The following is a 144179-nucleotide window of genomic DNA, read 5'->3' on the forward strand; positions in this document are numbered from 1 at the left end:
TGTGTATGTTCTGAATGAAAAGCTGGCCAAATTACCCAGAGCAAATGATTTATACAATGAATTTAGGCCTTTCCACTGTTTGCACATTATCTGGGAGCTGAATTTAATTTTTACTGTTTTTTCCATTTTTCATATTTGCTCATCTGATTCACCCACTGTGCTCCTCCAGTTTTATGTTGCTATAACTCCACTGAGATGCAGTTACACTCACTTAAAATTGGAGTAATGCAGTTATGAATCTGACCCTATTAGCCTCTGAGATGATCATAAACTATTGGTTGAGATTATTTGCTATTTTTTATTTGTGGTGTATGAATGATTGGTCTGGGCTTAAGAGGTGCATAGATGTTGTGCTGGCCTTCTCCACAGGCTGGCATTCCAGCCTTTCCCTGTATATTAATGCAAACAGGACCCTGTCCCTTTGACTGCAAACATAAAAGTGATTCATAACTTACAATAATTCTCTCTGTTTGCAAGCGTTCTCTCCATATTTGTCCAGTATTAGTTCTGAGTTACAGACTGCTGGATTTGGCACAATGAGCATTCTTATTGAGTAAAAGGTGAGGGAGAACTGTTAAATAGGGATGTAGGGAATTATTACTAGAGCTGCTTGAAAAAAAAAATCAGAATTTCTGTCCCCCAGAAGATTCCAATACAATTTTTTTTTGTCTCAAATTTTGATTGGAGACATTTCAATATTCCCAAAAAGTTTCATTTTGGCTTGCTGATGTCAAGTTGGTTGAGCGTGACAGTAATCTGTGTCCCTGCCTGAGCTGCCAGGGTGCTTCATGGGAGGTGTAGTTCAAGTGCCTCTCACCTCTATTCTCCTCTATGCATTGGGCTCCTCAGCAGCACTGCATCTCCTCTAATGCACTGTAGTTGCCATGGTTTATCATGGGAGTTGTAGTCCCGCCTGGGAACCAAACCCATGGAGAAGAATGGGGGCATGAAGCACTCCAACTACAACTCCCATGAGGCACTGATTAACGTTGAAATGAAACATTCGACAAACCAATCTCTATCGATTCCAGTCGATCCAACCCACAGTGAAACATTTCAATTTGATTTTCCTAACAGAAAATAGGAAAAGTTTCACTTGCAGAAACTGCATTATCTGGTTAAAAAACAAACAGAACAAAAGCAAAATAAAAACGTTTTGGAAAATTCCCAACCAGTCCTAATTACTATGTACCTTGAAGTTTGGTAACAGGCTTTTATATGAGCTACAGGGCCTGATTCTTATTCATAGCTAAGGCCACTTTACACAGTACGCAGGGGTCATGAAGTGGCTATAAATTATCATTACTGAACAGTATAAAAGGGCCTGAGTGTAAATGAGAACTGGCACCGAGAATGGGTTTAAAAGTAAGAACACATGCACTGATAACTTTGTGCAATTAGGACCCAGTCCTGTTCCCACTGACTTTAACATGAAAAGCACTGGTCAGTATGGCACAGTCCATTAACCTTGTGAATGATTACATCAAACAAATAGCTGCATCATATTGTCCTTAAAGTATTTCTTAGTGTCTGTGAATACTTTCAAATCTTGTTTGTTTGCTTCCTAACTTCCTTCTTTATCTTGTTTTCCATTTAGGTGTCAACACATAGTTCAGAAGAAGTACCCAAATTGAGAAAAAAGATAAGTATGTCTTGGGATGTAAAAATAAAGTTTCCCAGTCTCAAGATGTGCCATATACTTGTTGACCTGTCTTTATGGGAAGTTGGTAAAGATTTTCAAAAACGACGTATTTCCCAACAAAGAAGAACATTTTAACCAATTTTTTGAACTTTAATGTTATTGATAGAAAGGATTATCAGAGTCCAGAATAACCTAGTGTGGAAGAAAATTTAATTCTGGCTTGTGGATAATTTAATTTATTTTACAATCTTTATAATCCTATTCCAAAAAGCACATATTCTACAACAGTAAATATATACCAAGGGCTCTTCTTGTTTACATTCCCTACAACATTATTTTGACTTTGTTTGTTTCATAGCCCTAGGCTGCTTTGGGGTATAGTATAATTTGATAGTGTACCTACATATGACTGCAGGCCATTCAACAGCTTCTATGAGGCCCATATACAGTACAGGGTATTGGCTTCCAGCTCTATGTTGAATGCTCTTTCCCTTTCTAAAGAATGGGTATAAACATTCTAATTTGGGATGCATTCGGCCTGTCATTTCCTTCCAGTTTGAAATAAAATGATTTCTAATCCTATTAAGTCTCAAACATTTTTAATTCCCCAATTCATCTCTGTGGTAGCAAAGCCATGTAAGTGAAAGTATAAGGACAGTGAAAGTTTCAGAAGCACTGTTTTATCATTAATATGGCTAGGATTAGAGAGAAAATGAACAGAAGTGCTGTGAACTGATATGGGGTGAAATCCAGTCTTCAAAATAAGGCTTAAGTGATGCAAAGGCTTTTTGTTAGCTCTTTGTACAACACGCATAGTGCTTTTCATCTATAAATATCAATGCACTCTACAAAGATGGATGAGCAGTATTACCATATCTATACAGATGCAGAACCTGAGGCAGAGAGTGGGTAAGGCCCAGATCCTCAAAGGTATTTAGGCACTTAAGGTCCACCATTTAGGCACCACTGAAGTTTTCAAAACCACCACTAAGCTGTTACCTAACCCTGTAGGCACCGAAGTCCCATAGGCACCTAAGTTTCTACCAGTTGGCATTCACAAAGCCAGCTAAGCCTTGACACTGCACCACAGCTAACAAGCAGCTCAGGGCCCTAGCTCAGCCCAAAGCCCTGAAGGTCCCAAAGCAGCATACTCAAAGTAGGCAGGGGAACCTATCTCGCCAGTGGGGCCTGATCCTGTGGGCATCGCTGAGTATGCCAGACCTGATACCTGTGAGACCCCAAAACAGGAGAGTTGGAGTCAGGCCCTCAGCAGGGGGGAGCAGCACCACACATACATGAAGGTCAGCTGGGGACACAGTAGGGAAACAGAGGGTGAGCATGAGAGAGGCATCGAATGTGAGTGGAGGGGATGGGGAAGAGAGACAGATGGTGTCAGCTCCTAGGACATGGGCGACCTGAATAGCTGACATGGCCTAACTCCAAGAATGGGTTTGTGGCTGAGGATCCTGGACAAAAGGAGGCACCTATCTCTGCCCCATCAGCCAGATGAATCAGGTCAGCTTCTTAGGCACTTGAACTCCTCTCCTCTCCCTTCCCCTCTCTTCTGTATTGCATTCCTAGCTAGCTTAATTAGCTTCCCTCTCAGTTGCTGGATTCTGAGCATCCCTTTCTTAGTCATCTAGCTCAGGGCTAAGGATTCCATCAGTCTGCAGGCTGCCGAGAGGTTAGGGATTCCCATGATAAGTGGAGCAACACCTAAGTACCTTTGAGAATCTGGGAGACAAGAGAGAGTGGGATATTTATGTTAAATTTCTTGTTAATCATATTCCAAAGGACAAGCAAATATCCATTGGTGACGGTTCATATCAGCACCAATGATGCTGCGAATCATCCTGTGGTACAGATAGTAGATGACTTCAGGGAACTCAGAAGCTTACTGAAGAAGAAGAATGTCCAAGTGATCTTCTCTGAGATCTTTCCTGTCCCACAAAAGAAAGAAGACGGAAAGCAGAAGATCTGGGAGGTGAACCGCTGGCTAGGGAAATGGTGGCGAGTTTTGGTTTTGTGGAACATTGGTCCACCTTCTGTGGGAAGTGGGAGCTATATAATTGGGATGGCCTCTGTCTCAGTGGAAGCGGAACCAATCTCCTCAGGGCCTGACTGGCTAGACAAGTCAGGAGTGGGGGGGGGGCAGGAGTGTTAAACTAATAGCAAGAGCAGAAGGTGAAAAGAGGGAAGATATGAGCACTCAGCACAAAATTGAGATGTTGAGAACAAAATTAATTAAGTAAACAAAGGAAATGAAGAGAAGCCACTCTTGAATCACCTATACTCCAATGATAGGAGCCTTGGTAACAAACAAGAGGAATTGGAATTGCTTATGTGGGAGCATAAATTTGATCTAGTTGGTATTACTGAATCCTGGTGGAATGATTTTCACAATTTGAATGTTAAAATCAATGGCATTATCTGTTTCCAAGTCACTAATAACTCAGAAGAAAATCAGGCTGAATGTTTATGGATCCATATTCTAATGGATAAAGCATAAGATGGGATATTAGTTGATATTTACTACAGACCACGAAATCATACAAGGGAACAGGGTGACTGGCTTCTTACACAGCTATCTATAATGTGTAAGGAAAAAAACCTGTGTGATCATGGGCGGCTTCAATTGGAGTGACTTATGCTGGAGGTCCCATGCTGCCAGTATTCAAACATTCTTGTAATTTCTAAACATTATAGATGACAATTTCCTAACACAAAAATTGTTGCAGCCAAAAAAGGGGAATTCTATATTAGAACTTGTCCTAGTAGGTAAAAGAGAGAACTGATTACAGAACTAAAAATTAATGGTAGGTTACATACAAATGATCATGACTTGATGACATTTATGATGTGCAAGCAGAATAAAGTCCAGACCAGCTATATATGGTAATTTAATAGGGCCAATTTCACAAAGATGAAAACAATTATAAACCAAATCACCTGGGAGGAAGAATTTAATCAGAAAAATGTGATTAATAGTTGGGAATCGTAAGAACACCTTACTAAATGCCCAAAAATTCACAACTGAGGAAGAAGGTCATACTGGTTTAAAAAATGACTGGGTGTAAAGGGGAAGTGAAGGCAGCTATAAAAATAATATAAAATGGAAGAAAGGGGAAGCTGATGCTGTGGCCAAAAGAGTTAATGTGATCCTGGGACACAAACAGGGGAAGCTTTAGTAGTAGCAAAGAGGTCATTTGAACTTTGCATTTGGCACCAGTGTGACTCCTACTGAATACCACGTCCAGTTTTGGTGCCCCAATTCAAGAAGGATGTTGATAAATTGGAGAGGAGTCAGAGAAGAGCCATGAGAATGGTTAAAGGATTGGAAAGCCTGCCTTAGCATGATAGATTGAGCTCCTTGAGTCCATTTAGCTTAACAAAGAGAAGCTTAAAGGGAGATTTGATTACAGTCTATAAGTATCTACTTGGGAAACAAATATTTAATAATTGGCTCACAAATCTAACAGAGAAAGGAGTAATGCAATCCAATGGCTGGAATTTGAAGCTAGACAAATAAAGGCATAATTTTTTAACAGCGAGATTGATTAATCATGGGAACAATTTACCAAGGGTTGTGGTAGATTCTCCATCACTGACAATTTTAAGATTGGACTTTTTCCTAAAAGCTCTGCTCTAGGAAATATTTGGGGGGAGGTCTCTGGCCTGTGTTATACAAGAGGGCAGACTAGATGATCACAGTGGTCCCTTCTGGCTTTGGAATCTAGGAATCAAATATGTACAGTGGTTGATACTTAAGGATTAATATCATCCACCCCTCCTTTTGTCTGACTTAAGATTTACCTATACTTGAAATGCTACAGCAGCAGCTGCACTGATGTAGCACTTCAGTGTAGATACTCACTACTGTGATGGGAGGGGTTCTCCCACTGGCACAGTGAATGCACATCCCTGAGAGACGGTAGCTAGATCGACGGAAGAATTCTTTTGTCGACCTAGCATTGTCTACATCAGGGGTAAGGTTGGTTTAACTGGGTGACTCAGGGATGTGGATTTTTCACACCCTTGAGCAACATACCTGGGTCAACTTAAACTAACCCAAGTCTACACTCAAACATTAATTCATTTTGGAAGTGAATTAAGCTAAATCAAATTAAGACCACTTTAATTCTCAATGAGTGCATCTACACAGGGGTTTTAATGCAGTTTAAATAATCCACTTTAAATTCACAACTTTAATCAATTCAGATTAAATTTTCCTGAGTGTCCCCGTGTAGATGAGCCCTAAGACTTGTTTTTATACAGGAAATACTTTAGGGCTAGATAATTCATACTGTCTCTGCTCAGATGCCCAGTACTGGCCTGATATTCTTGCCATGAAATAGTGGAAATGTGGACTATGTATGTGATACTCAATATCACTAGCCTCCTGAATCATTTCCTTCTAGGCCGAGAGACTGCCTTTCCACTGGTCAACCGGACACTTGTTGTACAAATGAGGAGGAGATGGAAATTAGAAGCAGCATGGCCCTGACATCTGTGTCCTTCTAATGTCAGTAAAACCAGGGCATGAAGCATTTCAAGCCAGATTCTCATTCTGTGAAATAATAGAGGCTCGCAACTCGCTGGTCACAAATCACAGACGACGGATGTTCAGCTCAATCCCCTTTGGCCATCCGCAGTGGCAGGTTCAGAGCTGCCGCGAAGTAGTAAAGCTCGGTGTACCAGCACTTAGCTTTGGGAAATCCCAACTGTCTATATTCATTCCCTCTCCTGTCGCCATCTTCATTCCTTTCCAAGCTTGCCTATGAGCTCTCTGTTCCAAGACTGAACCTAGAAGAATGTCTTTGTACAACCTCAAAGTTCAAAGCCTCAGTGCAACCTCAAGGCAGAGAGTGAATGAAAAAGTGACTATTAAGTGACTCATTGTAGACAGAAAGAAAAACTGATTGCAATGTACAAAGATCAGCAGGACTTCACACTTTCCCCTAGCCCTTCCTCCAAATACTGGTGTCTTGGCAACTCCCAAGCTCCCCTCCTATTAATATGGTTTGATCTACTCATTTGCTTGGAACATATATGCCAAGAGCTTCTGTGAGCATGCTTGTTTCTTACAGGTTTCTTTAGTCCCTGATCACAGATTGATACTCAAATGAATCTGCCAGCCTGGACCTACAGTCTGTGTGAAGCCTCTGGCTCTGCATGAGTAGTCGATCACCCACCTGATATAAAGGCCCACGGGCCTCAAGCCTGGGCCCAGGAGTTCCCAGGCAGCTCTCACACCCTGGCCACCGTGGGTGGCTCTAGAGTGACCAGACAGATAATGTGGAAAAAAAATCGAGACGGGGGTAGAGGGTAATAGGCACCTATATAAGACAAAGCCCTAAATATTGGGACTGTCGCTATGGAATCAGTACATCTAGTCACCTTAGGTGGCTCACCCAGAACTATTGGAAGTGAGGGGTTAGCAGAACTCTGATCCCTCCTAGAGGCACCGCCCACAAAGATCCTGCCTGGGGACAATGACCAGCCCCACTGGTTGGCCATCCATACTATGTAAGCTAGAAAGAGGCACAGGAAGTTATCTGAGCAACTGACTGGCTGCTGCATTGGATCTGACTCTTGCTTGATCCCTGGTTCTTGATTGTGGTTCTGATCCTCGGCTGGGTTTCTGATCCCGATTCTAACCCCTGACTTGGTTCCTGGACTCTGACCCCGGTCATTGACCACCCCTGCTCTGACCACTAGGTCAGATTGTCCACATTCCAATCCTGACACCTCATCAGTAATATCTGGCAGCTGTTCACCTGTGCTGCCCCTTCTGCTGCCTCTGACCAACATGGCTTTGACTCCAACAGATTAGCTCATGCATGGTGGAAGGGGTGTCCCCTATTTTCTCAGGGCTCCATCTACCCTACACTGGCTAGAGTCCAAATGGCTGAGAACAAGAAGCAGAGTTGCCGATAACTTTAGCAGGAGTTGAGGTCACTCAGCACCTTTCAGGATCAAGGTCACAGCTGAACAGATAGCTGGCCTGAGGACACTGAGGCCCAATTAGGAAAACATTTAAGATTGCACTTAACTTTTGGCATGTGCTTAAATCCCATTCAAGTCAATGCATGTGCTTAGACAGTTTCCTGAACTGGGGCCTAAACAAGGTCTTGCCGTAATTAGAGTTATTTTCCTTAAATTAAGCTGCTGAATTGCTTTGCTTTCTTTTATGGGAGCTCTGCAGCCAATGTGTTCTGAGCACAGCCAGGGACGGCACAGAGTAAGGATGCGCAGATGCTGACATTTAGAGAAGAACACTCCTTATTCTTATGAGGTAAGTGGGGGTGGGGAAGGAAGAGAAGAAAGATGACATGACCAATAGCCAGACGAAACCAGATGACAGAGATGTTTTCAAGAGGGCAAACACTGCAGGTTGCAGACTAGCCCGAAACAGAATCAAAGCTGCTACTTTCAATTCACCTGAGATGAGGCTGAATCCATGGAGAATTCATTACTCACAATCTCTATGCTTACTCCAAACACCTTAAATAATTCATAGCAAATACTGAGATATAAAGTCAGAAGCCCCATTATGAGGCACCCTGGATTGTTCTTCTTCATTAGGGTGAGTCGCACATGGTTATATAAAGCACAATGTCTCATTAATTTCATCAGTGTAGGGGCTAGAATGTAACAGCTCCTGAAAACATCTCTGGGAGGCTCATTGTCTTCATCATGCCATAAAGTCCCATGGTAGCTCTCGGCAGAAAGTCACTGATCATCAGTAGTCTTAATTGTAGCTCAGGGCTTGCTCCTTCAGCTCGTTTGGACGTCCCTGCTATTATCCTGCCCATTAGCGTTACCATAAATTATGATCACAATGTCATCTTTCATGCAACCTGCACCCTCAGGCCATGATTCTCCTCTCACTTAAGACAGCATGAATGGGTACAGCCTCACTGAAGTCACAGGAGTTGCATTGGTGAAAAAGCTCTGGCAGGGGAGAAGCAATACCCAGAGTGGGATTCTTGCCTCCATAACAATCATCTATTCTGCTAAGACAGGAGACTAAAGTAGAAGTTATCAATCTTTTGTTTGGAAGGACTAGGCATAGGGTGACCAGATAGCAAGTGTAAAAAATGGGGATAGGGGATGGGTGGTAATAGGTGCCTATATAAAAAAAAGTCCCCAAAATTGGGACTGTCCCTATAAAATCAGGACATCTGGTCATAGAATCATAGAATATCAGGGTTGGAAGGGACCTCAGGAGGTCATCTAGTCCAACCCCCTGCTCAAAGCAGGACCAATCCCCAATTAAATCATCCCAGCCAGGGCTTTGTCAAGTCTGACCTTAAAAACTTCTAAGGAAGGAGATTCCACCACCTCCCTAGGTAACGCATTCCAGTGTTTCACCACCCTCCTAGTGAAAAAGTTTTTCCTAATATCCAACCTAAACCTCCCCCACTGCAACTTGAGACCATTACTCCTTGTCCTGTCCTCTTCTACCACTGAGAATAGTCTAGAACCATCCTCTCTGGAACCACCTCTCAGGTAGTTGAAAGCAGCTATCAAATCCCCCCTCATTCTTCTCTCCTGCAGAATAAACAATCCCAGTTCCCTCAGCCTCTCCTCATAAGTCATGTGTTCCAGACCCCTAATCATTTTTGTTGCCCTGGACAACGCTGGACTCTCTCCAATTTATCCACATCCTTCTTGTAGTGTGGGGCCCAAAACTGGACACAGTACTCCAGATGAGGCCTCACCAATGTTGAATAGAGGGGGACGATCACGTCCCTCGATCTGCTCGCTATGCCCCTACTTATACATCCCAAAATGCCATTGGCCTTCTTGGCAACAAGGGCACACTGCTGACTCATATCCAGCTTCTCGTCCACTGTCATCCCTAGGTCCTTTTCTGCAGAACTGCTGCCTAGCCATTCGGTCCCTAGTCTGTAGCTGTGCATTGGGTTCTTCCGTCCTAAGTGCAGGACCCTGCACTTATCCTTATTGAACCTCATCAGATTTCTTTTGGCCCAATCCTCCAATTTGTCTAGGTCCCTCTGTATCCTATCCCTGCCCTCCAGCATATCTACCACTCCTCCCAGTTTAGTATCATCTGCAAATTTGCTGAGAGTGCAATCCACACCATCCTCCAGATCATTTATGAAGATATTGAACAAAACCGGCCCCAGGACCGACCTCTGGGGCACTCCACTTGACACCGGCTGCCAACTAGACATGGAGCCATTGATCACTACCCGTTGAGCCCGACAATCTAGCCACCCTAACTAGGTGCACCTTGTTGCTGCTTTCAGGGATATGGTAAGTGAAGCATTATAATGTCAGCTGCCAGTGTTTGCTCACCCAGGCCAGCATTCTCTTGTGTCTACCAACTGGAGGCAAGACCCTTGGGCCAAGATTTTCAAATGTAGGCTGTTTGTGCACACTCAGCACTACATGCAAGCACTTACATGAGCAAGCCCCCTTTGCTTGCATACCTGGAGTACAAATAGGTTTTGTCCACTTAAATTGTATTGATTGCAGGTGCCTGAGTGAGAGGGCAGCAAGTTGCACAAGCAGAAATAGATGTGCTTGGATTCCCTCTGACAACATGGACCTAGAGTGGCCCTAGCTCATTAACAGAGTCCTCTGACTTATGGCAGCACTAATGGGGTCAGATTCATCTCTGCAGGTGCAGGAGAGATGTACGTTCTGTGGGTCCACCAAAGTCAGCTGGAGCACCGTAGCAGGATGCCTGAGCGAGTTGCTTAATTAGTACTCATCTTAGATGAACTGGCTCTGCCCACACTGGGAGCTGAGCTACACAGCTCCCACCCACCCCCACAGCAGAGTGGTGGTTGCAGGTGGCTCTAGGTGGACATGAGGCCAGTAACCTGGGGTTGCACCAGGTGTTTTCAGAGTGTGAATTTGCTGTGGTGCATGCATGTGCTCTGCAGAGTATCAGAGCAAATGGAAGTTATGCTTTTCTTTATAGTACGGGAATCATGTTAATGAACTGGTGTACACGACCTTCCTAACAGTGCTTGTCTCCTAAGGTTGGTTATAGCCAGAATCCATGTCATAAACACTATCAAAATACATCTTCCAGGGCTCAGCACTACTGCCCTGCACAGAGACTACCCAAATATCTGGGGAGACATGGAACCTCCTCACTTATCCTGCTCTCTAACATGTGAATATTGCAGTGTGTAGTAGCAGTGACAGTGACAGATGATTCAGAACTGCCTGGCTTTAATAATACATATTGTGAGATGTGGTGGCTATTGTTAAAAGTATCTGTTTGCATGTTTAATACATGATGCTCTAACACTCAATATGTCGGATATCAAGGATACTTTAATGTATACTAACCTTTAATGGTCCCTTAATGCTGAACAGGAGGCGGCCAAGACTGGAGAGGAGGAAAATTTGTTTTGCCTATTTTCAACGGCATTTTAACGCAGAAGGTTTGGAAAGTCCAGTGGGGTTGTTGAGAACCGAGGAGAGAGAGGGAAATCCAGTAACAAATAATGGTGAAAATGGAACAGAGAGTAGCCAGAATGAGAGTCAAATATGGAGGGGGGAAAGGCACAAAGAGAGAAAAGCTTGAATCTAAACTAAGTAAGATCTCAAAGCACAATACCTTCAGTAAGGAACTGAACCTCATTACACCCTGTACTTACGAGGTAGGCCAGTGTTATCCCCAATATTCAGATGAGAGACAGAGTAAGGACAAGATTGAGATTTAGCTCAAGGACCTGAGAAAGTTGAGCGTGCAGCTGTGCCACCCCAGGGCAAGCTCAGGAAAGGAATTGTGAATCAGAGCCACAATTCCTCCATTCATCCCCACTTGCTTCTCTGGAGGGAAGGAACTTCCTGCAGCCCTGAAAAGGGTGGAGATTGCTTCCCATACTTGCACCCTCTCAGTTTTGCCCAGGTTCCACCATCTACCTACCCCTCCACATTCCCTCCCAAGGCACAGTGGACTCTCGGAAATGCAGCCCCTCCACCCTCATGCCTAAGTGGTGATGCTGAGTGCCCTGGTACAGCCGTACAGGGAGGTGAAATGTGGTATTTTAATCATTCTCACACCCCTTTGCAGTCACATTAGAGCCAGTCAAAAATCTGTCCCTAAGTGACTTCCCCTAGGTCACACTCTGCACGTGTGGCAGAGCTGGAAAGGGACCCCAGGTTTCCTCATTCTCATTCCTGTGCTTTACCAGACCTGCCCTTTCATTACCAGATTTTACTATCTTCTCCATATGCAATATACAGGCCATATGTAGGGCACCCACCAGTGCCAGCCTCGCTTTTGGAAGGTTCTTCTATCCCTTGTGTATAGCCCAAGCTTCATGTTAGCTAGAAAAAACACGGATTGAGATTCTTCCCTTTGTACCTTCAGCAGAGATGCATGCAGGATTGGGGGAGTGGGGAGGGAGAGATGCACAGCAGGGAATGGGGGCGAGGAGTCTTGCTTCCCTTTACATCCCTGAATAGCCACATTATGCCAGGCCATGAGAGCATCCTAACTCTCTACATATGAAAATATTAGAATATGAGTGTGATATTCAAAACACTTTCTCTCAAACTTCTTAACCTCCAGTAGCTGGGTAGCGTGCATTTAAAACATCCTCTTAATGCTTGCACAATGAATGCATGCAGGAGTCCAGTTTGTGCAGGGTTTCTTCCTTTGCTATATTAGGCTGAAATAGAATGACATGGTCTTTAGTTTGCCATTGCTGTGTAGGCACATTAGGCATGGATGTCTCTAAAGCCAAAGCATCACAAGCTACTCAAATAACCTTGTCATTGCAATTTTTCACCACTTCCCTTGTTTGTGCATCTGTGAGTTATAATTGCAGTGAAGTTTCATCTCCCCAGCCCACTGCCAGCTGGAGCAAGGTTCAGTCTCAGTCACAAACTTAATGGAAAAGTGTGTGTGGAGGGGGCGGAACATACAAGGGAAAGTTAATGAGGAGTTTGGTGAAAGCCACTATTTTCTCTGGCTCTCATTGTTAGTTCTTCTGGTCTCCACTAAGTGAGCGGAGCAAGCTGCTGTGCAGATAACAAAAAGAGCTGTGTGGGATTGGGCCTATACGACTTCAGCCAATACTGCAAGGAGACTATCCCAAAAGGAGTTTCATATGGGATGATTCCAGTTCAAATGGGACATTGAAGAGGATCTTAGAACTCTTGTGTAGCATGAGAAGGAGACCCTGACTATTTGAGAGGGATGCGAGACAGTAAAAGCAAATGCCCAGCTCTCAAGAAGGGCATTGGAAGGGACACAAAGAAATCAGACTGGATGATTTTCGGGATGCTATTAGATCTCACATGGAAAATCAAAGGGGATGACTGTAGGGACATGCATCCTCATAATCTCCTCATAATCTCCTTCCTCATAATCTCCTTCCACCCAGAACCCTAGTGAAACACCAAAGGCCAATTTTCCCTTGAATTTGAGTCCCCTCCAGATACAAATTGCATCACTTTCCACTGGCATCAGCTATGCATCTCACCTCCATAAACCACTGAAAACATCAGTTCTCCAACAATCTCCTTTTAAAATTTTACTGCTCAATAAATGCTCTTTCTGCTGTATCTCTATGCTATAGGGTTGTGCTCTTTAATTCCCTGGATATATTGCACAGGACACAGATCCAGAAGGGGAGAGGAAAGAGCAAAGATATTGCATTTAACTAGTCTGTACTGAAACTCATATTAGGTGGCCTATTCACTGCTGCTTGACTTAGTTGAAGGTATTGGGCTTTTTTTTATAGGACTTGACGTGGGCCCCTCAAAGAACAAACCATGCATCCTGAAAAAAGGCCAAAGACCTGACATATTAGTCTCTGATGTTATTTCTAGCATCGTCCAGCAGACACCACGGGGAAGGATAAAGAACAGCTGCAACTCAGGCGCTGTTACAAGTTGCTACAGGCTTGACAGTGCCAGGCAATGGCTGTCAGGTTTGAGTGAGTTGGACTTGAGTAATCGGGCAAAGCTGTTGTTTGTTAGCCCCTCGACTTTTCATCTTGATTAAAGACTACACTGAATGATAGAATTAACAGGGCAACAATCCTAATCCTTTCACCGCTCACGAAATCATGTCGTCTGCCCACGGTGGACGTACTCTTCCTCAGGGCTATCAATTAGTGGCACCAGCTGCTAGCCTGGATTCCAGGGCCAGAAGCTATTACCACACACAGACCATTAGCTTTAAAAGGCATTTGGAACTTCCGAATTTATTACAGATCATGTGACTGACATGCTGTATAGCCTTATATGCCTCTATGGTCCTTTCTCACAACCAGTTTTTGTCCAACAATTTGTTGGTTTGTTAAAGAGATATAGGTAGAGTGCTCGTAAAAGCAGAGTGGGTATCTTTCTCTGGATGAATTCAATTGTTCTTATCCATTCCATTCAATAGTAGTTATCCAGTTTTATTATAACCTTAATGGCCCCCTTTTTTCTTCTGCAAAGAGGGCAGCTGTGAGCAGAGTCAGAGACCTGGGCTTTATTCCTAGTTCTGCCACTGGCTCACTTTGTGATCTTAGAGAAGTCACTTCACCTTTCTGTGCCTCGGTTATCTTATCTGTAGACTGGGGATAATGAGAATGACCCCTCCTTGTGCAGCGCTTTGAAATCTATAGGTGTAAAAAGCACTGTATAATTGCAAAGTATTATGTTATAAACAGCAGAATGGGTAGCTTCCTGGCTTTTTGTACACTCTGTAGTATGGGTGGTATCTGGGCTGGATCCACCAAGTTCATCTCACCCATGAACCACTTCTGAGCTGAATACAAAGGATGCTTTCTGAATTCTAGCTGTGTTCCATAAGGGAACAATGAGGAGAGGTCACCTCTGACATTCCACCGGCTTCCAGCCCCCATCGCACATGCGCCTTCTAGCTGGCTGGGAGCCCCACTTAAACATTCAGCAAGCTCGGAGGGATTCCCCGCAAAAGGGACCTGCCAGCTAGAGGATCTCACCGCATGTGTAAAGATAAACAATGGCTGCATTCCACCTGACAAGGTGAGGTGCAGTGCAGTTTGCCTGGGCAATACTGCCCATGTATTATTTAAAACAAGTGCAAATGCCAGAAATAAAAGCCAGACAACCATCACTCTTCATACAAGACTTCATTTCAACAGTTCATATGCAAGCAGAACCTTTCAAAGGTGCACATGGAGACCCCATGACCCATCTAAGGTTGTCACTGTAACCCTTCCAAACAGAAATCAGCCAAGCTAGCTGGTCAGACTTTGACTCTGAACAGCCAGTTAGTGGCCAGGTTCTCTAACCAGAAAACAGGAAGAGGGGTCAGAGCCCCTCACAGTCTCAGGACAGTGCTAATCATGCCATTTCATTCCCCACATCATCATTTAAGAGGTGCAGTCAAGTACTTTATACTCCTACTGGAAAGTTTCTTTAAAGGTCTTACTCTCCATTCCTTTGGGTCTTTAAAACTGGGTTTTCCTTGTGAGATTTCTAGTACCTCCTTTTTTCTGACAAGGCTGGAAATGACAACAGAACAGCCTCTCTCATAATACTTTGGCCGTTCAGCTTCTTGTTCTAGCTGGAAATGCAGAGGCACATGAAATTAAAAGAGATTTAATTCTAAAAGTTAATCAGTTTTTCAGAGCCTCCAAAACGATTCAGCTGGACAGTTCAGATCAAATTTGGATTGCTGGTTTGGGTCAGTTCTTATTTCATCTGAAAGGAGTTCATTCCTCTTTCACACACTTCTCTTCCTAGCCAGTTAGTCTCTTTTCCTAATCTACAATACTCTAGTTTATCTAACCATTTCTCATGAGTCAGACCTTCTATACCCTGAACTCTAAAATATACTTACCCAGAGCAATGCAACCCATAATCCTACCATTCTTCAGTGAAGTCAAGTTCACCATTTGAGTCACAGATGGCTTTGTAGTGAAGAATGCAGGGAAGTTAAACTGTACTCTGTCAGGCTGCACTACTGAAGCAGGTTTATATTAGTATTTTCCAAGAGAAGTTGGGCTAGTGCACAGGCATTCCTGGAGACAGGGGTTCAAGTTCATAGTAGTTTCAAAGGTTCATTGCCATTGGAATGGAAGGGTGCTAAAATGTCATGGGGTCACCCGTTCCAAATCCCTGACCAGAACTTTGGAGTAACCCAAAGCGACTACCCCCAGAGAGTGTGTCCCATGTTATATGCAGAGCCACATATGTGCTAGGACAAGGACCTCATTCAGATACTACAGTGATGACCACCAGAGCTATGGCAATAAATACAAAACAAATAAATTCTCAGAGTTTGTGCATCAGGAGAGAAACTCACAGCTTCGTTTTACAGCCCTATCACCAGAGGGCTGGACTGCCTAGGAGACAGCTGGTGGGGTTTTCAAAAGCCTCCAAGCAACTTAGGCGCACAGGCGCTATTGACTGTCCATGGGACTTGTGCTCCTAAGTCACTGAGGCACTTTTTAAAAACTCCCACCCAGTGGCTTCTAATTGATATTTGGAACAGATAAACCTCCATAAAGAGGCATTTTAAATAATGCTAACATTCCAGAAGGGGATAGGTATTGCTGATGTTCCAGTGATGGATCAAGTGAATCAGCCAAAAGCAGGATAGCAGCAGAGGGGGTTGGGGATAGGAGAGGAGGGGAGCACAGGGCAAGGGAGGGGAGAGGATGGGGCAGGAGATGGGGGTTGGATAAGATCCAAAACTGCTCATAAGTAAAGGGTAGCATAGTCACAGAATTAGGGGGCCCCGTCAGAATGCAGAGCACAGATAATAATGCTACCACTTAGCTCTTACACAGCACTTTTCATCAGTAGATCGCAAAGAAATTTACAAAGGAGATCAGTAACATTATCCCCATTTTACTAATGGGGAAACTGAGGCAAAGTGAGTTGTCCAAGGTCATCCAGCAGGCCAGTGGCAGAACTGGGACTAGAACCCAGGTTTTCTGTTGTCTAGTCCAATTCTCTATCCACTGTGAAACAATGCCTCACTAATTGTTTAATTCCTGCCATAATCTGCCACTGGTTGTGTCCAGCAATCATGGGACCCTTAGGGTATTTCAATTTTTTAATCTCACTGCCTGCTGCTCGCCAGCTCCCTCCCTGTGGAAGTGAGGTGACACTTATAAAGCTCTGAATGTACAAGATGAAAAGAAATGATTGGCTCTAAAGAAGCACAGTAGTGATCAATAAAGCCTTGCTCCAGTGACAGAACGGCATCTACTGTCTGGCACGATTTACTGCAGCCAGTGCTGGGCTGTTCAAGCCATGTTTGTAAATGACTGTAAATCAAGAATGTCTGGAAATAGAAATCCAAATACAGAAGATCAGCTACAATGATCTAGACCTCAAAGAAATAAAATCTCTTGCTGTAACACACAAAATTAACATAAAAGAAAAAAAGTGGGTAAGGGCAAACAGGCAAGTGCTTAATTACCGGGTAAATTAACTTTCGACCATCAACAGGATCAGACAAGACAGGTTATAAATATCAACCCTAGCTTGGATCATTCCCTGACTTTTTAAGCAATAAAATTTTGAGAAAATTCACATTTATTATTCCAGAGTTTAGGCAGGAAAGCACATGGAATAAAAGAAGAGCACAGCACCTTCAAAGAGATATCAGTACTACCAACTCCCAATAGTCAGAGCTACCGGAATGTCAAGGCTAAAAGCTACAGGCTCCATACACAAGAGGGAATGACACAGGACAAATCAGCCACCACAAGCCTCAGAAGCTCTTCAGGACAGGTTCTGAGTCTCCCTGGGTGTCTGTAAAGAGCCTAGCAAATTGGGCTCCGAGGGACGTGCTGGCCGCCACTTCCTGCAGCCCCCATTGGCCTGGAACAGTGAACCACAGCCAGTGGGACCTGCGATAAGATGAACCTGCGGACGCTGCAGGTAAACAAACCATCCCGGCCCGCCAGCGGATTTCCCTAAATAATCTTTAATCCTGCCATGAGTGCAGGGGACTGGACCAGATGACCTCTCAAGGTCCCTTCCAATCCTTTGATTCCTTTTCTGTCAGCAAATAGCTGCAACATCCACTGGCAAAGTGTGTGTCTCATTCCCCCAATCTACTGACTGGTCCACGTAGAGAATCACAGCCAACAAGTTACTCCGTTAGCTCAAAGCGGTAGAGGCCCTGCTGCATTGTGCATTGTGCATAGAGGTCTGAGCCCAGCAAATGATCCAAGCTGGGGGGCGTCAGTATGGGCCCACGTGATGAAATTTCTATATTTTGTTCAGTTTTTTAAATAGGAAATTACTTTTTTTAAAAACTACATTAAAATAGTGTTAAGGTTGCAAAGTCAAACACTTAAAAGTTAGGAAATGCCAGACTGTAGGTTGCTTGTGAAACCTTAATGGGCCCCCTTTGTACATTTGCATTATGATACAGTCTTCAATTATATACTCACATACTATTTTTCAGTAGGACCCCCTACATCATTCAGTGCACAAAATGGACCTGCTCTGGGGACGAATCAGGGCTGTGTAGGGAAGGAAGATGCTGTTTGTAGAACCCTGCAGAAGTTGGAAAGTAGTTGGTTAATGCTGAGCAAAAGTTTTCAGCTGAACCTCCGCCCCACCCCTGCAAAAAAATGTTTTGGTGTCACCAAATCTGCATTAACAAATACACTTTAGTTTTACTCAGTTGTTCATGTAGAAAAAAAAGTAATTATATTTCACTTTGATGTTTTCAAAACAAAATGTTTCAATTTTTCAGTTTGAAAGGACTTTTTCAAATTTTCTTCACATTTACTTATAAAATTAAAACACATTTACAACTAATTGAAATGCAAATTAAACATTTTGTTTTGTGGATTTTTTTAACTTATCGATTTGCTGAAAAATTTGAAAAAATGTCATTGTGCTTTGAACTGAAATGATTTTTTTAAAATTTTCAGAATTTCCAGCAAATCAAAAAATCCATTATTCATTTAATACTAGTAGTGAACGAAGTAGAGGGTTGCAGGAAGAGAAAGGATGGTTAAAGCAGTTGAATGCTGCCCTGGAGAACGGGATTCCCTCCCTCTGCACACAGAGTTCCTTTGTGATGCTGGATAAGTCACTTAAACTAACATTTTCACACATTCTGCATTTTCTGGTTGCTCAGTGTTAGACACCAGGAGTCAGACAGGCAGAAGTGCTGAGCACTCACTACTGCAACTGCCGTCAGTGGGGGCTGTGTCTGAATATATAAAGTGCTATAAAAATTTTAAGTACTCTGAAAAAACTCAGGTCCTACATGTCTCAATTTGGGCACCCAAAATTGATGGACACTCCCAACAATTTCTCAGTGCCTCAGTTACCCTGCTGTAAAATGGGATAGTACCACCTAATCTCACAGGCATATTTAAAGATATATTCATTACGGTTTCTGAAGCTGTGTGATACTAAAGTGATGAGCTCTGTAGAAATGCACCAGAGGACATTAGTAATTTTGTATTCAGTGCAGGGTTTGGATGGCATTCATTAAATAAGGCCTGGGGCCACCACTGAACGAGGAGCAGAAAAAATATGGAATAACTACCCATTCACTGAACAAGGCAGAAGTCCTGTGGAAAAAAATCAAATGTGATTGTGTAATTAAAGAGAGTACCATAATGCATACGCACAAGGGGACCCAATTAAGGTTGCACAGGTATCTTTAATTCTGGCATTTCCTAAGTTTTGAGTGCTTGACTTTGCAACCTTAACATTTTTAATGTGGGGTGTTTTTGACATTACATATGTGTAAGTACATTATATATTTTACATACAACATCTCTTTTGTAGAGCACTCTCATACCACTAACAGAGGGCTCTGTTCAGTTTCGGGTGAGCATGCCTTCTGTGGCTCTGCTCAGCATTAAGATCGTGCTAGATATGCAGAAACTCACGGGTGGAAACACAGGTGGATACACTGGGCAGTGAATCTCCTGAATATCACATGACTCCCTGGGCTTTGGTCATCATGACTCACTGTACCAGTAGAGGGCCTCTACAGCACCAGGGGGATTCACCTTGGGGGAGGGCAGGTGTTAAGTGAATACAGGTCGCCTGATACAGAAGTGGTTGAGGGCACCTTGTACCAGCACAGCTCCCTTCTAGGAAGATTTTCCACCATTTAGGGCCCTGTGCCGTGAGTTACAATTGCAGAACCCATAGATGAATCCAACACCCACTCTCATCACTGGACAACACCCTTATGAGAGACATAATAAAGCCCAGCATTCTCATGGTTACATTTTCCTTCATCTCTTATGAAAATAAAAAGGGTTTATTATTAGCTGAGAGGAAATGTTCTCTGCCTAGTTCCTTCAGATGCCTAAGGAGCAGCACGCACAATTTTTGTCAGTGTGCCTAAGGAACATTTAAGGCTTTCAACATGAATGTGTCATTTCCCATTACAGGCCACCACTGGGGCAAATTCTGCGAACAAGCCTGCATGACCATAATGTGCATTTCAGGGCATTTTGTTCTCTCTGGGAGAACTCTTAGGGATGCATGCTCGGGCTAGGGGCTGCCTTCTATGGGCTGTTAAAGAGCAGTGTCTCAGATCATTCTTATCAATGGAGAATCCATAAGTGTTACGCAGCGTGGCAGAGCCAGGTCTGAGACCACGATGTAAACAGGGCTGCTGACTTTTCCACTCTGTCCTCTCCTTACAGAGTTCGCTGCATTCGAGGCAGCTCCGTGAATAGGGCTGGCTCTAATAATCACTAGCAGAGCTGGGATTCAGCTGCCAGAATGGAAGGCAGCTACTTTCATGACTCTGTCCTCCCATTTCAAAAGGTGCAAAGGGTCTAGCATAATTCCAACCCTGCTCACCCAGCACTCTCATTACTGAACTGCGTGAGCAACGATTCTGGAAACTTAGCTGGTGTAAACTCCCTGTCTGGAGACCTGACCCAATGCCCATTGTAGTCAGGAGGAGTTGTTACAGGAGCACTCAATACATGAGATCTGTATGTATGCAAACAATTAATAGATGAAATGCCAATACACAGCCCTCAAGATTAAGTAGCATACTTCCTGGGATTTATAGGACCAATGAAACTTGTTATTGTACATGGCAAACAGCTTCCTTTTTTGCTGCTCTTTACATCAGCTCTTAACAAGAGCCTTTCCCGGGGCTTCAATGGATGTTGGACCAGACCCTGGATTAGTATACACCTGAGAATTTGTAAATAGACTTTGAACAATGTGCCAAGACCAAACTACAGAACAGTGTCCTGAATAATACAGGGGATTCCCAAGAACAGTTAACATCAGCAGAGAAGGAAGCACAAAATGCAGCAGGGTTTCCTTCTTAGGAGTAAAGTTTTCTACAGGGGGGGTTTACTGCTTTTGTTCCTAAGTTTATAAGATTAAATTTAGCCCTAGGGCTAGATTCTGGCTCCCATTCAGGTATTTTTGCACTACTCCAGCATCAAAAAGCTGGTTTAAAGTGCCAGCTGAGGATTCCTTACGAGTCGTAGGGACGTGTTATAGGTAGGAGAGGATGAGACCAGAATACACTGTGCTCCAGCAAGCTGTGAGCGTCACTGCATTTGGGTGTAATTTAGGGTAGCCCAGAAGCTGCTCCAAATTACATTAGGGGCTGAATGAATCCCTGGTGGCCAGGAGAGCAGAGAAGCACAAAGCTGGCTTAAAGCCAGACAAAGCACTGGCACAGGAAGGGATCTGGGCCCTCTGTGTAAGCAGGTGCAACCAAACTGATTTCCCTGGAGTTGCATCTGCTTATACCCAACCTGAATTATTTATTAGCAGCAGGAGTCCCTCTGTGAAAGGAAGGGAAACATGTGACTTCCCCATAAGGAGTCTGGCAAACAAGTTAACTGCGTGCCAGACCCAAAGGTTTCATTTGTCTAGCCCTGCATATTGCTGGCCGAGTGTAAGACAGCCCTCTGAAGCGGCCACACACCAACGTCACACATTTCTTGCGGTCCCCTTGGCTTCACAGTCTATTTTCTAAATGGATAGAGCCTGAGCAGATCTGATAAACGCTGATTGTTGTTCGGAGCAGAGCTGTGTCCCAGACTGGCTAAGCTTTAGACTGTGCTGTGGCTTCAGCAAGACGAGAGTTTACAATGTGGAGCTCCATTGCCTCACCAGAGGGCCCACGCAAATCTGTCATTTATGTGTAGCACCTTTGATCCCCAAAGTTCCCCAAATGTCTTGTGATCTTAAAGTGAAATACTACCAGGGGCTCACTCCTCTGTCCCCCACCTGCCTTCCTTTGCAGCAAGTAGTGGGGTGTGGCTGCTGCAAAATGGGCATGTTTGCTTGAATCAGATATCATACTGCATTTGATGTCTTGTAGCAAACGGACCCCCAACGGTCTTCATTAACCCCTGTGCATTAATGGGTTAAGGCCTGTACAGTAGATTGAACTGGAGATGCTATTTGGACAGACAGAGAAATGTATTCAAAAGGGCTGTGACCCTTGTGGGTGCAATTTGTGACTCTTCCCCCACACCAAAATTTACACCTGTGGTTTTGTGTCTAGAAAATGACTGGCAGGTGTAATCCACAATCAGGTACCTAGAGGCACACATACTCCAGTTTTGGTCACTTATTTGAAAGTTTGGCCCACCGTATGCTGTATATCTCATGGTTCAGTTCAGTGCAGTGACACACTTTTAAAAGTCTTGATGACTTGGTATGGTAGGGGTTAGCATCTTCGGACTTTAATTCTGCCCTCAGCTACATGCTCACAACCCCAAATAAAGTCACCGAGGGTTATATGCATGCATATGAAGGCAGTATTTTGCTCCAAGCCTGGAGATTTGAATTTCGGATCTGTTTCTTTTCTGATTAAAACCATGCTCTTTTCTTCCCAGGATTTAGGGATGAAATCAACCCTATTGCAGTCAATGGGACTTTTGCCACTGACTTCAATAGGGCCAGATTTCACCCTAACTCTGCTACTCTTTCTTGCACACCTTTGGATTGTCTTCATTGCATTGATCACTGGACCTCTAGATTCAGATGACATTGGGCCAGAACCTAATTTCAGTGATACAAGTATAAATCTAGGGTGGCTCCGCTGCAGCTCTGATCCCAGTTACTACAATGTTTTAACTCCAAAAAGCTTCACTGAAGTTATTAATTCAGATTTACTCTAGTGTAACTATAATCAGAATCTGGCACAATGACGCATCTTGTCAGTTCTTGGTGTGAGGTTGAGTCTAATCTGCAAGATTCTCCCAGGTAGCTTCTATGGTTCCAAAATGCTACCATGTCTATCCACCCCACCTTCTCCCCCGGCCCAGGATGAATAGACAAGTATATCAGCCAAAGCTTTCGCAAGCATAGAGATTTCAGACTCTCCCATTTTAAAAAAAAACATGTCACTTAAAAAAATGAAAGAAACAAAACTCTGGGCTGTTGAGATTAATCTGATTTCCTCTGAACTTTTCCCCAGATGGAGAACATTCTTCAAAAGTCAAACCCTGAGTCCTATTTCATGCTCTCTACAGTAACCTTTAGAGTTTAAAATGCTCATCTGTTCAGCCCTCCGTGTCCCCTCTGAGTGATGTTTCCAAATGACACAAACATTTGGCTATGATCTGTGCTCTCTCTGATGCAGCCGAGTCTGTATGCGGGCCTTGTAACAATTTTCTCCGGAGCAAGTTCAAGCACAATTTGCACATGCTGGTATCTATCTGTCATCAGATGTGTCATCTGAATCTCTTTCAGCTCTGGAGGAGAGGGAGGAGGGGAAAGGTCACCTTCTACATATGGTGAGTTCTGGAGAGACGGGGGTGAAGGGAGGGAAAGGAACAAAGTTTTCATCTACCTGACAAGAATCTAAAGCTTTTTTTCCCTTTCACATTTTATTCCTGACACTCACTGAACAGTTCACTGAGTTGGATAGCAGGTGGGTTTGCTCAGAACAGATAAAAATGAACCAGACCTCTTCTGAAAGCTGTGATAGTTGATACAGTCAAAAGATAGGATTGAAGGTTGCATTGCATTTGCTTAAAGGAAGGATTGCTGACTAGCCTTTGAACTGCAAGTTTACTAATCTCATCACAGCTGCCTCATGGATCAGAGTCAGGTCTGATTAACATAATTTACTAAAGGCATAAGGACAAATGTTTTCAGGAACCATGTAAAGCTCTGCGGTATATTCATCATCACTGGCTGAGGATGTGACTTAATTCTTGAAAGTTCTGCCTTCTGGAAGCGGCAACCATACCCAGAAGTTCTTGGATTAACGGGCCTGACAACAAAGATGGCTTGAAGCATGGTTCTATCCTGGAAAGTAACTAATGTAAAAATGGCACTTTCCTTCCTTCTGTGGGTAGGCATAACCACATCTCCCTACACTAAAATACTGGGACTAAAATACTGTCTTGGTTTGGTTTACTGCCACTTGACCTGCACAACCAACACAGCTCTGAGAGCTTGAGCTGGCATGTATTCCATCTTGTACACCCATAAAAGAATTATTTACTAAGTTCCAACCAGTTACATCTGTACAACTCCAACAAAGGCACTGGGGCTGCACAAGTGTCACTGGGTGCTGAATTTGAGAACCCTTATTAATGGTGATGATGCTGATACTTACTGATGAGAGCACCCAGTTAGACTCTCAGATCCCTGGTACAGTATGTCATACTGGCTGGTAGAAAAAGTTCATCTGATTTGGAAATCAAGAGATAATAACCATGGAACCTCAAAAGGCCTGTTTTTTGCAAAGTCACTCTTCAGAGTAGAATCTGACTTTAAGCTTACAAAAAGTCCCGGAATGATGCTCTGGCATTTGGGTAACAGCATCTCTCCACAATACAGAAAAGCCATGATCAGGGGGATATTTTGGAGCATGGACCTTGGTGCATAGATCTATTTTCCTTGTGGATAGGTTTGGATTGCCTCCAGAAACATAAGGAAATGCTTGTTTTGTGCATTGTGCACACCGGGCATTGTGACCCCTGTCTGACTGATTTGCACATACAACCCTGATTCCACTGAAATCAATGGCAAAAGTTCCATTGGCTGTAATCTGAGACACGAAAGCAGCTGGAGGCGAAGCCAAAGAAAATCGGTAAGCATTTCCTCTATATTATCCCCACCTCCCAAATTAGATACAAAGAGAGGTAGAAAGATTTTTCCCCCTCAAAGCTTATTTTGTTGATTTTTCCCCCTCAAAGCTTATCCTGTTGATAAGTCAAACAGGATCCTGGAGAAAAATGTAAGTGACACTTTTAGTGTTTTAAATGAGGAGATATATTATCTCAGAGACTCAGTCAGTGAGAATACAAGACTTTCATGAGGCAAAGAATGGAAGAGAGCCTTTCTTGGAGATTTATTTTCTGTTAGATTGTGGGTGGTCAAGGGAAAACAAACATGAATGACTTTTAATTTGAGGTCTGAGAAAAAGTTTAGAGATGGAGGACTAAATTAGGGGGGGTTCAAAAGTTTTCCACTGAACTTCTTTCCAGCAAGGGAAAACTGACTTTTCAACTATACAAAAAATGTTCATGGAGAGTGTCTTGTTTCCGTGAATTTTTTTAAATTTTTCACTGGAAAACTAAAAAAGAAAAATTCAGTTTTTATCCAAAGACTACTGAAAACCAAAACTTTTTCAGCCTCATGTGGAAAAAAGTCAGTTTTTGATTTTACAACAAACATTTGAATTTTTTCACTGAAAATTTCAATGAAAATGCTATTTATTTATTTTTGGTTTTTGTTTTCATCAAAGTTTTCCATAGGTAAAAACCTTATATTCCAATCAGCTCTAAGCTAAATAGCATGAATCAGGGGACATTCTAAAGGAGAAGAAAGTTGCCCAGACAGACACAGCAGATCATAAGTGTACAGACATTGCAGGAATATCATCTGCTACTACTACTGTACGTCTCTGTCCCAGAGTGTTTGTGTGGAGCTGTCCAGTAAATTACCTTCTGAAGGACAGCATGGTGTCTATGCTCAACCACAGCCTGATAAAACAGTGATCATTAAGCAAAGCATGAGCTGCAAAATTCAGATCTAGATGCAAACTTCACCAAAGTTTGGAGGCATTTGGTTTGGGTTCATCTTTCTATGCTTTCCCATCTATTGGGACACCAGTTGCACCTGTTGGCTACCTGAACCAATCCCCATGAAAATCCTACCTGTTAAATCAAACTTATTTCAGCTTTGACTTATCAAATCTCTGCATCTGAAATAAATGAGCGAGCCATGAAATGCCTGCCATTAGGGATAACAGAACCATTCTGATAAAGCAAGAACCAACCTGAACCTTGACTCTAAAAGTCCAAATGATGCTTTCCAGAGGCTTGAAAACGTGCCAGGATGCAAACAGAAAGGCTGTTTTTGCCATCTTTCCAGCCTGATCAGAAGCAGAAAGTATGAGAAATCTCCCTAGAAAGGCTAACTTTACGAGACTTCCTGATAACTTCGCAAACTCAGGAGGTTTGGGAAAGATTTTGATCAATCTTGGAATTGGGGTTCTTATCCAAATCAACCCTGGCACATCTCAGGGGAAGTCAGAGTACAGCCTCAATTATCTCTCTCTCATTTTAGGCACCTATCAGTCTTCACATGCTGTTTTAAGATTTAAATCACACACAAAAAATATATGTACTGATGTGATACTGAGCCAGCCAGCCTTCTGTTGGGGGGACTCCTGCAGTGAAGAAAGAAGTAGTGCTCTTCCTACAGAAAACAGCCTTCCAGGAAGACTTGTGGAGTGGCAGATCCAATCACAATTATATGACACTCCCTGGTCTGAAGTCTCCACCACCCACTACCTTCTTTTGGATAACGGGAGAATTGGAACAAGCAAGGGAAGGATACTCCAGATTGTACTGTAATAGGGGAAACTGATCCTGGCTAGGCCAAGAATTGGAAGAGACAGAATGAGTTTTCCATTGTCCTAAAAGGAGTAAAAGGAGACTTTCATAGAACCTCTGAGGGATACACATCACTAGAACGCATCTGTTCTATTCCATCCTGTTCTTCTACTGTGCCTACCACTGTGGTATCTAAGCACCTTGTCCTTCCTCACTGCATCCCTATTATCTCCGGTTGTATCATGTCTGCAAAGCACACTGGAAACTTTTGGATGCCATTAAAGTACTAAACAATACTAATAAAATGCATAAGGTGATTATTATAATTAATCGAGAAGACATTCATAGCAACAATGCCCAGCAAAACAGCCATAGTCTGCATAAATTGCGCACCCGGAAGAGTTTGTGTGAACACATCTGGAGGCCTTGGCACTGATTCTAAATAATATTTGGGGGCAGTAGCTGTGAGAAAGGTGGTTTGTAATAATCAGTCGTAGTCACCCAAGCAATGCACTCACAAAAGTTACCATTTTATTGTGCAACAAAACAGAGTGCCTTTTGGTCCTTCATGCATGAGTTTTATAAGTGTAAACATTTCACCACAAAGAGAAAACCATCCTTACATTTTAGCTACTAAGTGGAATGATTCAGACAGCTCCAGGCAACAAAGATCAGAGGTGATAAGGAATGATGAGGCTTGGCTGCCTTTGGAGGAGTATCTGCTGCTGTTCTCCTGTGTGAAATTACTTTATACTAGGAAGGATATGGAGGTTATTGGAAGTTCATCAGGTGGGTGCTGCTCTGTTGTTTCCACTCAACCCTCCTTCCTTCCAAAGCAATAGATGACAGGGCTAGGGTGTCGGCAGCCTGGCCTAAGGGTTCGCATCAGGCATAGGCCAAGGGGACAGGTATCAATTACCAGAAGATCAGAATTGAGAGAGAAACTGGAGGGCAGGGACTAAGAGTCATTTATACCAGGAGGTCAGTATCAGAAGGCAGGAAGAGGTAAATACCAGAGCAGCAGTCCATGGCAGGGCAGAACCCAGTTGTATGGACAACTTTCTGTTTCCTCCTCTGGCTTAAATAAGGGCTGCAGCACAATCAGAAGCCTTGGATTTCTCCCAAACAGAGCATAGGGGCAGGGCTTGTGCCCCAGTTGGGCTTCGTGGACCCTGGTCCCAGCTTCTGTCTATGAGCTGTTGGGTCAAGGATTGTAGGGTGAGAACTCCCAGCACCCTCTGTCCCCCTGGACCCAGGTTCAAGATCCACAGGACCAGACAATAGGTTCAAGAACTGGAAAACTAGGTCCAAACACTGCCCAAATTTAGGGAAAGTCCAAATCTGGATTCAAACTTTGTGACTTGAGCCCAATTCAGCTTCTCTAACAATGAAGTATGCCATTGTGCTTGCTGTGTGCTGACCAGTGCCCTGCGGTCCCCAAAAGCTTTGACTCCTAGAAGTGATATCCTAACACCCATTCTATGAGTCAGCCTGTGCCACTAATTGTGAGCACTACAGGTATGTTGGGCAGGGCAGAGAGATGCTTGAGGTGTGGGCACTAGTAGGGAACAACCAGTATCCAATCAGTTCCTATCTCTTAGACAAACCTGCTCCATGGGCCAGAACAAGCTTAAGGTATTCCCAAACATTTATTGTTATGGGTTATCATGACATCTTACGAACTTACACTCACTGCTGAACTCACAATTAGGATAAATTTGCACGCCCAATTGTCACAACAGACTATGAACAATGTAGTTTACACCAGTGTTTTAGGGTACAGTATATGCTTTAAACAAACAGGTGTGTATATGATTTTATCCTCTTAATCACAACTTCATTTGAATAAAGAGTTAGGCACTGCTAATCATGGGCATCACCTGGTTATCTTACAGCTCTCAATTGTAAAACACAACCCTAAATCTGCCATACATAGCAGCTTTCGATGCAACTATTGGCTAAAAATAGCCTAAGAAGGTTATGAAATTAAGGCCTTGCCTACATCCTGGGTGCTCCAACAGCCCAGCTATGCTCTTGTAGTGCTGTAGGTGCTTCCTACAGTAAGGAAGGGGTCTTTCCATCACTCTAGGAACTCCACCTCCCCCAAACACAGTAGCTAGGTTGAAGGAAGATTCTTCTGTTCACTTAGCTGTGTCTACACAGGGTGTTAGGTCAACAGAGCTAGGGCACTCTGGAGTATGAAATTTTCACACTCCTGAGTGCTATAGCTGGCTGAGCTAATTTTTAAGTGTAGAGCAGGTCTAGGAATGGTACAGTGACTAGGTCTAGGAATGGTACAGTGATTCTGGCTGCAGCTGATGGGCAATTATTCAACTAAACATTTTTTCAGCTGAAAATACCAATTTGCTGAAACTGAATCTTTTTGTGGGAAAAGGTCAGTTGTGACAAATGTTTTGACTTGAAAAGTATTTTGAAAGTTTCAAAAGTTGTCTAAAGTTTTATTTAGACATTTTCTAAACAAAACATTCCTGTTTCCAGTTCACAGTGACTTTTCATTTTGGAATTTCAGCTCATTGTAGTTTACAAAAATTGAAAATGGTCAAAATCTAGATAACATATTTCGAAGTTATCTAAACACAGTTTCAATGTTTTGATCATTTCAAAAAGGCTGTGCATCAATTTTGATGGTTTCAAGTGACCCAAACCAAATTTTTTTTTTCCTCCAGATTTTCAGTTTAACAACAACGTTTGAGATTTTGACTTTCTGTCTGGTTTGGGATGGGGACGTTGTTTGAAATCTTGAAAAATTTTGCAGGATTGGAAAATAGATTCCCATCCAGCACTTGCCTGGGACTTGAGACATCCAGATTCAATTCCCTGCTCTGTAATAAACGCCTAGTGTGATCTTGGACAAGTCACAGTCTCTCTGTACCTCACTCTTCCACCTGTGAAATAGGGACAATAACCCTGCCTCACAGGGGTGTTGTGAGGATAAATATATTGAATATTATGAGGTTCTTAATGATGGGGACCATGTAAATATCTCAGATAAACACACAGGAAAGAGGGGTGTATAAAATGCAAAATATAGTACACCCATATCATTTGCAAACCTATACCAAAAGGACTTGGTGAAGTCAGGGGAACGTTATTACAATGAAGGATACAATAGAAAGAGGGTATCTCCTCTGAAAAGCTAATGAAGGTATTAACTGTATGTGGGAGTCAAAATAACTCTTTGAAATAGGCCAGTGTTCACCAAAATGCTCATACAGTGGGAAAGGAAATGGAAAATGCTATTGGCCTAAAACTCTCACTGGTTTTACCCTGGTGTAATTCCATTTACTTCAGTGAGTTACCCTGATTTACACTGGAGAAACTGAGAACAGAATCATTTTGTACATCACAGAACAATTGCATAATTCTGCAAAAGTGTAATATCTCAACAAGCTAATGAGGAACATTAGCGCATTAGTAGAGCCCTGCACCGATACAAAATTTGGATCCGCATCCATCCACGATCCGCAAACATGGCCTGTGGATATCCGCAGATTTACAGGGCTACACATCAGAGCACCCAGAGTAAGCCCTGTAAGGGTGGTGACTCGGGGATTGTCGACACTCAAAAGTTGTACTACTTGAACTCTACTGGTACCGTTCAAGTAGTATAATGCCCCTAATGTGGGCACAGATTTACCAGGAGAAAAGTGCTTTATACTGGTACAGCTCATACAGAAAGGGAAATATAGTTATACCAGTATAAAAGTACTTTATACTGGCATAGCTTCTGTCCACACTAGGGGCTTTACTGGTATAATTATATTGGTTAGCGATGTGATTTTTTTTAACCAACATAGTTATACCAGTACAAAATCTGTGTGTAGACCAGGCATATATGAACAGGAAGGCCACAGTCACCTGTCATGAGCTAGGATGAGGTGACCAACTGTTAGCTTCAAGGCAGGGAATGGACAGATTTTGTGAGCTCTGCAGGCTGAGATAACAAGAGTCAGCTGGTACCGTTTCAGACATTCTTCACACACTGTGATTGCTAGTGTCACAGATCAGCAGGCTGGGGGGTTAAGAGAGAGGCCTTCTAACAACATGTCAATAATTTTTGTAACCAAGTTTCCCTACTCATACTACAGCATTAGCCCATTACTGCGAGTGTTTATTCTCTCTGCCTCTTCCATCAGTATCTTGTTTAACTGCAACTACAATCTGGATTTGAGTATTAATGTAAAAGTACAGGTGCTGTCTTAACAACCTGAGAGTCAATCTCTACCTCCAAGTAGCAAGATAAAAAGAAAAGGAGTACTTGTGGCACCTTAGAGACTAACCAATTTATTTGAGCATGAGCTTTCGTGAAATAAATTGCTCAAATAAATTGGTTAGTCTCTAAGGTGCCACAAGTACTCCTTTTCTTTTTGCAAAGACAGACTAACACGGCTGTTACTCTGAAAAAAGATAAAAACAGGGGAGTTAACTGGGACTCATAAAGAGAGGGTCCAGAGTAGCTGCTGTCTCTTCCAATAAAAGAGCTACAACCAGCAAATCCACACACAGGAATGCTTGGCTGCTAGGGCCCATGCCACTACACCTGAGCAGTGGCAGATCATAGTTAGCCCTATTTGTCTATTAGTAAGAGATCTTACCTATCCTCACATTTAGAGCCGTTTGGAAATGTGGTAGGTGTGGGGGAAGGGGAAAGGAGGGTTGGTGAGTGGGTATGCATAAGAAAGTTTTCACAGAAAGTTTGGAGGTGGGAGGGGGGTTACAAATTAAAAAGTTCAAAAATGTGAAATTCTTTTCAACGAGCTCCACTGAGTACATCACTGTACATTAGGCCCTGTTTTTCAGAAATTACACGCCTAGAATGGCACTAGCAAAAATGTGGGCCTAGTTTATATAGTTAGATATATTTAAGCAATAATTAAAAGAAAAACCCTATTCAAGGAGTTCTAGGCACCTGACAATTAATTAATCTTACAAGAAGAGAACAATGAGCATGATTGTATTAATTTAGATGGAATAAATGAGCCAAAGGGGTTAACATAACCCAGTCACTGTCCAACATTAAACACTCTTAAACAAGGTCCAGTGTTTGGTATACAAAGACTTCAGCCTACTTAGTACCATGGCAATCATGTCATTAAATGTCTTTTTAACCTTTTATTAAAGATACAGAAAAGTAGGAAAAGCATTTGAATTGCAAAGTGTTCAGTCAGACTTTCATTGTAACAACATTTTTTTCTCCCTTTCCCTTTAGCTGGAGAGAATTTTAGAAGGACAAAGCCTTTGTCTGACAGTCACTTAGATGGTATCAAAGAGGGTAATAACTGTCTTGTTGGGGGAAAGAGAAGAAGCGAGTTGAGATGAGCTGGGGCTGTTGTTCTTGCTGCTGTTGTTAAAGTCTGATCCCATTTCATCTCAGGTGGTGTCTGGGATCCAGCTGGAGCTGGTAGGGTGGTGATGTCATTTCTGGCCCGGCCTAGTCAGGACAGTTCAGGATTAGGATGACGAAAGCCCAGGGCCCCAGGAAATAGTGGAGGTGGCAGCCATGATGGTGAAGTTTGCCCCAGTAGTGTCTGTCTGTTCTTTCCTATTTTCCCCCCTAAGTCTCTTTCTTTAAGGACCCACAAAGGGAATGGTGTGTGTAATAGCCCTCCTATCGTTATTCTGTCAACCAATGAGGCCTAATATCTCACACACCCCATTCTGGTTCACTGATTTCCAATTCCACGTCATCTGTTTTTACGAAGCATCATTCCAACATAGTCCTTGAATTATATCAACATGGCTATTTTTGTTTGGACTAATTTAGACTCTCTGTCTGGTACATTTCCAACTCTTTATAACATTCATTACAGAAAGCAACTTGACCTACTTTCTATTAACATTTGTTGTTACAGGTTATTGCAACTTTCATATACTTTTTGCAATTGAGCTTACAATTAGCATAAATTCGTAGGCCCAATTATCACACCAGCACCCAGCAGCATTAAAGCAAATGGTATCTGAATAACACATGAATTCAATTTATTAGCATTGAGCCTTAAAAGGTAACAAATTAATTCAGCCAGTCTGTAAATCTAAGCATTTCAAAGGCTCCTTTCCACCATTACCCCTCATTGCCTCCAGGTAAACCTTCACCCCAATCCCTAACCTTCTAGGGGGTAATGTGTGTGCAAAAATTGCTATAAGTGTGGAGGCAACTGTAGTAACTGTGTGTACAAATGTGCATGCACAGTTCGGGCAATCAGTCTCCTTGCATGTAATCATGACATTTCTGTAGCATATTTCACTTGTACTGAAAATAATAATGACTGAGAAACTCTGTCCAAAATTTGAAAGAAATTCAAACCAGAACTGTTAGGGGTCTTATTCCTTCACCCACTTACTTCCCAGGTCCTTCTCGCATGAACAGAGAGCAACAATACCCGAAGTCCAAAGGTGCAAACCATTCGATGTTTATTGGGTTGAACTTCCAGCAAGCATGATTCCAGTTTCCTTCCTTAGTATCCTCCTTCCCAGCTCTGACACCACAGAGTCTTACCTTTGTCCCTGTTCCCATTTCTGCCCTTAGCAAAACATGATTCCAATTTTCCCACCCCCATTCCCTGTTCCCATTTCCCCCACACACCCACCCACGCACTTCCTGATTGACTGCAGACTACATAGTCAAACTTGAGTTCAGCTTAGCTATACCTTAACCAATCATTTTCCTGAAATTTAACTAACCAATCCTAACATATTGTAACATGATTATGTAACCAATTATATCCCACCACCCAGCAAATTAGTTTACACCCAGCAAAATTAATTATACAGCAGACAGAAACAATCACAGAACCAGACAGACAGAGATTATACAGACAAACAATAGGGAAATGGGGACTACAGTGATAGAACAAACAAAGAAATGAGGATTTCACATCCCGGCTATTGATAAGTGAGTTCTTGCAAGACAGGATGCTATCAAACTAAGTTTCCTTTTACATCTTCTAGGCACTTCCCTTTCTCTGGAGGTGATAGGCACTATCAGGACAGGATTGTATTCCTAACAGCCCAATAGCACCTTATTTCAGTGCGACTAGTTTGGAATGTGAGGATGTGACCATTCGCTTCCCAGTTTATGGCTGCCTCCGCTGCTTAGCCAAAGGCCTTAGCCTAAGCACAGGGCCTCAGACTGTCACAGTAAGAGAAGGCCCTTACACCGGCAGACAGTGATTTTGATTCTTTCTTTTATACCTCTACAAGTAGCCAAGTGATAAGAATACACCTAAATTCTTAGAGTATAGGCCTTTACAGACAGGCCTGCATATCTATATCCTAACAAGAACTTTTTGCAAGTTCAGAGATATTCAGTGCTTCATTTTTCAGCATTCTTCACTTCCCTGAACCTGTGCCTTTCCTGGACCCAGAAGTACTAAAATGCCACAAGAAAGATTTATTCTTCTGGCATTTCAATCCCATCCAGAAACAAGAATTACCAGAAATCTTGCAAAATAGCCTCATTTTGTGAAATTTTTAGGCCAAGTTTCAGACTCCAGAGATTTGGGTAGAACACATGAAGAACTTGCCTGAGACCCCCGCAAATTGTTTCAAATAGTCCACTAAGCAGTCATCGGATGGTAACAAATGTTGGTCTCTACTGATATGAGAGAGATTCAGCCCTACAGAGAGAGGAGAGAGATCTATGTCCATTACAGTCTCCAAGCCATGTAGTCCCTACACACTGAAATATCTGATAGAACGGTAAGCCTGTGAAAATAAAAGTCAGTGTTAGGAACATGGAGCTTCTGCATGTGGAAAGCTTCTGTTGTGTAAAACAAGACTATATATTATAAATCAAATTTGCTATACAGCTGGCTCCTGCATCCATTCTTAGTGGCAATAAATATTTTTAGATAAAAGCACCACAGAGGAAGTCTTAAAATTTCAACAGCTTTATGCTCACATCTGACTTGATAGACATCAGACCACTTTCTGACTGCTTTAGGTGTCCAAATATTTGCCTGAATAGTTTGCGTAAGCTGAAGTTTCTCTGAGGAAGCTGCGTGAGTTGCAGTAGGAGAGAGTTGTATTTGTAGAAACCTACGAAAGGTCTACAGCTGGGAAAAGGAAAGGAAGACTGGGAACTAAACAGCGTAGCTAGGGCAGAAGTGGCCAGACCGTATGAAACATGGATTCGGACACAGGTTACCACAGGAGTCTCTACCCAGCCTTCATTTTCATAGGTGCCAGCAAAATACGCACCCACACCTTTCTCCCTTGAAATGAAAGTGTAGGCATATGTGCCGCCATTTAGACAGCTGATCACCTGGTTGTGAGCCCAATGTAGCCATCCAAGGGAATGCACTTGTAATTAACTGTGTGCACAAAAATCGTGAGCACATATTGCACCCAGCAGAAAGAGAAGGGAGATAAATGCCACTTTACAAATCTGTCCCTAAATATGAAAGCTCCAGGCCATGACCTGCAGCCACTGTTGTTAAGTCTCATTCATTATCATGACGCTTCCAAACAGCACTTAGGACTTGCTCTGTTGCTGGAGATACTGCCTTAGAATGGGGTAAAGCCTGGCCTATCCTAGTTACTCAAAATCCCATGGAATCTTTTCCAAGAGTAGAGGTGGTAATGCCTTGTCCTGTCCACCTGGATAATTTATAACCAGCCCAACTAAAATTCCCCATCTGTCTAAAGTTCAGAAGTTTCAATGGATCTGTCTTCTCAACTTCCTTTCCAAACTGTCACTTACTGTTGCTGCGCTCTGTTAACAGTTGCTGCCTTTCACCCTAGAGATGGCCGCATTTCACTAGTGGGAGATATGATATTTGAATATTGTTAGTAAAGTCCACACAAAAAAAGTAGAATCCTTTAGGATAAATCACTATAAAAATGTAAGACATCACATCAGAGAATCATAGAAAGTTGGGCTGTCAAGGACACCATAGTTTCAACAAGTAGAAGTCCACTACACCCAAGTCATCTATCGGGCACGTTATTTCCCTGTAAATGTTAAGGAATCTCTTTAGCATTTTTGTTGATAGTGCCTCAGAAACCTCATACTAGGCTGCTTCACTGTTCACCTGATCTCACAACTGGGAAGTAAAGAATCAAAATAATAAGCACACCATGAAAAGGGTCTGAGGTGTACTTTGCATATCAAAATACATACACAATAGGAGTCCACACATGCTTTTAAAAAAGCAAATAAGGAATAGATTGCTACAATTCAAAATCAATCATGGAATTAGAAAAGCAAAAGGCAACATTTCCACACATAAATATAAGTTGTAGCCACAATAAAACACATGAAAATGAGGAGATTTTTAATAAAAAATTACGCTACATACTAATGTGGTTCTCCTGCTTTTTTCACCACCCAACTCAGCAACCATTCACTCCTCCCAGCCTCCTTATCCAGCTCTGCCACTGTTCCCATTACAACTTTCTCTGAGACTTCTACAGGCACTCCTGCCTTTCACCCTTGTTACCAACTTTCCTGGTCCCCAGCAGACTGGAGGCACAAATTTCTCTGAAGCCATTCGAGTCCCTAGATGTCACCCCCTTTCCTTTTGCAACGGACTAAGTTCAGGATGCTTCACTTTCAAAAATGGCATCAAATTCTCAGTGCCCACAACTGGGGCAAGATTTTCAAGAGAGCTTAGCTTCCAGCAGGCTCTTAGCTAAGTGGTCAGATTTATCAGAGGAACTCAGCATGAGTGGGGCCCTGAGCACCAGGAAATTTTGCCTGGAGTGCTTTTGAAAATATGGCCCTAAATGCCTCATCCAACAGCCGGTGGACTCCATGGGAATCTCTCCCTTAACTTCAGTGGGTTTGGGATCAGATTATAAAGCCTGGATCCTGCCACCCTCCCTGACCATTCTCTTCATTGGGACTATTCATAGAGTAAGGTGAGGAAAGATGACAGAGTCTACCCTAAATTTGAGCATCAGAAGGATTTCTTTGAGTAGGAATTTGTTCCTTTAATCTAGAGTACTTGTCCTGACATGGAAAGTTTACTACCCACCTCTCTTAGCTTGGAGATTTTTCTGTATGTACCCACCACTCCACACAATAGATGTTCTCAGTACTCAGCGGCTCAGTTATGGTGCCTTAACACACCCATTTCTCGCCAATCAAAATTGAAATGTCATTTTTTTATAAATAGAGATATGATACCTCAAGTATCTTCAGCATTTTCCTTTTCATACCATAAGGCAATTCTGTAAGTTTCCTCAGAACAATGGAGCAATCACATGAGCAAGACCTTAGTGACAAGTTTGGAAGCAAAGTTACAAATCCTCTGTGTGGAGTGCTCAAGACAAGACAGACATCCTGAAGCCAAGAGCAATGCAACCACCATGAATCCAGTAACACCCCACCTCTCTGGCTAAGGGACAACCAGAGAAGGGAAATGCACCATCTTTGCATGCACTGTAAGCAGCAAAGCACCACAGTCATTGCCTGAGCCTGAAATTAAATTCAGGACGCTGCCCATTGCTCCATTGTGAGTGCTAGGCCTCACTTCCTCCCATGTTGGTGCTGTCAAGCACAGTTAGTCCTTCATGCTTTTTCAGCCTCTTATTTCACCGCCATATAAAACAAAGCATTAAAACTAAATGCTTTTGTATTCTCTCTCCTCCCTGATTTGTTTAATTTGAAAGCAAACAATGCCTCAGAGGTGCCCAAAAGGAAATCTGCAGCACGCTGACTTTCCCCGTATTTCTCTCTCAACGAACTCACAGTCCATCCCCCTCATCTCCCCCCTCAAAAAAAAAATCTTTTCAAACTGCATCCCTTCCTCCTGACCGTGAGAACTCTAGCTGGTTTTGTGTTACATGTTCAGTGAAATAAACACATTTGCACTCAGTCTGTTTTATTTTTTCTTTACATTTAATGGACCATTCTAGCTAAATTGAAAATATTTTCAGTCTTGGTGGGGGGTTAAAAAGCCCCTTATGTGTCTAGTTAAATTGTTGCATCTGGAAATGAGGGGGTTGGAAAGGACTCTAATGGGCTGTGTAAGTGCAGGGAGAGGGGATTCAGACTTTTCCATGTTATAAACCTCCCACAGTTCACTTCTTACAACCAGACCTCTTCAGATATGTCCCAGAATCTGTTAAGCCAGATCCTACAGCACTCCAAGGGACGTGCTGTTTTAATTGGGGCAAGACTTTATGGAGCTTTGTTGCCATTAGCAAATAGGAATTCTTGTACTAGATCAGACCAGTGGCATATGTAGTCTTGTATTTCTCTGTGTTTGGGCTGTTTTGCACTTTACCACTGCCACTAGTTCTGTGTCACTTTGTATAACAGCTACTGTGTCATGCCCCACATCTGTGGCCAGCATGTTAGTCATGTCACATAATGCACTCCTGGAAGGTGTTCAGATACTACAGTGCTGAGGGCAGTGCAAGAACCTGAACCAAATCAAATAGAATAGCTGCCCAAGGGAAAGGAGACATAAGATTTTTGGGGGCTATGAGCAGCAGGTATAATTTAGGGCAGCCCTCAGTTTGTTCTTAGTTATGGTGGCAGACTAGACAGGCACACAGCCTGCCCAGGACTGGGGAAGTACTCCAAAGAGGTCTTAAAGCTATTTTTTTATCACCCCCCTCCTAAGATGTGCTCTCCTCGATCACAGATGATGATCTCGGCTGTCGTCAGTAATGGCCCGTACCAGAAGCTTCAGAGGAAGGTGCAAGGGGCCTCCTAAATGGGTAATAATAGTACAACCTGCCCCTAGGGAAAGTTTCATCTTACCCCCTGCCAGTTAGAAACTTATGTCCTGAAGCACGAAGACTTACCTTTCTTCTAAATTTTTGTTCAATAATATTAACTGTGATGTTCTTATTATCTATGTAAGGGTCTAATCCTTCCACAGCTTTCTAAGCTCGTGGACCCAACTATGACTGGTTGCATCACAGAAACCCCCTGGGAGCTGCCACCTGATGTGCCAAGACTACTTCTGCTCCTACTTTCCTGCCCTGCCAGCTTAGGACCTCCAGCACCCTACCTGGCTTGAGCCAGACCCGCTAGCCTGCTGCAAACCCAGATCCAGGTCTGAACCATGTCCCCTAACAGCTGTAGGCTTAACTGAAAGCAGCTTACAGAAGTGTTCCCACCTTTAACACTCAGATGGCCAACTCCCAATGGGGTCCAAACCCCAAATAAATCCGTTTTACCCTGTATAAAGTTTATACAGGGTAAACTCATAAATTGTTCGCCCTCTAGAACACTGATAGAGAGACATGTACAGCTGTTTGCCCACCCCCCAAGTATTAATACATACTCTGGGTTAATTAATAAGTAAAAAGTGATTTTATTAAATACAGAAAGTAGGATTTAAGTGGTTCCAAGTAGTAACAGACAGAACAAAGTGAATTACCAAGCAAAATAAAATAAAACCTGCAAGTCTGTGTCTAATAAAACTGAATACAGACAAAACCTCACCAGCTCCAGTAAGCTTCGTTTTACAGACTAATCTCCTTTTAGTCTGGGTCCAACAATCACTCACACCCCCTGTAGTTACTGTCTTTTGTTCAGTTTCTTTCAGGTATCCTTGGGGGTGGAGAGGCTATCTCCTTAGCCAGCTGAAGACTAAATGGAGGGGTCTCCCACAGGCTTAAATAGACTTTCTCTTGTGGGTAGAGACTCACTTCTCTCTCCTATGCAAAGTCCAGCTCCAAGATGGAGTTCTGGAGTCACCTGGGCAAGTCACATGTCCATGCATGACTCTCAGCTTTTACAGGCAGCAGCCATTGCCCACGTGGTATCTTGAATGTCTGCAAGAAGACTTCTTGTACGATTGGAGCATTCCAAGATGCATTATTCCTTAAGTGCTTCTTGATTGGGCACTTAACTTTGAGAATTCCTTTCTCCAGGAACTGACCGAATGCTCTACTAAGGTTATTTAGAAATCAAGCCAGTACACAACCAATATTCATAACTTCGAACAGAAAAATGATACATGCATACAAATAGGATTAATAGATTCAGTAGATCATAACCTTTACATAGATATGTTACATGGCATATGTAGCATAGAACATATTCCAGTTATGTCATATATATTCATAAGCATATTTCCATAAAGCCTTATGGGGAGCACTGTCACACCAACAACATATTGTGGCAATGAGTTCCACAGGCCAATCGTGTAAAAAAAAAGATTGTATCACATGGGGAGAACGTGCTGCAAGCGAGAAATTCTGCTGCAGTGGACAGCAAGACAGAAGCAGTGGGAGCTGAATTGCAATTGCCCACACAACTACTGGCAACTCCCTTGGCAATCATGACTCACAAATCAAGGCCCCTTTCTGCCCTGAGGGCTGCTTGCCAGGAACATATTAATTTAACCATTTCTGACAAATGCATATCTAGTCGAGATTTCAACATCTCCGCTGATACTGGTTCCACACCTACACTTGGCAGCTTCTATTGCCTAACTGTCCTGATTGCCAGAGGGCCATATTTTTCCCTGGTGTAATTCCTCTACCTTCACTTACATCAGGGATAACTATGAGGCCCGAAAGCTTGCCCGGATATTTAGCCTGACTTTTCCCTGCCACCTCTCAAGGCCATTACTTCTTGTTCTGTCCTCATTAGCTGATGAGAGTGACTGATCCCTGACCTTTTCATAACACTCCTTCTGATATTGTTGACAGTTATCTGGTCTTCACTCAGTCACCTTCATGTAAGCCAGAGGTAGCCAATTATTTTTTGTCAAGGTCCAGATTTCTTGGTAGAGTCAAGGTTTAGAATCCAGAGAAAATAATAATAATAAATAATAATAATAAAATTATAATGATAATAAAGTAAATACAAAGATTTTGGGATCCTTCAAAAGCATCTGGTGGTCTGGATTTGGCCCATGGGCTGCCTTTGACTACCGCCTGTTGGAAGCAGTGCACATCCCTCTCCTTTACCCTTTGCTCTTGGGTCTGATTTTCCCTGACATCTGTTATACGTGCTGTTCACTGAACCCTTTCCATTTCATGTGTCTTATTTTAAAACGATGTACAAAACAGCCCACTTCTCCAAATGGTGCTGAGTTGAGTGGAATAATTACCTCACTTTGCTTTAGACCTCTGTTGGAGTCCAAAATTTCACACTGGAAAATTAAGCTTGTTTTTATCCTTTTCCTTTTGGTTTCTCTAGGTGCTGGGAAGGCAGGTTTTATAAAGGACATAAAAAGAACCACACTATAACCAGCACAGAAAGAAAACAACTAGGAGGGAGGAGGATTTTATGCTTAAGGCACTGGACTAGGACTCAAGAGATGAGGGTGCGAGTCCTGCCTTGGCTATAGACTAACAAGAACGGCCATACTGGATCAGACCAAAGATCCATCTAGCCCAGTATCCTATTTTCCGACAGTGGCCAATGCCAGGTGCCCCAGAGGGAATGAACAGAACAGGTCATCATCAAGTGATCCATCCCCTGTTGCCCATTCCCAGCTTCTGGCAAACAGAGGCTAGGGACACCATCCCTGCCCATCCAGGCTAAAAGCCATTGATGGACCTATCCTCCATGAATTTATCTAGTTCTTTTTGAACCCTTGCCTTCATAACATCCTCTGGCAAAGAGTTCCACATGTTGACTGTGCACTGTATGAAGAAATACTTCCTTTTGTTTGTTTTAAACCTGCTGCCTATTAACTGCATTTGGTGCCCCCAGTTTGTGTGTTATGAGAAGGAGTAAATAACACTTCCTTATTTACTTTCTTCACAACAGTCATGATTTTATACACCTCTATCATATCCCCCCTTAGTCATCTCTTTTCCAAGCCGAGAAGTCCCAGCCTTATTAATCTCTCCTCATATGGAAGCTATTCCATACCCCTAATAATTTTGGTTGCCCTTTTCTGAACCTTTTCCAATTCCAATATATCTTTTTTTGCATGACCTTAGACAAATCGCTTCCTCCCTCTGTGCCTCAAATAGGAACGATTCTCTCTGTCTCACAAGAGATCAAAGTTCCCCTGAGCAAATGGTTCATCGGGCTGACATGGTTAAGACATGGTCAGTTTCATAGCCAACATTACCCAAGGGAGCAATATGGCCAGCATCACATCCAATTGCCTTTGACTGCCCTAACACAATGGATCAGGTACCCATTTCTGCAGGTGAGAGAAATGGAGGGGGCCTTTCAGCGTAAAATCAAGCAAGACTCAAAGCTGCAGCCTTCAGAATAATAGTTAAGCACCTTAACCACTCAGCCACCACACAAGAGGTGGGTCAAGGATAAATTCACTCATATTTGTGAGGCGCTTAGATACGAGGGTGATAATTGGAAAACCCCAACAGCCAAGTGTGTCGCACCCACAACTGTATTTAATCACCTCTTGTGGAAAGACATTGGCATTCTTAGTCACAAACACAGGGAGTGCAGCGTCCCACCTCTCAAGATGCTAGTGGGCCAGGAGCAATTAGGTTTCATTACACTACAAAGAAAAAACAAATGACATTTCATGGGCCACACTGAGGCCTGGAGTGAGTGACTGCATCAGTCATCGGCTTTGTTGTCCCTGCAAATCAGGAAGCTAGATGTCTAAATGCAACCATGTATACCTGTAGCTCACACTTCCTGCAATTCTGCTCACACTACAGTAGGGGCCATGTTAGGGCCCTTTAAAAATCTGGGCAATGGTGTCAGTTAACATTTCATTAGAGAGGAACAAAAATCAAGACCAGTTAAACCAATTCCTGACTTTCGGCCAGTAGAAAAAAAATACGCTGAAAGGTGGTACTCATAAATACATATTCTGGGCTTTAAAATAACCCCTGAGCAATAGGATACCAACAGGATCAGCTGCATATCCATGCTGATTTCTTGCACCCAGAGACACATTTTCCATACACAAAGAGCAAACTTACAGTTTTCGTGTAAAGGACTTTTTTTTTTAAATTTTAAGTTTAAGGAAAACAACAAGAAAAGAAAGCAGAGAAGTATAAGAGAGCAAAGTGTGCGTCTACCACAGCACCTGCCTTTAGGCAGCTCCTAGAAATTTAAAGGTGCAGTACACAGAAAACAAACTCATACAGCTATTTAGTTATGAATGCAGGAACAAGGAGAAACAAAGCCCATTTGGAATCAGGAAGGAATTTTGTCCATGGCATTGGCTGGGATCTTTTGGTTTGTTTTCACCATCAGCTAGTAGCCAGATCAGGGTTTTAGGGTCAGTGGGTATATCCTACTTGATCAATTTATTCTAATTCCAGACGAGTCCTTGGGCATTGGGGAATTTCTGTTTCTCCAGCAGTGCACAGCCTGAACATTCCTCACATTCTACAGAGGGACTCTTGCCAGGTAGGCTCATTTCCACTGAGCAACACCGAGTCCCTCTAGAAAAACCCAACAACTTCCTACTTGAGGAACAGGTGGAATTTTAAGATTCTAGGGGCCACACTCGGTGCAGGACACAAGGAGGGGATGAAGGTGTCATTACACTACTTCTAGGCTTTCCTGATCATAGGAGCTACCAGGGGCCAATCTGGCCTCCAGAACACCACAGGAGTTCTCTCACCTATGCTGTTGCTAGGGTGGACCAAGGATCACTGAAGCACAGTGTGTGGTGGCCATACACCCTCCTGGCTCCAACATGCCCCCTGCCCCAGGCATACACCACATGAGGGCACCAAAGACAAAGGTTGCAGGAAAGTTAACTTTTCTATCTTCCTCCCCAGTGAGCTCCCCTCCTCATCCCTCTGAGCTTCCTCAACGTTCTTTCCCCAAAGCTGCCGGGAGAATGAAGTCTGCTTACATCAGCTGATTTTCTCCCCCTCCTTTTCGCTGCCTTAATAAATTAAGCTGAGCAACAATAGAGATGAGAGGAAGCAGGACAATGTGGTAAATGTAGCAGAAAGATATTTGAATTGTAATGAGGAGAGCTAATCAGGAAAAGAATGGCCTATGTAGAGAGCACTAATGAGTTTCTAAATAAATTCAAAAGGTTAATATTGTTCTATCTAACAAATATGAGGAGAATCCTAATGTGAAATTAAAGGCCTCACTTCACTGCCCTGGTGACCATATGTTCCAGCTGTACCCACCCACCCACCTACTCTATTTATCTATGTAGCTACCACAGCTATTAAGCTGCCTACTATCAGCAATCCAAGACTATCTATTGCAAACCAAGCCGCTCGTGCACTCCTCCAGCCCACATCTGAACTGACTACAAAATGGCAGCAGCTCCAGGCCTTGACGCAGCTCCCAGTGAAGCTGATAAAATGACTCCCGTTCATCTCAAAGGGAGGGGAATTGAGCCCACACAGCCCCTTCCACCTGTGAGTCATTAGAGGAGAATCTTTTTGACTGACTTCACTGCTATGTTCCAACACGAAGGAAATTAAGATTTATTCCCCACTTTCCGTGGGTGTATGAAGTACTGGGGACCTTTTCCTTTGGCATTCAGGCCTGCATTAAAACTGTCCCCCCCCCCAATAAATATTCATAGGAGCCTGGCAAAATGCTACTCAACCACATGCCTGGTGCGAATAATTTTGTGTGACAGACAGGCAAGATAACTTTAGTTTTTTAATCACCATCATTATAGTCACAGTAAAGGTGGGCACTTTATGCTGTGTCGCAAGAGGCATCACAGAGAGAATATTTATTAGTGACTTCAGTGGAATCAGGAGTCAAGGTACAGAGCTTTTATGCTAAAGGTCTTGTACCCCAGAGACAGGGAGGGAGGGAGGGAGAAATGTCTGCAGAGAGTGGCTTAATAGTTTAGACCTGTAAACTCTTTTTAATTAACCACTTCAGCGCTGGTGGAACAGACATGGATCCATGCATCACTTCCGCACAAACAGAACATGCCAGGCACAGTGAGCCAAATTCAACAGGGATGAATGGGGTAGAATTTTGGGCTGCAGAGCCTGAACACACATGCAGCTAGATGTTTCAAATGCTCTATTCTGCATATAAAAGATTAATCCGAGAATCTCCGTGAGATGAGGGATGCCAAAGTTAAATTGCTAACTGTGAATAAACAAGACAGTTGCACAGCTCATCATAACCCTAATGATCCTCTCTAAATCATACAGCCCCACCACCTACATCTAGCCGATGCATTAGCAGACTGCTGTGTGTAGGAAATATGTAGAGAATCGCTTTAAAAGTGTTTTACGCCTGGAACTCATTGAGAGCCCATGTGATGGGGTCTAGTGCAGATGGTGAAATGGGAAAATTATTCATATTAATTCTCTAGCAGCCATAAATAAATAAATAAATAAAAATAATCATAAAAGCACCATTCAATCGAGCATGCACAGCAGTCATAAAAACCTCAGCAGGAGGAATTCAGTGCTGTTCCATTCTGCATCATAAACCTGCTACTGGTTAATTGGCTTCAAAGAAACAGAAAACATTAATATCTTTAAAAAAAAAAAGTTAGACAGCATTGTCCATTCCTCATGGTAGCAGCTGCATTTCTCTTTGGCTGTGGCTCAATAGCCTTGAAACCAGCCAACAAGCATCTCTGTACATACACTCGGAGAGTCCAGCGTTACCTCCCCTCCTCATCACCATCTCTTCAAAGTTTCACAGAACCTCATTAGTCCATTTTCTTGAGCATTTTTCTGACATAGCAACACCCCATCACCTCTCTCTCATCTAGTGCTTTTCATCACAGATGTCAAAGCACTCCAATGAATTCAATGTAATTGCATCGGTGTGGACTAAGATCAGAATCAGTGTCCCGCCACCACACTTGTAACAGTGTTAGGAAATAGCATGATTGATAATCCAACTCTGTGTGATGGCTGTCCTGCTCGCTTTAGAGAAAGGGAACCAGACTGTCAGCTGGTGTCATGCTGTGGAGCTTCCCTCAGTTACTCCAGCTGAGGATCTGGGAACTGTCCTGTGGGAAGTTTTTCCCGTCCAAAGCCGTTGTTGGCAGGAAGGAACTGCTCTATAGTTAGTGTTCTCTCGATTACTTTTGACATTGAGTTCCCAGGTAATTTAATGCTGGTGAAAGGAGCTGAATTGACTAGCCCCTAAAACAGAGCTCCCCTCTCCCCAGAACATGCTCAATACAGGCACCAGCGGTGCAAGCTACCTCACTGTCCTAGCTGGGTGTCTCCACCCTGACCAAGAGGGAGCTCCTCTAGGGGTGAGACGGAGATTCCTCACCAAGGCTCATTCAGTCCTTGGTTTCTCTCCTGAAGCTGACCACCAGCATGCCAAGTAGTGCTAGCTGTGCTGATGGATTATGATGTGTGGATCTATGACTATTGGGCTAAAAGCATCAACTCATTTCCTATAGCCCACAGAACATCCAGCACACGATAACACATTACAGTTACTAGTACCAACCTGGGCTGAATTTGAATCTGCAATCTGCCCTTAGAAACAAAAGACTCCGGTTCCATGATCTAGTCCCTGAGCCATCCAGTCCCAGATATAGCTTTACATTAGTTCTGCATCACAGACTCTAGAGTCAGCCACCTCTCCTTTTATCCCTATCATCTCTCCATTATTCTATCCTCTAACTAGTGCAGTGTTCACACTATATACAGAGGTCTCAATTAAAAACTTCCTACTATTTTGAAAGCTCAGCTAGTTTGACATTCACCAATTTGCAAATGGGGAGTGCAGACATCCCTCTAAAAGGGGCGAGGGGGAAGATATATGTGACCTCTGGCTCCCATTTGCCAACTCTCACTGTGGGCATCATTCAGTGTTTCTGAGTGCTAGAAAAAGAACAGATGGGTGTAAGTTATGATCTGGACACAGCTATATCATGGACAGAATGAAAGGGCTGAATTCATCTGATAAATGATTCTCACCCAATCACTCAAATAGCTCTATCGAGCAAATGTACCACATGTCCAAGCAGCTATTCAGCAGCTACAAAACAGCACATCCAGGTAGCTGTAAGTGCAAGTACTTACAGTTTGCTTGGTAACAAAAAGAATTATATACATACTTGCTATTAGGGGTGCACTGGAAAACAAAGCACTGTGTTTTCGCATATGGTACTGAGTATAATTACAATGAAAGACTCGTGGACACCCAAGTATGATACATTTCCATACATTTGCTTTACTAGATAGCGTACCCACACCAAAACACTGGATGTAAACATGCCAGATTATGGGTCCTGGTTGTGATGGATTTGGAGTTGCCTGTAATAATTTATTAATATTATGTGTTGACCAGGTAATTGTATTGTTTACTGCGTGCATATTTTGCATTAATTCACTAGCAGGTTTACCAGGAAATGCACACAGGAAAGGGAGGGAAGGGGAGTGGATCTTGATACTCCTTTCTCCTGCAAACACTTCAGGGACAAAAGCAAGCCATGCGCTTTGAGGTCTACCTCTGACACCCTGCTGAGCCACCTGCACCAGTTACCAAAGCTCAGGAAACACAGCAGAGAACAAGGGATTTTGACTGGATTAAAAAGGCACTTCCTGGAAGCCAGGAGGGTTAAAGCAAAGACTGCTTGGGAACTGAGACTCAGATCAGAGCTTAGGGGTGTCTGAGAGCAATAGACTTTTTCCCCTTTATTGCTAGGGATTGTTGAGAGAGAGAGAGAATGTGTGTGTGTGTTTGTTTGTTTGTTTAAAAACACAGTTCCAGGTGTCTAGTGAAAATGAAAGACTGTTAAAAAATGAAACTAAACTTTTAAAATCTCAAAAATGGTCTAAGAACGTTATTGGGTTTGGAGAAATATTCAAGTTAATTCTTATTTTATCCAGTCCTACATGCTCAGCACTAAGAAAAATGCCTTCTGTCAGCAGCTAATTTTAATTTCCAAGCAACTCAGCTCAAAACACACATTTAAAAACATATATTGACAACATGTCACAATTTCCCCAGCTCCTTACTGCGATAAGCCCAAATCAAAATCCCGTATCCAAATGCCCCAAAACTTTGGGGAAGATAAGATCCAAAAGTAGCAGCAATGAGCCAAACCAAAACCCCAGATATTTGGAAACGTTCCATTGGGATCTGAACATTTATATCCAGGTCCATTGGTGGATTCTAAAGTTCTTATTTTATGAGTTATCTGCTGTAGTATTCCTTGTAGTAGATACGAGGAAGGACTCTGCTGTAATTAATATACAGGGAACTTTTTTTTTAATTGAGACTGCTGGACACAGACAAACCTTGTGGCTCTTTCTGTCTTTCTAGCTCCCAGCCTATGCTGCCTAATGTCTCCATAGACAGTGTGAATAAATCCCGATAATAGACAAAGCACACTTAGAAGGAACTGCTGATTACACTAGTGGCTATTTTTCAGTTCCTGCTAGATATTTTTTTCAGTAAACCCAGGACAGATTAAAATCCAGAAATGATCACAATAAAATAATCTCATTCTGTTGTGGAAGGCACAATGTGTTGTTAGATCCCTGTCAATAGCACTTAACAGTAAGAGACCTTTTCCCATTGTTCTCGTTCCCATTTCTCTCTTGCAGTCACCTGCAATAAAATTGCTCCACTTGCCAGAGAGTTAGATAAACAACACATGCTGGATTTAAATCAGCTACTTCACATGGCTGTAGCCAATCAGGCCCTTCTTCTTCATGTTACTTTCAGCTCTTTCTCTCTTAACACCCTGGGACAGAAATGGGTCAATAAAACCTGTATGTCATTGTTAGCAGATTATCCATCATGCATAATGGTCTGACAGTTAACCTTGTTCCGTGCCATACAAGTGTGCAATGTTCATCCAACAAAGCAGCCCCATATGGTCCGTGGGATGCATATCAGACCTGTGATGGAAGGACTGAACTTTTCACCAGAGCGGAAAGGGTTAAGGAGCTGCTCTGGGCTGGAGTAGCCTGGCCCTGCCACATCTGCAAGTCATGGCAGGAGTGGAGAAGGCAGAAGTGGCACGCAGTAGTGGGTAGCCTTTGGACCGGAGTTGAACTTCCAGGAAGAGGCATGATAGCTAGCAGAGCCTTGGTCCACTCAGAATGGGAACACAAATCCTCTGTGCCCTAAAGGGGAAGCGCCTCTATGCTATAACTTGTGCTGCAGACCCAGTGACTTTCGGGTGGACTTTAGCCCATTCAGAGCCCCTCTGATGAAAGAGATGGGATGCAGTGGAATGCTCAGTGTGTCCCACACTCAAGGAGTTAAACGTATTTGCAGACTGTAATGTGCAGCGTTTGAAGGCACCAAACAATGGCATGCTTGCAGTACACAACAATTACAGGGATTTGTTCAGAGTCTGAAAATGTTATTTACACTTAAGCTGCAGTCACTGAAATAAGACATTTCAGCAAAGCCTTTATTGAAACTTAAGAAATACCAGACCAGATTCAGCCAGGGGCTTCAGAAAATGGAGGGGATGCAGGAAGACTACTTACTTACCTACCTATCCCCCATCCCCATTTTTATTTTATTTTACAGGTTGTCTCTATTGCTTTGTATTTGCTGTAATAAAAAGGTGTATTTTATGCTGAGATAGCTAGTCTGGATATAAAACCCGAGTGAAGACAAAACACTGTAGCTTTTCCTTTGATGAAGATAGTTGAGGTAAACTCCAGGTGAGGGTATTTATCATCATTTGTATTAGCGTAGGGCCTTGGAGCCCTAGTCACAGACCAGGACCCATTGTGCTAGGTGCTGTACAAACACACAACAAAAAAGAGTCCCTTCCCCAAGGAGCTTACAATCTAGACAAGCTATATCAAAGGTAAAAACTACCTGTGCCTTGTTTCCAAATAGGACTGCACACTGCTATAGCTATCTCAGTGTAAAACAACACCTATTTGTGCAGAGTAACTACCGTTTATGTGGGAAGATGCCATAGCTGAGGTTTTATCCCAATACATAGGACACATACAAATGCAGCATTTAAAGCCCACAATGGGTGGTGTAGAGGATCTCTGAATTCTGTGTAGAGTTGGTTGGAAAATGCCAGTGGTTTTTCATGGGAAACACTGAGGGGTTTTGTGTTTTTTCTTATCTTTCCCTGTTCCCTCCCTTCTCCAGTGGAAAAACGGAAGGAAAATAAATAAATAAAAAATAAACCAGGAGGAGGAGTAGGGGAGAGAGGAAGGAAGGAAGAAAGAAAGAAAGAGCCCTCCCACCCCCACAAATCTTTTCAGGGTTTTTTTGGACAGGGGCAGGGAGACTTGGATTTTCATCAAAAAATCCAGAAAATTGAGTGAGGAAATGAAATTGAAAATAAGCTATTTTCTGTCAAAAACTGTTCTCATGGAAAATTTTCAGCTAATTTTGGGTAAACACTGAGATCCTCAAAGGAAGAAGGCTACAGCACTACAGTGAAATGGTATTTCTGTAAAAGGAGAGAACAGTCACAATTTCCCTAGTAATCCCTTATGTGCTTTCCTACGCCTCTCTACCAGTGGTTCAGGGAGGGCACAGAAGGTACAACCATCTACCACACTGGGTCCTTAAAAGATGCACCGACGAGTTCATCCCTCTAGAAAAACTCCACTGACAGTTCTGATCCCCACCCATAAGCACGTGAAAAAATCCTCAGTCACTCCGGTGGGCACCTGAATTTTCACATGCACAAATATACACTCCTCCCCAAAGTATCATTCTGCACATAGAATCATAGAATCATAGAATATCAGGGTTGGAAGGGACCCCTGAAGGTCATCTAGTCCAACCCCCTGCTCGAAGCAGGACCAATTCCCAGTTAAATCATCCCAGCCAGGACTTTGTCAAGCCTGACCTTAAAAACCTCTAAGGAAGGAGATTCTACCACCTCCCTAGGTAACGCATTCCAGTGTTTCACCACCCTCTTAGTGAAAAAGTTTTTCCTAATATCCAATCTAAACCTCCCCCACTGCAACTTGAGACCATTACTCCTCGTTCTGTCATCTGCTACCATTGAGAACAGTCTAGAGCCATCCTCTTTGGAACCCCCTTTCAGGTAGTTGAAAGCAGCTATCAAATCCCCCCTCATTCTTCTCTTCTGCAGGCTAAACAATCCCAGCTCCCTCAGCCTCTCCTCATAAGTCATGTGTTCTAGACCCCTAATCATTTTTGTTGCCCTTCGCTGGACTCTCTCCAATTTATCCACATCCTTCTTGTAGTGTGGGGCCCAAAACTGGACACAGTACTCGAGATGAGGCCTCACCAATGTCGAATAGAGGGGAACGATCACGTCCCTCGATCTGCTCGCTATGCCCCTACTTATACATCCCAAAATGCCATTGGCCTTCTTGGCAACAAGGGCACACTGCTGACTCATATCCAACTTCTTGTCCACTGTCACTCCCTAGGTCCTTTTCCGCAGAACTGCTGCCTAGCCATTCGGTCCCTAGTCTGTAGCGGTGCATTGGATTCTTCCATTATTCTTCCTTATTGAACCTCATCAGATTTCTTTTGGCCCAATCCTCCAATTTGTCTAGGTCCTTCTGTATCCTATCCCTGCCCTCCAGCGTATCTACCACTCCTCCCAGTTTAGTATCATCCGCAAATTTGCTGAGAGTGCAATCCACACCATCCTCCAGCTCATTTATAAAGATATTGAACAAAACCGGCCCCAGGACCGACCCCTGGGGCACTCCACTTGATACCGGCTGCCAACTAGACATAGAGCCATTGATCACTACCCGTTGAGCCCGACAATCTAGCCAACTTTCTACCCACCTTATAGTGCATTCATCCAGCCCATACTTCCTTAACTTGCTGACAAGAATACTGTGGGAGACCGTGTCAAAAGCTTTGCTAAAGTCAAGAAACAATACATCCACTGCTTTCCCTTCATCCACAGAACCAGTAATCTCATCATAAAAGGCGATTAGATTAGTCAGGCATGACCTTCCCTTGGTGAATCCATGCTGGCTATTCCTGATCACTTTCCTCTCATGCAAGTGCTTCAGGATTGATTCTTTGAGGACCTGCTCCATGATTTTTCCAGGGACTGAGGTGAGGCTGACTGGCCTGTAGTTCCCAGGATCCTCCTTCTTCCCTTTTTTAAAGATTGCTTAGCACAGCAAAGACAAATGTTATGCTTTTCATCTGGCATGGAACAGAGGAGGATGTTTTGCAGCAGAAGTATAGCCAAAAGCTCTGATGGGTTTAATTCTTAGTAGGACATGTAATGCCATGGAGTGTACGCATGGGAAATAAACAATAAACTGAAAAGTTGAAACTGCTTCAGACAGCAACTTTATCCAACTAGGTGAAACTCAGCTGCTCGGGAATGGTCTTTGTTGGCTAATTTATTTGTGACAGCCAAGCAACCAGTGCCCAGAGGGATTCTAATAAACATTCTATGAGTAGAGCTTAAAGTGCAGGTTCTTTCAGCACCAGTAATTTCACTGTCATACAGGGAAGGGGAGGGCAGAAGGAAGGAGAGACAATGGGAATGGATGGAGCAACAGATTAAGAAGCAGACAGGGAAAGAGTCAAAAAATTATAACTTACTTGAGAGTCTGTTCTACCGCTAAAGACAGTGGCAGTTTTGTTTGACTATAGATATTCTTTAAGGTTGTGTGTAACCACCTGCACTGGTTTCATCCTGAGCTGTTGGATCATTGGTTTAATGTGTCATGCTTCTACTCATTTAGATCCATGCTTAGCAAAAACCAGAGAAGGGAGTGACCAAGGTTGGATAACATTACTGCAGGCCTTAAGGAAAAGACTTAGAATCATGCTCTGTATAATTTCATTAGAAATTCTGGTCCAAAAACTTCTCAGGGTGCATGAATTTCCTACAACAAATGGACTTTCTAAAAACAGAAGCCTCTCCCTTAAACACAATCAGACATTACCCAGTCTCAACAAATACACAATAAAAGAGATGGGCATGAGCCCCATGGGTCAGTAAACTCTAACTGCCAGACCACTAGAGGAGAGGAAGTCCAGTGAACTCTCACACTGAATGCCTGACTTACAGCCCCTGGACATCTAAATGCGGGATTCTTAGTTTGAGTGCCCTAGGTGATCTCAGTAACCATGGTGGTCTGTAGGGAGCAAGATGGTCTCTCAGTCAGGGTCTACTGACCAAGATCAACACTTTGATTTATGGAAACGAACAGGAAGTCAGTGTAGATGAGATTACAAAGAACTGGTGTAGCATGCTGTCTACAGATACCACCACCAAACAGGGACATGCCGCACTGTAGTTTGCGTGGCATCGTAGTACACTCAAGAAACATTATTTACTGCAGTCCCCTAGGTTGCTCATGTAAGCATAGTTTGCATCTCATAATGACACCTGAGTTCTGCTACTGTTCTGTACCAAAAGCTAGTTACTGTCATGATTAGTTAGCAATCTTACTGACAGAACAAATGGAAACACTGAGTTACATGGCACAAATACCAAGGAAGAATCCTTTCCTCACACAGCAATTACAGAGGATTTACTTGTTAACTTCCTCCTGCAACTACATATTAATTACATGCACCCTGCGCCTGCAGTTTGTTTAGTAGTTACATTGAGACAGTCTCATTACCAGAAAGAAGAGGAAGTCTTGTGCATTGGTAAGGACTGTTCTCTAGCCAACTCCTTCTTCTCCCTTTTATTATTTGGAACCTTCCCTAGATTACGGTTCATCTTCTGAATATGTTTCTAGCATAGTGATCAGTGTATCTACACTCTGAGGCCATGCACCAGAGCAATGAGGAATTTCCAGATATGCTGCACAGATACTTTTATACCAAAGGTTAAAGGGCTCAATATGGATAGTGCCAATTTTCCAATAAGATGGACAGAACCACTTAAGTATGGGTGATTCCATAAAGTAGCAGAGGTGCCATCAAAATTTCCAGTATGCATGTCAATTGAAGCATCATGCGCAGATCCATCACGCAGTGCAAGGAGAATCAATTTCCCAAAATGCATTGCATGTAAAGCACTACAGATGCTCACCTTTTTTGCCCAGCTAATTTGATCTATATAGCATTAAAATATAGCATGAGGCACAGCCATTTGATTCACAGAAGCTCTGTCTTTAACACATGCAAGCTTGTAGTATACATTAAATTAATAAAAAGAAAAGGAGGACTTGTGGTACCTTAGAGACTAACCCATTTATTTGAGCATGAGCTTTCGTGAGCTACAGCTCACTTCATCGGATGCATACTGTGGAAACTGCAGAAGACATTATATACACAGAGACCATGAAACAATACCTCCTCCCACCCCACTCTCCTGCTGGTAATAGCTTATCTAAAGTGATCATCAAGTTGGGCCATTTCCAGCACAAATCCAGGTTCTCTCCCCCTCCGCCTCCCTCCCTCCCTCCCCCCCCCACACAAACTCACTCTCCTACTGGTAATAGCCCATCCAAAGTGACCACTCTCTTTAAAATGTGTATGATAATCAAGGTGGGCCATTTCCAGCACAAATACAGGTTTTCTCACCCCTCACCCCCTTTTTTTCAAAAAAACACACACACAAAAACTCACTCTCCTGCTGGTAATAGCTTATCCAAAGTGACCACTCTCCTCACAATGTGTATGAAAATCAAGGTGGGCCATTTCCAGCACAAATGCGGGTTTTCTCACCCCCCCACCCCCATACACACACAAACTCACTCTCCTGCTGGCAATAGCTCATCCAAACTGACCACTCTCCTTACAATGTGCATGATAATCAAGGTGGGCCATTTCCAGCATAAATCCAAGTTTAACCAGAACGTCGGGGGGGGAGGGAGGGGGTAGAAAAAAACAAGGGGAAATAGGCTACCTTGCATAATGACTTAGCCACTCCCAGTCTCTATTTAAGTCTAAATTAATAGTATCCAATTTGCAAATTAATTCCAATTCAGCAGTTTCTCGCTGGAGTCTGGATTTGAAGTTTTTTAATTGGATACTATTAATTTAGGCTTAAATAGAGACTGGGAGTGGCTAAGTCATTATTGCAAGGTAGACTATTTCCCCTTGTTTTTTTCTACCCCTCCCCCCCCCCCCGACGTTCTGGTTAAACTTGGATTTATGCTGGAAATGGCCCACCTTGATTATCATGCACATTGTAAGGAGAGTGGTCAGTTTGGATGAGCTATTGCCAGCAGGAGAGTGAGTTTGGGGGGGGAGAAAACCTGGATTTGTGCTGGAACTGGCCCACCTTGATTATCATGCACATTGTAGGGAGAGTGGTCACTTTGGATGAGCTATTACCAGCAGGAGAGTGAGTTTGTGTGTGTGGTTTTTGGAGCGGGGTGGGGGGGTGAGAAAACCTGGATTTGTGCTGGAAATGGCCCACCTTGATTATCATACACATTTTAAAGAGAGTGGTCACTTTGGATGGGCTATTACCAGCAGGAGAGTGAGTTTGTGGGGGGGCGGAGGGTGAGAAAACCTGGATTTGTGCTGGAAATGGCCCAACTTGATGATCACTTTAGATAAGCTATTACCAGCAGGAGAGTGGGGTGGGAGGAGGTATTGTTTCATGGTCTCTGTGTATATAATGTCTTCTGCAGTTTCCACAGTATGCATCCGATGAAGTGAGCTGTAGCTCACGAAAGCTCATGCTCAAATAAATTGGTTAGTCTCTAAGATGCCACAAGTACTCCTTTTCTTTTTGCGAATACAGACTAACACGGCTGTTACTCTGAAACCTGTCATTAAATTAATTACACAGCAATCTCCATACACAAGCTCCACCTAGAGGCTATATAATAAAGTAAGAAGGAAGATCATTTCACTTCACTGTGAAGAATGCTCAGGGATCCCAGAGCTGGAAATAGCAACTGTCTTGAAGGAGTTTACATTCTTCAGAATCTCAGCTTTCATCGTTTCAGAATTTCAGTTTCATATGAAACGACTCTAGAAGCTTTCTATTCTCTACCTTCTGTGTGCACAGGAAGAGCCTTCGGTTCCTAAATCAATGTATCACTGTCTTCTTGAGTCAGCTGACACAGACTGCAATGGTCAAACACAATGATCCTCCCTCACCCTCCATTTCTGTGGAACTTGAACTTCCAGGCCCACAGTAGTTGTAAATGTGGCCACCTAAATGTTCAAACATGAACAAAAGCTCCCCTTTTGAGACATTACATTTTAATTATAAAGGGACAGCTGAATCTGGTTTAGGTTCTGACTCTAAGGACAAAGAAAAAACTCAGAGGCAAGCTGTCCAGTGCTAGGAAAATGGACTCAAGCGAAACATATTTTAATGAAACTTAAGGTTTTGCAAACTTCACTAAGGCAGGCTCTGCTAGCCATCCACTACAACATAGACACTCCCTCTCTTTTCATTGCATTTCACTAGAAATGAGCCCCAAGAGGGAACTTCTTGACCTGAGCAATCTAAAACATTGGGAAATTGAAAGTCAGTTGGTGCAGCACAGGTCAGCTCATTGAGGGCTCCATTGTGCCATGTGGGGTCAGATTTTCAGAGGGGCTCAACACACAATATTCACGTAACGTAATGAGCCCTTCTGAGGATCTGGGGACAGTGAGGTGTCAAACCAGCCCAAGGACAGCACAGAGAGCAACTGAGCTTCAGGCTTCTTGAAATTCTCCACGTTTTTGTGAATCTGCACCGGTGCTGGCCCTAATCTGCTCTCTCTTCCATACACACACACCCCTTTTAATAGTTTTAGTCACTGTTAACTGGTATATCCTTTAACTGATGGGCATTTAACCAGCTTATACTGAATGAATATCTTTTGCATGCCACAGAACTAATTTTCTACAGGAAATGAAATACAAGATCTAACAATGAAAGATCTAATCAATTTTTTTATTTGTTTCCCGTACAAAATTCAATTGTGCCTACCTAGCCATTGAAAAATCCAAATGTTCATCAAATTTCCTTTCCAACTCTATTTCTGATGCCAGAAGCTGTAATTTTCATGGTGTCTTTTCCTCATTGACTGATCCAGCTTACCTGGATATCTATGCTCCAGTTATAGTCCATTTTTCAGTGTGAACAGGACATGACATTGGAGGAAACTGAGGGCCTTTTAAAACTATTGTTTGGTTAAAGAGTATTTTTACTTAAATTAGGGAAGGGGAAACCTTACAGAGATTAAAATTTTGAGAGTCCTCTGGGGTGGCTTTTTTTGCAAATCATTTTGAGCCTTTTCCCACTGTAAATCAAATCGATGCTTTTTCCCCAAGGGATTCAATTTAGATCTAGATAAGGGGAAAATTGTGCTGTATATAGGGACAGAAGAACAATCTTTTCCCCAAGAACCAGACTGGGAGAAGTGGATGGCCTATGTTTAGTATACACCATGTATATGGGTCTGCCACAGCAGTTAGCTATTGGAGTGACTCCCTTAGCTCAAGCTGTAGCAACATTCATTAAGCAGAGAAGGTATCTGGTTCAAAACCCAGTGAGAACTCAGGTAGGGTCAATTTAGGAAATAGGACACCAAAATGAGGTTACACTCTGGTGAACCTCAAACACTCAGAATGAAGGTCTCCAGAAAGGAGAAGTATATAACCTACATTAACAGTGTGTGTGTCTTTATGTCTTCCTCGTGGTTGGCTCACATAAGATTATACTCCAGCTAAGGGAGATACTCCTGTCATTCAGGTTTCAGAGTAACAGCTGTGTTAGTCTGTATTCGCAAAAAGAAAAGGAGTACTTGTGGCACCTTAGAGACTAACCAATTTATTTGAGCATAAGCTTTCGTGAGCTACATGCATCCGATGAAGTGAGCTGTAGCTCACGAAAGCTTATGCTCAAATAATTGGTTAGTCTCTAAGGTGCCACAAGTCCTCCTTTTCCTTTCATTCAGACTGTAGGAACTCATGTTTTTAGGGCTGAAGGTCCTGGGTTCAAACCCTGCTGTTGGCCTCAATATATATTCAAGAAAACCAGGCAAGAGATTTCAAAGGGACCACATCTGGTTCTGTTTTCATGCCACCCAGTAGCACAATGGAATGCAGATTGGGGCTACCATAAGTAGCTAATAATACTAATATTAAGCAGGTAACACACATTCTCTAAAGAACACATGGATAAGCAGGCTATTGACCATTTTATATCTCATAAATGACACCCATCTAGCCCTTCATGCATGGCACAATATTCACAGACAGCCCATGGAAGCTAATAGGTTTCACAGAGAAGCACCAGTCTGCATCTTATTATTTGCGGTCAAGCAAGACACTCTCCAGGCACAGGCTGCATGCAGTGTATTTTAAATACAAAGAAAGGCTTTTCCCCCCACTATTCTCTTTTGACCCTACCACAAACACAGATAATTTGCTCCTGCTATCATCCCCCTCCCAAAAACCCAAGCGGCTGATCACAGCCACCCCTAAACTAAATAAATAAGAGACTTGCCTGAACCCAGAACGCAGACTGTATCCTCACTATTGGCCTCTCTTCTGCTACAAGATGATATCACTAGATACTCAGGGAACTAGTTGCCCCACTGCCAATTAAACTCATTAACTGTTTTGTGGGGAACACCAGCTAATCCACCCAGTCCTGTTAGCAGAGCTCAGAGGCTGTTGGCTGTTTAAGGAGATTTTAACAGCTTCCTGTCTAGAACATAGGTAGAATCCCTTCAGCTCATCAACCGGGCCATTCTTCTGTGGCAGACAAAATGAGGTTCCCATGGTCTTAACTCTCTTTTGTCTTTGAATCTTACTCTAACCCTTCCAGGGTGATTGGTTTTACTAATTTCTGTGCTGATTTTTCCATATTTATCAGACTTGAATGAAGAACAAAAAAATCTCTGCTTCACACACACAACCAAATTCATCCCTGGCATAAACAGACACAACTCCCATCCACTTTGATTGCCCATGTGTCTGCTTATGCCAGCGCTGAGAGAAACAGATTTTTCCTTCTACAGGCTGACATGCTGCTTTTTTCCATTCACCATGTTTGACAGGTGTGAGGGAAAAGAAAGGAGAGAGAAAGGGAACAATCACAGCTTTGGTTATTAACAAAGGGCCACATATTGAAACGTATTTAAAATCAATGGGAGTTAGGTGCCTAAATAGCTTTAAAAATCTGGCCCCAAAATCCTCATTGAACTTTGACACACATAACTCCTGCTCACAGCATGTGCATAACGTGCCACACTTGAGATGGTCTACTAGTTTCAATAGCACTATTCACTATAGTGAGTAAAAAAAATTCTGAAAAGACTTTTCATTGAAAAACAAAAAACTGGAAACTGCTGAAAACAAAAATATTTTGGGCCAAAAAATTTGGGTCTATTGGTGTTTTTGACAAAAAAAATAGAAAGTTTTCAGGGAAAATAGACACTTTCTGCAATTTATTTTTGTCAAAAACCCACTGTTCCATACCCAGGGGGGAAAAAAAGTTTTCTATGGAACAATTTTGACCAGCCCTACTATTCACTTGCATAATCTTAAGCAGATGCATGAATATTTACAGGATTGGTGTTCCATTCTCCTCTATAAACATCCAGAGAAAAAGTCACAACCCTCCTTTCAATAATTCCATGAGTAGAAATATTGCCATTAATGTTATTCAAAAATCTTTATGTGAGCTGTAGCCATGAATTTATTAAGAAGGTGCCCTGTATCTCTCTCTCTCCACTCTGGCTGTGGGAAATAGCTGTGCAATGGAATTCTCAAATATGTGAAACGTGGCTATCTCCATATGTTGTTGTGAAGTCAAACTCAGCTCATATTTGTGAAATTTTAACATTAAAACAAGCCCACTCTGGAGAGAGCGTATTCCTAATGCAAAAAGAGGTGATATGTTGCCAGCTCATACGTTTTTTGCTGCCAAATGGCCAATTTCAAGAAATTTTAGGGACACAAATACGGGCGAGATTTTGTGGGAAATGCTTTGAAAAACGTTCTCTAGTTTGGCACAGTCCTATGCACCACTTGGAAAATCTTGAACAGAGTAACAGCAATAGAGCCCTGGTTCTTGTCTTTTCTACATTCTGGGTTGCAGATGTCCCCTCTGTATCAACAAGGAGAATAAAACAGTGACATAAAAGATCATGGGTGAAACTCTGGCCCTATTGAAGTCAGTGGAGTTTTGCCATGGTCTGGAACAGAGCCAGGATTTTACTTTTTTTCATACTATTTGTTGGGTTAAAACCTCTTCTGTAAAGCGGCCGCGTACTCATTGCTGCCTTGACATTTGCATTCTGTACAGTGAGTTAAAAGCCACACAGTGAAAGGAAAACTTTTAAAATTTGCATGGGACTGAACTGACTCAATAAAGTCACAATGACTTGAAGTCAAGTGGCTGAGGACATGGCTTCCTCATTTGATTCTTCTTTAGCTGCCTCTTCTTGCTCCCGAACAGCTTCACAGCTGATCTTCCTTAAATATTTAAAAGCTGCTTCACCCTTTCTCCCCACACTCCTTGTAAGTGGGAAGAGAGCACATTTCAGTCATCTTCCCCATTTAGCTTCAGAACATGCTGACTCAGTCATCAGCCTTGTGCCAGGAAACTGCCCTCAAGGGAACCGGATGATTACTCCCACATGGGGGGGAGCCACAGCTGGTGCAAAGTTGGCACAGAACGGACCTCGTGTTTCTAGAGGGTGCCATTGTGCAAGCCCTTCTCACGCAAGCGAGTGCTAACTTGTTCAAACTGTCCTGTTGGTTTCAGTGGGATAATGCATGTGAGTCGGTGAACACCAGCAAGAGTAAGGCTTGCATAACTGGAACCAGAGCAGATGAAATGCCCAGAACTGGACTACCTAAAGCAGGGGTGGGCAAACTTTTTGGCCTGAGGCCCACATTGAGGTTCCGAAACTGTATGGAGAGCCAGGTAGGGAAGGCTGTGCCTCCCCAAACAGGCTGACCCCCGCCCCCTATTTGCCCACTTCCCGCCCCCCCCGTGACCCCATCCCCATCCCCATCCAACCCCCCCGTTCCCAGTCCCCTGACTGCCCCAACCCTTATCCACACCCCTACCCCCTGACAGGCCCCCTGGGACTCCCACACCTATCCAACCCCCCTTGTTCCCTGTCCCCTGACTGCCCCGCCCAGAACCTCCGCCCCATCCAACCCGCCCTGCTCCTTGTCTCCTGACCGCCCCCTTCTGGGACCCCCCATCCCTTATCTAACCCCCCTGCTCCCTGCCCCCTTACCATGCTGCTCAGAGCAGCAGGACTGGTAGCTGCGCCGCCCGGCTGGAGCCAGACATGCCGCCATGCTGCCTGGCAGGAGCTCACAGCCCCACCGCCCAGAGCGCTGGCGGCATGGCGAGCTGAGGCTGTGGCAGAGGGGGGACAGCAGGGGAGGGGCTGGGTGCTAGCTTCCCCAGCCGGGAGCTCAAGGGCCAGGCAGGACATCCAGCCTGCGGTCCATAGTTTGCTCATCTCTGAGCTAAAGCATCTAGACCAACAAAGTTCTTTGTCCTGTGTTATGCAGGAAATCAGACTAGATAATCACAATGGTCCCTTCTGGCCTTAAAACCTATGAATCTATGAAACTAGTACTTCTTTGAGCATTACTACTATGTAGTTTCCAGAGCAGCTCGTTCTCTGCAACCCACAAATACTTCTGGAACAGCTTCCGCAAGACCAAGTAAACCTAGCCCATCTAAAGTTTCTAGACTAGCTAGTGCTGCTTTACCAGGTGAAGACTTGGAAGTCTATATTATTTCAAGGCAATAGAGACTCTCCCTGGTCTCACCTGTGCTATAATGTCAGAACAGGTAAGGATGTCTGGCTGTTGCAAGGAATTGTGCACGACATACACTATAAAGTTGTGTTTGATGGATGTCATTTATGAAGCACCTAGATTAGCAGCACCGCTCCCCGGGATAGTTGGGAACCCCAGTTCTTTATCCCCACTTCTGATTTTTTCCAGTCTATTTATTTATGTTTGTGCCTGTTTACTTCATGAGGTGTGTGGTGGCCTCTAGTGGGCCCAGTGTGCATCAGCCTCCTTGGCTGATTTGTCTGTCAGCTGCATTGTAAAAAGCAAAGGGAACAAAGAAGCCAACCTTTGGCATGACCAAAAGGGATGGAAAATGAATGATGTTCTCCCCCATTTATCCACGTACAGATTATAACAAAATTCCAGTGACAGTTTTTGGTTCTCTGCATTAGCAGGGAAGTTAAAAAACAAAAAGCCACAAGTACGGGCAGCAGCATAACTCAATATTTTTGAAGTACTGGCTTTCTATAAATATATAAAACCATAAATGGCCACTAGAACTATTAATTAAAATGTGGAAGTAGATAAATAATGGATAGCAATGCCCTGTATTCAGTGAGCCTACAAATGAAAAATCTCTCTCTTGGTTATTCCTTTGATGAATCCAGCCCACATATACTTGAAATTTCAGTATGTTCATATTTCATTCTATATCAGCCATTCTCATCTCACTGAGTCCAAGAGCCAGCAATTGCTGTTCTAATCCCAACTTTGACACTGGTCCCTCTCTTTGGCCTTGGACAAATTCTGTAACCTTCTAGGTTCTCAAAATAGGGATCTTTATATTGATCTTGCCGGAAAGGGTGGTTGTGTAATTTCACAAATCATATCCAGAGATCCTACCCCAGCTGAGGCAATGAGAGGGAACACAGCTGTTGACTGGTGCATCCTCTAAGATGAATTTAGGCAAGATCCAGGATGCTGGGAGAAGAATAAACAAGGTTTGTATCCAAGGATACCCATAAGGTGGGGCCGCTGCCCAGCTATTTAGGAGTCTGCCATGGAAGTAACCTTAGGCAGGGAGTCGAGAGTGCTACAAGCCCTTCAACTTACAGCTGAGGATCCTTTGTATGTGTAGATCTTGTACCAGCCAATTTAAGCACTGATCCTGGATCTGAGAGCACGCAGGTGGCCTGCTGCACCTATGTGAAACCCCATTGAAGTCAATGGGGCTCTCCGCAGGCACAACCATTCATCCTTGCTCCCTCTGTTGTAGCTACAGAGACACAGAGTGGAACAACCGACTCTTCTGAAGCCAATGAGAATTTTCCATTGACTTCAATGAGGACAGGATTTCACCATCTTAATCTACCCCTGTCTCTAACACAGAAAGCAGGCTGGAGTCAGGGTCCTCTAGTCCTCCATTAATTTAAAATAAAATTCTATACAGTATCATATAGCTTTACGCAATGATGGAATTTTGGCCCACTTTTCACATTATATACATATATTTAAAATAAATTGCCTCTATCCTGCCTTCATTTATACTTGAATATTAGGGTTGCACAGATGTAACTGAGAGCAGCATTAATTTTGATCCAGCTAACTATTGACTTAGGGTAAAATGTGAACCTTGTGTGATTGCCATTATTGCAGGGACACTGTAAATACATTACTCTAAAAAGAAAAGGAGTACTAGCGGCACCTTAGAGACTAACCAATTTATTTGAGCATAAGCTTTCATGAGCTACAGCTCACTTCATCAGATGTAGCTCACGAAAGCTTATGCTCAAATAAATTGGTTAGTCTCTAAGGTGCCCCTAGTACTCCTTTTCTTTTTGCGAATACAGACTAACACGGCTTTCTACTCTGAAACCTGTAAATACATTGCAGTAGATCATACTGGTAAATATAATGGACTAGGTATAAAATTTTCAAAAGTGCCTAACTTACTTAGGCTCCTAAGTCCCCTTTCCAAAAGTGATTTAGGGACTTAGATACAGCTCCCCAGAGGTATTTAGCCACCAAACACACATTGGAGGATCTAGGTCTTAAGAATCTAAGTCTCAGGGAAAATCAGTGGGACTAAGTCACTTTAGTGCTTTTGAAAATTTTACACCTAATCTACGATATTTGCAAGTTTGGTCTATTGCAACATTTTTACAGTGCCCCTGCCACAACGGCAATCAGACAAGGTGGCAAATGGGTCATTCCCCCCCCACCCCAAGAATATCTAAATCAAACTTTCCAGTTAGGAACCAGATAACAGAGTGTGGGAACAGACAGTAAAATAGCACCAATTTGTCCTGCCATGTCCAGTGGGTTTCCCGATCCGACAATTCCTTTTACTTTTGCCGAAAAGGTTTTCACTAAACATTAGAATTAGGTTCCTGAAGTGCACCAGCAGTTGTTAATAAAAGCCACACTTTCCCCTGGGGTTTGTCAGCTCAGCACTTCAAAGCTCATTTTACAAGCAGGCTTATGCTGTATTTTAAATGGGGAATGTTAACATGAGCTCTTTAGTCAGCTGAATAAAAGTATTGGGAGTTCTTTTTATTTAAAAAAAAAAAAACCCTAGGAGGTGTTTTGCATTGCTTTTGTTTTTCCAAGACACCTTAACTCTTTTGAATTGCTCACAAGAGCACGTTGTATCATGACTGTTACTCACACCCCTCTCAGGACTGGGATCAGTGGGGGTAGGGTGTTATTCCAATGTGTGTATACAAACCTGGGGTCCCACGAGGTATGCCATCAGCAGTCTTCATTCCCAGCCCACAGAGAGCCTCTGCTTGGCCACCCACAGATAATAAGTTCAGACGTGTTCACTGAGCACCATCAGATTTAGACATACCCAGCACATCACAGCGTTCCCAGGATATGTTTCAGTCACGCAGATCACAGCTTATCGGCGCTGGCAGCAAGGGGTCAGAAGTGCTTTTTCAGGCATGGGGAGGAGGGGAGTCACCATCCAGGTGACGTTCCCCTCAGTTAAGGGAGAGGATTAGTGCAAAACCAAAGAGCAAACGAGTCCTCTGTCATAAATAAAGAAACGGAGAGACGGAACATGAATGTGCTGGGGGGCAAATGGGAAAAGCACGCTTCTTCAGGGAGTCCTAGCTCGGCACATTTCTTTTTATCCCATATTTGTGAAACAGGAAACCAAAACAACAGCTGCCAAAGAGATAAGCAGTGAAAGAGCATCAATAATTCATATGTCCAAGGGGATTTTTTAAAGTTTGTTTTGTTTCTCTCTCTCTCTCTCTCTCTCTCTTTATTTTTTTAAACTCAGGTTGATACTGACACGGTCTGTATAGGAAATAATTGACGGAGCTGGAGGCTACAAGCAGAAAAGGTAAAGGGCTGGCAGGTAGGGGCTGCTGATTTGCTTTTGTATCACTGATTATGCATGTTTGGGTTGTTTTAGATGGCCCTTCGGCCCCCTCCACTCCCTGCCAACCCCTCTATTTCTCAGGGATGGATAAAAGAAAACTTGGCCTCACTCACTAATAGACACCTGCTCTGACATGCGGGGATCTCCTCCCATTTATGTTTCTTTTCTATGCTCAGTCTCAGGTTGTTGTTTTTCACTCCTGTATCAAAACATCTGAGCCCTGGTTCAGAATGGTACTACCTTCTCCCCCATGAAAGCTGAATGCACTTGTCCCAGCCCTGTTTAAAGACGGGCCTCTCTAGCGGTAGCCCATAAGCACCACAAAGGGTATGCCCACACCAGGGTGCAAGACAGATTTAGTGTCCAGCAGAGCAACACTAGTTGTACCCATGGTACTCCACCAGTGGTCCTCAGCTGTGCAGTGCTTTTATATCAAACAAAGAAATGGCACCTTCCATCCCTGCCAACTCCTGCTACAACAAGGCGCCCCCAATACCGAGCTGCTGGTCGTGGGATTAGCACAGCTAGTCTGCCCAGCTGCCAGCTTCCACCCTACTAGTGGCTTTAATTAAGTGTGGCCACATGTACAAAGGAAGGATGGCCCAGTGGTTTGGGTGCTAGACAGGGAGTGGGGAACCCAGGGGTCAGCTCCCTGTTCTACCACTATGTGTCCTTGGGCAAGTCATTTAATCTTGTTGTGCCTCAGTTTCCAATACATAAAATGGGAACAAAAATATGCTAAAGATTGTGAGGTGTTCAAATACTACAGTAACTGGGGCTACAGAAGTACCACAGAAGGATATATCTAATGACCTGGGACCACCTACAGCTATGACTTCCCTCAGGGAAACAACTCAGAACCAAAAGCACAGGCTGCTAATGCTTAAGCTAAAGGGGTAACCACCCATTGAGCATGGAGCAAGCTTTTTAGAGATACTGGTACCAGAGACATCACATGTACTAAGTCAGTGTACTATAGGCAGTGCAGGTAGGGATGCCTGTACTTAAGGTTGCCTGATATTTCCATTATAAGACCCAGTTTTCAGTTACTTATAATTTCATTATACTTTAACCATGTCAGGGTTTTATCACAGGCTGAATATTTGGGGCTGGGGAGGGGAATTTTCAGCAAAAATACTTCAGCTGATTCTCAGAATGAGGTTAGGAGACAATACATTGTTATTCCCAGTCTAAAACCATTCTTGCAACTGTTTTGTTGAGAAGCACCAGCAGCCCCATGCTTTATGACAGGCCTTTTAAATTTGCCAGAGGGCTCATTCTGCTGGCAGGGATGTGCCATCCTCTTGAAAATCCAGCCAAAGTTATATCTCTCTGAAAATCTCAGTTTGCACATGCTCAGTAGAGACTTGTTAGAGTTCCGCAGCTAAATTCTCCAGAACTTCCGTCTGCACTGAGCATGCTCCACTGTGGTGCGGGGCAGTGGAAGGAAGAGCAGGAAGATCACCCCTCTTGTACTCTCAGTGTTTCTCCTTCTTCTCCATGCTGCATGAGCATCAGCAGGTGGAGGAATCAGCCTGATTAAAATGAAGGGGGATGAGGAGCAGGCTGGGAATGAGGGTGTAAGAAAAGGGGACACTGGGATGAAGAGATGGGGGGACTGGGATGAGGAGCCAAGGTGGGACACAGGGGGGACTGGATGAAGGAGTCAGATGACTGGAATAGAGAGCTGGAGGAGGATTGGGGACTGGGTTAAGGAACCAAGGAGTGGGGGGAGATCAGGGATGGCACTGAGAAGCTGAAGCAGGGAGGGGAAGCTAGGGCTGGGATAGGGACAGGCTGGAGGGGACATGTTCAGACAGAGTGGGGTCAGAGACAGAATAGTCTATAACTACGAGAGCATGCTCTTCCCAGAACCTGGAGTACAATTCAGGAAGCCTGAGTCTCAACCTTCCTCTGCTGTCAGCAAATAGCTATGAAAGTTCATCCCCGGCCCCTGCCTATGAAAGATATGGCTTTTACTGCCTAGCCACAGGGCACTTCATCGGACAACTAGCAGGGCCCTATTCTCAAACTTGAGCACCTAACCAGCATACTCAAACCCCGCATTCTGGTCTCACATCAGCACTGAGGTACATAAAATAGGCATTCAAGCACCTAAGTACTAGACTGTGGATCCCACATGCTACAGTTGCGCATCCAAGTTTGAAAATTAGGCCCATATAGGGAAATGCTGGTGGCTAATTCTGGGCCAGCAATAGCATTGGCACAGCTCTGGGAGTTTCACTGCTTACAAGTCCCTACTTTAGAATGAAGCTGGCTGTCACACACTGAAAAAATGTCTACAGTGTTTGAAATCAAACAGAGCAAAAGCACTTGTGACAAGGAACCTTTCCCTGAGGTAACAGGTTGCACTGTTATGACTTATGATGCTTAACATCATCCAGGATTCACCTTGGTGAACATCCATGCCAGGGGTTTTTCGTCTCTCTCTCTCAACCTGGGATCTTACAGGAATTAAGCTGATCTCAGCAGAGCTAGAAAGATGACCAGCCTTCATTACTCTAATAAATTCCAGTTGGGAAGACTTCAACTTCCTTTCTCCTTGAAACAAAACAAAGGTGGTGGCTCAGTTTTAACCAGAGGATCACAGACCACTTTAAAAATAAATAAATGAAGATGTACGGGCCTGATTCTCCTCTCCCACCAGTTATAACTCCACTGAGCTCACCTCAGGCTTTGTTCTGACTTCCATCAGAATGAGCGAGAGCAAAATCAGGTCCATATATCCACAGGCTGGGATTGCAAAGGCAGTCTATAGGAGCCACAGTGTATTTTACTGAAAAGCTACACAAGTACAAAAAAATACTTTAAGTCACCCTGGCATCAGAAATCTATATTAGAATGGTTAGTTTATGGTTTGCATGGAATTGCTGCTGTTTTGAAGATGCTGTCCAGATCATACGAAAAGGGCTTTGCTTTGGAGTAATAAAGAACTAAGCCATTTGAATCTAGTTGTTAGCTAGAGGCCCAGGTTCCAATGTCTTCCTCAGAGACAATATGCCCTGTTTGGTACCTGGTAGTTTTTGGTACTATGGGCAGCATCCAAGATGGAATCTGGCAATGTCGGGTGAGAGGATTGTCTGACACAGGTTGGCCTATGTACTGCACAGGGTAAATTCTTTTATCTTATTGCTTAGACAAGATGAGATGAGGCGAGCATACAAAAGACAGAGGAAGTGTGTCAATTCGGGCTTGAGCCCCAAAGTGACCTAGTTAACTAGGCAGAAGTACTAGCAAAATTTACACAAACTGCAGTGGCAGAAGTGCCTGGAGCTATAAGGCAGATAAAGACTAACTGATGTGGAGTGACAAGGAAACACACTGAATTGTGAGAAAATAATCCAAAGGACAGCTAACGTGAGCAAAAGACCAGGCAGAACTACAGCACAGACACTTCAGGGAGAGAAATCCAAGGCAACCCAAACTACTGAAGTGGAAAGAATCAGAGCAAAGTGAAATGAGCAAAGTGAAGTGTTCAGTGTATACAATTAAGAGTGATATGGTCTGATTCTGTTTCTTATTTACAGCAGTGTAAATCAGGAGAAGCTGTATTGAAGTTGCCAAGTGTAAAAACTGATATAAGTGAGCTTAGACTCAGGGCTGATATGTACAGTTCAAAATAAGCGCCAGATCTTTAGTCATTCATGCAGAACACCCATTTAAAGCAATACAAAGTATTATTTGGCTAAGAATTGTGGGATTTAGCCCCAAGAGTGTCATCTAAAGGGTGCAGAAGTGAGGAAAACTGTCAAGTAATGATGAACAGCAAACAGTTCAGAGACTAGTCACCCCAAAGTTTGGATGCTTTGCTGAAATTCATCCAGACTACACAAATCTCTTGAGTCTGCCAACCAGCAGTGGTAATCTCATGAGATTAGGCTCTCATGGAGACTATTGATACTTCAACCAATGGGACTGAAGTATATAAATGAACTAGAGGGAGTGAGTGATGACTAGCTGAGTTACCTCTGATGTCACAATACTATGCCTGTAAGCACTAAATGGGCACTGGTTGGTAGTCAGGCTTTTTCAGTGTTTTGGTTTTCCAATTGTCACTGCAGTCAATAGTAGAACATTCCCTAACATTTTGGAAGTGATGGGACACTGTCTTCAAATGTCATTACATTACAGACAGAGCAATGCCATTGAGATGAGTGTTAGACCTCATTTTGCTTGACCAATATATCTGGAAACAAAGCTAGGGAGTTTAGTGTTGATTTCTATGTTAAGGCTGCCATTTAGATCTCATTTTTCTTCTTGTATGTAATAAGCTAACCATTCTGTTAAGGAGTCCAAATGATGGCTTTGGGATTTTTCAAATGTAACCAAGCCTTAGAGGAAGTGTGAAAATGGAACTGTCATGGGGGGCCCTGCATGTTGAGTGGGGCTGCCCCGTTGGCCCAGTACTGATATACCCCATCACACTGTCACTGGGACTCCCTGTAGGATCTGGTAATTGCAACAAGGAAGGCTCTGGACCCCTGGCAGGGTAGAGCAAACAATTTTTCCACAGCCCACAGGTGGAGCAGAGCAAACAAACAGGTTATGGCCCCTAAACCTCCTAGCTGGGGCAGGCAATAGCACCTGTGGGGCAGGCAAACAAACAGTGACCAGACTTAGTGGCAAGTGGGAGGTAGGAGAACCTGGACCCATCTACTCCAACGGGTTCTGAACCAGGGCCCTATGAAGCCGGGAAATTCCCCATTAAGGATTTAAGCATTAGCTTCTACTACATTCCCTCAGTCACTTCCTACCACAAGGTGCATCTCGGGCACCTTCCTGGCTGCAGCGGCTCGGCGTCCCAGTCAGTCTCCATGGTTGGCAGATCATCCACACTGTAGTCCGGGACCACAGTTCCCACTGCTTGGAGAGTCACAGGCACCTCTGCAGAAGACTGCAGAACACGTCCTTCCTCCTCCTCAGCCAGCCCAGACTGAGCTGGGCCACCTCCTTTTATCTGTCCCTTCCACCTGGAGTATGCACATCAGAGGTGAGGGGGCATGGCCTCCTGGGCCCACAGTGATTGGTCCTGCCCCACTGGCCCAGTGCAGGGTTGGTACACCCCATCACAGGAACATCCCAACAAACTCCCAAAAATATGTATAAGAATCACCTGGATAGCAAATGAAGACCTCATATGAACAGCCATACTGGGTCAGACCAATGGTCCATCTAGCCCAGTCACTTGTCTTCTGACCAGGAAACCACTCTTGGGACATTCCTGTGAAGACCCGCTAAATCGATGGCAGAGCACTCTCTGGTCGACTCCGGTACTCCGCTGGGAACGAGAGGAGTAAGGTAAGTCAACAGGATAGTGTCTCCCATCGACCCAGCATGGTGTAGACACTGCAGTAAGGTATGTTGACTCCACCTACGTTATTCACATAGCTGGAGTAGCGTAATTTAGATCAACTTAACCCAATAGCGTAGACATAACCAGAACCATTTTGCCAAATAGATAATTAACCATTGGATCACCAAGGGATGTGATGGATTCTCCATCACTTCAAGTCTTTAAAGGTTGGATTTCTTTCTAGAAAATATGTGTTATTGTCGTAGATACATCTATGGGTGAAATTCTAGTGATCTTAAAATCCGTGAGGGAAATTATGACCCTATTAACAGTAGTGGCAAAACTTCCCTTGAATTCTAAAGAGCTAGGAGTTCAGCCTGTTAATCTATTTAGAACCTATTCAAAACTCATGGCTTCTATATTTAAAACAAAATTTACAACCACTGAGGTTTGCCTCTGGACCTGTGTAAATTGTGAGATGCTGCATCTTTAATATATATATTTGCTTGGTTAACACACGGTAAGATTTAGGAATGAATTCCAAACAAGACTCTATAGGGTTTGCTAAGCACAAGTTTCTACAGAAATACACAGGTTTTAAAATTACATTTCCTTTGAAAAACAATGCCTTTTATTGGGAGGGAAATAAAGAAAAAACAACAACAAACACACGCACTGTTTTGCTAAATTTGAAAAAAAAATTTGTAATCTAAAACTTAAGACAAGTTCTAGAGTTTTCACAAATTCCAAATCATTGCCAGGATTTGCCTTCCCTAACCTGAACTTTTGGATGCTAATCTAAACTAGCAAAGATTTTAAAGTTCACCCAACATAGCTAGTAGCTGTTCTACATAAAGGAAGAACAGCTACCAGCTATGTTGAGTGTTAAATAAAAACTAAATGAAAAGAAACCTTGGAATATAGGCTTGAGATTTTTCAAAAGTTCCTAGTGATTTTGGATGGCTCAGTTTTGGGGTGCCCAATTTGAGACACCTTAAAGAGCCCTGATTTTCAGAAGGTGAGTTTCTGAAAGTCAGGCCCCTTTAAAGTTAGGTCCCAGATATTGACACCCGCCCCAGAAGTACAGGTCATGTTTGAAAGTCTTAGTATTTCTAATAAGAAAAGGAGTACTTGTGGCACCTTAGAGACTAACCAATTTATTAGAGCATAAGCTTTCGTGAGCTACAGCTCACTTCCTCAGATGCATATCGTGGAAACTGCAGCAGGCTTTATATATACACAGAGAATATGAAACAATACCTACTCCCACCCCACTGTCCTGCTGGTAATAGCTTATCTAAAGTGATCATCAGGTGGGCCATTTCCAGCACAAATCCAGGTTTTCTCACCCTCCACCCCCCCACACAAATTCACTCTCCTGCTGGTGATAGCCCATCCAAAGTGACAACTCTTTACACAATGTGCATGACAATCAAGTTGGGCTATTTCCTGCACAAATCCAGGTTTTCTCACATCCCCCCCACCTCACCCCCATACACACACAAACTCACTCTCCTGCTGGTAATAGCTCATCCAAACTGACCACTCTTCAAGTTTAAATCCAAGTTAAACCAGAACATCTGGGGGGGGGGGGTAGGAAAAAACAAGAGGAAACAGGCTACCTTGCATAATGACTTAGCCACTCCCAGTCTCTATTTAAGCCTAAATTAATAGTATCCAATTTGCAAATGAATTCCAATTCAGCAGTTTCTCGCTGGAGTCTGGATTTGAAGTTTTTTTGTTTTAAGATAGCGACCTTCATGTCTGTGATTGCGTGACCAGAGAGATTGAAGTGTTCTCCGACTAGTTTATGAATGTTATAATTCTTGACATCTGATTTGTGTCCATTTATTCTTTTACGTAGAGACTGTCCAGTTTGACCAATGTATATGGCAGAGGGGCATTGCTGGCACATGATGGCATATATCACGTTGGTGGATGTGCAGGTGAACGAGCCTCTGATAGTGTGGCTGATGTTATTAGGCCCTGTGATGGTGTCCCCTGAATAGATATGTGGGCACAATTGGCAACGGGCTTTGTTGCAAGGATAAGTTCCTGGGTTAGTGGTTCTGTTGTGTGGTATATGGTTGTTGGTGAGTATTTGCTTCAGGTTGCGGGGCTGTCTGTAGGCAAGGACTGGCCTGTCTCCCAAGATTTGTGAGAGTGTTGGGTCATCCTTTAGGATAGGTTGTAGATCCTTAATAATGCGTTGGAGGGGTTTTAGTTGGGGGCTGAAGGTGACGGCTAGCGGCGTTCTGTTATTTTCTTTGTTAGGCCTGTCCTGTAGTAGGTAACTTCTGGGAACTCTTCTGGCTCTATCAATCTGTTTCTTTACTTCTGCAGGTGGGTACTGTAGTTGTAAGAAAGCTTGACAGAGATCTTGTAGGTGTTTGTCTCTGTCTGAGGGGTTGGAGCAAATGCGGTTGTATCGCAGAGCTTGGCTGTAGACGATGGATCGTGTGGTGTGGTCAGGGTGAAAGCTGGAGGCATGCAGGTAGGAATAGCGGTCAGTAGGTTTCCGGTATAGGGTGGTGTTTATGTGACCATTGTTTATTAGCACTGTAGTGTCCAGGAAGTGGATCTCTTGTGTGGACTGGACCAGGCTGAGGTTGGTGGTGGGATGGAAATTGTTGAAATCATGGTGGAATTCCTCAAGGGCTTCTTTTCCATGGGTCCAGATGATGAAGATGTCATCAATATAGCGCAAGTAGAGTAGGGGCTTTAGGGGACGAGAGCTGAGGAAGCGTTGTTCTAAATCAGCCATAAAAATGTTGGCATACTGTGGGGCCATGCGGGTACCCATAGCAGTGCCGCTGATCTGAAGGTATACATTGTCCCCAAATGTGAAGTAGTTATGGGTAAGGACAAAGTCACAAAGTTCAGCTACCAGGTTAGCCGTGACAGTATCGGGGATAGTGTTCTTGACGGCTTGTAGTCCATCTTTGTGTGGAATGTTGGTGTAGAGGGCTTCTACATCCATAGTGGCCAGGATGGTGTTATCAGGAAGATCACCGATGGATTGAAGTTTCCTCAGGAAGTCAGTGGTGTCTCGAAGGTAGCTGGGAGTGCTGGTAGCGTAGGGCCTGAGGAGGGAGTCTACATAGCCAGACAATCCTGCTGTCAGGGTGCCAATGCCTGAGATGATGGGGAGCCCAGGATTTCCAGGTTTATGGATCTTGGGTAGCAGATAGAATATCCCAGGTCGGGGTTCCAGGGGTGTGTCTGTGCGGATTTGATCTTGTGCTTTTTCAGGAAGTTTCTTGAGCAAATGCTGTAGTTGCTTTTGGTAACTCTCAGTGGGATCAGAGGGTAATGGCTTGTAGAAACTCGTGTTGGACAGCTGCCGAGCAGCCTCTTGTTCATATTCCGACCTATTCATGATGACAACAGCACCTCCTTTATCAGCCTTTTTGATTATGATGTCAGAGTTGTTTCTGAGGCTGTGGATGGCATTGCGTTCCGCATGGCTGAGGTTATGCGGCAAGTGATGCTGCTTTTCCACAATTTCAGCCCATGCACGTCGGCGGAAGCACTCTATGTAGAAGTCCAGTCTGCTGTTTCGACCTTCAGGAGGAGTCCACCTAGAATCCCTCTTTCTGTAGTGTTGGTAGGGAGAACTCTGTGGATTAGTATGCTGTTCAGAGGTATTTTGGAAATATTCCTTGAGTCGGAGACGTTGAAAATAGGATTCTAGGTCACCACAGAACTGTATCATGTTCGTGGGGGTGGAGGGGCAGAAGGAGAGGCCCCGAGATAGAACAGCTGCTTCTGCTGGGCTGAGAGTATAGTTGGATAGGTTAACAATATCTGGACCCATGGAAAAGAAGCCCTTGAGGAATTCCACTATGATTTCAACAATTTCCATCCCACCACCAACCTCAGCCTGGTCCAGTCCACACAAGAGATCCACTTCCTGGACACTACAGTGCTAATAAACAATGGTCACATAAACACCACCCTATACCGGAAACCTACTGACCGCTATTCCTACCTGCATGCCTCCAGCTTTCACCCTGACCACACCACACGATCCATCGTCTACAGCCAAGCTCTGCGATTCAACCGCATTTGCTCCAACCCCTCAGACAGAGACAAACACCTACAAGATCTCTGTCAAGCTTTCTTACAACTACAGTACCCACCTGCAGAAGTAAAGAAACAGATTGATAGAGCCAGAAGAGTTCCCAGAAGTTACCTACTACAGGACAGGCCTAACAAAGAAAATAACAGAACGCCGCTAGCCGTCACCTTCAGCCCCCAACTAAAACCCCTCCAACGCATTATTAAGGATCTACAACCTATCCTAAAGGATGACCCAACACTCTCACAAATCTTGGGAGACAGGCCAGTCCTTGCCTACAGACAGCCCCGCAACCTGAAGCAAATACTCACCAACAACCACATACCACACAACAGAACCACTAACCCAGGAACTTATCCTTGCAACAAAGCCCATTGCCAATTGTGCCCACATATCTATTCAGGGGACACCATCACAGGGCCTAATAACATCAGCCACACTATCAGAGGCTCGTTCACCTGCACATCCACCAACGTGATATATGCCATCATGTGCCAGCAATGCCCCTCTGCCATATACATTGGTCAAACTGGACGATCTCTACGTAAAAGAATAAATGGACACAAATCAGATGTCAAGAATTATAACATTCATAAACTAGTCGGAGAACACTTCAATCTCTCTGGTCACGCAATCACAGACATGAAGGTCGCTATCTTAAAACAAAAAAACTTCAAATCCAGACTCCAGCGAGAAACTGCTGAATTGGAATTCATTTGCAAATTGGATACTATTAATTTAGGCTTAAATAGAGACTGGGAGTGGCTAAGTCATTATGCAAGGTAGCCTGTTTCCTCTTGTTTTTTCCTACCCCCCCCCCCAGATGTTCTGGTTTAACTTGGATTTAAACTTGAAGAGTGGTCAGTTTGGATGAGCTATTACCAGCAGGAGAGTGAGTTTGTGTGTGTATGGGGGTGAGGTGGGGGGGATGTGAGAAAACCTGGATTTGTGCAGGAAATAGCCCAACTTGATTGTCATGCACATTGTGTAAAGAGTTGTCACTTTGGATGGGCTATCACCAGCAGGAGAGTGAATTTGTGTGGGGGGGTGGAGGGTGAGAAAACCTGGATTTGTGCTGGAAATGGCTCACCTGATGATCACTTTAGATAAGCTATTACCAGCAGGACAGTGGGGTGGGAGTAGGTATTGTTTCATATTCTCTGTGTATATATAAAGCCTGCTGCAGTTTCCACGATATGCATCTGAGGAAGTGAGCTGTAGCTCACGAAAGCTTATGCTCTAATAAATTGGTTAGTCTCTAAGGTGCCACAAGTCCTCCTTTTCTTTTTGCGAATACAGACTAACACGGCTGTTACTCTGAAACCTGTCAGTATTTCTAATGTAGTTCTCATCCTACCTCTCAAGCACAGCACTCTCTCCTTCACCTCCTTCACTACCCCTGCTATAGACCACCGGACCAGGGGGATGAGGTGACTTCTTTCTTCTGGCAACTAACGGAAGTTACTAGATCGCAGGCCCTGGTTCTCATGGGAGACTTCAATCACCCTGATATCTGCTGGGAGAGCAATACAGCGGTGCTTAGACAATCCAGGAAGGTTTTGGCAAGTGTAGGGGACAATTTCCTGGTGCAAGTGCTGGAGGAACCAACTAGTGGTAGAGCTCTTCTTGACCTGCTGCTCACAAACCAGGAAGAATTAGTAGGGGAAGCAAAAGTGGATGGGAACTGGGAGGCAGTGACCATGAGATGGTCGAGTTCAGGATCCTGACACAGGGAAAAAAGGAGAGCAGCAGAATACAGACCCTGGACTTCAGAAAAGCAGACTTTGACTCCCTCAGGGAACTGATGGGCAGGATCCCCTGGGAGAATAACATGAGGGGGAAAGGAGTCCAAGAGAGCTGGCTGTATTTTAAAGAATCCTTATTGAGGTTACAGGGACAAACCATCCTGATGTGTAGAAAGAATAGTAAATATGGCAGGCGACCAGCTTGGCTTAACAGTGAAATCCTTGCTGATCTTAAACACAAAAAAGAGGCTTACAAGAAGTGGAAGATTGGACAAATGACCAGGGAAGAGTATAAAAAAATTGTTCGGAGATGCAGGAGTGAAATCAGGAAGGCCAAATCACACCTGGAGTTGCAGCTAGCAAGAGATGTTAAGAGTAACAAGAAGGGTTTCTTCAGGTATGTTAGCAACAAGAAGAAAGTCAAGGAAAGCGTGGGCCCCTTACTGAATGAGGAAAGCAATCTAGTGACAGAGGAAGTGGAAAAAGCTAATGTACTCAATGCTTTTTTTGCCTCTGTCTTCACGAACAAGGTCAGCTCCCAGACTACTGCACTGGGCTGCACAGCATGGGGAGGAGGTGACCAGCCCTCTGTGGAGAAAGAAGTGGTTCGGGACTATTTAGAAAAGCTGGACGAGCACAAGTCCATAGGGCTGGATGCGCTGCATCCGAGAGTGCTAAAGGAGTTGGCGGGTGTGATTGCAGAGCCATTGGCCATTATCTTTGAAAACTCATGGTGATCGGGGGAGGTCCCGGACGACTGGAAAAAGGCTAATGTAGTGCTCATCTTTAAAAAAGGGAAGGAGGAAGATCCGGGGAACTACAGACCAGTCAGCCTCACTTCAGTCCCCGGAAAAATCATGGAGCAGGTCCTCAAAGAATCAATTCTGAAGCATTTAGAGGAGAGGAAAGTGATCAGGAACAGTCAGCATGGATTCCCCATGGGCAAGTCATGCCTGACTAATCTAATTGCCTTCTATGATGAGATAACTGGCTCTGTGGATGAGGAGAAAGCAGTGGACATGTTATTCCTTGACTTTAGCAAAGCTTTTGACACGATCTCCCACAGTATTCTTGCCAGCAAGTTAAAGAAGTATGGGCTGGATGAATGGACTATAAGGTGGATAGAAAGCTGGCTAGATTGTCAGGCTCAACGGGTAGTGATCAATGGCTCCATGTCTAGTTGGCAGCCGGTATCAAGTGGAGTGCCCCAAGGGTCGGTGCTGGGGCCGGTTTTGTTCAATATCTTCATTAATGATTTGGAGGATGGCATAGATTGCACCCTCAGCAAGTTTGCAGATGACACTAAATGGGGAGGAGAGGTAGATACACTGGAGGGTAGGGCTAGGATACAGAGGGACCTAGACAAATTGGAGGATTGGGCCAAAAGAAATCTGATGAGGTTCAACAAGGACAAGTGCAGAGTCCTGCACTTAGGACGGAAGAATCCCATGCACCGCTACAGACTAGGGACCGAATGGCTAGGCAGCAGTTCTGCAGAAAAGGACTTAGGGGTTACAGTGGACGAGAAGCTGGATATGTGTCAACAGTGTGCCAATGTTGTCAAGAAGGCCAATGGCATTTTGGGATGTATAAGTAGGGGCATTGCCAGCAGATCGAGGGACATGATCGTTCCCCTCTATTCGACATTGGTGAGGCCTCATCTGGTGTACTGTGTCCAGTTTGGGGCCCCACACTACAAGAAGGATGTGAAAAAATTGGAAAACGTCCAGCAGAACACAACAAACATGATTAGGGGACTGGAACACATGACTTATGAGGAGAGGCTGAGGGAACTGGGATTGTTTAGTCTGCGGAAGAGAAGAATGAGGGGGGTTTTGATAGCTGCTTTCAACTACCTGAAAGGGGGTTCCAAAGAAGATGGATCTAGACTGTTCTCACTGGTAGCAGATGACAGAATGAGGAGTAATGTTCTCAAGTTGCAGTGGGGGAGGTTTAGGTTGCATATTAGGAAAAACTTTTTCACTAGGTGGGTGGTGAAGCACTGGAATGCGTTACCTAGGGAGGTGGTGGAATCTCCTTCCTTTGAAGTTTTTAAGGTCAGGCTTGACAAAGCCCTGGATGGGATGATTTAGTTGGGGCTTGGTCCTGCTTTGAGCAGGGGGTTGGACTAGATGACCTCCTGAGTTCCCTTCCAACCCTGTGATTCTATGATACCCACACTCTGCTTCACAAGCACTGCTTGTTTCATTTGATGTTAGTCCATGACCTGCCATAGGGGACCAGCTGTCTCTAATCACTGTTTGTGGTCTGTCTCTGCAGGGGAATGGAAAAACGCATAACTATAGGAGACTGAACACAGGATTTACAATAATACACTGCAGTCAAGGTAGCACAAGGATCATCATTAATCATAAACAATTTTACAGCACATAGCATTTAACAGACCCACAGAATATGATGGCAGGTTCATAAATATAAAAATTAACTACAGGAGTGATCCATCATTAAACAGGGATCAGGGAACAGGCTAAAAAACTGGCGCTGGACCAAGAGAATGTCAAGATAATTGGGATAATTAGTGTACTGCGGTGTCAAACAGTTTGCTAGATCTCGTGAATGTTTGATTCACTAGTTTATTTGCCATGTCTGCTTTGGGTCACTGAGCCATTCCCTGGAACTTTGGAGAATGTCCTGTTTGGCTGAAACAAACAGCAAGGCCAGCATTTTTGGAAGCACTCAGCACTCACAACTGGGCCCAGGATTTTTGAAACAGCTCAGTTCTCATTTAGGCACCACCATAAGTGGCCAGATCTTCAAAAGAGCTCAGCACATTGGGTGTACATAGCGTGCAGAGTTCTTGAAAACTTGGCCCTAAAAGTCACACTGGGAGCTGAACATTTGTGAAAATCTGCCCCTTAGTTTGGTGCCTAAATGGGTTCTGAGCACCTGAAAATCTGCCCATGAGCTGTTTTGAAAATCTGACCCCATGGTAAGACAGGTAACATGGCTCAGGTGATAGGCTCTGTGCCCCATTACCATTCTCCTCCAAGTTATTATTGTAGTATGAATCTAACAGAGCTGAGTGATGCCCAAGAGTCATAAGTATCTGTTGGCTGTCCAGCAGACTATGGGCCATATTTCCAAATGCTCACCTCCTCAATTAGGTCCAGATTTTCTAAAGAGCTCTGCCCATTTCATGCACATTGGATGATAATCTAGCCCCACATGCAATTAAGCTAGTGATCTCAGTTTTGTTTCCAAGGGACAGTGTCCCCATCACATAAACCACCATCACCCTTTGTCCTCTAGTTCACAGTATCAGCAAAGAGGTAGAGGACTGAATGAGCCAAGGAGAGAAACTTACCTTCTTGCTCTCCAGAGATGATCCCACAGCAACTCTAACACTTTCCTGTCTGGTGTGGGTTTTGCGTGCACACACACACGCACACCCATCACTGCCACCTAGAAAATAATGCCATGTCTGCTACAGAGCAGCTTGTTTCTACCCAAACTCCTTCAGACAAGTTAATCCAGTTCCTTGCTGATCTTGTTGCAGCTTCACCAAATAGTAGCAGTTTTTATACAGCTGATGATTTACTATGTGGTTTGCAGGAATCCTTGAAGCAATGCTAGTCTGCAGCCCTAAGTCATGTGCTTTGCCATGGACAGGCTTCCAATGAAATAGAAGAGCAAGAAAAATGATCCAATAACTATTAGCAAAGAGGGTCAAAAATCCTTTGCTCTCCTGTTGTTTACCAGGAACCCCAGAGATTAAGACAAGCCAAGGAGACAGTCAATAAAACTGGGTTAACTAAGCTCTCATCTGGCAAGCCCAGGAGTGCTGTGACCCTTGAAGGGTAGAAGGAAGTCACCCTTCCTTTCAGGTCACCTACAAAGGAATCATGCTTCTACCGTGGGGGAATAAGGGAGGCTGAAGCACTGAGGGGTGGAAATTCTGCCTGCCATAGCCCAAATACAGGACACAACAGACCAAAGAACAAAAGTAAAATATCACTGCGGGAAGCTTGCAGTGATGTGGGGTTCATTTATGTAACCCAGATAACATGCTCTAGAGCTACTTGCTGAATCAGTGTTTTTGACATACTTTAAAGTCATTAAATGAGCTAGCACCTGGTCTGTCAAAGGGAGACAAATTTGGGTCTGTAAAGGACAGGTATCCCTTGTAATGATGCATATGGAAGCAAGGTGCCAAGCCCTAGTGAGAAGGGACCACTTTGTGGGGAGGTGGCAGGTGGGAGCGAATGGGCTCAGAGCACCAGGGAAGGTCCATGTAATTCTATAACTGAGGAAAGCAGACTTGACTGGATTGTTTATAGCCTCCACCAGCTATAATTCCAACATTCCTAATTGTTTATATTCTCTCGTTCTGCCCAGTGTCTTTCAGGTAATGTAACAATACCTTTCTAATACTACCCCCTTTCCCTGCTACTTTTACTAAATAACAATGTAACTTGTAACCTTGAGCCTTTTAAATTCCTCAAAATGCTTTTCCCTTTCCTTATCAAAGCTCTTACATACCCATAAAAGGTGATCAATTGTTTCTTCTATCTTACAGCACATTATTAGTCCACCTTTGTGTTCGTTTATTAAAAAAAGATTTTTGTTTGAAACACAATGGCCAGTTAGTACCCTAAACAAAATCACTTCATTTTTCCTATCCAAGCCCTGAAGTATGTCATTATCCTCAACTCTAGGGCACAATTCAAAAAAAATCTTCCTCTTTTTTCGTTGATCCAATTTTTTTTTTTTTTTTTTTGCCATTCCTCTTTTAAATTTTTCTGTATTCAGCTTTTGAATTCCTTTTTACTCAAGGGGAAATTTCTGTGCCAATCCCTCCACTTTTTACAGTGCATTTAGCTGCTTTGTCTGCCATTTCATTCTGTTATCCCGATACACACTGGGATCCAGGCTAATGCGACATGTATTCCCATCTGTGCTCACTGTGTTATTAGAAAGATAATTTCATTGGTTATATCACTTCTGTGTATGGAGACATCCTTTTTGATTGCTATAAGGGCTGATATTGAGTTCAAACCAATGACTGCCATCGCTGGTTATACATCCCAGATCCAGTTTCACACTCATGTTCTTGCCACTAGTTCAGCTGTGATGAGAGCTACAGAATTGGACATTCTTTTAAATCAGTGGTTCCCAAACTTGTTCTGCCGCTTGTGTAAGGAAAGCCCTTGGTAGGACAGGCCGGTTTGTTTACCTGCTGTGTCCGCAGGTTCGGCCGATCGCGGCTCCCAGTGGCCACGGTTCGCTGCTCCAGGCCACTGAGAGCTGCTAGAAGTGGCAGCCAGTACATCCCACGGCCCGCGTCACTTTCGCGGCTCCCAGTGGCCGCGGTTCGCTGCTCCAGGCAAATGGTAGCTGCTGGAAGTAACACGGGCCGAGGGATGTATTGGCCACCACTTCTAGCAGCTCCCATTGGCCTGGAGCAGCGAACCGCAGCCACTGGGAGCTGCGATCGGCCAAATCTGCGGACACAGCAGATAAACAAACCGGCCCAGCCCACCAGGGGCTTTCCCTGCACAAGCAGCGGAAGAAGTTTGGGAACCACTGTTTTAGATGGACTAATTTCTAATTTGGGTGTACAATACGCTGTCGCTGCTCTTCCTGGTTTGGTATTGTTTTTTCTTGTTTGGACCCCTCTGCATACATTTGACAAAAACAACTCCACTTTTCATCTGTAGACTGGTCCACTTCATTTTTTATACCTGTTGTCTCCTTTTTACCCTTAAGTTTATACAATAAATCTAAATCTACATCTGGACATGTGGCTTTCCATCCATTACTAATGTTCCCAGGACTGAAAGTTTTTACTTAGTTTAGCTTTTCCTTGTCTTTCAACTGCTGCATCCACGTTTTAACTCAAAGGGCATGTGGAGTTCTAACATTATGTGCTATAGGTTGCCTAGAGAATTCCCAACAATTCTCGTATATTTGTTTGGAATTTTCATCAATGTGATTCCCATTAATTTGCGCCCAGAACGTTAGGTGCAGTAGTTTCATTTGTAGTGTAACTAGCATTTCACTAGCAGCTATCTGTAGTGTGCATATGGGTGTTGTAAAAAATGCTCCACATAAAACTCAAAGTATCTGTTTTTGTATTAAATCTAATTTTTAAGTACTGAGTTTCATGCTGACCTAAAAGCTAAGCAGCCATAGTTGAGAACTGGTCTGATTAAGGCTCTGTATACCATTGGCAGTGTTTTCATATCTGCTCCCCAATTAATACCAGCAATACTTTTAAACAGATTGATCCTTCCTTTCCCTTCCTTTCTTTAATATAGCCTATATGATCTTTCCAGAGTAATTTAGTATCAAATAGTATCCCTAGGAATTTAAATCTTTAAACTATATGTATTTGTTCTCCATGTTGATACAATTTACATTCCTTTGTAGCTTTCCTTTTTGTAAAGATCAGTCCTTCGATTTTAGCAATGGAGAACTTGAAATCCCATGAATTTACCCAGTCTGAAGTCTCTCATAACACTTTGTTGATTCTCTCTTGTTCTGAGGGAAAAAGGCAGAATGCATGCAATTTTCTTCCCAGAGTTTGTCCCAATTGGCTAGGAGAGGTAGGAACCCTGACCCGCCCACACGAAAAGACTCCTAGTCACAAGCCCTTTAAAAAGAGAGTATCCTAGGTTTCCCAAAGCCTTAACTATTCCCCTGGAACCATCTTCTCTTCCAACACCTATCTTTGCCATCCCTACATCTTCATCCACTGACAAAAGCGAAGGGGCACACCATGGAAGAGCTATTGACTGACCACTAGTCCTTACTATCCTTAAGGGAATGGTCACCCTGTTACAATAATACACCTTCAGATAAATCAGGACTGAGCCAATACTTAGGCGTGATGTTAAGGGGTGCCCTGTTATCTTTAAGATGAGTCATAAAACCAAGGGCCCCTTATCACTAACAGCCCTTAGAATCTCCCATGACATTTTTTTAGGGGAAGGGCAGGATGTGTTAAGTCCCAGGTCCAGGCTAAATTTTAGTTTGGGTCATTATATTTTACCCCTGCAGATTTAACCGCATTGAGTTACAGTTGATCAACACTCTTTCCTTTCCTGTCTTAAAGCACTGTGTAGCATTGCGGTGCCCAGCTGAAGAACTGCTTGGTTCTATCCTGTAGATGACTGCCTTTCATTGATGGCTGGTGTTCTCCGGTTTGTAAATCACTCTGGGATTCCTCAGGGGCAAAGGCATTGTAAATGGCAGCCTCAGGATTAGGGTTGAGAGGGGGCTGCATTCAGCTGGTATCCTCTAAGATCACAAAGATGCAGACACTAGCCCTTGTAAACTTGCAGAGAGAATGTACTCTGAAAAAAAATGCCATAAAATAAAAAGAATCCATTGAAGCTGCTGAATTTGCAGGGTGTTTTACAACACCCAGGGTGAAAGCACAGAGATAATAAATCTGGGAGCTAGTGGCCACAGCAACAAATTGCATTTCTCCTCTGGATGGCTTCCACTCCCCCCCCCCACACACACACACACAATCAACAGCAATTATCAGAAACCTTAGAGTAATATAGCAAGGTTTATGCTGCTTCTATGACGAAGTTCTTTCACAAGACTAATTTATTTCACATCTGCGAGGTGCTGATTCATTAAAATGCATTACATGGGGGCCTCATCATGACAGCTAGCAAAAACAAGAGAAAAGCCCCAGACAGACCTCATCCTAGTCTATTTATTTCCAATGCCAATTAAGGGCTCAGTGCATTGGATTTAGACAACAGGTGTCTACCATAACTTCCCTGGCACTTAGGAACAGGGGAAGGAAAGCAGAGATAAAAGTATTTGGGAAAAAAAACACTGGGAATGAGGGTGGAATTTAAATCCACATCTCCCAGGAGTAGTAGGATGGGCTGCAACTCAGCACCCATATGGTTGCCACACAAACACTACGAAGTAATATTGGCAAAGTAACAGCTAGTTACTTTTCCCTAGTCCTCAGGTTCTGCCTTGACTCTGCTGTAAATCCCATTTTTTCACTGCTGCAGCAGTGCAAGCAGAACTTACAAAGGGCTAAGGACCTAGCCCTTGGTCTCTAAATGCTTTATCTGAAAGGCTTACATACCAAACGAAGTTCAGTCAATCTTCAGAATGCCCCAAGAGGGCCCTAGAGAACAGATGTCTGTACATATGTAAATACTAGTTCATTAATAGACATGGTGCCAGTAGATGGTGCTCAGGAATATACAGCATTGATTCTGGGTTTTGTAGGCCAACTAAAACTTCTGAGCGTGGGCACAGCCGATGGTTTCTTTTATGTAGCTCTTTAGGTCAGCTCTTCACACTGAAGAATGAAAGATTGTGCTGACCCTAGAGGAATGGAATCCCACACTTAAACGGTGCGTGGATCATTTGAACATGATGCTTGACTATCGCGCCATCTCCACCAATGACTATTGTATTTTAACAATGTTTGCTTCTGCTACCAGTGAGCATTCTCAAATTCAGCCCCTTTTGGGGGCAGGTCTACACTACGGCAGGGATCAACGCTCTGAGATCGAGCCACCGGCCGTCGATTTAGCAGGTCTAGTAAAGACCTGCCAAATTGACTGCTGATCGCTCTCCAGTCGACCCCTGGACTCTACCCCTGACGAGAAGAGTAAGGTAAGGTAAGAAAATCTTCCATCGACCCCGCCACGGTAACTCGACTTAGGTGCGTCTACTCCAGCTACATTATTCACATAGCTGGAGTTGCGTAGCGTAGGTCGACTTACCGCGGTAGTGTAGACATAGCTTAAGAAAGCACAATTTCTGGACTTGATTTTTCACTCCCAGTGCCAACAGCACTGCACAGGCTGCATGATTAAGGCCTGGTGTAAATTATGATTTCACAGACTGCATAGAAATCATGAAATTAGCCCAAAATCATGATTTCTCCAGAAGTAAAAAGGCAGAAGCAGACCTCCCCACATCCAACTCCAGGCTGAGGTGGCAACTGCTTGTGAGGGGTTAGGAGGTCAGTCCCATTCCAGAAGGGAGGAAGGAGACAGCAGGCCAGTCCTATCCTGGGAGTGGGAGGGACAGGGGTGGCCGGAAAGAGGTGGGGACAGTGTCTCACTACATGGCGCCAGTTGTCTAACCCTACCCAGTCCAGGGCAGGGATCAGGGTCCAGCTCACTCCATGCTCAGTTCTGACCCAGACCACTGCTGCAGCTTCTTGTCCAGCCAGCTTGGAGAGGGGGACAATGCTGACAACATGATAATGAGGAGTCCCAGCCTGCTTTACAGTGGCTGCCAGGAAACATGGGGGGAGACACTGCAGCACTAGCTGGAGAGGGGCTGAGACCAGGATCCATCCCCCATCCCAAGCCACTCATGGAGGCAGGGCCCTGTCACCCCCCAATTCCCCCAGCAGGGGCAGGACCCCCTCGCACTCCTGCTCATGTTCCAAGCTGTGGTGATGCTGGCTACATTGGGGAATGGATCCCAGTCTCAGCTCCTGTGGTGTCTCCCCAGGCCTGCCAGGGGCAACTGGAAGGGGCCAGTCTGGGGCTCCTAATCAATGCATTGTCAGCACTGCCCCCCTCTTTCCGCTGGCCAGACAGGAAGCAGCAGTGGTTGCCTGGGCCAGAGCTGAACACTCAGCAACCTGGGCCCTGATCCTTGCCCAGGGCCAGGCTGGGTGTGCCTGGCTGGCACCATGTGGTGAGACACTACCCCCTCTCTCACTCCCTAGGACAGGACTGGCCCGCCACATCCCCGCCCCCCTTCCGGGATGGGATTGGCCTACTAACCCCCCACATATAGCCACCACCTCAGCAGGGAAGCAGAAGTAGGGATGCCTGCTTCTGCCTCCTTGCTGTTGGAAAAATCACATCAGTTGGGGAAGGAAAGAGGACTTAGCCTCTGTGCATATCCAGTGAAATTTGAGCATCTATCCAGGATGCCGCTGTGACCTTTTTAAAAAAAAAAAAAAAATCAATGATTTTTCTCAGGGCCTTAAGCCTGAACAACCACTTGGGGAAGGAAGAGCCTTGTGTCACTCTCGGACAAATCCTGTGGCCAGATAAGGAGCTTCATTTTATAGATACTGAAAGAAGTTCCATCCAAGTCCCCTTAACACTGCAGAATCTCACAAATCCCATTCTGCAGGCATCACTCTTGTCATGAGTGCCATCAGTGAAACATACAATGAGGCAGGAGACAAGCACTACACTTTACAGTGTAGCACTTTTGGCTAGTGAAAGCGGTTGGGGAACATAAAAACACGAGAAGGGTTAAGGAGCATGTTCAAAGAACTACTGGCCAGATGGGCACTGGGTTTCCTGCCGAGGATGCCATATTTTCCCTGTGTCAGTCCCATTCTGAAATCAGTAATACTTCTGGAAGACCTGGGCTGCCCAGAGGTGATAGCTTTAGATCCGATGGAACAGTACAGGGGTCAGCTAGACCCTGGAGATGAATTTTTGCATTGCCAGTGAATACCAGAAAGAGCAGACAGGTTTCTTCCAATCCATTAATTTTCCTTCCACATCATATTTGAGCTCCTTGCCCTTGACTTCAAGGATATCTGCACTATTTAGCTTCTGCCTACTTTCCTGCTGTTATCTCTTTCTTGTGCTCCTAACCTTTGCCCAGTCCTCATGCCAAAAATGTGCCAGCTAATTAGCCACCCACCATGTCCTTCTTCCATTCTTACTCCTGCAACCTGCTCCATCAGGCCTTCTGGATCTGGTATCATAATAAATGGAATAACAATCTTTCTTTATAAAGGAGGCATCTATTAAAGAAGCAACTACAGTCTATGGACAAAGAGGCTTCAACACAACTTGAGTTCCAGCTTTGTCTCTCATTTAAACATGGAACACACCCTCCTTGGAACTCTGTTCCACACACAGATATGTTTAGTAACAGGATCATATACTGCAAGTAACCATATCATCACACCTGCTCCAGTTCACTGCCTCTATTGTCTCCTCCTTCAAGTCCCTTCTGAAACATTCCCCTTCTAGGAGGCCCGTGAACCCAATTCCCAACCTTGAGCTCAGAAGAAATGTGTAATTAACAAGATGCATCATTCAGTTACCTGCTTTTGTTACGTGCTATCTCCCATCTGCTCACTGTCTATTTAGATGGTAAATGTTCCAAGGCAGTAACCTTGTCTCCTTGTTGACTATAGAGCACCTAGCATACTTTGGGTGGGTGCTATATGCATGTAACTCTTCTGCTAGATGGTTCATGGCGGTAATTAGAGCTGGCTTCAATATGTCTAGAATTCCTTTTGAAGGATAACAAAACTTGCATGAGCTTCCATCTAGAATAAAACCCTCCTCCAGTGGTCCTTAGCAGGCAGAACGCCTTCCCCCTCACAAGGCCTCCGAGTCTACATTAGAAAAAAGGGTGGGGATCTTAGTTGGGGGAAATGGGAATATAAAATCTGGAAAAACTCAGCAATCATAAAACATTCCAATAAGGATTAAAGCACCCAGTATATCTGCAGCAGCTCATTCAACTCCCTCCCCTCTAGACAGCCTCTGGACACCAACAAGCAAAAGTTTCCTCACCACATCAACCCACCACAAACCCTACTCGTGGTTTGGACCAGTGAATAGTAGTCGGGGGATTTAAGGGTGATGTTCTCTGCAGATCTGGCTCTGACCCTGTTAAAGCCACTTGCTCAGTCCCACCTTGAGGTGACCCATCTTTGGTGATTCAGATCATCTGAGTACTGGGGAACCTGACTGAAGCAGTCTCAGCTCTGCTCCTGCCCACTGGCCTCTGGTGAGGAGTCCTCTCTGCACCATCTCCCAGCAAGCAGTGTGCTCTGCTTTCTCTCCGCTGAGGAGGCCTCAATAGGGGTGTTCTCAATAGGGGGAAGCCAAGAGCATGTAGGACCCTGAGACAGAGTGCCTGCTACTTGGAGATGAGCTTCTCACTACACTGAGACAGCCTTTTCCCCTTCTGTCTCTCTCTCAGAGCTCACTCCCTATCAAAGTCTAAATCTGGTACAGATAGGCTGATTCCCAAGTGTAACTGATGAAACTGTACCTATGCTGTAGCCAGTCCTGGCTGAAAAATTAGGAGAATTGGCATCAGGCTGTGAGCCGACCATAAAACTTAGCCTAAGGAATCCAGGGAATTGTCCTTTATATGCCCTACATGACCAGGGCATTTCCTGGAAGTGAAGCGTAGCACCCTTGTCTGAGTGCTAACTGCATCATTCTGGATGGATGCTGTCAAAGTCCAGAAAATAAGATTGGTATCTTGGAATATAGGGACCTTAACTGAAAAAAACTGCAGAGCTGGTCCAGACATTGATGAAAAGAAAAGTACAGATTGCCTGCATTCAAGAGACCAAATGTAAGGGAGCAAAGGCAAGAGATACTAGGGAAGGCTGTAAGCTACTATAGTATGCATGTCAAATAAGAGAAATGGAATTGGTACAGTTTCAGACAAAGTGATATAGGAATGTGTAGTAGTTGTGGATAGAATATGTGACAGAATAATTTTGGTTAAGCTAGCTCTTTAAAATGGCCTCCTAAATGTTATAGGTGGGAGGCGATGAACAAAAAAAAAAGAGAGAGGATTTCTGGGAAAATGGACCCTGTTGTATGGAAAGTGATAAGGAAAGAAAGAGTCATCACATGGAGAGAGATGGTAAATGCTTCAAAAACTTACAATAGCAGCTGTGGTTATGGGCTTAGGAACAAGGAATGGGAAACTAATATTATGCCTATATCTATGATTTGGTAGTCGTTAATACATTTTTCACTAAAAAGGAAGAACATTTTGATTACTTATAAGAGTGGTAGTATCAGGGCATAGATAATTTCCTGATAAACCAAGCTGAGCTAAAGAACAAAAACTTTAAGATCATCCCAGGGAAAAGCATTGTAGCTCAACACAGAATGCTAGTTCTTGACTATGGATACATATCAGAAAAAACAGCCTGAAGCAGTACAGAAAACCAAGTAGTGGAAGCTTAAACTTAGCAAAGAGTTTGAAACAAAAAAGTGTTGGAGAAGATCTCTTTAGAAAGGTGAATAGAAAATATGAATCGATGATGGAAGTACATTGTAAGCAACATTCAAGAATGTGCAAAGAGCCTGCTTGGTGAAACAAAAGTGAGAGCCTTTCTCCAATGAGATCTGGTGGCAGAATGAGAAAGAGAGGCCATGAAGAAAAGAAAATGGGTTTTAAACTTTGGCAAGTGACACACCAAGAGCAGGATTTTCAGGAGTATAAAAAAGCCAAAATGATAGTGAAAGAGATAGCAGCTGCTAAGGTTAAAGCCAAGGAAGGCTTATATGCTCATCTTCAAACAAAGGAGGGTGAGAAAAAAATACATAGACTGGCAAAGACCTGCAATAAGAATATTAAAGACATTGGTGAGATACCAGTCATTACAGATGAAAGTGGAAATATATTAATCCATGAGAACCAGATTAAGGAATGGTGGAGAAATTACTTTGAAAAGCTTGTGAATGAAAAGAATCCAAGAGAACTATTCCATTTGATAAAACCAAACCAAGGTCTGGTGGCACCAGTCCTAGAAGAAGCAGTTGCAGAATCCCTGAATGACATGAAAAGTAAGAAAGCTCTTGGCCTCAATGGCATACCAGCGGAAATATGGAAGTGCCCGAGGCAAGTAGGTGTGAATATTGACACAACTGTTTAATTGCATTGTGAGGACTGAAGATGCCTGATGCTTGGAGAAAGACCATATTCATACCAATATTTAAGAGAAAAGGCTGTGATAAGACTGTGGTAACTACCATGGAATTAAACTCATGAGCCACACAATGAAGATTTGGGAGAAAGTTATTGATAAGAGATTACAAAGAGAAGTAAAGGTCAGTGACAATCAGTCTGGATTCATGCCAGGCAAGTCAACAATGGATGCTATCTTTGCATTAAAACTGCTTGTGGAAAAATACAGAAAAAAAGAGGAAAATCTTGTACATAGTATTCATTGATCTTGAGAAGGCTAATGAACACATTCCAAGAGAAGTCATCTGGTGGTGTATGAGAATGAAACAGATATGTTAAGACTATATCAGACTCATCCTGGACATATTCAAGGGTGCTGTTACCACAGTTGGAAGGCCATGTAGAAAAACTGAACAGTTTCTCGTAAGAGTTGGAGTATATCAAGGCTTGGCACTAAAGCCCTTTGTGTTCACATTGTTCCTAAATGCACTTACAGAAAATATCCAGAGAGTGGCACCCTAGTGCATACTTTTCGCAGATGATGTAGTGCTCACAGAGGGTGGGGAGAAGCAAAGAGGATGTGGAATAAGATTTAGGCTATGTCTACACTAGCACTTTTGTCAGTAAAATTTCTGTTGGTCAGGGGTGTGAAAAAAACACCTCCTAACCGACATAAGTTTCACTGACATATGTGCTGGTGTGGACAGCACTCCCACTGACATAGCTACTGCCGCTCATTGCAAGAGGTTTAATTATGCCGATGGGAGAGCTCTCTCCTGTTGGCATAGAACGGCTACACGGGAGACCTTACAGCGGTGTAACTGCAGCGGTACAGCTGTGCTGCCGTAAGGTCTGTAGTGTAGACATAGTCTTAGAGAGATGGAGGTGTGTACTTGAAAGAAATGGCATGAAAATCAGCAGAAATATATGGTCTGTAGATTTGATGATACCTTGCAGGAGGACTTCTGGGGGGGCCAGCCGCTACCAAAAGGTACAGAAGTTCAAGTTCTTAGGTTTGATAGTATAGGATAACAGAGAACTCTGCGATGAATATATAAGCAGAACAGGAAAGGCATGCACTAAATGGAGAGAAGTGAGCAGAGTGATCTGCAATAGGAGAATGCCTATCAAATCGAACAGTAAGATCTACAAGACAGTAATTAGGTTTCCACTTTTGTATGGTTCTGAATACTGGGTACTGATAGAGGTAGGAGCAGATCTTGAATACAGGGGAAATTAAAATGTTAAGATGAATGCTTGGAGTTACACGGATGAATCATGTTTGGAACTAACAAATTGGGGAAGTGTGAAGGTGGTACCAATTATAGAAAAGCTAAGGGAATCAGGCTGAGATGGTTTGGGCACGTGAAAAGAATATTGGAAGAATATACAGAAAACAGGATGTTCAATTTACAAGTGGAGGGTAAGAGAAGGGTTGGAAGACCCAAAACTAATTGGATGGATGTTATATAAAAGGATTTGATTAACTCAGAGTTTCGGAGGAACTGCTTCAAGACAGACTGGAATGGAGAAGAAAGACTCAAAGAGCTGACTCCATATAGAAGAAGGAGAACCAGTGGAATTGTGGGTATGTAACATATGTAAATGAAGCTTTCTATAGCCATTCTTTTCCCTTTCCACCAACAAAGGGAGCAGAGAACTCCTTCCACGCTGAAGCTTCTGACTATAGGCTTACATAATTTATGAATGCGAACTTCAACTAGTTTTCAAAGATGTTTTCTTCTGTCATTTCTTTTAGTCCAGGTGTCAGGAGTGTGCATGTGTGTGGTGGCCTGCCCACAGCTGGCAGTACCACTTAATGGTAGTAATCTCGAGTCATCACACCTGGTTGTTATAGTTCAAGGAAGTGTCACCCACTGGTGAAATCTCCAGGTCACCTTGCCTACTGGCAACAGTTCAGGAAGCATCTCCCCATGGTGAGAGTTCAAGGCCACCCTGCCTAGCAGCAACAGTTCAGAAAGCATTTCCCAATGGCAAGAGCTCAAGGCTGCCTTGCCTAGCAGCTATAGCTCAGGGACAAGGGTGGGGCAGGGGAACCACCCTACTCCACTGAGTTCCGACCCAGAACCCTTTAAAACAATAACCCTCTTCTGTGGCTGAGAGTCTGGTGCCCTCACACATGCTCCCTGGGTCACATCCTATCCTTGTTCTGGTCCTCCCATTGTTGCTGCAGGCTGGCCTAGAGATCCCTCCTGGGCTCTCCTGTGGTCCATCTCCCCAGAGTCCCTTTCGCTGGCAGAAGCAAGACTTCACCCTCAGTCTCTGTGGTTGGAGGGTTCCCAGGGACTTGGCTAAGAGGTCTGATCCCAGGTGTTTCCAGTCCCAGTGGCTTCTCCACAGGAGGCTGCTGCTGCATGTGACTGCTCTCCTCAGTCAACCCTGACTGAGCTGAGTTGCTCCATTTTAAATGCTCCATCCACTGGGAGCATACCCAGCATGGGTTAGGGGGCCCCTGGCTTCTTGGGCCCAGAGCAGGTCTTTAACCCTTGCCTCACCAGTACGGGGTTGATATACCCCATCACACTGATGAACAGGGAAAATCTTCTATTTCTGTTGGTTTTTTTATTTTTTAGAAGATGCTTTTTGTGCTACATTGTGGAAAAAGTTCTGTTGGTTGTCCCAGTTACACGGTGAGCTGCACCTTAGGCCCTCTTGAGTGCACCCTTTAGGCGATAGGCCTGACTTCCTGCATCTCATTCTGGGGAACTACATGGTCCTACCATTCATATTTTGGTCCTCTGGGCTGCAGCTCCCCCATTTCCCAACTGGTTTAACCCAATGAGCTCAACTCAGTTTGGAACCTGTAAGCTTTTTTCCCTGGGAGCCTATGACAGCTTCTTCAACACCAAGCATCGTTTATTCTTTCACCCAAAGGTACAAAGCATGCACAGCAAAGGGTTAAAACAACAAATATACACATTTCCCCTTATCTATACCTTACTCTTCCCTTGCAAGCATTTGGAAGTTCCCCTCAGCCCATCTAACCCCTGTCCCTGGCTGGAAGAAGCAAACTGTCCTGCTTGCAGCATGCTCTCTCTGTGTCCCTCCATGCATGCTTGTCAGCTCTCACTGACACTCCCTGGGCAACCCCTATTAGCTCACCTTTTTTCTAGTCTTGGGGTCCTGTAATAGTTTGGCATCCTTCTTTGATCCTAATAAGCACTTAGCCTTGGGAAGGGTAAACTGTTCTCAGCTTGGATAGAGCCAGATATGGCGTATTCTCCCATAAACAGCTACCTTATTGTTTCCTCAAGGACTTGTATCATTGTTTCCTTTAACAACTCCTTTGATTTAACTCTATGCATTCAGACAGGAAAATATCATGCAGGTAACTTGAAGGGCAAATGGTACTTATGAAAAAAATACTACACATAACACCCCCATTCTCCACACTAGCATTGCCACCTCCCCAGCAAATTAAAAAATAATTTGGCCAGCTCTAATGACAGACTAAGGACCCTGTCCTGCTCCCATTGAAATGAATGGGAATTTTGCCATTAAATTCACCAGGGAAAGATCAAACCTTATGAAAATCAGACAGATTATCATGCTACAATCCACATTCATGTAGGAAGTACAGCAAGCAAGGTTCCAAAAGATGTTATGTTTACTTTTGTACCCCCACAGATCACCTTATATATAAGCTGCTTGTATCTAAAGATGCTATTGCTCTCATCGAAGGCTATATCCTAATTCACATAAGGTCCCTTATTTAATGGGCTAGAAATTCTCATTGATTTAGAATCTACACTGAACCATTTAGCTTTTAATAATTCAAATCACAGCACAGTATTTAATGAAATAGTAATTACAGATTTACAGAGCAATGAAGGTTGCTGGAGGAAGAAAGCAAATCTCAGCATATTGTTTTCAAATAAATCTAATCTTATAACAAAAAAAAAATCTATGATATCATCCATAATCCTTTCTTGCTGGCTGCAGCTCAGGGGCTTGGTTGATCTCCCCCCAGTGCTCAAATAACTGAGTTATAGTGTAACATTTCTCCTCAGTGTGGAGCTTATTTACATACAGAAAATAACTGTGAATGGAACAAAACTGTGATACAAATAACTTGAAATAATGCCTCAATTTGTGGTTGTTTTACATCAGCATAGTTTATGGCTGTGTTTACCCTTAACTGCCAAAAGAGAAAACTTTACTGTTTTCCACACTCTGTGGCCAACTGTGTTACCCACTGAATGGTAATAATTATTATATAATGTTTATGTTATGGTAGCAACCAAAGGCCCCAGGCAAGTCTGGACCCCACTGAGCTGTACAAATAGAGTTAGACAGGGTTTATGCCCCAAAGCCCTTATAGTCTAAGAATAAGAACTGTATGTGCTCTGGCAAGTTCAGAGAGGAAGGAGGCTGTTCTCGTAATTAAGGCACTGGTTCCGGACTCAGACTTCCCATGTGACTTTGGGCAAGTCACTTTCTCTCAGTGCACTAGAGTTCCCCATCTGTAACAATACCTGGAGGTAACAATGCTTCCTTTCTCCCACCCTCTGTCTTGTCTATTTAGATAGGAATTTCCTTGGGGCAAGGACTGTCTCTTATTCTGGGTTTGGACAGTGCCTAATACAAGAGGGCCCTAATCTTGGTTGTGGTCTCTCGCTGCTACTATAATAATACAATGCAAGGAAGTGACTCTCATGGCTTCCAAATATGGGGCACTGGTTGAAAAGGTGGCAAGAGCATCAGAGAAAAGCATGTGTTACCTAAACTCTCCAGTAGAACTATCGTCTTGTTTCACCGACTGGCTTTTACTATTTTAGCTCCATAAATTATATTCATAGATTCATAGATATTAAGGTCAGAAGTGACCATTATGATCATCTAGTCTGACCTCCTGCACAATGCAGGCCACCGAATCTCACCCACCCACTCCTGCAATAAACCTCTCACCTATGTCTGAGCTATTGAAGTTCTCAAATCATGGTTTAAAGACTTCAAGGTGCAAAGAATCCTCCAGCAAGAACCCATGTCCCATGCTGCAGAGGAAGGTGAAAAAGCCCCAGGGCCTCTGCCAATCTGCCCTGGAGGAAAATTCCTTCCCGCCCCCAAATATGGCAATCAGATGAACCCTGAACATGTGGGCAAGATTCACCAGCCAGATACCCAGGAAAGAATTCTCTGTAGTAACTCAGATCCCATCCCATCTAACATTCCATCACAGGCCATTGGGCCTATTTACCATGAATAGTTAAAGATCAATTAATTGCCAAAATCATGTTATTTCATCATACTATCTCCTCCATAAACTTATCGAGTTTAATCTTGAAGCCAGATAGGTCTTTTGCCCCCTCTGCTTCCTTTGGAAGGCTGTTCCAGAACTTCACTCCTCTGATGGTTAGAAACCTTCGTCTAATTTCAAGTCTAAACTTCCCGATGGCCAGTTTATATCCATTTGTTCTTGTGTCCACATTGGTACTGAGCTTAAATAATTCCTCTCCCTCTCTGGTATTTATCCCTCTGATATATTTATAGAGAGCAATTATATCTCTCCTCCGCCTTCTTTTGGTTAGGCTAAACAAGCTAAGCTCCTTGAGTCTCCTTTCATAAAACAGGTTTTCCATTCCTCAGATCATCCTAGCAGCCCTTCTCTGTACCTGTTCCAGTTTGAATTCATCCTTCTTAAACATGGGAGACCAGAACTGCACACAGTATTCCAGATGAGGTCTCACCAGTGCCTTATATAACGGTACTTACACTTCCTTATCTCTACTGGAAATACCTCGCCTGATGCATGCCAAGACCGCATTAACTTTTTTCACAGCCATATCACATTGGCGGCTCATAGTCATCCTGTGGTCAACCAATACTCCAAGGTCCTTCTCCTCCTCCATTAATTCTAACTGATGCGTCCCCAGCTTATAACTAAAATTCTTGTTATTAATCCCTAAATGCATGACCTTACACTTCTCACTATTAAATTTCATCCTATTACTATTACTCCAGTTTACAAGGTCATCCAGATCCTCCTGTATGATATCCCGGTCCTTCTCTAAATTGGCAATACCTCCCAGCTTTGTATCATCCGCAAACTTTGTTAGCACACTTCCACTTTTTGTGCCGAGGTCAGTAATAAAAAGATTAAATAAGATTGGTCCCAAAACTGATCCCTGAGGAACTCCACTGGTAACCTCCCTCCAGCCTGACAGTTCACCTTTCAGTATGACCCGCTGTAGTCTCCCCTTTAACCAAGTCCTTATCCACCTTTCAATTATCATATTGATACCCATCTTTTCCAATTTAAATAATAATTCTCCATGTGGCACCATATCAAATGCCTTACTGAAATCTAGGTAAATTAGATCCACTACATTTCCTTTGTCTAAAAAATCTGTTACTTTCTCAAAGAAGGATATCTGGTTGGTTTGGCACGATCTACCTTTTGTAAAACCATGTTGTATTTTGTCCCAATTACCATTGACTTCAATGTCCTTAACTACTTTCGCCTTCCAAATTTTTTCCAAGACCCTGCATACTACAGATGTCAAACTAACAGGCCTGTAGTTACCCAGATCACTTCTTTTTCCCTTTCTTAAAAATAGGAACTATGTTAGCAATTCTCCAGTCATAAGGTACAATCCCTGAATTTACAGATTCATTAAAAATTCTTGCTAATGGGCTTGCAATTTCATGTGCCAATTCCTTTAATATTCTTGGATGAAGATTATCTGGGCCCCCCGATTTAGTCCCATTAAGCTGTTCGAGTTTCGCTTCTACCTCAGATATGGTAATATCTACCTCCATATCCTCATTCTCATTTGTCATGCTACCATGATCCCTAAGATCCTCATTAAAGACTGAGGCAAAGTATTTGTTTAGATATTGGGCCATGCCTAGATTATCCTTAACCTCCACTCCATCCTCAGTGTTTAGCAGTCCCACTTCTTCTTTCTTTGTTTTCTTCTTATTTACATGGCTATAGAACCTTTTACTGTTGGATTAATTCCCTTTGCAAGGTCCAACTCTGCTTGACTTTTAGCCTGTCTCACTTTATCCCTACATGTTCTGACCTCAATAAGGTAGCTTTCCTTGCTGATCCCTCCCATCTCCCACTCCCTGTATGCTTTCTGCTTTTTCTTAATCACCTCTCTGAGATGCTTGCTCATCCAGCTTGGTCTACAACTTCTGCCTATGAATTTTTTCCCCTTTCTTGGGATGCAGGCTTCCAATAGCTTCTACAGCTTTGACTTGAAGTAATCCCAGGCCTCCTCCGCCTTTAGATCCATAAGTTCTTCAGTCCAATCCACTTCCCTAACTAATTTCCTTAATTTTTGAAAGTCAACTCTTTTGAAATCAAAAACCCTAGTCAGATTTATTTTTGTTTATCCTTCCGTTCAGTTTGAACTGAATTAGCTCATGATTACTTGAACCAAGGTTGTCCCCTACAACCATTTCTTCTATGAGGACCTCACTACTCACCAAAACCAAATCTAAAATGGCATCCCCTCTTGTCGGTTCAGCAACTACTTGATGAAGGAATCCATTAGCTATTGCAACTAGGAAAATCTGAGCCCTATTATTATTACTGGTTTCAGAGGAACAGCCGTGTTAGTCTGTATTCGCAAAAAGAAAAGGAGTACTTGTGGCACCTTAGAGACTAACTAAGAGGTTAGTCTCTAAGGTGCCACAAGTACTCCTTTTCTTTTTATTATTATTACTAGCACTTGTCCTCCAGTCTATATCTGGGAAGTTAAAGTCTCCCATGATCACGCAGTTTCCATTAGTATTTACTTCATTAAAAACATTAAAGAGCTCTCTATCCATATCCAAATTAGATCCCGGTGGTCTATAGCGCACCCCAAGCACTATCACAGGGGAGGCTCTAGTCGTTTTCTTCCCCAATGTGATTTCTGCCCAGACGCACTCTGTCTTATCCATTCCATCGCTTCTTATTTCTTTACATTCTACCTCATCATTGATAGACAATGCTACTCCACCACCTTTACCTTTACTTCGGTCTTTCCTAAACAGCACAGACCCTTCAATACCCGTAGTCCAGTCATGACGACTATTCCACCAGGGTTCTGTTCTCCCTAGAATAGCTGGTTTCACTTCCTGCACCAGTAGCTCTAGTTCCTCCATTTTGTTACCCAGGCTCCTCGCATTGGTGTACTAACATCTTAATTTTTGCTGTTTGGCCTCACTCACATTCTATACCCTATTAGGCCCGGACATTCTACAGCCAGTATAACCTATTAGGCTGGTATCCACACTGCCCTTCCTCCTTATGTCCGTTCTCCTACCCATGGCTGTATCCTTTCTTACTTTGTTTTCTTCCCTCTCAATGTTAAAATCCAGCATGGAGATTACCTGGACATCTCCCAACCATCTCCCCCAGATTCCTAGTTTAAAGCTCTCTTAATCAGTTGTGCCAGCCTCCATCCTAGAAGTCTATTTCCTTCCCTACTCAGATGAAGTCCATCCCAAGAGAACTGTCCTCTGTGCATGAATGCCTCCTAGTGGCCATACATCCCAAAGCCCTCCTTATAGCACCACTGCCTGAGCCATCTGTTGATAGTCAATCTTGTCACAGCTCTGTTGCCCTTCTCTAGGAACAGGAAGAATCCCACTAAAGATCACCTGAGCCTCGATTTCCTTAAGCATCTTCCCCAGCCTGGTATTAGTCTCCCTTGATACATTCCAGCGAGAATCTACCGGTATCATTTGTTCCCACATGAAGGACGATCAGTGGATTCTTTCCCGCTCCCTTTAGGATCCTCTTCAACCTCAGGTCCACATCCCATATCTTAGCACCTGGAAGACAGCACACCCTTCTATTCTCTGGATCAGCTCTGGTTACAGGCCTGTCCATTCTTTTCAGTAAGGAGTCCCTGATCACGTAGACCTGCCTTTTCCTGGCGACGGTGAGATTCTCCGATCTGTTCCCTCTGGCTGCAAGTTCTTTCCATTCCTATTCTCCCTTGTAATCCTCTTCAACCCATCCTGTATCCTCCTGGGGCTCATATCTGGTGTAGTTTCCATTGACTCTTCCCCTTTTCCCATTGGACTAGCCGCTCTTCTCTTCTTCCTTGCCCTTCCACCTTCAGTGATCACCTGCTGAGCCCCTTCTTCATTTTCCAACTCTGCAAACCTGTTCTTGAGCTCTATTTCTCCTTCACTAGCCCGTATTTTCCTCTGCCTGGTTCTCTTAGTCACATGCTTCCACTGTCCATTTTCTTCACCCAGCAGTCTCTCCTCAGAGTTCTTTGGTCCTGCTTCCATATGCAAGTCTGAGCTTTTCCCTTCAGCTGCCTCATGTCTTTGCTCCATCATCCGCTCGAACCCCCTTCTAAACTCAACCAGACTTTCCATCTGCAATCCTCTGATCTTTTCTTCCATCAGCTTGATCAGACGGCACTTCATGCAGACTAAACTCTTTCCAGGTACCCCCTCCAGGATCATGTGCATACTGCAGCTTCCACATCCAGTCATCTTCATTGTGTCTTCCACTACTTGGGTCACTACCACTGCTGCCTCTGTATCTGTCATAGCCTTCCCACTTAAATCCTATTAATCTGGGAAACACAAACCACACCCAAACACCAGCACCCACAGCAAAAACAAACCCCAAATGAGCACCACAAGACAAACTCCCCTTTCAAATTCCCACTCAAACTCCCCTGTTTACAGCTCTGTCTGCTGGCTCCTGTGCCGCTGCAACTGTCTGTGCCGCTGCCTGACTGGCTGGCTGCCTTTATAGGACCCCTAGTCAGAGAAGCCCCGCCCCCTAATCAGGGCTCAGCTTCTCTCCCAGCACAAAACCCCTACAAGCCTCTACACATACAAATACAAAACCAAATACAAATACCTTCTCCTCCAACAGAACTCCCACTCAAACTCCCCTGTTTATAGCTCTGTTTGCTGCTATAGAAGCAAGGGACTGTGCTATCATCCCGGCCTGATCAACTTAGGTTCTCCTACAGCACCCACAATAACGGTATCGGAAGCCTCATGCATCTCAGGCCTCATACGCAACTCCATCCCTGGGCTTCTCTTGAGCTGAAATTACCATTGGTGATTACATGGGGTTGGATTCTCAAAGAGATCAGCTTCCATTTAGGCACCAGAATAGGTAGATCTGCTGGGTAATAAACACTTTTGAAAATCTAGTCCATGATAGCTTTGGATCATCATACACAAACTGGAGCATTTTTTAAAAACACAATAACCTGATCTGAACTTGGACCTCCACCACTGAAAGGCTATGTGGACCATTGTGCCACTAGTAACCCAATTGCTATATTGGTAATGATGATATTTAGGGCTCTCTGCAGGTCTTAAGTTTTTCTCTAATGTCAGTCTCCACAGTATCTAAGTGCTGATCTGTCCTTTATGGAAGTGAATTAAAACATCAGAGAGATTGGGGACCATTTGGAGCTGCCTGTCGGCCTGAGCCAAGATGGGTGTGGAAAAGTCTGATGCAATGGCAGATCACATAACTAACTAGATACCAGCAATGCCAGTCAGTAGGAGAATGTCAGTGAAAGTTTTCTGCTTCTCAGAAGACGCCAATAAGGTCAGGTGTAACTGACTTCTCTGAAAGTTTTTTCTAAACCATTCCTCTTGGTATTTAATTGTTTTAGCATCAGATAACTTGAATAGGGCCTCTGAAAGATTTTTCCTTTCTTTAAACAAGAGCTGAGATGCAAATATTCTTTTCCAAGAGCTTAAGACCCCAGGGAAGCAGATAATAAGCAATTACACTAACCAGATAGCACTGATGTCTAAAAATTAATTTCTGTGCTAACATTCCACCCCTAAAATTTCAAATTTCAAAGCACAGCACCTTTTAAAAAGATAAACAGCTGCACAATTATGCTTCACAGACATCTGCCTTCGCCTATTCCTGTGAAATATTTTAACCCCATCTACCCTGATGCATACAGGATGCCCTATAGCTCTTTCTAAGCATAATTTCTTAAGTGCTTTGAGCCCATTAGATGAAAGGTACTGTACATGCGCATGCACGACTTTTGCTGAAGCAGAATGACCCTGTCATCCTAGCATTTGTAACATGCTTATTGTGTTACAGGTATCTCTGTATCTCTGTCAACTTCTTCAAAGCAATTTCCTTGGGGAAGAATATTGTTTCTTAAAGCTTCTCTCAGACCTTAGGCCTTCCAGCATTGCCTTCTGCAATGGCAACACCCTTAGTTTCGGGTCAGACAAACAATAGGGTCATCAAATCAACTGAATCAAAACCGTGTTTACTCAGGTCTACTGTAACTTGATTCCTTATAGCAGCTCCAAGCAACTCCCTCGTGGTCACTAAATTCAGTTTAACCTGTAAGTAATACTAATGACCCTGGTCATGTTAAATGACTGCCCCAGAGAAGAAAACACCCCCATGAGATGATGTCCTTTAAACCAGTGGTTCTCAGTCTTTGGTCTGCAGACCCTGGGGGTCCACAGACTATGTCTAAGGGGTCTGCGAAAGACTTAGACTGAAAACTAACTGAACAGAATTCAACTATATGTACACAGACAATAGATTTCCATTCAAAATTTTGAAAGGGGTCCACAAATGAAAAAATGTTGAGAACCACAGCTTTAAACCTCATCAACTTCACACAACACAGATTTCATTTTTTGCCTCAAATACACAATCTAAGAATATATGAACCGCCCCTTCCACAATACATACATAGGAAATTAAATACTGAAAACATAGGGTATCAAGTAGTACAAAGTAACAATTTTATCTGCATTTATGCTTGAAGAGCCTTAAATCAATTATCAGCATTATCAATCAATAATGATCAATAAGTAACCTTCAACAACAATGTGTCTACTCTAGCATTATTTTGGTGGTACCAGTAAGAAGAGAAGCACACTAAACTATATTTAGCAGCTGGGCAGATACTTCAGATGATGGATCAGAAGGGCTATAGACTATAGTCCAGTCTACTTCAACACAAGCTTAACTTCAACCACTTCAGTAGTCCCATGACTTCAATGAAACTATCCATGGGCTTAAAGTTAGCACCTTCTTTCCTGGATCAGAGCCATATTAATCAAACACACAGCACAGTCTGCAAGTATAATCCCATATATATAATAGTTTATGCAACTCTCCACCTTGAAGTGATGGGATATACAGTTCTGGCCACTCAGTATCAGAAAGGTGTAAATGAATATGGATAAGAGCTACAACAATGATTCAGGGCCTTGAAGGCTAATTTCTAAGAAAGAAAAGATTAAAAGAACTAAATGTGTATTGCGAGAGCGAACAGTGACAAAGGTAGATATAAAAATCATCTGTAAGCATTCAAACAGTAGAAAACATCCAGGAAATGGAGGAACAGTGAGTAGGATTACAAGTAATGGGAAGAAATTAAATGCAAAATTTAGTCTGAGAAGCAGATTTTTTTTAACCAAGAATAAGATCCAATGGATTGCAGAATAATCTCTTTCTTGCTGTGGGAGTCTGGCCAAGTCATTAAAGGCCAAATTTACAAATGAGGTGTCTAAAATTAGTCATCTAATTAACTTGTTTGGGCATCTAAATAACCATCCATTTTAGACATCTTCTACCACCTCTTTGCCTTCTTTCTTGAGTAGTAAGATGCTGTCATAACCATACAGCTAAGAGTAGCCAAGAATTCCTCCTTACCTGTAAGGGGTTAAGAAGCTCAAATAACCTGGTTGGCACCTGACCAAAAGGACCAATGGGGAAAGAAGATACTTTCAAATCGGGGCTGGGGGGGAGGCTTTGTTGTGTGTGTTCTCTTAGGAAGCAGAGAAGCATCAGGTCAGAAAACTCCTTCTCCAATAAACCATCCTAAAAGTCTCTCATATTACAAATATTGTAAGTAAAAGCCAGGCAAAGCATGTTAAATTATCTTTTGTTCTGCTTGTGAATTTTTCCTTTGCTGGAAGGAAGTTTATTCCTGTTTTTTGTAACTTTGAAACTAAGCCTAGAGGAAGTTCTGCTGTGTTTTTGAATCTTTTATTACTCTGTAAAATTATTTTCCATCCTGATTTTACAGAGGTGATGTTTACCTTTTTTTTTTTTTAAATAAAATCCTTCTTTTAAGAACCTGACTGATTTCTCTATTGTCCAAAGACCCAGGGGTTTGGGTCTGTGATCACTTTTTAACCAATTGGTTAGGATAGTATTCTCAAGCCTCCCCAGGAAAGGGGGTGTAAGGGCTTGGGGTGATATTTTGGGGGAATAGGAACTCCAAATGGTCCTTTCCCTGATTCTTTGTTAAATCACTTGGTGGTGGCAGCGTACTGTCCAAGGGCAAAGAATTTGTGCCTGGGGGAAGTTTTAACCTAAGCTGGTAGAAATAAGCTTAGAGGGTCTTTCATGCAGGTCCTCACATCTGTACCCTAGAGTTCAGAGTGGGGGAGGAACCCTGACAGATGCCTTGAGCCTACTTTAGGCCTACTTTTGAGAACCATATTCCAAAGGTAGATAGTTAATCTCTCCATGCCTCAGTTTCTCCATCTTTAAAATGGGGATAGGAAAAGCTACCTACCTCACAACGGTGCAGTGAAGATTCATTAATAAAAGTTTACCATCTGCTGTGAAATCTTCTGAAGACAGGAGCTGTAGTAGAACCAGTACAACTAGCCCTGCTCCATTCCACTCTCTAGCCCTAAAAATCCACCACCTAAATTATGTGGAAATTACCAGTGTAGTGAGTCTGACACCTGAGGTTTCATTTGTTATTTAATCTCATTTTCCGAGTGCACATCTTTTGCAGCTTGAACATTCTCTGCCCTTTGTTTCAATTAACAATGTCACAGATCAGTATATTTCCCAACCAACTATTAAATTAACTGCCTCAGTCTTTCTTCATTTCTTATTCAAGAAGGGGTGGGGGATAAGCATAGCAAACTGCTGCACTTAACTCTTTATGATTTCAAATAAAAAACAGAAAAATGATGGTAATGTTTTGCCAGTCCTGCGGTTTAGCTGAAAAGTACACTGTACATCTTAGTTATGTCATGTTTTATTCCTCAGTTTATGAAGATGCCGGAGAATAATGTATCCTGTGGTCAAAAAACAAATTAGAAGAAAACAGCAGCAACTTCCACTGAGATTTTTCTGTTGTTTAACTTTATGTACCCACAAATAACCTAATTCCATGTTCTTTTCCCTCCCTTAAAAAACAAAGACACAGCACACGGCAAATAAAAAATGCCACATGAAGCTTTTATATCCAAGTCTGATGCAATAGTTGTTTCTCATGCTTAGCTTTAGTAGCAATAATCCTTATCAACCTCCTATTCTCTGCTGGTCTTGGGATACATGATGGATAGTGCTCTATCTAAACTCACACCATGTTGAAAAGCTGGTGTGATAATACTCAGGAATAATGGGGCGGATGAAATTTTCCTTCCAGAACCATCAAATTACTTTTTCACAAATAAATTCTCTCATTATTCAACCATGCAGGATTGAATAATACTCACCAGATACATGGTTCATGAACTGCCCCCCACATATCAATTGTCAAATAACAATTCATGAGTTTTTTGTCATCATCCACTCGCAGTAGAGTGTTCTTTCCTCTCAATAGCTCTATTCTCCTTTCCCCCTTCTCAAGAGAGAAGGATTGCTGCTCCCCACCTCATTCCCTCTTACTTCCAGCTTGCTGGAAAGATCTTTTGCTACGATGTGGGTCAAGCAGTCTCCATTCATTGTATACGTGTTCTCTCTGAGATGGTCTTGGGAGAGTGGATTCCCTTCAATGGGCAATCAGCATGTCTGGATACTCCATTGTTGTACCTAAAAGGCTGGTTGTGGGTTTTCCCAAGCTCACAACATATTTCAGTAACACATACATAGCATAACTTCATAACCTTACATACAATGGTAGCTCATATAATCCAACAGGATATTAATGTTCAACGGATCAAGCCTTTTAAAATGATACCTTACAAGGCATACTTTGTACCAAATCTATCATAATTATACGACAGTGGTGAACGTGGAAGTTCCAGGGTGCTGGTTTGAGGTACAGAGTGCCACACAGACCTTTACAAGAACGTCTATAGCTAGGACAGTGCTGGGATCAGGAGAGACTGGGACAGGGCTGATCAGACGCAAAGATCATATATACCTGCATTGAGCATAAAATGCAACCACTCTGACTCTGTATTTTACAATCACTTTGCACAGATGTAAATGAGAACACATCTAGACAGTGAGAAAAAAACGTATATCTGCTCCCAACTTTTACCTTGGCTTGTGTTTTTCTCTATGTCAAACTTCTACGAAAGATAAAATGCTCACAACCTGTCCTTAAAATGACAGCATCTACTTGCCCAGAGTTTCTCCAGAGTTTGTTTTTTGTATGGTCCCTTCATTATCAGCATTCCTGTATTTTAAGGGCCATGACTCACAATCTGGGTCTTCTGCAGCAGGCTGAGAAATATGTAGAAAGGGCCATGAATCACTGCAGGTGCCATTACATAATAGAGTGATTGACTGATGACCTAGAAGCATGAAGAGCCAGGTTTTTCACCAGATTGAGATTGAGAATTTATTGCTGGCTGACTATTGCAGGGCTTTGGTCAGCCTCCAGGACCATTCAGCCATGGCATTAAGGAATAGTTCTCTGGAACAAGTTGTAGTAATTAATACAATTTGGAGGATGAGTCCAGCTGAGGATACTTGCCTCAGTTTGAAACTGCTGACGGTGACGTTATCTAATCACATTCCTCAGAAGTACCACCTCCAGGAAGTGGCAATGGTGGGGAATGATGTCACACCAGCTGTCAGTCAACAGTGACAGGTTCTGCAATGCTATTCCCAGGACTTGCACTTTCAGGGTTTTAGTCATTTATTGGTGGATTGATTTTTAAATCCTTATAAGGTAACCCACACTAGGGAAGTGTAGGTCTTTGTCCCCCTCTTGTGGCAGGTCCACTTAATGTGGTGTTCCTATTAAGGCAAGGAGAGCTTGTATTTAAACGTTACACGACTATAATGCAACAGAAACCAGAGCCTGGTGTTGACTACAGCCTGAAGTCTCGAACCTCCCTTTCCAACATACAGGTTGACCGTTAGTCTCTGTAGCCACACCCATGTCCTTACACAACAATGGCAACTATGCCACATGTCCCCTCCCCCCCATTACCACCACAACACTCTTTTTATAAAAACACTGAAATTTGAACTTGCATTTGTGTCTGGAGTTATAGACTAACAGATCTCTAGTCTCAGTCCTACCCAGCTCTGAAATTGGCATTTTGTTTATATTGAAACACATGGGGTTAGAAATGCAAGTCTAGTTCTGCTTTGGCAAAATCTTTAATGTTCCCTATCACTCTTCCTGAAGCTCCTTCTTCTGGGAGGCTTGAATCTTTTCCCATTGTCCAGTGGATGTTCTCTAGTTCCTCTATGCCCCAATTCTCCAGGAGCCTCAGGATAGCATTCAGGATGTTGTTCCTCTTCCCTCTGTCTCCTCTGGTGAGAAGGAAAATATCTCTCTCAGAACGAGCTTCATGCAAAGATGCTTCTAAATTTTCTTTGTTTTCTTCAGCTTGAAGCAGGGCGGTTACCCTGCTCCTGAGAGAAAAGGCTAGGCTGATTGGGGAAGCAGCCACAGCTGGGGCCATGCCCAAATCAGGCCACAGCTAGCCCTATAAAAGGGCTGTGAGCCAGGAGCTGAGTCAGTCTCTCTCTAGCTCTTGAGAGAGAAGGACCTGACTGCCTAGGAGAGATAGGGGCAGGGGCAGGGGCAGGGGCAGGGGCAGGGGCAGGGGCAGGGGCAGGGGCAGGGGCAGGGAAGCTCCAGCCTGGCAAATCCCAAAACAGGTACTGGGGTCACAAAGGTGCAACCTGTGGTTAAGCAGAGGCAGCAGGTCCAAACACCCCTTGCCAGTGATGAGTGGTTTACAGACTGCAATCTGCCCCAGTGAGCAGGGGCTAGATGATGACTGGCAGTAGCCACTGAGGCAAGGTGGGGTTACAGGGTTGGGGGTTCCCAGGGAGGGGAGACCCAGAGTGTAGGGGCACTGCCAGGGGGCAGCACCCCAAGGTAAAGGAGCACCGGGGTCCAGGAGGGACATGGGGGCCAGCAGCAGGCGAGACACTGGCCAGGAGGAGGCACTCCATATGCTGGAGAGCTAATTGCTGAGATGACCAGCTTGAGGCACCACACTGGTGAGTCACTGCTTTGCCACACAGCTGAAATTCACTTTCAGTCTCTGTTGTGCATTTAGCAGCACTCAGTACAACAGATTTGGTCAGCCATTACCCATTTTCAACTTAGCTAGCAGTGCTGTGATCTCCTTTTCATCCACCAGGGCCTGTAACACTTGCTTTATATGGAATCTATGTACAGTGCCTCCTCACTGGAGCGAACCATGGATTCCTTCACTGTATTTACAGTTTGCTTTTGCTTGTGTTGTCTGACAAATACTCAAAGCAGACTCTGTCCAGCATTTGAACCAAAGTGCAGTCTGTAAATGCATGTTCACACCCATATCTCCCACACAATTGTTTGGTCTGCCTGCTTACTGCAACTTTTTGACACCTTTTCTTGTACTACCCATTTCCTAGTATGTTCTCCTCTTATGCCCAGCCATCATGTTCCACTGTGTGATAACCTCACAAAAATTTCGAGTCTCCTCGTGATTTAGACCCTGAACCCGTAATGCTGCCTGTTCTGCTGCTTTGCAGAGTTGTATGGCTTTTTCCAACATCCGCTCACAATCTTCTCAGCAAACACATTCTCATCTCTGTAGCTGATTACTTGCCTCTCTAGTCAGGGAAACTCTTAAGGGACCACTGTTGCAAGCCTGGCTATGGACCTTCCAATTAGTACCATATTCCTCAGTGCTTTCTTGTGCCTTTGTAACTTTATGTGGAAGAAGGATAGTTCAAAGGTTTCATTCTTTCTTGGTGCACAATAAGTTTTAACAGTGGAAGGATTTTATCTAAATCAGTTCTGTTTGCTAGTGACAGATGGACACTATTATAAATATCTAAGGCCTCTGTAGCAGCTACAGTTAATAAGGCCATTTTCCTAGCACTGCTTATTATGTCTGCATCCTCTGCAGTCACATACAACAAAAACTGCTTTGTGAAAGGCTTCCACCACTCCTCCATGGTGCTCCCAATCCTTAATTCTGGTGGTGGTTCCAGGCTATTCATCCTCGCTGGTTCAGTCCATGGAATTCAGGCCTCTGGATTCTCTGTGAAAATTCTTCCTAGTCACTCTCAAATTGGTCCAATCCTGGTACCAGGAATAGTTGTTCTGACTGAGGCATAATAAGCTTGTATTTAGCATGCTAGTTATTTTTATTTAAACATTACAATTTTTAAAAAAAACTATTCTCTTCCACAAATGCACCATTAATCTCACTAGCACCTTTGTTCCCAGAGATTCACCTTCAGCTGATTCAGCAACCTTGCAACTATAACGTGCATTGCACTATTAAAAGGGACCAAAAAAAAAGCCATAGATTAAGTAAAGTTGGGACAGAGTCCTCATTAGTTACATGGTGGCAGGACTTTATTAATGGTAGTAATTAGTAGAATTAAAGTTTAGTGGAAAATCCCACCACTTAAATGTTCATTGGTATTGTCCCCTCCTCCCTCAGACTTAATGGTACAAGGTGTCTCTTGCTTACAACACTTATTTCAAAAACAGTATGTCATGCCACAACACTAAGCCACACAAAAATTTGAAGTTATGTATGTTTCTGGGTGATTCCATTTCCCTCTGCCACTGTTCTCCCACGGACAGTTCCTGTCATAGCATTATCCTCCATAATGGCAACTAAAGCATCATCTATCTTCCCAGTTTGGTGTGTGTTAGGCTTTATCCCCTCCATTTGACTTTCCCATCGTGTGGCACACAGTGGTTTCAGTGTCAGAGGATGTTCCCAGATATTGCTTCAAAATTTGCCATTGAGTTGATGCAGAGAAAAATACAGAGATGCTTTGAATTACATTAAAAAATTCAGCAGCCTCACTAGAAGCTGATGCTGCATAACTGACCACTAAGTTCAACGAATGAGAACTGCATGGGACAAAAAAAGCTTCAGGGTTTAACTCTCAGATCCGCATCTGTACTCCTCTGTTCTTTCCTCTCATGTTGGCACCATTATCGTAGCCCTGACCTCTCATGTCAGCTATTGCAATTACTGTATCTTCCAGCTTTTTAAGAAGCACATTTGTCATACCAGCTCCTGTAGTATCATCAATGTCAATAAATTCTAGAAAATGCTCCTGACAGTCACCATTGCAGGGACACTTTCACTAGGTTCTGTTACAAAATGCACCATTAAAGTCCTTTGTTCCATATGGCTGATGTCAGGTGTGCAGTCCAGAATAAGAGTAATATCTTGCTGATTTCAGATCTGCCACAATCTTCTGTTTGACTTTTGTTGCCAGTAACTGTATGAGATCATTTTTAATTGTTTTTCTAAGGTAGTGGTGTGTGTACGTTTCTTGGGTGGTGACTCTTCTTAGATGCTCCTGGAGCATCAAACTCAACCATCAAACAGTACAGCATCAAACTCAACCATCAGCTCCACAATTTTAAGAAAGTTTCCACTGTTTGGCATATACAGCTGATCTGAAGTGCCACACGGTGCTAGGTTTTGGGTAGCAAGCATTCTCACAATGGCAATGAGCCTTTTCAGAACTTTTTACCAGTAAAGAGACTCTGATGCAATCTTCTCTTGATGCTGATCATCTATGGTGGCCTTTAACTTTAGTCTCATCTCAAGCTCTTTCCGCCTATGGAATGATCTCTGGTGATTTGCTGCCTTCTCATGGCATGCCAGATTTCTAGCCAGATTTTTTCCAGTTCTTTGTTCCTGTAGAACCAAATGTGGCTGGAACATTAGACTGGAAGAGTTTGCAACTAAAACAATATGTAGCATTCTGGATTTTTGAGTACATAAGCCATGGCCTCTCCACTTTGTCACCATTGGATTTCACGCCAGTAATGTGTTGGATGGAAACGTCTATTTTCATTGTCTTTGGGGAACATGAAGTTTTTTCACTTGCTGTAGCCCATGCAGCACAAGGAAGTCCCTCAGGCTACTGCTCAAGTGGGTCCACAGTCCTGGATCATCTAGACTTAAGGAACTAAACTCAGCAGCAGCTGTTTCTTGCGCCTCCACCACACTCTGCTTTGATCTATACTTTTCTTCAGGAATGTGCATGGTTACGTCCATTTGAGATGGAGATATGGATGCTGCAGTAGCTGCCAGGTCACCTGCACTCTAACTAGAAGATCAGGCATCTCCTCACCACTCACATCCTCACTGGGGCCGGAAGGCTCACCGTGAACATTTTTGTCTATGTATCTCAGGAGAGCTCCTTCCTGCTTAGATAAAAAAGCTTCCTTTGCTTCCTTTCTTTTTCTGAATGCTGCCCCAGAGGGGCATTTTCTTCTTTCACTCATGACTGCTGTTCTGTGCCAGCTATAGTGGCTCTCCCCACTCAGTTGAAAGGGACAAATAAGCAGGCTGATAGCAGGGTCTGAGTGAAGGAAGATATCGGCGTCTTAAGGGCCTAATTGGCTCCTACTACTTCTCCTCAAGTGGGTTCAGGGAAGCAGCAGGAAACAGGTTTCAGAGTAGCAGCCGTGTTAGTCTGTATCCGCAAAAAGAACAGGAGTACTTGAACTTGTGGCACCTTAGAGACTAACAAATTTATTAGAGCATGAGCTTTCGTGGACTACAGCCCACTTCATCGGATGCAGAGAATGGAACGTACAGTAAGAAGAAATAAATATATATCATACAGAAGTTAAAAGAAAAGGAGTACTTGTGGCACCTTAGACAAATTTATTTGAGCATAAGCTTTCGTGAGCTACAGCTCATTTCATCGGATGTATGCAGTGGAAAATACAGTGGGGAGATCTATATACACAGAACATGAAACAATGGGCGTTACCATACACATTGTAACGAGAGTGATCAGGTAAGGTGAGCTATTACCAGCAGGAGAGCGGGGGGAGGAGAAGGGGGAACCTTTTGTAGTGATAATCAAGGTGGGCCATTTCCAGCAGTTGACAAGAACGTCTGAGGAACAGTGGGCCAGGGAGGGGGGAATAAACATGGGGAAATAGTCTTGGTTCATTACACAAAGTAATACTGGGAGTGGATGTGTCAAGCCTTAGTTAATTGTATCCAGTTTGCAAATTAATTCCAATTCAGCAGTCTCTCATTGGAGTCAGTTTTTTTTGTTGAAGGATTGCCACTTTTAGGTCTGTAATCGAGTGACCAGAGATTGAAGTGTTCTCTGACTGGTTTTTGAATGTTATAATTCTTGACGTCTGATTTGTGTCCATTTAGTCTTTTACGTAGAGACTGTCCAGTTTGGCCAATGTACATGGCAGAGGGGCATTGCTGGCACATGATGGCATATATCACATTGGTAGATGTGCAGGTGAACAAGCCTCTGATGGTGTGGCTGATGTGATTAGGTCCTGTGATGGTGTCCCTTGAATAGATATGTAGACACAGTTGGCAATGGGCTTTGTTGCAAGGATAGGTTCCTAGGTTGGTGGTTTTGTTGTGTGGTGTGTGGTTGCTGGTGAGTATTTGCTTCAGGTTAGGGGGCTGCCCCTAAGCAAGGACTGGCCTGTCTCCCAAGATCTGTGAGCAATGGGTCATCCTTCAGGATAGGTTGTAAATCCTTGATGCGTTGGAGGGCTTTTAGTTGGGGGCTGAAGGTGATGGCTAGTGGCGTTCTGTTGTTGGGCCTGTCCTGTAGTAGGTGACTTCTGGGGTCCTCTTCTGGCTCTGTCAATCTGTTTCTTCACCCCAGCAGGTGGGTATTGTAGTTCTAAGAATGCTTGATAGAGATCTTGTAGGTGTTTGTCTCTGTCTGAGGGGTTGGAGCAAATGCGGTTGTATCGTAGAGCTTGGCTGTAGACAATGGAGCGTGTGGTGTGGTCTGGATGAAGGCATGTAGGCATAGCAGTCAGTAGGTTTCCGGTATTGGGTAGTGTTTATGTGACCATCGCTTATTAGCACCGTAGTGTCTAAGAAGTGGATCTCTTGTGTGGACTGGTCCTGGCTGAGGTTGATGGTGGGATAGAAATTGTTGAAATCATGGTGGAATTCCTCAAGGGCTTCTTTTCCATGGGTCCAGATGACAAAGATGTCATCAGTATACCACAAGTAGAGTAGGGGCATTAGGGGACAAGAGCTGAGGAAGCGTTGTTCGAAGTCAGCCATAAAAATGTTGGCATACTGTGGGGCCATGCAGGTACCCATAGCAGTGCCGCTGATTTGAAGGTATACATTGTCCCCAAATGTGAAATAGTTATGGGTGAGGACAAAGTCACAAAATTCAGCCACCAGGTTTGCCGTGACATTATCAGGGATACTGTTCCTGAACACTTCAATCTCTTTGGTCACTTGATTACAGACCTAAAAGTGGCAATTCTTCAACAAAAACTTCAAAAACAGACTCCAACAAGAGACTGTTGAATTGGAATTAATTTGCAAACCTGGATACAATTAACTTAGGCTTGAATAAAGACTGGGAGTGGATGTCATTACAGAAAATTAAAACTATTTCCCCATGTTTATGGTCACCTGCCCCACTGTTCCTCACACGTTCTTGTCAATTGCTGGAAATGGCCCACCTTGATTATCACTACAAAAGGTTTTCCCCACCCCCAGCTCTCCTGCTGGTAATAGCTCACCTTACCTGATCACTCTCGTTACAGTGTGTATGGTAACACCCATTGTTTCATGTTCTCTGTGTATATAAATCTCCCCACTGTATTTTCCACTGAATGCATCCAATGAAGTGAGCTGTAGCTCACGAAAGCTTATGCTCAAATAAATTGGTTAGTCTCTAAGGTGCTACATCTAAAGCTGTAGCCTCAGAAAGGAATGCGGGGGGGAATTCCTGTGAGAGGACAGCCCTTGTCTAGTCTGCTGTGCTTCTGGGATCTGCTCCTGTAAGGGCTTGTCTATATGGAGTTAGTGCACAGCAAGCTGGGGTGTAATTCTACAGCTCATTAATTGTCCATGTGGACATTGCTACCTCACACTAAAAGCTCCCAAGTGCAATTTAATCTGTTCCTGTTTCCAAGTGGAGTAGATCGAAGTGCACCAGGGAGCTTTTACTGCATGGTAGACAGGTTCACAGGAGCAGTTAGCACATGACACTCTAGTGTGCTTTAGATTTACACCTCACTCACTATTTGTCTAGACGAGCCCTACCCTCCAGTCTGCTACAACTTCCTCTTTCCATCCCTATGCTGTGTCAGCTACAGGCACATACACCATTGTTTTCATCACCCATGAACTTAGCCTAGAACTGTATTTGGTTTTGGCTGGAGGAATGGTTTAAAGAAAATGTTCAAATAAGGGGAAAATCAGCAGGGCTGTGAGAGGGAAATAGAGGGTGTCTACCCCACTACAACTCAGGCTGAAAAAGGGAACATTCTTATCTTGGTATTAGAAATGCAGAGCACTGGTTTTAAAGCTCAGTCATAAGACATCATCTGTAAGCATGATAAAAAGCTGTGGAATTTTCATAACAGAAATGATTGAATTCACTTTCTGCTTCTTCTGCAGCATGAATATGCCAGCTATTGAGTGCCACGATAAGAACCTGCCAAACTATGTCTGAATATAAAATCTGTCTTCCCCTCTCACTTTCTTTCTGGTGGTGTTGGAGCCGCTGCACAAAAAACAGCGGTCAATCCCTCTAGGCATAAGAGAAATGTTAAGCCAGCTGATATAGTGCATGGATATCATTCAACTTAGAGATCAAAAACTAACTGATTCCCTTCAGCTTCATGAACTTCTGGCTCCTGGTTTATTCTAGCATTAAAAAGCTAACATTTAAGAAGTGAAAGAGGGACAGTAGACATCCAAGATCTAGGATCCTCCAATTACATTGTCTACCATGGTAGCGTCTAAACAACAGACAGCCAGAGAGAAACTGCACTTCTTTTGCACACCTCCAATACATCTTCCCTTCCCCACAACCCTAACTTGTCTCCTACCTCCACCCCTGTGTCTGCCACCTGACAGCCTTGATTGACACTGCTTGCATTCACTTCATTACTGCAGCTCCAGTGATCTTTTTAGAAAGGCAAAATAAAATTTAAAAGAACAAGAAAGAAAGAAAATAATTACAACAGGATTTCATCGACAAGAAGAAAGAAGGGACATGTCCCTGTAGGTTTGATCAATAATGTAGCACTTGTTATCTTGATCTTATTAATAAACCACAAGCAGCCCAGATACATTTCTATACGAATCAATCCCTTGCAATGTTTCTGTCACAACTTTGCCAATATATGCAACCCACAAAAAATAAAATAAAATGGTCTGGTTTTATTGACCATCTGAGCACTATCCCCTGTAGCTCATGTAGACTAACATACAGGAGGCGCTCACAGCTCTGGTCGTCTTTTAATTACTCCTGGTTTTTTTTCAGGATTTGTTTCATTTTTTTCATAAGGGGGCATGCACATAGTGGTGATTCCCAGTTGTACACTTCCGTGCTTCTACCCCCTAATGTTTACCTAGGGCCATTCTTTAAACCTGATGTCAGAACTGTAGCAATGTGGGCCTCTGCAATGGATGGCTGCAGTTCTAGGCACTGATCCTGCTCACCTTGAAGTCAACAACAGAGAGCAGAGGATTGGTCTTCCAGTCCCTGTGCAGAAGACAGTGCAGCAGCACACCGTATGCATGGTTGGTTTCTTCTCCTTCCTCTGTGTCCTCTAACCTCTTCCTTTCTCTGTCCTGTGCCCTCCATAGTTCTCCTCCTTTGTGCTTCTTCATGCATTTGTGTCCACCATTCCCACAGATTGTCTCATCATATCAAGTGGCAGCAATTGCTTCCCTGGACCAGTGTCAACCCATGATGTCACTTCAAGCTGATCTAGCAATTGGGTTTATGAAACTGCTAATCTTAGCTACAGCAGAAGGCTCAAGGACCCCTGAGTAGTTTGGGATTTTCAATTACACCACTTTTCCTCCAGATCAGGTGTACCTGGGTCACACTGAACTGTATCATTAGAGGAAGCAACCCGTGGAGGGACTGACATGAAAGCAGTGGTCTATGACATGGAACTGCTATTCAATAGCTGGAAACAAGGAGGAGAATCCAGCACCACATGACCTGGCAACTCTCCACAGGTCATTCCCAACTGCTGCACAGACCACAGATTGGGGAAATTGCTTCTTTAGAATATGGCTATTCTGAGCTAGGGAGAAAACTCATAGGAAGATTAGGAAGGAACTGTAGTAACTCTTTTGCAGTCATTAAGACAGACTCCTCAGTACAGTGGGGATTTGAGTCCAGGTTAATCATATGAAGGGAATTAATGACTAAGGACTGTGATGAAAATTAAAACCTCCCCCCTTCTCCCATTTGTCCTTCAAGACACAGGCCTCTGCATGTGTGTTATCACCTGGATTTCCATGGTGGCCCCTGAGAAAGCATGTGTGAAAAGAACTAAAGGGACATTGTGTTTCACATGACCCATTCTTGATTAAACAGGCTGATGCACTATTATCAATGGATCACATCCTGGTGTCCTTACTCAGCGTTTACATAGTGCTATAAAATTGACATAATGACACTTACTTTTATTTAGGTGATATCTCCCTATCTTGCTCTCACAAGACTCTCTCTGAAGTCAATGAACATTCTGTTTGGGGAAGGATTGAGGGTAAGCCAAGTGTGGCCTTTGGGATTTGATCAAGAGATAAAACATTAGTCCCAAATCATAATTATCATTCAAGAAGAATTACAAGCAAGAAAGCTAGATTCTACTCCATACTTCTTTATATTAAATCCAAGATCTGGTTAATTTCCCACCATGTTGTGGCAAGATCCATGTTGTATAAAACTCACCCACTGGCTGGCAAATGGCTTAGCTGACAAAAGGAACCTACTGCCTTCCCTGACTTTCTAAAATGATTTCATTGTAGATATTAATGAGTTTTGATAAGCCTGAATATTTGTAGATGAGTCCCACTTCATGCTGAGCCAGCGTAACGTTCTTGAGGAAAATGTAATTAAATTAGACTTGTGAACTATAATGAGTTTCTATTACACCCTGCTGATCGTAGCAGCAACATCTGAAAATTATATTTCACTGTCTATAACCAAGCAACACCTCCTTTATTAAACAGGGATGGAGCTAGTCACTCAGGGCACTGCTGCAGTTTCAAACAAAGTTACTTTGTTAAAAAGAGGGAAGGGGAGATGTCATGGCTTATTGCTGTGTAATAATGTACAAGAACAATGGACTATTAATATATTAAGATGGTACTGGATGTCTTAGCAGCAAAACAATGGGCTAGAAAGCATTTCACCTTTATGTCACTCATACAAATTCAGCCTGGTAATGAATAAATGTTGCTACTATCAGAAGCTGTTCGATGGCCTGTGTTATGAATAGAGGATCTCAGAGGAGATTCTGTAGGACAAAGAAATTGCCAGCTCCCTATCCTATCCCTGACAATGGCCAATTGTGAATGTTTTAGAAGAAAGGCACAAAAACCTAAACAGTGCATCTAACTGTATAATTCTGGGCCATAGAGGGAGGTTGTTTACTGACAAAAAGTAGTAGTTAATTACCTGAACATAAGGATGAAAAGCTCTTGTAAATTTTACCTCAGGGGTGTTTGATGGCAGCAGATATTTTAAGTCATACTTAACCCCTTTTTCCTTTTTTTCTTTCCTTTTTTCCCCCCCATTTTATTCATCCATTTGCCTCAATAATTTCCAGCAGCAGTGAGTCTGCATTTCATAAATGAATATTTCCTCTTACCTCTTGTAAATGCATTGGGTCTTCATTTCACAGAGAGCAGTCTCTTCTTCCTGTGCTATGGCTGCTCAGTACCATTCACAAGAAAGTCTCCAGCACAACTGGAACAAACTGCCCCCTCTTCTTGGCAGTGTCAGAAGGACCATACCATGTTTTTCAAATATATAAATGGCATTAACAGTTGTCCTCATGCGAATGTTGGACCCAAATAAAATCACAGGCTCCCTTAAAGCCAATGGGTACCAAGCACTCTTTCTGGCGCCACAGAAGGAGCAATCAAGCCCCTTTATTAGCCTCACAGCCCCCAGCTGTTTTTACGATCACTTGAGGTACTAGGCCACAGGGCAGGTCAGAGCTAAGCTGGGTGGGCCAAGGGGTTTCCCTCTTTGCAAATGGAGGCGCTGTGATATCAGTTGCAGGCAGTGTGCTGGAGGCAGAAAGCCAGAAGGAAGAGTTGAGTGTTATCTTGGGAGAAAGCAAAGGAGGCAGATCTTTGGGCCAGAGCTTACTGGAGAGGCAGGCTTGCAATGAGGCAGGACATAGTATATCTAGACCTGACAGGCGTTTGTTTAACCTGTTCTGAAAAACCTGCCATGACAGGGATTCCATGACCTCCCTTTGAAGCCTATTTGAGTACTTAATTATCCCTATAGTTAAGAAGTATTTCCTGATATCTAACCTAAATCCCCTTTCCTGCAGCTTATACCAATTACTTCTTGTCCTACCTTCAGTGGACATGGAGAACAATTGATCACTGTCCTCTTTATAACAGCCTTTAACATATCTGAAGACTTATCTGCTCTCTCCCTCCCTCCCCTTCCCCCACCCTGCCATTGCTCTTTTTTCATCAAGATTAAACATGCCAAGCTTTTTAAACCTTTCCTCATAGGTCAGGTTTTCTAAACCTTTTATCATTTTTGTTGCTTTCCTCTGAACTTTCTCCACTTTATCCACATCTTTCTTAAAGTGGAGAGTCCTGAACTGGACACAATACTTCAGCTGAGGTGCCACCAACACCAATTAAAGCGGGATAATTTTCTCCCAGGTATACACCACAAAAAGATATTAGTTTTTTTTTTGCAGCTGCATCACATTGTTAGCTTATATTCAATTTGTGACCAAAATTATCACCAGATCCTATTTGGCAGTACTACTGCCTAACCAGTTATTCCCCATTTTGTAGCAATGTATTTAATTTTTCTTTCTAAGTGTAGTACTTTGCACTTGTCATTACTGAAATTCATCTTGTTGAATTCAGACCAATTCTCCAATATGTCAACTTCCTTCTGAATTCTAATCCTGTCCTCCAAAATGCTTGGAACCCCTCTTAGCTTGGTGTCAACTGCAAATTTTGTATTCATACTCTCCATTCCATTATCCAAGTCATTTATGAAAATATTGAACAGTATCAGACCTAGGACAGACCCCTCTGGGACACCACTAGAAACATTCTCCCAGTTTGACAGTGAACCATTGATAACTACTCTCTGAATATGATTTTTCAACCTGTTTTGCATTAACCTTATAGTAATTTAATGTAGACCGAATTTCTCTAGTTCGTTTATGAGAATGTCATGAAGGACTGTGTCAAAAGCCTTATTAAATATCAAAATATATTATATCTACAGCTTTCCCCCATCCACTGGGTCTGTAACCCTGTAAAAGAAGGGAATTAGGCTGGTTTGGTATGATTTGTTCTTGACAAATTCATGCTGGCTGTTACTTATCACACTACTACCCTCTAGGTGCTTACAAACTGATTGTTTAATAATTTATTCCAGTATCTTTCCAGTTATCAAAGTTAGGTTGACTGGTCTATAATTCCGTGGGTCCTCTTTGTTCCCTTTTTTAAAGATAGGTACTATGTTTGCCCTTCTCCTGTCCTCTGGGACCTCACTCATCCTGCCAGAATTCTCAAAGAGAATCACTAATGGTTCTGAGATTGCTTCAGCTAGTTCCTTAAGTACCCTAGAATGACTTTCATCAGGCTCTGACAACTTCAATACAACTACATTATCTAAATATTCTTTAATCTGTTTTTTACCTATTCTGGGTTGTGTTCCCTCCTCTTTGTTAATATTACTTGTGTTATGTTTCTGTGTCGTGAGGAGACCTGGTCTCCCTTCCTGACAGCTGGGGAGAGAACCACGAAGGGCAGAACCAGGGTACCCACAACCACCCCACCAGAAGCAGAGGAGCAGGACAGGAACTGGAAATATAAAAGGCAGACGCTCCAGCTCAGTTAAGCCAGAGCTGCCAGAGAAGCAGGACATCTCGGCCCCCCACTGCTGGAGCCCGGACCCAATGGAGGCCGCTACAATGCCAGAGACCCGGAAGGACCCCACCCTTGGGGTTGGCAGCTTCCCCATCTTTAGGTCAGGAGGCCTGCATTGATCTGACACCCACCCAAGCTAAGGCACCAGATGGTTTTGCTGGCCATCTTGCCAGAGAGCTAATTTCCGCCCCCACCTTCTTCCCCCCCAAATTCTGTGCTGCTCTACCTAACTGCAGGCCAGAGCCCTTAACTGACTGCTACCCTGCCCTAATTGAGGGCTCGGACATATAGACTGCCTACTGCTCTGCCTGCCTGCAAGCCAGAGCCATTAAGTGATTACAGTCCTGCCTGCGCCAGGCCTATAAACTTACTACTGCCCTGCCTGACTGCAAGCCAGAAGCATTAACTGTGTGCTGTCCCACTCTGGCTGAGTGCCAGGGCTCCCAGACCCAACTGTCGGCCAATTCCCTCCCAAACAGAGCTGCCCTAGGAGCAGCTCATTGAGAGGGCATGGTCTCCCTCCCTGACAGACAGGGAGCGAACTGCGACAGCCCTACAATCTAGTCACCATTAACCTTTTAGTGAAAACTGAAGCAAAATAGACAGTAACCACCTCAGCCTTCTTGATGTCATGCTCCCCTTTCCCACTAACTAGTGGATCTACACTTTTCATTGTCATTCTTTTGCTCTTAATGCATTTATAAAACCTCCTCTTATTGCCTTTTATGTCCTTTGCTAGGTGTAACTCATTTTGTGCCTTAGCCTTTCTGATTTTGCCTGCACCTGCTTGTGCTATTCTTTTGTACTCACCCTTAGCTATCTGTCCAGGCTTCCACTTTTCATAGAATTCCTTTTTGATCTTCAGATACTTAAAGAGCTCCTGGTGAAGCTCAATGTTTTACCCTCAGTGTTCACCCTCAGATATTATTATTGCATCCATCCTTCCTATCTCATTTTCTCTTCCATCCAAATGTGATCAACACAAATCAGTAAAAACCAACAGACTGCTTGGCAGTTGCACACTTTGTAGGATTAAACAAACTGTACGAGCCCGTTGCCCTGATCTAGATCCAAAATTCTACCTCCCATACAATAACTTGTCTAGCCTTGTTCCCTCCAAATTCTGTGTGAGGAAATTACAAAGACATTTTGTATTCAGGCCTGGACTATGCTACAAAGTTAGGTCAATGTCAACTGTCTTGTGTTGACCCAGCTGTGCATGTGTCTACACTAAATATCTCCCACCGATGTAAATGCCCTTATACAGCGACACTGTAAACCACCTCTCTGAACGACACTGAGCTTTGGTCGATGTACTGAGCTCAACGCAACACGAGTGTAGACACCATATCACCTATGTCAACCGTAACAGTCCTCCGACAGCTATCCCACAATGCCCAACACTGACTGCTCTGGTCACAATTTTGAACTCCATTGCCCAGGAGTCGCAGAGACCACAAGCCCACACCCCTGTAAAGTCCTGCATATTTTTGAAATGCCTTTTCCTGATTGTCCAGCTGGGCAACCACAGCTAGCAGCTCTCCATTGAATCCAGCTGCCCCGCTGACCATGCTGGCTACACATTCCAGACACACTCTGGCTTGGAGTAGACAGAAGATATTGGCCATGAGCCAGGACCTCTTGGAGATTTCACGGCAGGCCAGCCAGTCCTGGCAGTTGAGCATGGAAGAGCCCACTTTAGGGGAAGGAATCTCAGGTAAGTGTGGAAATGTATTTCCCGTTACAATGATGTACCGTGGTGCTGCCAACTTAACAGGGCACTGCTATCAACTTTTCATTAATTTACTTACACTAGAAGAGCTAGTGTTAGCAACAACTCTGCCTCTCTTTGTTGTATCTGCTTTTCCTTCCCCTGTAGAGTTAGGCAAGGGGGACATGCCAACCAGTTTATTTATGTACATTAGGATGTCCCTTGAATTCTCCTGAGAGATCTTAATGAAACTTTTGTGGAGGTACTTGCAATCCTCTCCCAAGGCTTCCCAGGATGGCAGCCTTATTTCTTCCTCCACGGTAGGATAGCAGTCAGCGATACCTTTGGCAGACACCATTGCAGTAAACAGGCTAGTGGCATACAGGCCCAGGGGGCTTCAGGAAGCCAGCAGCAGCTATTCTCCCTGCGCCTTGGTTACTCTCAAGCGTGAGATATCTGCTAAAAATCACCACTGCCTGTGGAAAATGATGCCCATAGTCAGTCCCATTGCCCTGTACTCAGCGTTTCATGGAGGGCTATACTCACCACAGCTGGTGCTGAGAGCGACACCATGTGTGAGCGCTCTGAAGCGGACATGTGAATAAGCATGTCTTGTGTAAAACTTTAGGGGAGCAAGGGAAGGAGGGGAGTTCGGCATCTTAACTTTTGCTTCCTGTTGTGACTAGGCTGACAATCTGACCTCTGTGTGTTTTACCTGTAGCTGCTGCCATTGTGGCCTCGAGGGGTTCCTCCTCCACACCCCGGAATGCCTGAGCCAGATAAAGGAGAACCCTGGATGGCATGTTCATCTAGATCCTGCAAGCCAGTGCTGCACTGGACTGTGAGCAGGGGGCCTGGAGGGTGAATGTTGCAGACTGGATGGAGACAGAACAGACAGAAGGAAAGGCCCAGAAAAAGGACAGAATAAGGCGTCTCTGTCAGAAAACAGTGGTGCTGCACACTCTTCTGACACAACAGGTTCATCAATCACAGGCTTGTCTCCCTTTGCAGTCCATGGAGAATTCCATTACAGCCCCTCACTAACGTCCCCCTCTCAACATTCCACATGGCATCAGGGGCTGCTTCCCTACCCCGACCACTTCACACTGGGGGACAGTAAGAGCAAACACAGCTTCACATACACTGGCCTGTGAAAGCCACAATTGCTGTATGTCTAGCTAAGATGGCCATGAACGTCCTTTCCCCTTGTTAAGTTCTGTTCTATTACTTATTAAGTTTTTAAATATATTTTATTTTAAAATTGCACAGAGCATTTGTCGCACTGGCTTTGTTACTCAATATAGTTCTATAATTTGGAAAATAGTTCACCTTAATTAGTTCACAATATCTGCTGCAGCAGTACTGAAAGCACCCACTTACTTGTTATTGTACAGTGTGACATAACTCAGAGGATCAGTGACACACACAGTGTAATGATCAGAAATGTATAGCAAACACCACAGAATTAATAGGTGCATAAACAGTGGCATATTCATAGTTGCACACCAAGCACCATACATCACATCAGCAGGGCCAGGTAGATAATGAATTACTGTGGCTCACTGTTAAAGTGCTGTTTCAAAGCCTCCCAGCTGTATATCTCCATGCTGAGCTCTTCTAATATTTGCTGTGTCTGGGTGTTCAAACTCACAGCAGACAGCCCTCCATCCTGGCGGTAACTTCCCCCACTTTGTTTAACAGATATTATGAAGAACACAATAGGCAGCTATAGTCATTGGGATTTTTTTCACTGAGATTCAATCTTGTAAGCAAGCAACCTCTAGCATCCCTTCAATCTATCAAAAGTGTATTCAACTGTCATTCTGCACCTGCTGAGCCGGTAGCTGAATCTTTCTTTGGTGCTGTGGACACGGCTGGTGTATGGTTTCATGAGCCAAGGGAGCAAGAGATAGCCTGGGTCCCCCAGGATCACTGTTGGCAATTCAATATCATCAATGGTAATCCACTGGTCGGGAAAGAAATCCCCTATTTGTAGCTTTCTGGACAATCCTATGTTCTTACTGATGCGAGCATCGTGCACCTTCCCTGACCAGCCAACACTGATGTCGGTGAAGCTTCCCTGATGATCCACCACTGCTTGCATAACATAGAAAAACAGCCCTTTCTGATGTACTCTGGGGCAAGGTGGTCTGGTGCCAAAATAGGGATGTGTGTGCAATCTATTGCTCCACCTTAGTTGGGGAACCCCACTGCTGCAGATCCATCCACTATGTCCTGAACATTGCCAAGAACCTTAGTCCTGAGTAGCAGCAGATGATTAATGGCCCTGCACACTTGCAGAACAGTGGCCCCCTCAGCAGATTTTCCAACTCCCACCCCACTGATCAGTAGCAAGCTGGAAGTTTCCAGAGTGCGATCGCCACTCGCTTCTCCAGGGTCAGTGAAGCTCTCATTTTGGTGTCCCTGCACTGGAGGGCTGGGGCAAGCTCAGCACACAAATCCAGAAAAGTGGCCTTGTGCATACAAAAGTTCTGCAGCCACTGCTTGTCTTCCCAAACTTGCATTATGATGCAATCCCCAGGGCCGGTGCAACCACTAGGCGAACTAGGCGGTTGCCTAGGGCGCCAAGTGGTTGGGGATGGCCAAAAGCGTGCTCTGGGGAGGTGGTGGAGCGGAGGTGAGCTGGGGCAGGGGGGCGCGGGGAGGGCCACCTGCAGCAAGTAATGGGGGGGGGGGGCAGTGCCACACAGGTGAACCGCTCCCCGCCCTAGCTCACCTCTGCTCCACCTCCTCCCGAAAACATCCTTGCACCAGCCCTGGCAATCCCACCAGTCAGTGCTTGTTTCTTGGGCCCAGAAACAACGCTCCACCATTTGCAGCTGCTCCTTGAATGCCACCAAAAATCTTGAATTGATTCTCGCTATGTCCCACAGCAATCTGCCCTCTGGGAAATCACGTCCCTCAGGGCTCTTCCTGTGGTTCTACAAACAGCGGAGGATCATGAGTCCTGTGCTTGCAACACTCAGGACAACAGCGCAGAGCTGTGCAGGCTCTATGCTTCTGGCAGACATGGTAGACAGCAAGGAGGGCCATGAGGGTTTGTGGGAAGTTTTTTTAAAAGGCACAACAATTATGGGATACAGATGACATTATGGAATGGAGGCAGCTGCATGCTGGGAAGTCACCCCTGCTCCCAGTCACCCCTGTGTAACTTGTTTCTGACGCAGCATGTATTGCCAAAACTTCCCAAAGGACAGTGGCTGGACGGTGGCGGGTTGCATGCTGGGATACCTACCCATGGTGCACTGCACTGTGCATCAACACAAGCACTCCTTATGCACATGGCACAAATGATATACTAACTGTGGTGTTACATCAGCAAAAAAGTTTATGGCCTCAGTCGCCCTCCCACATTTTTGTTTTTCTTTGAAAAATGGCTCAGTCAATCCATGATTTCTGTGCCGGTACCAATCCATGGAAGCCTAAATGCCTTTGAGGATCTGGGCCTTTGTTCCCATCCTCCCTCCCTAGGGCGAGGCATCAAAAAACAGAACAGAAAAGGTAGAGAACAAATGCAGCAGAAAATAATGTCAATGTCTTAAAGAGACAGGGCAGTGGGAAAAGAGAACTAGACTGCTAGATAGATCTAACCCAGAGGATACCCCAGCATAGTAGGCTTACATGTCCACCTCCTTCCCTCTCAGTGCTATGGTACAGATATGGGTAAAGAGAGCCCCATCAGCCACATTCTCTTTTAAGGAGCCCTCTGGCTTCCAAAGAGGAGTTTTGGGGTTTTCCCCCATTCCAGTTCTCTCTGAGATCTGGTGTGCTCATCACATAGATGAAAAAAGAAATTCTCCTTTTGAAGAGACTGCGCAGGAAGCCCACTGCACAACACATGCATCTGCAGTCACAGACCATGCTGTAGATTCTCTGCAACTCACCTCCAGGTTTTGCCTCTCTATGGAACTCTCCTTGTTCTAGCAGGTTTGGAAGAAATCCCCCACTGTTGTTATAGTGAGGCTGCATTCACCATCGTGGGAATGACAGCACCAAGAGGACTCCAGGCATTTCTACCACCATCTCAAAACCATATGGTGCTTAAAAAAATACCAGCAGCCATCCATGGCACTGTCTACATCAGGGCTTACACCATAGCACCCCAGGTAGATATGCACCACTGGGAGATTTCACCCCAAATGCTGGTTCCATTGTGGCATGTTTCGATGGTCCATGGTATTTCTTCCCAATCAACTTCTTGTTTCTTGGAACTGAACAATGATTCTTTTCCTGTTGATGGAGGATCAAGGTGGAGCCAATCAGTTAATACCCCTAAAAAGTGAATCCACACACACACAAAAACCTGTCATTTATATGTCTGGAAAATAGCTTAATTTCTGCATAGTCTGGTGGTCTTTTTCTGAGATTCTGGGGGAAGATGTGCTAGCAGCAGACAAAATCAGACATTAGCCCGATCAAGCAGATAGAGAACAGAATAATTATTAAAATAACAACAGTGCTTGGCCCAGGCCCAGATACCAGGATAAACCGTGTACAAATCATTATTTATTTTTAGAGCTGGGAGCAATTTTATTTTAGTACTTCAACAGCAAGAGAAAATGTAGAAATCACTGCTTCTGCAAAGCACTCTGTACATGTCAGTAATAGGTACAACTCACAGTCGGATATGATGGTTAAAGCCATTTAGTCTGCTCCACTGATGGATGGAATTAATCCCCTTTCCAGTGCTGATTTGGGCATGTGGCTGACAACCGTTTTCTATAAAATGTCCAGTCCAAAGGTCGAATCTTTCTCCTATTGTAGTTAACAGCAAATTTGACTTCATTGCAGAAGAACTGGGCCTGGAATAACCAGAGACAGGACACATCAGATTGCCAATTGCGGGAATTTATTTTTCCCAGATAAGCCAGCCCTGGAGTAATGAAAGAACACCAGCCCCTCAATCCCACAGGATTTTTGGGGGGCACTGGGTTCGTAAAACACAGAACTCAATCAGAAGAAAACAGACACTGCACTGACATTTCTGTCTCCATACACACACATATGTACAAGTCACAGTAGATCTGGTGACCTTCCTGAATAAAACTGTCTCGTATAGGAATTGAAATATGATTCTGAAAAGTCTCTGTCATGATGTCAGAAACACTTACATTTTTCATACTTACCCTTACATCTTTTTACCTCTCTGAAGTTTTTCAGCAATTTCCCTGCCACATTTGCTGTCTGTCAAAGACTTTTGTTCTAATTTCACCCAGGATTAACTCTCCTAAAGCCAAAGGTGTTACCCCAGCAGTGAATTTCATCCATTTTATTTAAGTTAAGGATGTAAAACGTTAACCAGCTACCCGGTAAGCATTAGTCTTACCGGTTAACCCACCTTAAGCATTAACCCCTGGGCTTGTCGCACGCCGGCTGGAGTGGCCCCACGCCGGCGAGAGAGGGTGGAGCAGTGCTGCCCAGCCACAGCGGCCCCAGCCGCACCGGTCCCGGCCCCAGCCCCAGCCAGAGGAGACCCAACCCCAGCTGGATTGGCCCCAGCCCTGCTGTCCAACTGGCCCTTTAATTGGTTAACCATTTAAATGAAATATTTTAATCGTTTAAAAGGTTAACTTTTTTAATGGTATTTACATGTCTAATTTAAGCAGGGTTTTTCCAGACCCCACTACCAGCATGTCCCTTCATAAGAATGGCCATACTGGGTCAGACCAAAGGTCCATCTAGTCCAGTATCCTGTCTTCTGACAGTGGCCAATGCCAGGTGCTTCAGAGGGAATGAACAGAACAGGTCATCATCAAATGATCTATCCCCTGTCGCCCATTCCCAGCTTCTGACAAACAGAGGCTAGGGACACCATCCCTGCCCATCCTGGCTAATAGCCATTGATGGACCAATCCTCCATGAACTTATCTAGTTCTTTTTTGAACCCTGTTATAGTCTTGGCCTTCACAACATTCTCTGGCAAGGAGTTCCACAGGTTGACTGTGCTTTTTGTGAAAAAATACCTCCTTTTGTTTGTTTTAAACCTGCTGCCTATTAATTTCATTGGGTGGCCCCTAGTTCTTGTGTTATAAGAAGAGTGAATAACACTTCCTTATTTATGTTCTCCACACCTGTCATGATTTTATAAACCTCTATCATATTCCCCCTTAGTTCTCTCTTTTCCAGACTGAACATCTCTTTTCCTCTCTTTAATAATTATAATGTTCATGCAACCTTAATTCAGCCCTTTGTCTGTATGAATGATGATACAGCCTTTCATCACACATGGTTTTTTCCTGGGTATCCCTGCCTCATTCAGTGCACGGGATGGCTAGTGTTCAAGGAATGAGACAGCTGTTCATTGTTTCTTTTTATCCTCATTCAATAGCCCCTGCCTTATTTACTGCACTCGATCCAAATCCTGCTCTGGATTATTCATTTCCATATAGACTTTTCTGTGGTGTTCATCACCATTCTGCCTCACAGATATTAATGACATTATCACCGCATCTCCCCTGGGAGATGTGAGAATTATTAGCCCCCTTTTACAGATGGTGAAGCACAGACAAACTGAGTTGCATGAGACACAGAGCGAATCAAGGGCAGTGTCAGAATTAGAACTCAGGATCTCCTTCCGCCCAGCGTTGTGCCCATTCCTCCAGACCACATTGCTAAAGATGCAGGGCATCTGCAGCTCCCATCGACTTCAGTTGCAATTGTGAGCTCTCAGCACTTCAGGCCCCAGGGCACCCAGAAAATGAGAGACACGCAATTAGTGACCACCCGCAAAAATTCTGGGGTTAAGTGATTTGCCCAGCATCACATAGGACCTCCGTGGCAGAGGCAAGGAATTCTTCCATGTGGCTTCCACCTGCCTTACTCACAAGTCCATCTCTCTCTTGGGGCAGTGGCCTGCCTTGTTCTCCACACACCTTCCAATGCAAATGCAACAGCCCCATTCTGTATGCAGCCCTAATTCATTCCCTGAGCACTGTCCGTCCTGTGGACTGAATGAGGCAGAGGTCCTTTGGAAAACATAGCATGCATTCATATAATTAAGCATTGTCATAATGCATACACACAGCAGGACTGAATTAAGGCTGCACACGCAATCTAAATGTTGGCATTTCTTTACTTTCAAGAGCTTGACTTTGCAACCTATGTAATATCTTGGTGTCGCTGGGAGTGGTGGGGGTGGCATCCCAGTTCCAAACATGCACCGTCATGCACATTCCCAGTCAAGGAAGTTTATTCTTTTATAACAACGGTTAACAAACCCCCAGGCCGCAGTCTCAAGTCAATACCTGACCCCCAGGCTTCAGGGCCACCCCTCCCAGGGATCTCTCGCTTTGCAGCTCCTGGCAGCTTCCTTGTCTCCTCCCACTCTGCTCCCGCCTTGGAGCTGCAACTGCAGGATTGTTTCCTTGAGCCCCTGGGCCCCTTACTCCCAGGGACCCATCACAAGGGTTAATGCTGCTCCAGGTGGCCTCTGCTGTCCCAGTCCTTCCTCCCAGCTGCCTACTAGCAGCATTTTATAGGCTCTCTTTAATTAGCTGGATTGGGCTCACCTGGTTTGATCCAGCCGTGATAGACGGGGTCTGACCATGGTCATACCTTCAGATCACTTCAGCAGCCTATGTGAAAGAAGCATCTTAATCCAGTTCCGAAGGCACACGCACCCAAACGTTCGATGCTTATTGCTCATTAGCTGAGGACGGGGCCTTGAACCTCCCTTTTACAGCTGTTGTGGGAGGCAGAGCCGGCAGCACATCAGCACATACAGGCCTTGTTTAGTGCGGGGAATTTTTGCTAACTTTTCCTACCACACCTACCACTGACTCAGCTCCACTAGCAGTCGCCAATGGAAACAGGCTGCTGGTGACCACCACTAACTTTTAAGCATCATTTTGTGCAGGCCAGCTCTGTTTCCACAGGGTTATACGATGCACTGGCCACCTGGAGCCTTGTTGACACTAGGGTTCCCACCTTTGCTAGCACTGATGGTGCTGAACCAGTGCAAGCAACGGTGAGAAACTCTAGGAAAAATATTCCAGTATAGTTATACCATGGTGCTGCCATTATCAACACTGTACCTGTTCTGTCAATAAACAGAGCTGCAGTCACTCGCAACTGTCAAACAAAGACAGTTGCCTTTCATAAGTGTGGAATTCACTCAAAATGTAATTCTTTTTAAAAATCTTCATTTTTGTTTGATTTTTCTTTTAATCTGGGTTGCTGTGTTTTGCTCCATTTTATTTAACGCAGAAAAATACTAATTACACACTGTCAAGATCTTCGGAGAAAAATTTAATATTATCTTTTGCCGCGAATAAGAAATGAATTGAGGCGCCATTCCAAATCTGGCAGCAGCCCCGACTCTGACGTGCCAAGGACGATAATAACTTTCATCACATACTAATTGTCTTGTTAACATGGATTATGCAGCCAGCCAAATAAATGTCATTCGCACTTTTATGAGGAAGAGCATTAATCTAAAAATCGGAACTGCGTAATATTTTTTCATCTTTTCTTTTCTCCCCGTTCTACATTCACAGCCTAAAAACAGATTACAGTCTATAATTTAATCCAGGGAGACAAAGCAACCTTCTGCTGGACAGTTTGCTGCTCCCGGGGGATCCCATCCGAGATCAAGGTGATCAGATTTTTAAAACAACAGGTCTGATTCTCATTTACACCACAGCATCTGTACAGCACTCTGGCAACGTACAGGGCCTTGACACTGCCAGAGGGGCATGCAGTGTCTTTAGGGTAAATGAGAATTAGGATCCTTGCATCATTATTTGCACCAGTGGAATCTGATTCAGGCCCATGGGGCCAAAACGTTAGGCCACCCAGTAGGGAGCTCAGGAGGTGATGCGTCTCCCAGAACGACCCAGTGCACAGGGGGTGCATACGCATCCACAGGCTGGTGCAGCACACTCCTCCTCTGCTGGCTGGGGGAATGCAGCTGTGCCTGGACCCCATGCAGGAAATACAAGGGAGAGAAGACTCTTTGTGCCCTCACCCCTTATGCACCCATTTGGGGGCCACATCATTTGTTGATTTCAACAAGTTAACCAAAAAACAAGGGGTGCTATATATAAAGCGGAGCATACAAGGACTTTTTGAAGCCACTGCTGACAGGGCTGCAGTGCATTGGACATATTTTCCACCATTAAAAATGCATTAAAGAGAGCAGAGACGTGCATTGGTCTGATCTTTTTTGGGTCCCTTATTCAAGGGGATCACCCTAGTTTTTTCATCCATGGGGCAAGGCTGATGTAAGTCGGACTGGTCTTGGCGGCTGTGATTGCAGAGCCGTTGGCCATTATCTTTGAAAACTCGTGGCGAACGGGGGAAGTCCCAGATGACTGGAAAAAGGCTAATGTAGTGCCAATCTTTAAAAAAGGGAAGAAGGAGGATCCTGGGAACTACAGGCCAGTCAGCCTCACCTCAGTCCCCAGAAAAATCATGGAGCAGGTACTCAAAGAATCAATCCTGAAGCACTTACATGAGAGGAAAGTGATCAGGAACAGTCAGCATGGATTCACCAAGGGAAGGTCATGCCTGACTAATCTAATCGCCTTCTATGATGAGATTACTGGTTCTGTGGATGAAGGGAAAGCAGTGGATGTATTGTTTCTTGACTTTAGCAAAGCTTTTGACATGGTCTCCCACAGTATTCTTGTCAGCAAGTTAAAGAAGTATGGGCTGGATGAATGCACTATAAGGTGGGTAGAAAGTTGGCTAGACTGTCGGGCTCAACGGGTAGTGATCAATGGCTCCATGTCTAGTTGGCAGCCGGTGTCAAGTGGAGTGCCCCAGAGGTCGGTCCTGGGGCCGGTTTTGTTCAATATCTTCATAAATGATCTGGAGGATGGTGTGGATTGCACTCTCAGCAAATTTGCAGATGATACTAAACTGGGAGGAGTGGTAGATACGCTGGAGGGCAGGGATAGGATACAGAGGGACCTAGACAAATTGGAGGATTGGGCCAAAAGAAATCTGATGAGGTTCAATAAGGATAAGTGCAGGGTCCTGCACTTAGGACGGAAGAACCCAATGCACAGCTACAGACTAGGGACCGAATGGCTCGGCAGCAGTTCTGCGGAAAAGGACCTAGGGGTGACAGTGGACGAGAAGCTGGATATGAGTCAGCAGTGTGCCCTTGTTGCCAAGAAGGCCAATGGCATTTTGGGATGTATAAGTAGGGGCATAGCAAGCAGATCGAGGGACGTGATCGTTCGCCTCTATTCGACATTGGTGAGGCCTCATCTGGAGTACTGTGTCCAGTTTTGGGCCCCACACTACAAGAAGGATGTGGATAAATTGAAGAGAGTCCAGCGAAGGGCAACAAAAATGATTAGGAGTCTGGAACACACGACTTATGAGGAGAGGCTGAGGGAACTGGGATTGTTTAGTCTGCAGAAGACAAGAATGAGGGGGGATTTGATAGCTGCTTTCAACTACCTGAGAGGTGATTCCAGAGAGGATGGTTCTAGAGTATTCTCAGTGGTAGAAGAGGACAGGACAAGGAGTAATGGTCTCAAGTTGCAGTGGGGGAGGTTTAGGTTGGATATTAGGAAAACTTTTTCACTAGGAGGGTGGTGAAACACTGGAATGCGTTACCTAGGGAGGTGGTGGAATCTCCTTCCTTAGAAGTTTTTAAGGTCAGGCTTGACAAAGCCCTGGCTGGGATGATTTAATTGGGGATTGGTCCCGCTTTGAGCAGGGGGTTGGACTAGATGACCTCCTGAGGTCCCTTCCAACCCTGATATTCTATGATTCTATGATTCTATGGTCAGACGGCAGCCTGTGGTAAGGTTGTCACTGATAAGATTGCAAAGCGTGTAGCAGAAGTTATTACCGAGCAAGGGAAATAAATCATCTGAGCCAAAGTTGATAATAGGAAGGATAGTGGATAGGAAATCCTAATCAAGAGATGGACGCTCATAAAAATGCAGGGGAAAAAGTCAAGGGAAGTCTGAAGCCAGTCTATTCTTAGTATGGGGCAGATGGAACTCTGAGCACGAAGGAGGTTCTCACCTTAAAAGTGTGTTACTAGTATGGAGACAGCCCTTCCCAGACAGAGATGTAAGGAACATTGGGAGTTAGAGGTCAGAAAACATTCACTATAGGGCTGAGAGAACCTTGAGGGCTAGAGAAATAGCAACAGCTCCATTCCAGTATGACATAGAGCAGCCCCTCGCTCTAGCGTGGGAAACAGGGAACTCCACAAGTTGAGATTGAGGCTATGAGTATGCTGGGAACTGAAAATAGGAAGACAGCCCTCTCCCACTACCAGAGAGAACTCCAGGAATTAATGCTGCACAGCTCGGAAATTCTGCTAACCTTAAACAAAAAATTAAAAAGTAAACCCCAACCTAATGCAGAAACTCGTGTTGATACTATACAGTCGCTGGGCTCAGCAGTGGAACTATCAAAGTGGTGAAATCAGTTCTGCACTGCAATTCGAGCAAAAGCTGACAGGAAGACACAATTAAAATAAGTGCTGTAATTTCAATTAACTGTTCTCCCCAGCAGCTTAGGCCTGGAAAGTATTCTTAATAGATCTCTTCCACTGCAGTGCACAAACTCTAATGCAACCGCTTCCCCAATTATTGGAAGTTAGTAGAGTGAGGCAGCTCTCTCACAACACTTTCAATTGTGATTTGAGGATCTGTCTGTCATTATCCGGCCAATTCATGTACTGAGAATCTAAGCAGGGTAGAGAGTGCAACCATTCTCCAGATAGTCTATCTACTTAGGCTTCCATTTACAAGTTTTGAGAGGTTGCAGTTTGCTCAGCTTTCATGGTTCCTGGCACAGTGCTAGGTTCTAACTTCTAACTTTGGAGCTGGAGAGCATCCTGATAGGTTTTAGGCTTTCATTTTCAGGTTACAAAACAGTCTCCTGGGGAACTATATTCCATCCAGGCCCACTGCTGATTCCTCAGACGAGCGCATGATATTAAATCATGTCCAAGTGTGTAAGACAGCCACCAACTGACCTGCACGTTCATGAGAAATGTTAAATTTACTGCCTGGGCCCCTGATGTGCAGAAGTTTCACAAGCCTTTGGCAGGAGAGAATTTAAGGAAGGAACTATAAGTAAAGCAGAGCTGTCCCTTTAACGCCACAATACTTGAGCATCAGAATACTCTGTAAGGAACAACGTGCACGTTTTGAACAGGGAAGGGATTAAACTTTTGAACAACTTGTCTATGGATGTGTTGGATTCTCTGTCATTTGAGGTATTGACATCGAGACTGGATGTCTTTTAGCTCAACCACATGTTATGCTTAAGGGAGCACTTGGTGAAATTCTCTGGCCTGAGTTACATAGGAGGTCGGACTAGATGATCAAAATGAACCTTTCCGGTCTTAAAAACCTATGGACTCTCAAGCTCTAGCCCCGCTGTGAGGGTTATGCCTGGGGTAAGTCCTTCCCTTCCAAAGAACTCTCAATAAGTTCCCCCCTTCCGTCCCCCAGAAATGTACCAAGTTTTCAATAGAGCTGGCTGAAAAATAATCAGCAACAAATTTTCACTTTTTTTTTTTTTTTGGTCAAAAATGTTTTACAGTTTTGATGAAAAATTATAAGAAAAATTGAGTTTTCTGCATGAAGTGGCACATTATCAACAGCCTCTTCACATTTTTTCCCTATAGTTTCATCGTCATAGCTACAAGAAAGGCCATCTTGTGATTAAGGCGCAGGGCTGGGAACCAGAAAACCCGGGCTTTAGGAATGGCTCTGCCATACGCTTCCTGTTTCTTCGGGCTTGTCTACACGGTGGGCTGAATGCACTCAGGGGGGGAGGGAGGGATGATTTCTAAAGCACACGCGTTGCAAATTAATTGGTCCACGTGGACCCTGTTGGTGCACCTTATCATAGTGCTGTTTGAAACAGTACTATCTTAAAGTGCACGAGGGAACCCTTAGTGCACGTCAGCAAGGTTTACATGGACCAATTAATGTGCAACACAGTGTGCTTTAGAAATCACATCCCCATAGAGCGCATTACCATCTACCCTCATGCAGACACAAGCTTTTAGCATCTTTGTGCCTCCATTTTCCCCCATCTGTAAAATGAGGATAATAATACTGACCTACCCCATACAACACTGTAGTGAGGCCACTGGTAAAGTGTTTGTGAGGTTCTTTGAAGTTCTTAAATGGAAAGGACTTCACAATTTAGAAAACATGTTTTATGGTGACTGAGCTCCTTAAGTCTATCTATTTAGCTTAACAAAGTGCAGGCTAAGGGATGACTTGATTACAGTCTATAAGTGGCTACATCAAGAACAAAAATGTAATAATGGCTCTTCAATCTAGCAGAGAAAGGTGCAACACAATCCAATAGCTGGAAGTTGAAGGTAAACCAATTCAGACTGGAAATTAGGCATACATTTTTAACAGTGAGAGTAATTAACCGTTGAGAGAACTTACCAAGGGACATGGGTTGTGGTGGATTCTCCATCACAGACCATTTTTAAATCAAGATTGGATGCTCTGCTATAAGATCCATTCTGGGAATGATTTTGGGGCAGGTCTCTGGCCTGTGTCATACAGGGGGTCAGACGAGATGATCACAGTGGTCCCTTCTGGCCTTGGAATCTATGAATTGCTAAGTATTATCTCATTTTCTCCTGCAGGAATTTACACCTGCTGCATTTCTCTTCCCTTCAGCTGTACATATCTTGCTCCCTTCTTGTTTCATTTTCTCCTTGTTTTCCCGAACAGAAAATAAAGGGCACGTCTTTTTTCACACAGCTACACTTGTCTTAGTCTTGGGAAGAATGTTAGACTCCCAAGTGCTGGCCAGGATACGCACCTATCCTCAGGTAACAGCATTTTCAAAATTATTAAAAAACAAGAAGCAAACCTTTTTTGTCCAAGCCAGCCTCCAAATGGCAAGCCTCATACTTTGCTAACTAGAGAAATTAAGGGTGGCAGAATTGTAATCCCAGCACGATAACTGAAGATGAGTCAAGGGGGTGATGGTCTAATCTGGAGTCTAAGGTCAGAGTTCAAATCAGAGCTGGGGTTGAGGTTTGGAGTCAATATCACCAAAACATCTTCTAAGTAAGATTTTGCCCACAAATGGATGATATCTCAGGAGATCACCAGCTCTCACAATATTTCAGCAGCACTGAACCAGAACCCAGAAAATAAGCCCCCTGTGGTTTGGTTCTGACCCATACCCTAAAATTTTGTGTGTTTCAGCTCCACATATTCAAATCTGAGACCCCTATGATGGGTTAAGGTCTGATATACTGACTTGTCCATCTGTACTGATCCAACCAGCAGACTAAATTCGCTGACGAATCTTGGTCACATGCCATCTGAATGTGACCCCAATATATTGCCATTCTTGAACTTTTAAGCCATTGGACTGGCACTTCAAATTCTTCAGTTTAATGTTGAGGGTCTGTCAACAGCCAATGCAGCATCATTAGTGCCCTAGCCACTTGTCACAGTATTGATGTAACCTGTCTGCAAGAAAGTCATGTTGCTATCAGTGTAGCATGATGTTATGGTATTGATGGCTTTAACCTCATCTCATACTCCCCAGATGTTAAACATGGTGGTGCAACATACACATGTTCCAACATCTTTGATGCTATTCCACTCTCTCCATCCAGTTTTTACAATGTGATCCAGGTTGGAAGCTTTAGGATTGCCAACGTATGTGTGCACTTTTGTAGCTGTCATTGCAAGGTATTTACGTGCCAGTTATACTAAACATTCATATGCCCCTTCATACTTTGGCCACCATTCCAGAGGACATGCTTCCATGCTGATGATACTCGTTAAAAAAATAATGCATTAATTAAATTTGTGACTGAACTCCTTGGGGGGGAATTGTATGTCTCCTACTCTGTTTTACTCACATTCTGCCATATATTTCATGTTATAGCGGACTAAGATGATGACCCAGCACATGTTGTTCGCTTTAAGAACACGTTCACTGCAGATTTGCCAAAACACAAAGAAGGTACCAATGTGAGATTTCTAAAGATAGCTACAGCACTCAACCCAAGGTTTAAGGATCTTAAGTGCCTTCCAAAATCTGAGAGGGATGAGGTGTGGAGCATGCTTTCAGAAGTCTTAAAAGAGCAACACTCCGATGTGGAAAATACAGAACCCGAACCACCAAAAAAGAAAATCAACCTTCTGCTGGTGGTATCTGACTTCAGAGGATGAAAATGAACATGTGTCAGTCTGCTCTATTTTGGATCGTTATTGAGCAGAACCCATTATCAGCATGGACACACATCCTCTGGAATGGTGGTCGAAGCATGAAGGGACATATGAATCGTTAGCTCATCTGGCACGTAAATATCTTGCAATGTCAGCTACAGCAGGGCCATGCGAACACCTGTTCTCATTTTCAGGTGACATTGTAAACAAGAAGTGGGCAGCATTGCCTCTTGCACATGTAAACAAACTTGTTTGTCTAAGCAATTGGCTGAACAAGAAGTAGGACTGAGTAGACTTGTAGGCTCTAAAGTTTGACATTGTTTTATTTTTGAATGCAGTTATTTTTTGTGCATAATTCTACATTTGTAAGTTCAACTTTCAGGACAAAGAGGTTGCGCTACAGCGATTGTATTAGGTGAATTGATAAATACTACTTTTTTTTTTACAGTGCAAATATTTATAATAAAAAATTAAGTGAGCTCTGTGCACTTTTATTCTGCATTGTAATTGAAATCAATATATTTGAAAATGTGGAAAACATCCAAAAATATTTAAATAAATAGTATTCTATTATTGTTTAACAGCATGATTATTTTTTCAATCGCATGATTTTTTCAATTTTTCAATTTTTTCAATCGCATGATTAATCATGATTTTTTTTAATCGCTTGACAGCCCTAATTCCCACAGTTGCAGTTCTTCTGATCTCATCACAATGCCAATCCAAACCCAAACTCACACTGCTCTCAGGGGAGAATGAGCATGCCAAAGCAATCAGTCCAAGGGGGCCTAGAAACACGAGTGGGCAGGAGGCAATGAACATTGCATTGCTGCTGGCTAGCTGCTGCCAAAGCAGGATCCCAGGGGCGAGAAATGCACTGTCCATCCAAGTGACTCCCTTGCTCCCCTTAGATCACATTACAACATGCCCAAGGGGAAGAGTGAGGGGGGACAGGCATGACCAAGACTCCAGATTGGTTAGTATGCACCGTACACATACTGCTAGTGATACAGAGAAGGGGGGCAGGGGAAGAGGGTGTTCTTGGGACAATGGGCCCCAAAGTTTTGATGCGTCCAAATCCAGCAAAGTCTAGGGTTGCCAGTTTTGGTTGGACGTATTCCTGGAAGTTTCATCACATGACATATTCTTTAATTAAAGATTAATCTTTAATTCCATAGTCCAATGCATAGTCCAAACAGGTTCATATTTATTTCCCTGAACCATCCACCTAGTCCCAATGGAAACCCCTTCATGCTGTCAGGTACACACCTCTTTCTTCTAGCAATCCCCATTTCTGTTTTTAGCACCGCTTTCCTTTAGACCATTTTCAAGCGAGGTGTGTGTGTATATGTGTGTCCGAACCCCTGTCCTCTCCTCTTGCCTCCATCCTTTTTAAATCATTCTCAATAATGGGTGTTCTCCACCTCTGACTCTAGGTCAATATCTCATTTTTCTCCAAGGAGTTTGAATTATTGGAAAATATGAAAGCAAAATTCCTATTTTTTTTCTTGTTTGAAACAAATAATTTCACCTAGATGGCTGCAGCAAATATACTGCAATAACCAGACTCTTTTCTGTAAGGGTAAATTACTTAGCAGTGGTACCAACGAGGAGCGATGCTGGTTTATCACATCAGATGTAATCTTTCTGTAATGGCGGGGGATGCTTTTAGAAAAATGCTTTTTGTCATTGTCCACTATGTTGGTGCATCCAATTATGCTGCTTTCATTTCAGATCCAAGGGATGCAGCTAGAAGGAGAGCTCAGCAGCCTCAATATATGTGTGTGGAATAGACCCAGCTGGGGTTACAGCAGAATATAAATCAGTGTGTGTCCTCTTCAGCAAAGCAGGGCACAGAACTTGGCCTATTTCTCATAAACTGCCTCTGGGCACTTTGGGAAGACCCTGAAGATTATTACATTTTGAGGAGATACACCCAGACAGTGGAGGCCTTAGGGCGAGGGGAGTCTTGCACTCCCATTCAGAAAATTAGTTCATGTGGAGCACAAGCCATACACAGTTCCCCTCTCCTACATTGGAATTGCTGCATTGGGGCATCTCAATGAGCCACCTAGACACACATCGCCATGAGAGCTGGTTGGAAACCGGGTTCCCCTCCTCCCATGGAAGATTTCAAGATTCTGGTGAAAAAAATTGAAAATCAAAATATTTTCATTCTGAAATGCCATCACCAGGCCTCACAGGAGTTGTAGTTTGGGTACCTCATGTTCCATTTTTTCTCTATAGACCAGGCTCCTTGGTTGGCCTACATCTCTCAGAATGCACCACAGGCCCCCCTCTCAGTGAAGAGAGGCTGACCATCATGGTAGTTACATGATTGCAGGGCATCCTAGGAGATGTCATTTGGATGGGGATCCCAATCCACACATGAGAACAGCAGCATGAATCATGTGAATGGCAACTCTCATGGTGCAGAGTGGCAGCATTTCAGAATTAAAATATTTCTGTTTTCAGGAGTTCCATTTTTCAATGAAAAATCAAAAATTTCCATGGAAAGCAGACACTTTTCATAAAACAATTCACTTCATCAGAACCCAATTTTCCATAAAAAAACCACAACAAGCTAGTCTTGTCTCCAACAACAGCCAGTCCTAGATACTTCAAAAAAAGAAAGCATAAAAATCCTGACACTTGTGCCATGTGTGAAATTTCACCCTGAGTCCAGCTGATGATCAGCTTACATTTTTAAGCACATGGACTGAGGTCCCTTGTCATTTGGGCCCTAACTAATGTCACTTCAGCTTCTGTTTTTACTCAAAAAGGACCAGATTCTCAGAGGATTTCAGCATCCTTATGCTGAGCTCTTTTGAAAATCTGTCCCCAGATGGTGTAGAGAAATTGAAAATCTGCCCCAAAATGTCTAATCCTGTTTGGAATCTTACAAAGCAATTTCCTTCTATAATATCCAATAGCAGTGAGTTCCATGGGTTAATTATATATTGCATTTAGAAGGTCTCTCTCTGTGACCATTTTAAACCCAGTTAGGAAGGAGAAGATCCCCCGCATGGTGGTAGAGGTGGGTCATGGCTCAGAACAGATTGGATATACTGTTCAGTGCTGCTATTTCCATTCTGAGCTGCCTCATGCATTAGTCCCCCCTTTCTCTATGAGTTTCATCCCATTACACTGATATTTCCTAGTGGCATCTTTTTCGTACCATAATTTCTAGTGGACTTGGTCGCCTTTTAAGATTTTCTGTTAGTGTGGGAGTAGTTGATAAGCTGTGTGCATCCCATTTTCACTTTGTCTTTACACACATACACACGTACACACACACAAACAGTTCAGATATTATGGTGACATAGGCCATATAGGTTAGATAGATACGCTGGGGTTTTACACTGATATGGCTGCATTGTTGTAGCTACATTGGGTGTAAAAAAAACCCACAATGCAGACACAGAATATAGCAAGAAGTGACAGTTCTGTCTGGGAAAAGAACACAGCTAGGGACTGGTAGAGAAATGTCCCTTTAACCAGCACACTGCATTTGAAAAGATTCATTCTGATGCAGCCTCAACGACCATGTAATTCAGTTTTACAGATCACCACTTGATGGTTTGGCTCTGTGAATCAAATCCCTTTCTCCAAAAGCCCATTTCCCACTGAAGGCAACAAGCTTTCCCAAAGCTCATACTGATCAGTGGGCCTTTCACTTGCAAGCATCAGATTGGTATTAGTTCCTCTGAGGATTTCAAAAGCAGGACAGAATTCTGCACCCTTTTCCCGAGGCACTCAGCTGTAGGTGAAGAATGTCACAAAACTGTAGGAGTTAGCCCTTTATAACCTGCCATGACACTAAAAATGCCTGGCATAACTTACGCTGGCCTAGGATGGAGATTTTGCTTTTGTTCATATGCCTGATCCACGAAGCTCCTGCTGTCACGGAGCCATCACAAGAGAACTTGGATTGGCGCTGGTTGCACAGTATTTCTGTCAAATATCACAATGCATTCACACATACATTTCTCCACTATTCAACCTGCTCTACAGGTGACTGAATAAAATCATCAAATACATAATTTGTAATATTTTCTTGTCAGTCACCAACTAATTTATTCAGGGATGAATTTCCCTCGATGAGACCAGCTCAAAGTCAGATCTAGCACTCTCCAGATTGACTCTTACATCAGAATTGCACTGATTGGCGAAGAAAGATATCCCAATCTTCCATTAATACTAAAATTGATTTTTCTTCCCCCTCGATCCTACTCCCTTTAAAAAAAAAAGTGGAACCGAGGGGTTTGGGGAAACAGTGGTATGGGCCTGAATAGAAGGAGGATCTGACCCAAGCCCTTTTGCAACATGTCAAAGTTCCGGTCTGGATCATGGATGGCAAGACTAAGTATTATCTACTAGACCATCTGTCAAGGTTCCTCCCCCACTCTGAATTCTAGGGTACAGATGTGGGGACCTGCATGAAAAACCTCCTAAGCTTATCTTTACCAGGTTAGGTCAAAACTTCCCCAAGGTACAAAATATTCCACCCTTTGTCCTTGGATTGGCCGCTACCACCACCAAACAAATACTGGTTACTGGGAAAGAGCTGTTTGGAAACATCTTTCCCCCCAGAATACTTCCCAAAACCTTGCACCCCACTTCCTGGACAAGGTTTGGTAAAAAGCCTCACCAATTTGCCTAGGTGACTACAGACCCAGACCCTTGGATCTTAAGAACAATGAACAATCCTCCCAACACTTGCACCCCCCCCTTTCCTGGGAAATGTTGGATAAAAAGCCTCACCAATTTGCATAGGTGACTACAGACCCAAACCCTTGGATCTGAGAACAATGAAAAAGCATTCAGTTTTCTTACAAGAAGACTTTTAATAGAAATAGAAGTAAATAGAAGTAAAGAAATCACCTCTGTAAAATCAGGATGGTAGATACCTTACAGGGTAATTAGATTCAAAACATAGAGAACCCCTCTAGGCAAAACCTTAAGTTACAAAAAAGATATACAGACAGAAATAGTTATTCTATTCAGCACAATTCTTTTCTCAGCCATTTAAAGAAATCATAATCTAACACATACCTAGCTAGATTACTTACTAAAAGTTCTAAGACTCCATTCCTGGTCTATCCCCGGTAGAAACAGCATATAGACAGACAGAGACCCTTTGTTTCTCTCCCTCCTCCCAGCTTTTGAAAGTATCTGGTCTCCTCATTGGTCATTTTGGTCAGGTGCCAGCAAGGTTACCTTTAGCTTCTTAACCCTTTACAGGTGAGAGGAGTTTTCCCCTGGTCAGGAGGGATTTCAAAGGGGTTTACCCTTCCCTTTATGTTTATGACACCATCCCTGACAGGTGTTTGGCTAACCCGCTCTTAAAAATTTCCAATGATGTAGATTCATCAACCTCCCTAATCAATAATTCCAGTGCTTAAGCACCCTGACAGGAAGTTTTTCCTGATGTCCAACCTAAACCTCCCTTACTGCAATTTAAGCCCATTGCTACTTGTCCTATCCTCAGTGGTTAAGAACAATTTTTTTCCCTCCTTCTTGTAACAGCCTTTTATGTACTTGAAAACTGTTATTATGTCCCCTCTCAGTCTTCTCTTTTCCAGACTAAACAAACCCAATTTTGTCAATCTTCCCTCAAAGGTAATTTTTTCTAGACCTTTAATCATTTTTGTTGCTCTTCTCTGGACTTTCTCCCATTTGTCCACATCTTTCCTGAAATGTGCTGCTCAGAACTGGACACAATACTCCAGTTGAGGCCTAAGTTGATGACTTTCACCCATTCTCAAGCGGCATAGCCAGGACTACATAGCTGTGCATGGAGACAGCAGTGGGATGGCAGGGCCAGGAATAGAACCCAGGAACAGTGCCAGTCCAAGGACGCTCAGAAATCTCAAAGCCCTGGACAAAGGTGAATAAGTAGTGCTATCCCCATTTTGCGGACAGTGAAGGGGAAAGTTTTCAAAAGTCAGCTCTAATTTGTGGTACCTCCATTTTTGGATGCTCAGCTTGGATTCCTAAACATCTTAACCTGGGCACCCAAAATTAAAGGCCACTTTTGAAATTTGAGCCTAAGCTACATCGTGAAGGACATGGTCACACAGCAAATGAATGGCAAGGTCAAGAACAGAACCCCAAGTCTCGTCACTCCCAGTGCCCTATCCACTGGACCACGCTGCCTCTTGCTTTTCTCTTTATATAAAATGATACGGCTCTGCTCTCTGACTAGCAACATCTAGCTTCCCTGTAGTCAAAGCTCAGCTCTTGCTCCCTATTCAGCACACAGCTACACTACATGTATCTGGCTCCACCATTTTTAAAACTTGTTTTCTGTACTACTTTGCTCCTTCCTCACCAGCGTCAGCTGCAAATCTACAAACATATAAAGCTTTAAAGCACTGAAGTAAATAATTTACACTTGGTAGCTAACCAGTAGTGGTTTCATTTAATGTCCCAGATCCTTATTGTAATCATGCTGTATACAATTTCAGTTAATCATATCCATCAATCTATCCATCTCAAACCTTGATGGTAAAAATTTCACATGTTTTCAAATGCAATAAATAATTGCAAATTATAGCAGTCACCAGCTATATGACCCATGCTGGCTCTTCATTAATAACCCTCTGATCCAGAAATGACTTGCCATATGAATTTATCTCTGTGAGAAGCTCTCTGGTGTAGGTGAAGCTGTCATACAAATTTTCATCTAAAGTTAAATTGTAAAGGAAAGAATTTTCCATTTATCACCATAATGGAAAGAAGGCAGGCTGACAAGACGAAAAGCAATGCATGCCAGCAATACTGTACCACTACAAGTTACAAGTTTTCCAATCTCTGATTCCTTGGAAATATAGTCCTGACAGTCGATCCTGGCACCATGGTCTAGTGGGAAGGACACTGAACTAGGAGTCAGAGACATGGGTTATAATCCCAGCTCAATCTCTTATGTGCTGTGTGTCCTTGGGGAAGTCACTTCACCTCTCCGTGCCACTGTTTCTCCTCTCACCCTCTGTCTGTGGCTACGTCTTCACTGGAAAATAAAGTGTGTTTTCACATTGAGATAGATAACTCAAGATAGCTCTCTTGCTGTAATATCTGAGTGGCGAGAAGGCCCAGGCAGTATTTACCTCGCTGTGCTCAGTGAAGCCAATCCTATAACTTCCCCATCTGAGGCTAATCTTGACTAGCTAGGTGCCTTGTCTCCACTACAATTTTACAGCTAAATAGTTATCTATCTGGATGTGAAAGCACACCTTCTTTTGCAGAGAAGACAGAGCCTGTGCTGTCTATTTGGACCAGAAGCTTTTGGGGACTAGGAATGTCTCTCACTGTGTCTGTCCAGCACCCAGGACAATAGGACTCCAATCTCAATTGCCACAGCAGTACAAATAATAAATACTTATTTAACATGGACAGGAGTTAGCTAGTTAACTTGAAACACATGTTCCACTGGGGAACGGAGAAACTCCAGGGCCTGTTTCACATCTAAACATAGCTGAGTTATTATAACCACTGATACTAAGATCCCAATTCAGAAAAGTACTTAAGCATGACTAAGCACAGGTAATTTACAACCAAGAACTGTGCTGAATTGATGTCTACTAGCTTAGGGTTAGATTCTGCTGCAGTATCATACTGAGTACTCCCCACTTGATCCAGTTAGAGTAAGGACTGCTCTGCACACAGTTTTGTACCAATATTAGGGTGACCAGATGTCCCGATTTTATAGCGACAGTCCCGATTTTGGAGTCTTTTTCTCACATAGGCACCTATTACCCCCCCCACCTCCTGTCCCGATTTTTGACACTTGCTATCTGGTCAGCCTAACCAATATCTCAGTTAAGGGTGTGATTTTTTTACCAGTATAGTTACACCAGAACAACCCCTACCATGGCCACTGATACGCTGGTATAAAGGTGCCTTATACAAGCATATTCAAGAGACAAGGTGGGTTTTAGACCAACTTCTGCTGGTGAAATAGACAAACTTACAAGTGACACAGCTCTTCAGGTCCTGAAGAAGACCTAATGAAGAACTCTGTGTAGCTGAAAGGTTTGTCTCTTTCACCAGCAGAAGTTGGTCCAATAAAAGATATTATCTCACCCACCTTGTCTCTCTAATATCCTGAGACCAGCACTGCTACAACACTTACACCAGTACAGTTATTCTCCTTCCTGTACAGGAACCACTATACTGAAATTAAGCCCTTCATACCATTATAACTGCAACCACCCTAGGGCAGTTGTACAGTATAGATAAAGCAGTACAATTTTTGTGTGTAGACAAAGCCTAGGTGTGCTAGAATGTGGCCCTTGGGATCAATATTGTACCTTTCATCCTAAAGGATCCCATACTTCTTCCAAATTCTGTATACAGGAGTCACTTTACTCACGACTGAGATGCAAATGGAATGTGAACTCTGGACTGAATTCATCACACTCCTGCTTTCAGAGTGCTGCAAACTACTTAAGATCTATAAAACAAAGAGCTGCAGAAGGGAAGATTTGACTAAACACATGTCAGCGAGTGAACTCAAAGCTGGCCGGGCACAGTCAGCAGCCTCCTTCCTGGAGCATGAGGTAGATATTTGGAAACACATCAGCCCTATAAAATGGTTCAACAGCATCCACCACTAGAAACGGCAGTTCTTCACCACCACCATCCCCTCCCCTGAGAAAGAGGGAAATTAAATCACTCAGTGCCCGTGGCAGCCTCAGGTCTTATACATCTGTATCCTGCCTGGATCTGTATCTCCAACACAGCTCCCACTCCCCCGACTGCATCCTGATCCTAAAAAGGAGCAGAATTGGCTCTGCAATATCGTCCCAACCCTGCTGCTAGCAACAGGGCATTAAGCCGTGTACAAGTAATGAGAAAGCTGGGAATAGAAAGGAAGACAAGAGATTATTAGATAATAAATTATCAATGCACCAAAACTGCTCGGTACATATTTTTCCCCTTACTGCTCTGCTAAGGTCTCAGGAAAGCGACAATTACACAATTTAAAGAGGTTACATTTATTAAAATCTTTTTTGTTTAAAAAAAAAAAAGGTTGAGATAAAGCACCTGATTATGGGAAGATCAAAAAATAAAATATTCAGCACCGATGGAGAAAGCAATCCAGCCTCCACGCTGCACAGAGCAGGGGATGGAACTGCAGAGGCAGGGGGTCCCAGAAGCAGCTCACTGCAGTGGCAGGTGCAGGGAAAGAGAGGGCAAACAGAATGGAGCCAGCTGGCAGGCCCTGG

The sequence above is a fragment of the Lepidochelys kempii genome, chromosome 13 (assembly GCF_965140285.1).
Source record: "Lepidochelys kempii isolate rLepKem1 chromosome 13, rLepKem1.hap1, whole genome shotgun sequence".
NCBI classification, from domain to species: domain Eukaryota; kingdom Metazoa; phylum Chordata; order Testudines; family Cheloniidae; genus Lepidochelys; species Lepidochelys kempii.